The following is a 144,179-nucleotide window of genomic DNA, read 5'->3' on the forward strand; positions in this document are numbered from 1 at the left end:
TAAAACCAATAGAGTAATCTCCCTTGAAAAGTATCAGACAAGACCGGCGGATTTGTCTCCCTTTGCTACATTATAAAATCCAACAGTAAAGCAAGAGTATTGTCCCTTGGACCTGATCCTAAAAATAAGACCCTGTTACACTAATACCTTAATTATAAATTATAATTGTTGCAATTAATTCATAAATTAGCACCAAAAGACTTGTATATATTCGGTTTAAAACAATGTACTTAAACACACTTATTAATAAGCCGAACCTGACTATATTGTCAAAGATTTGAAACTATCTTAATGAGATATTTCCCAGATGTATCGCTATTGTATTGAATAGTAAGCTTATCATATAATCATATCAATTTCGAAATTGAATATTCGTCATATTCTTTTGAAAATGCACTGTATTCTAAAATACCTGAGTTCACAAGAAAGGTATATGATTTTAAAAAATAAACAAACCGCATTTAGATTAAATCCTGGCATTGGCGGAGGCTGAACGCTAAGTCTTTCTTTTACGCTTCTTGAAGCGGGTCTTGTCATATAGGGTGATATATTCTGTCCAAGTTTCTGAGCTTGGCCCAACGTTACGAGTATAGTCATTAAAACCACGACAATCATTCTCATCATGCTTTTGTCAAACTTGGAAGATGCCTCCTATTATTTTACCTCCTATTATTTTAAATAGAAAAAAAAAAACATTCTTTGCATGATATAATTTTAAAAAGTTTAAATTATTCGGACAAAATAATGTATTAGTTACACAACGTTTTAATAACTTTGGCGGGTGTACTGTTAGGAGACAAAACATCGAACCAAAACCTTAAAATAAGCTTAAAGAATTTGCAAATATAATATTAAGATATAACTTTTGTACTTAAATTGAATTGGTCTATAATAGAAGGTCGATAATACAAGAAATAATTACGTCCATAGTTATAATTATATATGGATAATGTTCGCAAGATATAAATTTTAGATACATGATCCGACATAACATCTATATACACAGCAGATAATAAGAGGATATTTTTTCTTTTTTTCGTGAAATATGGAATATATTTTCACGAAACAGGATAAAATGCCACATATTTTCACGAGCCGGGACGGAAAATATATACCATATTTCACGAAAAAAAAAACGAAAAAATTTTCATTATCAAAGAAAATGGTTACGAATCCCCTTGCTTGCTACGCAACTGCAATTGTACAGCGCGCAGTAATATAATTATTGTCTCGTTTTGCACGCGACATTTAGCGCTACATTGTGACGTCACGTTAACAACTCGTACAGCGTTAATGACTGAATTAAAGATATTGGTGTTCGGATTTATTTTCTTAGTTAGACCATTTTCTATCATTCTAGATAGTTTTCAAAACAAAATTGAACAAAAAGTTTTTTTGTATTTGTCAGTTTCAAACAAAATGGCGAAAGAAGTTCCTTAAAATAAATATGAGTTTTGACTCCGCCCACTTTCTTATTTATATATCATATTTATTTCTAAAAAATATGAAATATATTTGACTGATATAGCACCATATTTCATGGATAAAATTAAATAATAGGTTTATATAGAACAAAATAGCATAATAATAGATAATACTGCACAAACATTGCAAATCAAATTCATTTGAACCGTCTCCATATGATTACTAGTAATTTAAAGTTTTCGATAAATCTTGCGTATGGTATCGGATTATTCAATTATCTTTTTATACATTATAAACAAACCCATAGAAAACCTGTTCGTATAAGCTAATATCAACTTTCATTAGAACCAACAATTAAATGTATCCCCTTTTTAGTTAAAGTTTTATTATATTTAAGGAATGCTTGTATTAATTATATTAATCATGTTTCGCTTCTGTTGCTCTCTGGGAATGAGTACAGTTAAAATGATTCAGTGTTTCGTATTGAAGTCAAAATATTACTTTTTTACATTTTGCTGATACTATAATGGCAAATAACTTCATAGTCAGTGTTACTTTTCCAGGCAATTAGCCCCTAACTTGCTTGAAACCATTATTTAAACATTTATAATCAATGTTTGTCATTTCTTAAGATTCATTTTGAAGAAAGGAAGCCTTTTATTTATAATTAACGTTATACGTAGCTAGTCTACTTGTCGTTTTTTTTTTAATACGTAAAAAAACACGGCTGCAATATTTCCATTTTATGTTCTATAAATAATAACTAATGTATTTTAGAAGAAATTGGATTAAAAAATCTTCCTTTAATAACAAATAAAATGTAAATGCAATTATTACAAGAAATAATGTTTGAATTCACAATTATCAATATGAAGAAAAAACTTACGTACAAGATGCAGAAGTGTTGCTGGTTTTTGACTGCAATTGATCGTCACAACTTCTTCCTTGGTGAATGCAGTTGATAATCAAGGAATTTATTGTTTATATACAGGCAGTCACAATTATTTAACCACCACTTAGCACCGCCCTTAATATAAAATTATAAGTGCCTAATTTGAATCTGTTCAAGCAGTACGAATATAAGTAATTAGTTAGTTAATTATATGTGAAATTAGTAAAAGTAATGAGGGTGAAATTTGGATCAGAAATCCACAATTCCGGCCTCAGCAAAAACGTTACATAATTATATACAGTTAATGTTAACGCTTCATATACTTAAACATCATATAAATATGAAAATCAGTCGGAAAATAAGGCGAATAAGAAAACACATTTTCACAGCTTCGACGTAAAATAAAAATATACTATAAGCAAATGTTATTTTTGAAATAGATTGAATAAACAATTGCTGTTAATATCTTTAGTATCTGTTTACGCTTTGTCTTGCATTTTTCCTGAAATTAGAAAAGGGAAGATTCATTTACAAACTTAAACATGATATTTTACGTTTGGTACCTAACACGTCAAATTGCATTCAATTTAGATTATTTAGTTTAGCAATATATTTACGTATATAAAATATTCATTTGAAAACTTGGATATTGGTTAATCGATTTGTTATTAGATGAACGTGGTGATCATGATACACATATTGCAAGTTTCCAAGGTACTGGACGCCTTCATTGCAGCAATATTGGTTAAAGTGTAAACCTTGTTAATCCTGTTGACACCAAATCAAAGCAGAAATAATGTACGCATCTTTGCAGGCTAAGATCTTCCTTATTTACGGCCATAATTTCTTTTCTTTAAGGTACAAACTGGAGAAAAAATGTACATATTTTTAACATTAATCACAAAATAATGTTCTCAATTTAGGTCACATCATATTTGTAAATGTAAGATATTGAGTGTTAATAGCTTGTAAATGATTGATTATTTTTTGTTTAGCATTAAACTTCAATTTATTTCAAAATTTATGTTTTTGTATTACTTTGATTTCAGTTGTCGCAAGTGATTTACCACGTTCACATTCATTAAACTCAATTATTATATCAAGAATCTGTCGAACCCTGTGATTGAGTAGCCAATTATTGTCAATTATAAGTACAATATATGTACTTTAGGAATATTTGCGCCTTTTTGTCTATTTTTTGTTTACCTTCCTCCATATTGGATGGAAGCACCGTATCACGGAAAATCTGCACCGTTTCACGTACCCGACAGTGTATATTGAATAAACCAAGCCGTACGTTTGCATGAATTTGCTGTCAAAGTGCTCATGTACGCAACTTGTTCGATCACCAAATAATGTGGCAAAAGATGTTTTTTGTAAGTTGCTAAATGATTTACAATATACCGTATCTCAGTGCCCAATTCCTTTACTCGATCTAAAGCAACAGAGTTTTGACTCGTTTCTGACATCATCGACAGCCTCGAATATACATTTCTATACACCGGGCTAGTTGGGAGACCTGAACATTTTAAGAAAATAGAAAGTTGGTAAATATCTGGCTTGCCTAATTATTCAGTTGAAAATAAAGGAATATCGAGTACCTAAGAAAGCAATCATTCTAGAAATGAAAGAAAATGTTTCCTATGTAAAAATCTGGACAAAGTGTGAAGAATTCACGTAATCTTGACAAAATAAGAAGCATACTTTGCTTGAACTTTGTACTGAATTTCAGCCGGAATAAATCAATATGCTATCTTACAAGCTTTTAAGTAGTGCAAACATGTCACTTGTAGCATTTGCTTTTAATACATTAAAAGATGATGACATTTTTTGCATATCTAAATAATGTATATAACTATCTTTTATCAGAGTTAAATGGTTCGGATCAACCGTTGAAAAAACACTTTACGTATGCTGTCCTCAAAGTTGGTCAATACAGCATTTTGCGGTTTTGAACTTAACATTGAATTATGTAGGGAAAATCAAGGCAATATTGCTTTGATTTTTGTAATACGTTAATAAATGAAATGAATGAACATAACATTACATCATTTGAGTGTTCGAAGAAAACCCTTAAAGGCTCTAAATCGTTTAAAATAGAGAAAAACAGAATCCCTTATGAAAGTCAAAAACGGCAAAATTGAAAATGTTGCAGGCTCGGTTTGATGAGCCTGTTCATGCCCCCTAGCACCGGAGTTAGCAGTATTCAACATGTAAACATGATATGGCAAAATTTTGAATTGAGAAGCAACCGCAGATGTGTTTATACGGGAATTATAATGGAACCTTCAATGTGAGTGACACTTCCGTGCCATTCCATGAAAAGCGTTGTATGGTCCCCAAGTAATAGAAAGCGTGTGCCCAGTAAAAGAAAACGTGTGCCCTTAACAAGAAAACAATAGGCCGAACTAAAGAAACTGGAATTTTGAAAGGGGGTAAGAGGTTATGAAGCCTGCATATCATAGATAAGATGTCAAAAACAAAGTTAAAAAGCCGGTAACATATATCCTTAGTGTGATTCAACATTATTCAAGTATGAATATTGGAATCACCCAAATCGAAAAAGACAAATACCGGTAGTTGAAACTAAAAGAAAAATACCACAAACAACAATCATGTCGTGTTGAACAATCTTTAAGGATCGGAAATATAACATACCTGATTGTATGTACGGGGTGACTTTTTAAGCCTTCACACGGCACAAACAACGCAGATGTAGCGATAAAATAGTGAAAATAAGAATCGCTAAAGAAAGTCCAAAAGCCTTACTGGGGCGGCGAAATTGAACTGGCAGGTCGTACGCATCTCAGAGCGGAATTTCATGCGTTTGCGCGTCTGCCTGACAAGACGTCTCTTCGATAAACAGTTACCACGTGCACAAATAACCCTAGAGCATTCTTGGATTATAACAGAAATCTTGGTCCTAGATAGAAACAATTCACACCCTGAAAGTGTATGATGGTAACATTTGCAGAGGAAAGAGGGAGAATATACAGCCCAAGAGGGGTATAATAAGTTCGAGGAATACTACAGATGTTAATCCACGAAAAAGTTGCATTTACCCTATATTTATGTGACATAATTTGCTAACCACCGAAAATAAACTTATTCCTCTGTAATACAAGGGTATACGTTTATCTTAAATAATATATTTTGGTATAGTGGCAACTTTTGCAAAATATGTGCATATAAGCAGCGTTATTATCCATGGTTACGGGAATCTATTCATTAATGTTTTCTTCTCTGTTAATGGACATCTGCATGTGCAGCTTTTATTAAAAACTAAACAATATCTTATCTTATTTTATCTTACTTATCTTATTTGTCACCTCTTAACGTTTAATATAGCAATGACGTTATCGCCTCATTAGTTCCTAATTATATGATAAAGCATTAGGTAATGAATGATTTGAATTTGTCCTTAAAATAGCAACAAAGATTTAACGGTATATTTTTATGCAAAGGACATTAATAAAGTTAATGTAAAATGCTGAAGTAGTAAAGATATAATAGGCTGAAAAATGTGTCAAACTGATCTTCTGTTTCAAATAAGAATAAGTACTTGGTGTACAAGTATTAACTATATGTATGAACGATGAATCAATTTTTTTATATACTACTCATTTTTTGCTAAGTACCATATGATTGAGTGTGAATATTTTTGGGATAATTTTATTAACGCCCTGCAAAAGGTTTTAAATGTTGACTTACTGTTTTATCAATTCAGCTGAAGGACGAATTAAACCCTATAATGAGTTTTGCTAGAGTTTTGCTAGAGAAGAGGACATTTCGAAGAGAAATGTCTGTCAAAAAACTTGCACAACGTGCCTGAACGACTAAAAGCCGGTCCTGGTCCTGTTTTGACTCTTTGCCGACCTTCAGAATGCCTCCTGGTGGGTGTACTATGTAGCCGGTATCTCTCAAAGGCTCTGGTGATGACAATGTGATTTTATACCAAGCGCCGCACCAACCCGGCCAAAGGTGGCCTCCTCTGCACCATCCTTACAGCCCTCCATAACTCTGATTTTCTCAAATGCCGTCTAATGTTAGCATTCGCCCTATCGAATTAACAGATGTAAGAAATTTAAGCCACTAAATGACAATAAGCCGGTATTGTTGCCGTATAACAAAAGACAAGTGATTGTACACCCCATCAAAACAAGAAACTATTAGGGTGTATGCTTTCCATGCTACCTAGACGAGTTGTAACTGATTAGTCAACATGGATTCATGTCTATCTCAAACAATTTCTGAATCAGAAGTTTGAAAAATTGAAAAGAAATCTGTTTTGTACTTGTGGTCATTTAAAAATTATCTTATGGTGCTTAGCAAAAGTTGAGTACTATACTTAACGGGAACATAATGTGACAGTAATTTACGTTGGGAACATCAATCATTTATTTATGTGACACACATTTAAGAATGATGCTTGACATTTAGTCTTAGTTGTTGGCCTTATGACAAAAAAAACATAGTTGAACGGAAAGTGTAATAATTCTTAATTTTTACTAGGATGTTTAAGTCACACAAAAACTATTTAAAAATATAGCGCAACTTTACAGCTTCAGATCTTCAGTGACGGGTATTTTCGTGACAAAACGATTTCAACATCATAAATTCACGATTCCAACTTCACGAATTCATAAATTCACGATTTCACTTTCACGAATTCACGATTCAAACTTCACAAATTCACGATTTCAACTTCATAAATATACGATTGAAGCTTCATAAATTCACGATTTTATCTTCACGAATATACGATTTCAATTTACGAATCTACGATTTCTTCTTCATGATTCACGATTTCATCTTCACGAATTTACGATTTCGACCTCGTTCATTCACGAAGTTGAAATCGTAAAGTTGCATTCTAGTAGCTGTAGTTTGAATTCGTGACGTTGGAATCTTGAATTAGTAAATTTTAAATCGTTAACGCATGAAGTCTAAATCACGAATTAAAGAAGTTGAAATGTCAGCACTTGTTTTTCGTAGAAGAAACCATGTACTGTTAAAGTTTATTTAAACCAGGAAATGCAAGTTGTTTTAGAATATTCGGCTACAAAGCGCACCCCATTTACAATATTGTTTATTCAATTCACTGCAAGACACAGCAGCTGATTAGTAGAGTTCATTTTATAAATAGTTTGTAACTGATATTATACCAAATGCTTTGTAAGATAATGTAAAATTCATAATACATAATATAATATGTCTGCAGTTATAAAACTCAACTGCTGTCCCAGATTTTGACTTGGCTAATTATGATAAAACAATTGAATATGTATGCATAATCATAGGTCTGTATATTTTAATAATTATAGTTATTTTTTAATTGCCGTAATGACTTTTTTGTTCGACATTGTAACTGTTATTATTCTAATCAGTCAACCGCTTACACGTGTACTGCTTATTAAATAATGATTTATTATTATATAAGTGTGCTTTTGTATCTAATTTATCATTTCGTTTTGAGTATGTAAAATATTGCTTGATTTGTTCTAATCGGACATGGTCATTCTTATTAACAGGTGGTTTTCTTTCGTAATACGTACACACTCATTAGGAGAAAATGGAGTGGCGTAAGAGCGACTGGAGACTGTAAAAAACGTTGTTGTTGATTATGGAATCTTTAATGAACATGTTTGTGTCATTTTATGAAAAGCGGTGTATGATTTCTTAGTAAACGATTGTTCATGTCCTTAACACGTAAAAACATTGGACGGAACTAAACAATACTTTATTTAAAAACGGTATCAGAAGTTTGAAGCATCCATTTTACAGACATCAAGAATAGTTCCTAACCTATCTGTTATTTTATCTGGTTTAAACTGTATGGTTTCCAATAGTTGTGATGACCTCTGATGATCTGTGTGCATTTAGATATTTTGACACGTGCTAAAAGCTACAAAACAGACTTTCTGAGAGATTGCTTAATACCTTCCAAAAAATAAGAACAACAAAACATTAACAACAACAGTTTAACGCAATTAGTGCGAGAGATCATATTTTTCCAGATTGTGCCGTGTGGCAGCTGTAAAAAGTTGCCCCGTACTTCCGTTCAGTATTGTTATAATCAATATCTCGTTCCGGATCCTTGATTCCAGGACTTTGAGTGTCGTGAGGAGTGTTGCATTTTTTTCATTTTTCCTCATGCACAGACTTGATCAATTCGAGTTGTAATATTTGTATGTGCGTGCGTGCGTGCGTGCGTGCGTGCGTGCGTCCGTGAGTGAGTGAGTGAGTGAGTGTATGTGTGTGTGATCAACTTTTTCAAGATATTGCCTAACACGGGAAGGGTAAGCTGTATTTTTCTTGCATATCAGACAGGCTTTTCTACTGTTTACAAAGATACATGTCCTATAACATCTGGAAAAAGTGTGACCATCCCGCCCCCCGTTTTTTTCCAATTTCATGTATGCACTATCATACGGTGTAATACATGGGAGTATTCTGTGTGTAATGTTCAGCGTGAAAGAAGTGCTCAATAAGTACTGTTCGTTCAGTGAGTAATTATTAGTCATGGTTTGAGTCGTGCCCTTGCAATTATCTCGAAATCTTCATGGTAGTGAATAATTTATGTGGAAACAGAAACGTTCGGTGAGCAATTCCAGTACATTTGAGTTCCTGATTGCAACTTTAGTTTTACTGTGAACGTTGCCTTTGCCTTGTTGATCTTTATTCTTGTTATTTTTTACTATTACTATAGTTGCAATAAAATATTATTATTCTAAATACGGGGGGAACTAAGGGGGAGTATTCGAGATTGTAATATGTCAGTAATATACAGAGTTGTGTGCCATGTCGCGTAGCAACTACATGATTTTACCTGAAGTGCATTGAATGAAGAGTTTTATTCTTTGACAAGGTAATTGTACGATTCTCTTTCAAATGTCAGAAATTAGTTGACATACAGCGACACTTCTTTTGATATTAAAATGATTAACAGTTCGTAGGCAAGTTTATAAAAGGGTTCAGCCTAATTTTTACTGATATTGATAGTGTCATACTCTGTCATACTCAGTGATAAACTATTGAAAGTCCAAGACTGCCATCCACCGGTTATAGTTTTTGTTTGCAAATGTCAAATTCGATTTCTTATCACGTTAACAAGATCAAAAGTGTATGTCTTCAGTATCTGTGGTGCATGGAAATGTTTCAACAAGTAATAAATATGTTATTATAGATCTATATTTATGGTAGTATACAACCATAGGTCACCGCGCAGTTGTAAAATGCTCCCAATCAGACGAGTTTTGTTTTTCTCTTGAAGATGAAATATGTTTTTAGTCTACGAAATCGTTGACACATTAAACATTAATTTAGAGCACCAAACACTGGCTTTAGTACGTGACATGATTTTAAAAGAAAACTAGAAATGTGTCCATAGGACATGGGTGCCCCCACACGCCACTGTCAATCATATGACTCTAGGTCAAATATTTTTTGACATGTGCCACAAGTTGAAAACTAAAACACTTTTACTAAGTAAAGGGCAAGAACTTTACAAATACTGAATAAATCCATAAGCAAACCCCAAGGTGCATAAGTACACATGCTGACCAACATTCCTGTAAACTTTCAGGCCTACATGTCAAATACTTTTTGAGCTATGCATGGACAAGTTGAAAATTGCAAATTTATACTACTGTAAGTCAAGGGCAATAACTCTAACAAAACTTTTAAAAAATCCACATGCAAAGTCCCAGGTGCATAGCTTCACAGTGATGTTGATCATTTTTCCTGTAATTTAGTGATGTTGATCATTATTCTTGTAAAGTTGGTTGATTCTAACTCAAGCACTCAAGGAACAAATAACACATTTATTTGCGGGTTAATTTGGTTTTTTATCAAATTTAGGGTAAGTGTATACAAAGGTTATGTATGTGCAGTATGGGTTATCATGCCAATAAATGGCATTAAATTCATTTGATGGTAGCATATGTTTTGTTGCAAATTAACAATAACTTGTTTTGAAATTCGTTGCATTCTTTAATCCTTGTATTTAGTCTCTTAATTTGAACACCATGACATGTTTTTTGAGATTTCATTATAAACTTGAACATGCTATAATATATTATTTCTTTCCATAGAGCACAGGGCCAACAAAGGATTTTAGGCAGGATTGATATTGGTTTTAACTATAGCGGTTATATCAAACCATTTAATTGGGAATGGTTAAAATGCTTATTTGTAACGACAACTACAAAAACTATTGAGCTAGTTATTTCATACTTTTGTTGGCCTTGTCTTATTGTAAAGAAAAATAAGATAGAACTTAAAAGACTACTTTATTAAAATATAATTACAGTTTTTGCAAAAGGAATGTTAAATGCTAGTACACATATCTGTCACACGGCTGTTTGATATGACATTCTGAAAAAATGTCCATGATATGCGGCTGGTTATGTTCGAATTTTAAGTTAAAAACTATCGTTAATAGCCAGTATAGAATATAACAGATGATAAGAGTAAGTATGTAAGAAATGGGCCTCAAATGTGAGAAAGTTTTTATTCTAATATGACTTTTCTAACGGCTTAGAAATTGATAATAATTCTTATTTATAGTTTATTTACTATTTTCACAAAGTTATAAAAGTAGATAAACAGAAAAAGGTTAGTGCGCTATTAGATAGACGTAGATGTATGTAATTATATACATTTTAAATCATATATATGTAATAAAAGTAATCTTGACATTTTTCAAACAAATGTAGAATAACTTTTTTATCAATTTAAATTATCTAAATTCAAACTGTAATGTAGGCCACTAGTTAATGGTATTTATCATGAATAGAGTTATTGTTGAGGAAATAATATTTAAAGGCACATTATGCCATAGAAAAGCTATCATTTCTATTTTTCAAAAAAACTTATTATTTTGGATATCTTGTTACAGTTTCCAAAACCTTAATCATTTCTCATATAGATGAACTATTTTTTCTTCTGCTGCTATGTTGGCAATAAGTATAATCAAAGTGCTGCAGCACTGAATGCGACGGACATGCAACCGGAGAGACATTAATGCTTTTTTTATAAAAAAAAAAAAAACACAAAAGATATAACAGAAAAAATTTGTTTCATACAAGTTCGAGATTTGTAATGCAATATATTTTATGTGTCCCAATCTGATATAATTCAGATTTTCTACTTATACAGAATGAAATTTATGCCTAAAAACTCTGGTCAAACTTGTAAATCAGTGTCCTTATCGATTTATTCCAAGGAATGATATGTAAATAGAAAAAAAACTGTCAACGAAATATTTCTAAAGTAAAACCATGCAAATTAACTTCAAGCATAATACATGATACATGTGAGAATGTTATTTAGAATTGCTTCGTGTTATATCATAGTGTGCGTATAGACAATAAAATATAAGTCATTTGTATTTTTATTTCTCTTGGATATGTCACATTAAAAATATTTTTGGTTAAAATCATCAGCAATTAAAAGTGTATTTTTTAGATTTTTTTTCATTTACAAGGTAAAGATGTAGAGGCCAGAGCACATCGTTTTTATTTTAATTCAAATGTCACTTAAGCTGTCCTTTTCAATTTCACACTAAATTCCATTTTCAACTTGTTTGCTTCTTACAATTGTAAGTATTGCATGTAAGCAAAGTAAGTATCCGCTGGTTTATTACATGTATAATGTGTACTCCCTAATCGCCTGCAGGTGAAGCAGAATCTATTTTTAGAATAGCGAATGTTAACTCATATCGTGACCTAGAAAAATATGTAAACAAACCACAAGAATCGGAAGTAGAACTGATATTATAACTTCCTTCAATAAAGATTACCATGAAAGACTACATGGTGGTAAAGTGTTGAAAAAACTCTCTTGTTACATGCATTTTCAAAAATAGATATTTATACTAACCATTATACTGTATCTAATTTATTAATAACTGCTGAATATTCAGCTAAACCCGCGGTATGAGTCACGAAAATAGTTCTTCTTTTATTAATGCGCGAGTTATTCTAGAGTCACGAAAAACTTTTGATTTGTTAATAATAATGTTTTGTATAATGTAGAAATATTTATTTCCTACTAATAATTTCTTGGAACTCAGAGCTTACACCTTTATTATAGTATAATTTGCTGTCCTACTTTTTCGACAGCTGTAAATCGTTTCGGCAGTAATTTGCATATTGCGCAATAATACTACGGGACTACAACGTTTTTATCAATCAAATACGTTCATATTTTAACTTGGATAACTTAATTTGAAATTGAAAAGACTAAATATGGAAGATTTTAAGATATCCCGACAAAGTATGTGAGTTTTAAAGGATCAAATTCATGTACTATTTCATGGGCTGTTATTCGGTTGAGGACACTTTGCGCGATTGTAGCAGACGAAATCCCATGTGTAGATGACTTAGCTCTGAACGCGCCTGAGGGCTCGTCCGTCGCAAAATAGTTAAATAATATTTTGTAACGAAGTCAAAATACTACTTTATTTATTTATTAATTTATTTATTTTTGCTTATTTATTTATTTAGTTATTTATTTATTTATTTTATTTATTTAAACCTTTTAGTATTGTTTTATTTATTTGTCCCATTTTATACCACAATGTGAACTTCTGTAAGAAAAACATGCAATAGTGTGAATATATTGATGTTATGTTTTACATAACCTAATGATCATATGAAATCTGTATAGTTAGGGCGGACAATTCCTCAGTGCATAGCACAGTAAACTGCTGTGATATGGTCTGTGGAGTTGTCTCCCTTAAAGGAAAAAATAAAGTCTCTTGTAATTCTGTTTAGAATGGCTTTTCATGTATTTTATGTTTGTGTTTTATGTTTTATATATAATTTTATGTATACATGTAAAGATGAGACTGAAATAAAGAAATATACATTTTAGTTTTTACGACAAATACCTGCATGTACAACATTATATTCGTCACTCGTTAAATATGTTAATGGCTCTTAATCTATTATTATTATAAAACACATACTTTAAGAATAATTTTTAAAATAGCTCATCTCGTTTCAGTAACAAAATATAAAAATAAATATATTCAAATATACCTGACCAGCTTTAAAATTAGGAATTTGAAATTCAAGTTTGAACCCTCAGTTGTTTATTCCCTTAAAATGTCTGTGCCTTTTGATTTGATTGTAAGCATTAACATGGTTGAAGAAGACCACCACACATATCCATTGTGTGCTTGTTGACAAAACGAAGTACATCCATATAAGTCAAATGAAAATATCTCTTAAAGAACAAATCTATAAAATTCTGTCAGGTTTTTAAGTTTTACGACCTTGGTGAGGTAAAATATTATAATGTTAATTATTAAGTATGTTCATTAAGGCCTTGTTATTTGGCTAATTTGACAGTCTTAAGCTCAGAAACAAGGCCATTATGAAAACACTTAATCTAAGGTACACATAATTTAAAACGTTAAAAGTTAAGTATTTAGTGAACAAAAAATAACTGATGTAAAATTCTTTTTTCTTTTCTTTGAGGTATTGTAAATTTTCTTATTTTAAAAATGTCTCGAAAACTAAGTCATTACGAGGTATGATCAAAAGTTCTCAGCCCGATATACTTTAAGTCACTTCACTGACATTTACACACAATACGTCGATACCGATATCTTATTGAGGATTACTGACCGAGTAACACGCGGCTTTCCACAGATAAGGTATCATGAAACACACTTTGATCAGTAGAGAGGTGTGTCATTTAGACCATATAGAGAAAGTTGAAAAACGAGCCGTCATTAAGTACCTCTGTAAGAAAGGAATGTTCCCCAAGGATATCCATGAAGACTTCATGGAAACACTTGGGAAGGAGCCTCCTTCCAAACGCACTGTGAAAAAATGGGCTGCTGAATTAAAGAGGGGCAGGAAGAGCATTGGAGATGCCTTGGTGGTCAAAAGAGGGCAGAAACGATGAAACTGGCGGAACAGTGCACAATCTGGTCATGTGCGACAGAAGGCGAGATCTGCGAAGCATTACTAGGGAAGTGGGATAAGCTTTGGTTCAGTTCAGGCAATTTTGACTTATTTCTATGGCATGTCAGAGGTATTCCGCTAGATGGGTCTCTAAGCAGTTGACTGACGACCAGAAACGGGCGACCAGGCTTGACATTTCGAGATACCTTTTGTCTCGCTACGAGGATGAACTTGATTTTATCTACCGGATCTTAACTCAGGATGAAACATGGGTCCATCACTTCGATTCAGAATTTTAAAAAAAAACAGAGCATGCAGTGATAAGCACACAGGCTCACCCCCTCCGAAAAAATCCAAGCAGGTGCCATCAGCAGGAAAGATGATGGCATCAATTTTTGGAATAAGTCAGGGGATAATCATGATTGACTTGATCTTGAGCAAGGTCGTACTATAAACGGTACATACTATGCAGACAAATTGAGACGTCTGCGTCAAGAAATCGCGCGTAAAAGGAAGGGCAAACTGACTTAAGGCGTTCTGCTTATGCACAACAATGGGCCAGCGAACACATCCCAAGTTGCGATGGCTGCTGCAACTGACTGCGGCTTTGAAATTCTTTCCAATCCCCCATATTCTCCGGTCTATCCCCCTCTGACTTCTACCTGTTTCCGAAACTGAAAAACAAGCTTCGTGATAGACGTTTTGGACGCCATGAAGGTTTCATGGAGGCGGTCAGGTCAATGAGTTCTTTGAGGACCAAAATAGAGAGTTCTATTTCGAAGGGTTAAACAAATTGGAGCGCAGGTGTAAAAAGTGCATTGGTGTAGCGTGTGATTATATTGAAAAGAAAGACCATTAGTTGGGTTCTCTGACTACCAGAAGTACATCTGGCCAAGGACTTTTTGATCAATCCTCGTAAATGTCACATGTTACAGAATAAAGTTTTTTAAATAATAAAAAGACAAAACAGGGCTGTGTTATCTAGTGCTTTGTTTTAAGTAAAAATAATGAAAATATAAATCCTACTAAAATCCTTATAGATTAATTCCGAATGACCTGTGTGCACGAATAACAAAGTCAGAATAACGAAAGTGCGGTAAAATTTGAATGCAATGATCAATTATACGTCTTGAGCATTATATAAACTATTTCACCTTTTATCTATAAACAGGTTAATGTAATTCTAAAATGGATTTAATTTAACAGACAGTGATGTGTTTGTAATAAACAGTAATGTAGCTGTAAGTAACAGTACAAAATGTAATAGGATCGCCCCGTACATTCAATCAGAGATGTTATATTTCCGATCTTTTAAGATCGTTCAGCACGACATTTTTGTTGTGTTTGTGGTACGTTTAAGTTATAATTATTTGGCATTTTCTAGTTGGGTGGTTCCAATATTCTACTTAGATAGTGAAAACTGTTGAATCACCCTTAGAATATGTTGCCTGCTTTTAAACTTTGTCTTTTGACTTCTTATCTGTAATATGCAGGCTTCATATCTTCAGGTCCCCTTTCAAAATTATATTTTTTTTTAGTTCCTCCCATTGTTCTCTCGTTAAGAGCACACGCATTTTTTAATTGGGAACCATATGCCGCTTTTCATGGCTGGCACTAACGTGTCACGTTAACCGCCGTATGAACACATCTGCAGATGTTTCTTAATTCAAAATTTTACCATTTCATGTTTAAATGTTGAATTCTGCTGAAGCCGGTAGCTTAAGTACGGTAACTTGCATTGTCCATTACCATCCTTGAAGAGGCTCAATCAAACCGAGTCTGCCACATTTTCAAATGTGTCGTGTTTGGCTCTCTTTGGAGATTCTAATTATCTCTATTGAAACCAAACGTAACTGATGTAGCTTTATGTTTGAAGTTCAATGTCAAAATGTCAGAACGATTGATTCACATGACAGAAAGACGGTAGTCATTAAGTGTGACTTCAAACGCTACATTTACATTTCCCGAAAATGATTAGATTGACATTGATGAATAAACATTTAACATTTTTCTTGACTTAAACATATATTGTTCTATATAATCAATTTCTAACCGACGCTAAATTTTACCTCAAGAAGAAGAAATTATAAACTTTGACCTAACAAGTATAACCTGAATCGTACAATCACTTAATCATTTCGTTATGTTTATCATTTGCAATGCGAAATTTCAAAATGAATTGAAAGTGTTGAACTTACATAAAACAACTTATATCAAGAGGTATATTTACATGAGGCTGTTTACTTACAGTGTTTCATTTTGTATGCAAAAGTGTTCGATGTGTACTGAATTTTTGTGCAACGTCATATCAAATCCGTTATTGAACACGAAAGAACCAAAAACACTCACACAATAATAGATCAAAAAGACGAACAATAAGCCAACGGAACGGACTTAATTTAATTACATTTGAATGCCCCTTCCTTTTTATATGGGTAGGTACTGCCACAAAGGTAGGTAAATTCTAACCATGTGTCTGCACTTACCCGACGTTAAAACAATGACCGATATAAGGTCAAAACCACCAGAAATGTAATTACTCTCGACATTGTCTACAAAAAATAATTTAAGTTCATTTCCACTTACATATGACAAAACCAAACAGGACCTAAACAATAGTTTTCCTGCGATTCCAAATACAGTCTAGCTTAAAGTTAGCTTGTACAATAATGCTTTCTAAAAGAAAACGACAACTGATCAAACTTGTCACATTTTACAATTGATAGGCTTGCTTACAAATTTTAATAAATGATAGGCTAGCGTTAAACATCATAATTGCTCATTCTCCTTTTCGCATGTCTTTACTTTTTTAATTCGTGGTATACACATTCACTATTTAATTTTCTAGTGTTTTTGTTGCAGATTTACCTCCTTTATTCATACATATCTAAAAAGTTCACAAATCTTGCATCTATACTATAAGCATTTATTTGTCATCAAATTAAATTTAATGTCATTTTGAGAACATTTAAATTTATATATTATCCCCTTTTTCAAGACATAATTGATAATGAAACGGACTGACGAACATCATTTATAATTGATGAAAAGCATGACTTTTTGTATTAATTGTCATTAAGCTCTCCTTGCTTTATATATAATCAATCATTTTTGGCTTAAAAACGTTAACATGAAACAGTTAATATTAACAACATAGTGTTTGTTCTTGCAATAATAAGAACATACAGACAAGGATCGTTTTAACACTTGGAAAATAAAGACATTGCATTATTCAGATAATTTTACCAACTTGCTTGAATACATTAATCCTATAGAAATTGATTCTTGTCAACCAAAAACTCATCGCTTTGTACGAAGAATGTTCTACATCTTCTGATGCTTCTAATGCTTGGCAGAATTCTTAAATACGTTATGCAATGAATTGTTATTGTAATAGAGAAAACGGTAAAAAGCCGAGTTGGAAACAACGTGCAGTATTAAATCTAAAATTTGAAAATGAATAATTAAATATTTAAATTTTGAAATAAAAAATTTGAAAGCTAGATGGATGATAGATCTGTTCTCTGATTGAATTTTCAGTCTATATGACATGAAGTACGTTGTTTGTGTTACAAGAGTTGTTTCCCGTTTCAAAATGTTGATGCCAACTTGAATATAACGAGGATTTGTTTAAAAGATATGTTTGTATGTATGTTTATCAGGTACTGACACTTTTGTGTACTTCTTATGAATGTACTATTGATATTCTTACATTAAAATAGGTTTCGTCTCTATGGCCGGTGTGTGGTCACATGCTTTGAATTACTATTCCCACCTTCCGTCTGTTTGAATATGGCCACTTAGAAGTTTTGTCTGAGAACACTATCCTATGTCAGTTCTACTTAAGATGTAGTGCTGCATGTCATAAGGATAACTGGAACCTCAATATAAACTACATAAATTGCTTCGATTCCAGTATGCTCATTCGTTTTTATCTAAGTAATCATGAACAAAAACGATTTTGAGAACACTTAATATTATGTATTATAACTACTATTATCATAATAAAAATTATTTTTAAGAACATTTAGGAGTTTAAAAAGGTGATTGTTTAACATATTGATTTGACATTAAAATGTGAATAACATTGAATGTCAATTTACCGCCAGTCTTAATTGTAAACCACTTATGTGTCATTCGATCATGATAAAAAGACATTATGAGCATAATCCTCGATTTTAGACGGTATATTTAAGGATACATATAATTCACAATTTTTTAATATAAAAAATGCATAATTGAACGGCAAAGTACCCTTAAAAGCATCATCTGAGATATCTGTACTTGGAATAAACCAAATAAACAAATTCATTGAGATATCATGCAATTGAAACATTCAAACATTCGTGAGGGATAATTGCACTTCAATTGATTCATTTGATCTTTTTTTTTCAGAACAATACTCTTCATCGCACAACATTTTTGAATTTTTAAATTATTATTAGCGGTAAACCTCTTTTGTTAAATGTTTTGTCACGAGTTTTAATTTTTAATGGAATGTTGTAGTAACTTATATCCATGAAAAGTACTTGTTGGTTTTTGATGGTTATTTTTACTGCAAAGGAACTGATATTGCGACACTTTTGATGTTAATGTATGATCATCCTAATGCAATACATACCATTTGAAGATTAATTAAATAATCAACAAAAATGACAACTGCATTAAAACTGAGGGACAACTTGTTTCTTTCAACATTATCTACGGATCATTCAGATCCCCTTGTGAAAGAAAAAAATGCTTATTATCAATTATGATTAATTATAAAACTTATCTTTTGGCTAAATAAAGTAGATACATTTATAAATTTGGTAATTGTATTTTCAAATTTTAATAAAGTTAAAACTGTTCGGTAAATTGATTTAAATTTGACAAGATCAACCAGTCCAATATGCTTCTAAATAAATTACACACACTGGCTTTAACAAGAATTTTGGGATACTTTGAATAAGGCTCTCTAAGCGGGTATATGGTCACGTGTTATATGGTAAATGTTTTATACATATTTTGAGAGGAAGCAGTCATTTGGCTTTTTTTCATGAGATTGATATACTATTGATTATTTAGAACTTTCTTATTTCTAAAAAAATGAACCCATCTAATATCCAGGTTTTTATTCAGATAAAGTGTCGAACCATACTGATACTTTTTAATTTTGCATGCATGTGTCCTTTAAGGTATATAACTAACCCTATATTGTCGATTTTAAGTTACTTATATTGCCCTTTAGGGTGGACATAACATAATTTGTTTTAACAGAATAAATAAACATGCGAGAGAGTTGAAAAAACGTTTAAACAATTTTGCAGGAATATTTAAATTGATAAAAGAAAAGGAAATACAAAAAAAAAATAATAACATAATACTGCTTAAACTGTTAAATAAAGGGAATCTTATAAGATTCACCAATTGATCTGGACTATATACAAAAAAAATACACAAAAATGTTGGTTTATTTTGTTGTTGTTTTTTTGTTAACATTTGCAATTTATTGCTTCTCTTGAAACATGTTCAAAAACATTTAACAAATTGCAGTTACAACAACACTTGAGATGTTTATTGTTAAGAATTTATTTAATCAGAAGATTCTGTAACAAAATATTCTCCAGAAAGACGCAGAAGAGGAGGAAGAAGAAAAAGATAAAGAAAATAAAAAAGAGAAAAAAGAGGAAGAAGAAGACGATAAGACTTAAAAAAGGGAGCAGTACATCAATACTACATACATGCCAAGATGGAAACTTTTTAAAATAGATATGTACAGATATATCATTATCTTTTAGGGAATATTGCATAATAATTATAATACTTAAATATGTTCAACAATTGTATCATTTCAAAACCGATCATTCCAAGCAATATCTTATTTATTTCCTTCAAGTTGGTATATGCATGTTTCTTTACGTACTTTTTTACGATATTAGAAAAGCATGTTATAATATAATTCGCTTAAATGTGGGTAAATATGTTATTCTGTATAAGAAAATTATTTATACATGTATATATAAATAAATGTCTCGTGATAAAGTTACATAATTGTCATTTACTGAGAAAATGAAGTGAAAGATATGCTTTCATAAAAAAAATCATTAAATTCATTGAAATTCATAAAATTCATAAAAATTCATTAAATCATGGTAAACTATGCTAATGAAGTAAGCTATTGCATATTTTAAAAAAGAGAGCAATGACCTATACAAGTTTATAATGTCGTACAGTGTTTATCTCATTATAATTCAAATAAATGCATAAGAAAGCGTAATTTATGTGATTATTAATCAATGAATAATCGTTAATCATGCTAGTGACAAACGTTTGAGGGGAAAACACGTGTTCATATTAATAATTGATTCAACTGTCAGTCACGTTTCAACAAAAACAACAAGTTCATTCCATTATTGAATGGTAAACAAGTTTGATGATCACATAAACGATGGTTCTGAATAATAAAATGCATGTTATACTGCTAGTATGTTATACTTCTAGTATTCATTGTGAAACATTTATAAAGTCGGCCGGTGGTAGGTGTGGGCGTAAAAGGTTTGCACTTTGAAAGTAGGTGCGGATGTGTAAATTGAATGTAGTGGTCCGCCTCATTAGGACTACGGGACATTAATAAAATTCTAAGCGAGAACTAGGTCAACGTTTCTCATACAACCAATCAACAGTGGGAACGCTTTTTATGACGGGGTCGTTTTATTTATAATCCCATGTAAAAATTACAGACAATCCCGAACATTTTGGTCATTTTGAACATTTTGTACAAATACATTCATTATCAAAATAAATCATATGTTTTAATGAAGAGGTTTCTTCACTTCATTTCTGTTGTATTTCATTTTCAAAATAAACATTTGAAGGCAGTAAATCTTACTAAGTACTGAAAACATTGTGTTATTATTTTTCTAGACCAAGAGAACAAATGTTGTATCAATATGTTGTAGCATTTTCTTCTAAAGGCAAGTCTGTGATCTTCTTGTAACTATCCTTGTTGCTTACCCTTTGGACAGGCTGTTAAAAAAATAAAGAAAAAATATATTTTGCCTGTAATTGTATTGGCAGGAAGCTCAAGTAATCACAAAAATGAACAGGGTCAAGAAACGTTCCAGGAACATAATCTTCAAATTACAACACGTAAGTAACAGTAATAATTAGTTTATAGCATTTTAGTATCAATATTAAACATTTAAAACATTTAATGTAAATTCAGTCTGAAGAAATATATGATAGTATATAAGTATACCTTTTTGTACGATTATTCAGATAAATCCCCCAAACATATTTTATAGCACAATTTATAAATAAAACCGACACTTACGTCTGCCGTGACTAATTCTTGTAAGTTCTTTAGTGGAAATTCCAAATATGTTCTGAAGAGCATATTCTATTCTGCTTTGAACAATTTGTGGCAACTGTCTTTGTCTTGTTTTGATAAACACGTATGGATCGTCACACATTTGATCAAACGGTGACCATTTTGTACATCCCCAATCAATTGAAAACCCTCGATAGTCCGTTGCTACTACAATATACTTGCCTGACCAATTATCACCTAAAACGATTTTTTCTTCATAATTATTTTTTGTGGTAAAATTATTCCTTTATTTATTATTCATAATATGAAGATCGTCATTTTTAAACTTCATGTTCTTGAAATTATGTACCTTAACTTTATTTCTATTGTAGTCGTTATAGCACTTAAGTTACTATATATTAGAGTAAGTTATATGGTTGATTATAAAGTCATTGTTAGTGTTAGTGAAAGACAATCAATATTACAAACTTTACCCACAAGATCTTTGCCATAGAACCTTCCGGGGTCCTCTATAGATAATACCGACGTCATCGAATTGCAAAAATTTCGGGATCTGTAAAAGGCAAATGTAGAACATGTAGAGCAAACACATTTTTTAGCTTTTTATAGAATCAAACACCCTGAATAATATTTCAAAAGATTTGTATTTTATGTACTGACACTAACTTATTGTTCTTTATCTATTCTTAAAAAAAGAAAATAATATTTCAATTTCACCGGCAACCGCAGCAGGCAAATGCGATGGAATGTGTTTTTTTTTTTACTATTTGGACCGTGTGTTATCCTAATTTAACGCCTAAGTTTTGTTTAAATGTAATACAAAGCAAAATGCCATCTTAAAAAAAAGAGTTAAATATGTACATGTAACCCGAATATTAAAACAAACGACAGTTTCATTTACGTTTGCTCTAAACCTTCACTCCCCATTTCAACACACATAAACGAATTATAACACAGGATGCGTTTAGTGTATGTATAGTTAATTATTGCATTTTTTGCTTTTCTTATTTTTTTAAGTTACCTCATGGTTTCATGGTGTAAAACAAGATTATCTCCGGGTTCAAGAAGTTGTGTGTAATCTGTAAATTCCTCTGCAATAGCCCAACTGCAGGGTGCTTTTAAGAAATGAAATGACCATGGACCAAGCCACTGAAATAAAAGTAAGTATAAATCATTCTTTTAAAACAATGACTACATTAATACTTTCTTTTATTATTCTTTTTTATTTATTTCTTTTCACTATTTTTTCCATTACTTCTTTTGTCAGTTTGTTATTATTTAATTCCTTTTTAACTATATGTAGAAAATATAATATCATTGCTTATATCTAGTTGTTAATGTTATCTTATATAATGATGAATACATAAAAATAACACGTGACCCTTTTTTATTACATTGAATACAAAATTACATTTCACACATTGAAAAAGTACAAATAACAAAAAAAAAAATTCGAACTATCAAACAAAAATATTCCGGATAAAAATCCTGTAATAAGATTTTTTTCTAACATCAAAATTTAGCAAAAATCTTGTTGGTCGATCGAACACAAGTACGGTCATTACAGAACACATTGCTGAAAAATTGTTTTGAATCAATCGAACACAAAATTCATTTAGTTAGATACTGATCTGTTAAAACCAATGAAAAATAAAACCATAAAACTGATATTTTTGTTCAATCGGTCGACAAAAAAAAAATAACTTCTGACAAATATGCCCATTTATTTGATACTTTCTCTTTTTACTGAACCAAAAAAATATAACAAACACATTGTTGGTCGGTCGTTCAAAAATAAAATCATAGTAGAACACCATGTTAAAATTAAAAAAAACGTTTGTTGGGTCATCGAACAGAAAGCTATACAAAAACACCTTTTATTATAGAAAGACCCTTTTTAAGCGAGCGAAAAAAAACAACTATTTTGTTCTATCGATCAAACATAAAATGTTCTAATGTAACACCTCGCATTGGAATTTATTTTCTTCATCGGATCCGCATAACAAAGAATAAAATAAATAAATAAACAAATATCCGTTTTGTTTGATGGAACAAAAAATAAGAAGAAAAATACATTTCAATAGGAAAATTATGTTCAATCCAATAAAATAGGATTGATAAAATAAACGCCTTGCGTTGGATTTTTTTCTGCATCTGAACCAAAAATATAACAAACATTTTGTTCAGTCGATTGAACAAATGTATGATAATAACAGAACACCTGGCCTAAACAACAGTTTGTTCGGTCATCATTTAAACAAAAGTTATTCATTAGAAAATTATTAAATCCAAGACAAAAAATGCAGATACAGAAAACGTTCTGATAACAACACCCAACCTGCACTTGTAAATTTCTCTCTTAAACCGGACGAAAAAATGTAACAAACATCTTGTTCGGTCGATCGGACAAAAGAATAATAGTAGTGAAAAAATTGTGTTCGATCAATCGAACAAAAACGCTATACAAAAGGACATTTCATTAGATAGATCTTGTTAAAGCGAACGGAAAATAATAAAACAAGTAAAATATATTTAAGTTTAAAGTACTCGTATATTTAATAATTAATTGTTTTGTGTAAAAAAAGTATTAGACATTTAATACCCAGCTTCTTAACTGTTTATTACCGATAAAGATAAATATAAATAAGTTTATTGTAAATAGCCTCCTAATTTGAAGAAAGGAATATACTGATGAAATTAAATCATTATATAAATGTACTTTCTTAAAATGTGGTTTTCTATTTTGTTATATTACTTATTTTCACGTAAATAAATCTCATAAATAGACTTACCGCATTTAGATTAAATCCAGGCATTGGCGGAGGTTGTCTCTTAAGTCTTTCCCTAAGGCTCTTTGGAGGAAGCAATGCTGTAAAAGGTGTTGCATTATGTCCCGCTTTCATAAAATGGCCCGACGTCAAAGCTACGGCTGTTAAACCCACCACAACAGCCGATAATTTTAACATTTTCGTGCCAAGCGTTGAACTTTTTCCACACCAATGAACGAATAAAATTTTTTATTTGCTTACAAGTCAATGTAAGAAAAATAATATACAAGAGTATCCGCCTATTACGGACGCCTAATGAACATTATCTAATTGTTCTAGTCTTATTACAAAAAAGACAAGAAAAGAAAACAACTGATCAAAACGAAACAAAACAAAATCGCAATACAAATCATTATTTAAAAAAATACTTATAAACAAATTCCCTTGTAACTTTTGTAACTTAGAAGCAGTAAGTATTTGTTTACTGTGCAATAGTATTACAATAGATTACAGAATTCTAGTATGTGTAAATAATTATGAAAGTGTATTAATCCTGACTTTTTTGAACTTACGGTTATGCTGTCAGTAAAGTAGAAGTTTCTACCGGCTTTTATAGGCTAAGTCATGTATACTCTTATGTTGAACTTAATCATACTTCGAGGGATGTCCAAAATGCTTAGAAACTGTGCGAGATATACCGGAAACTGTTTGATTTCCTGCAAAAAGGCAACACTTTTGTAAAATTACATGACTGTTAAGGTTGAAACGAAACGATAAACAAAAAAGTAACAAATATTCCGAATGACTTAAGTTTTTTTGTTCCTGAAAATAATCTGACGTCACATTCTATAGCCAGATGTTATCAAATTGAAATGAAATGACGCTAGTTTATAGACCTTTTTATACTAAACAGACTTTAAGCTTTCCTAAAGGTACTGTGAGATACTCGGTTTGACTGAGTCTGTACATGAGGGATAATGAATAAGTGCAACATCCCTCATGCACCCTAGCACCGGCTTGAGCGGTACTCAATTCTCAACATAAAATAAAACCATCAAGTTTCAAACTTGGATTTAGATTCATATTGTTGACGTTAATCAAACTGTTATGTTTTGTTGTGTTTGCATTGTTCAGAAAAGAAGACTCGAAAGCAAAGTTTTCATTCATAATAATTTTATAAAGTGCTATTAGCCATAGGGACACAAAAAAATACTTATGGAATATCCCTTGTAGGTAAATGAGGGAATTTAAGTAAATTAATTGACATTTAATTTTTGTATCATGCTAATTGCGTGTCATTTTTATGATGATTTCGCATTTAAATGTTAAGATATAAATGGATATAGTTAATATCAAATGTGATTTTATGATGATAGTAATAATGAGCCCGATTTGCCCGTTTAATATGCATACTTGCTAGCTTGTAAAACGAAGAATAATCTAATATTAATTATATATTGAACAGCGGTTTATAAATAAATAATGTTCGGGCTAAAGCCGCTATACAACCAAAGAAGAAATCATGTCATTTTTTATGGCTGATGTTTATTTGTTGTTGTTCTCATGTGTGTGTGTGTGTGTGTGTGTGCGTGCGTGCGTGCGTGCGTGCGTGCGTGCGTGCGTGCGTTTTTCATTTGTTTGTTTGTTTCTTTCTTTATTTTATTTATTATTTTGCATGGTTCGTTTACGTGATAAAAGCTTAATTAATGTCGCCTAGGGGAACTCATTAGGCGATTTTTTTAGAAGATTATAATTTTAGATGATTGCTTTCATTCCAGGAGAGACGAATGGTTCTTTATCGACCGAGTGGAAAGCAACAATTCAAAGGACATCATTTTAAAGCGATTTTGCAAATTTACAGAAAGCTCCTGTAGAAAATCAACCGAGTATTATGTCATAATAGAATATCGCGTTATCATGCGTCGAAAGTTAAAAATGATACACGACAATATACGATTGTCAAACATTCAACGATATTATGATTGTTACTATTTATTGCAATGTGCGACTACGCATAGTGATATATAGCATCAAGCGCAATATGTCACCTTTCAAAGTCGACATTACACTTAGCCACAAAGCTTAAAGGGACTCCACTAATGCTTTTTGTGTTCTTTTTTTTTATTTGTGTGTGTGTTTTTTACAATGATAGGAATGGAAATAATTATTCAGGATGAATGTATCATTTGATGTAGGTCTATATAAGTAGATAAGTTACTTATGTGCAAATTGGATAACTTCGTTTTTCCAAATTAATTATTACAATTGTGACAATTGTGACAAAAGACCGAAGCTTTCACTAAAAGCGGACTATGAATAGCACAACAATACGGTTAAAAACTTTTTAATATATTTTTGAATCATCTTTTGCAGTTTTAAATGATACATGCGTTGTAACACGCGATCTGATTGGACGATAGAAAATTGAATCCGCTCGTCCAATCAGATCGCGTGTTACTATGCATGTGTCAGACTCGAAGATGGCTGCGACAAATAAAAAAACCGTGAAACAGAAACAAATCGATAGAATATTGATATTTAATGGATTTGAATTAGGTAAGCTGTGGAATTCTTCTAGTTCTTTTTATTGATGTAAATAATGATGCAGCGATATGCCGCCGGAATGTTACGACGATATCCCGTGTTCCACATTGTTAGCCAAATGAACATTGAGTAGACTTTTCACTTTTCTATAAATTAGATTTTTTTATCGGTGGTTTTGTATTTGTTGTCGAAACACTGATACTGCCACTTGTAAGAAATATAAACTTTTAAGGCTTTTTGGGCCTCAGTGGAGTTTCGTAGAGAATTCCACGAGATTTACCATGTGACTTAGACCACGTGACCAATTAGAGAAAAATCGTGCTTAAAGGTAGGAAGTTCGTGTCAAGGATAAGGCTGTAGCTTTGTTTAATAAAGGTGTACATGTCAGACAGAAACTGTTGGGGCATAGATAAATTAAACAAAAGAAGAAGCAAATAAGTGTGGCTTAAATTTATGTTATTCATTGCTCATTATTTATCTTTTGCCATAAATATATGAAATGTAGGGGATCCATTTTTTTCACAAAAGTGCGATTTAAGTTACCAAAAAATGTTTTTCAGTGTGAAACAATGCTATTATCAGATTTTAATGATTCTTTAGAGCTTATTATTACTTTTGAAAGGTTTTTCATTTTTTCACCAAATATGACCTTTTAGATTGATAGCCGGCTTGATATTTGAAAACCGTTCTTGAATGGGATTGATTGCATACAAAATATTTTGTGATCAGCTTTTTCAGAGCCGTTATATTGGACAATTTACTAACACAGGATTAGGTATGTTAATGATGACAGCAATGAGCGCTTTGACTCTGCCATGTTCTGACGGATAACAATTTGTCTTTATAAAATATCGCAAATAATCGTATGCAAATCAGGTCGGCCACAGGGGGTGAACTATATATAGATCTAAGAATTGAGCATTTCAAAAATACATGCAATTTTTGCCATGAGTTTTTTGAAATAGTAACCATGTTTGGCTTTCACAAACATTTTCGAAACTTTGTTATGGCAAACTTTTTTTTTGAAAAAAAAAATGCATATTAAATCGTTTAAAGATTAAGACTTTAAAGTGGTCTTGACTTGGCACGGAAGTAGTTTTTGACCAATTGTTCAAAGCTGATCGCATTGTTGTCGGTTCCACTCTAGAAAAAAATCTTTTGAGTAACCTCTGTAAATAATATAATGGTATAATTATTTTTTAATTCCTATTCTAAATTTTGTTATTTAAGTCCTTATGTTTTATCTTATTAGTTGTAACTGCAAATGTTTAAAGCAGCATGCCTTCAGAAGAAAACAGAAATAGTACCATCCCAAATTCTCTCTTCAAAAACATCATTTAGTTAAAAGAAAACGAAATGACACTTTAAAATGTTCATGTTATAACATTGTTGCTCTGAAAACAAACTATATAATTATTCATTAAGCCCATTCCGCCAACGGGATATACTTTATTTGATTATATTATGGAATTCTTTTCTAGTACCACTGATGGAACAAGACAATATCGCGACATGTGATCCGGAATAAATAAAATAACAAAACCATACATTATGACCCCATACGCTGATCAGTTCGAAACAATTGTTCTGGTATACATGTATTAAACAGAGATCAAGGCAGAAGTGAATTGCGTTCCTCTGCCGCATAGACGTATTATTGGACCAATGCATATTTGAGCTGGCTTGAAATGAAAACCATTGAAGAACACGTTAATACAGGTGATCACTTCAACTGTTCACCAAATAACAAATACAATACGACACACCCAGTGGACAGCTTCTCTAAGTTCGGGCGACAAAAAAGATGAATGCACGCGCTATATTTCCGCTTTTATACCAGAACAACATATAGCCTTAGGAATATATAGTGTATCGCACAGCGTATATAGCGTATGTAGCATATAGCGGGCGGTTATCTGAAAGTAAAACATTTATACTTTCAGTAATAAAAAATAAAACAACATACAAACAATTCATACATACTTACAAATTAACAAGTTACATTTATATTTCATCCTTAACAAATACTTTGGGAATCCTGCTGTTAATAATGTTAACAAATTTATTAATTGATAGAATTACAGATTATTTACTTTTACATCAAAAATTTAACTAGGATACAGTTTAATCTATCTTAACATTAAATTGTAAATGCATTTACCTTAAAAATAATTAACGTAATTATTTAAGAAAAAAATATTTAAAAAATAATTTTCCCGAGCGAAGGCAAATAAAACAAAAATAAACTTACTGAACAATGGTATCTGTGCCCGAAACTTAATAAATTGAAATACACAAGATTCGTTCTTCACATTCCGAAATCTTAATATCAACTGCACCTTGAAAAGGCGGCAAATCCTGCATTTGCATAAAATTATTATTTCTGGGGACAGTTTTGACCAACCAAAATGCTGGAAGCGCCCTCTAAGAAAATAAAAGTAAAATTTCCTTTTCTAAATACGGGGATCATTAATTACTAGGGAACGCTAAGTTCTGGCAGGGACCAAAGCGCTTCTAAAATAACACTGCGCTGGACAGTTGGCATGATATATTGAAATCAAAACAATTATCAAAACATTGAAAATCGGTCCCAGCACCAACATTCGCAGTCTGGAACAACCATAACTAGAAGTAAAAATAAAAAGTTTTAAATTCGAACCTAGGGCTGGTACGACACGTATTAAAATCATTAAACTCCGACCTTTGATTGATTTAAGACAGACATTATTTCCGTATATAAATATATTTTACTTATAAATCAATTTTACAATTTCGGGAAATTAACATATTAAATGTGCATGACAAATATGCCTTTTAAATCTTTTGATACTACTTTATATAGATGATATATACGACCTTATAGGCCATCGAATTAATAATTATCTATAATGGTTTACATCAAGACTTTTTATCTATTGTAAAAAAAAACAGACATAAATATGTTCGTTAATCCGCATCGTCAGTGTTTGAGAAACTTTAATGTATGTCCACAGCCTATGGTCGAAATTCAGAACAGCGCGAATACATTATTTATGATTAAACATAAATTAAAAATAACAAGAGCTGTCCGAAGAGCAACACGCTCCACTCTTTTGGTGTTGGTTAGTGAACAGAATTTGACTTTAATGGTAAATTTTACTCTTTGCTTTGACATACCAATGACCTTAACCTTTTCACGTTTTGACCTGAACATGACCGATGTAGTTGGTACAGGTGAATACACATAATATTGTAAAGTTTCAATAGAATAGCGTTGTAGGTAATTAACCAACGCTAACGCTGTTATCACAATTGCTCGCTTTTTTTAATCGTGAGCAGAACATAAGTGTATGTTTCTCTACATTTTTTGGTAATTTAATTTCAGAGAAGATGCTCATTTATTAAAAAAGCATTGAAATGGCTAAAACTTGGTATGTCTTCTTTGAATACCAGGAAATAAAAACAGAAAGATTGGAATATACTTATTTCAACAACAAAAATTCTGACCCTGCTGTGGCGAATTCATAAATCCGCGAAATAATTCGGGAATGGGATTTTTTGCGAAATAAAGATCACGCAAATAAAAAGTGATTTACAGTATCACTTTGTATGATCAAGGTGAGAGCGATTCAATGGTAACGTCGAATGCATGTCAAAGGAGAGAAAATCGATTACAGCGATTCATTGTAAGCGACCAAACGCAATTCGATGATTACGGCGAAAGTAAATCAATGATAACGGCCAAAGGCAAATGAATAGCAATGAGGAAAGCCATTCAATGATAACTGCGAAAGCGATTATTTGATAACAGCCGAAGTCAATTCAACGATAACGGTGAAAGCGATTCATTGATAACAGCCGAAGGCATTTATTTCAACGATAACGGCGAAACCGATTCAAGGATAACTGTAAACAACGTTTATTTGATAACGGCCGAAAGCAATTCAATGGGAAAAACGATGATTCTTTGAAAACAAGGAAAGCAATCCAATGATTTTTGCAAAAATAATTCAAGAATAACGCAAAAAATGGTTCATTGATGATTGAGAATTCGGTTTAATACCAACGGGGAAAGCAGTTTAATAATAACAAGGAAAGCAGTTCAATGCTTAAAGGGGAGTCGTCGATTCAATAAAAGTAGGGAAACAAATTCAATAATAATTGCGAAAACAATCCTTTGATAACGGGAAAAGTAATTCAATGATATCGGCGAAAGCTATTCAATAATAATGGCGAAGAACAGCGACAGCGATTCAATGATAAATGGGAAATCGATTTAAGGTTAACAGGGAAAACCGTTTCAATAATAAAGGGAAGGCAATTCCTCGATAACGGGAAAGGTATTCAATGAAAACGGGGTAATGAAAGGAAAGTGATTCATTGATAACGGGAAAAGCAGTTAAAATAGGATATTTCGATTTTTGATGGCTGCTGAACAGTTGAGAACAAATGCACAGACATTTGGAAATATGAAAATGTAAAGATTTCATATTGTTTGTAATATGTGTGCATGAAGATTTTTTAAACGTCAAAGAAGAAAATTAATTTTCTTTGAATCCCATAATAGACATAACTTTGCGCAATGTAACAATATTGTACATACTTCCGCGTTATATGCTCGAATGGCATTTTTATTCATATGTGAAAAGTTAACATGAATCTAATCGCATGTATCTGATGTTAATCTATCGCTATCACTATTTAGTTAATAGCTATGTTTCGTATTAATGTGATTGTTATTGCAAAAGGGCCTGTTGAGTCTTTTTTTTTGGACGCGCCTGTGGCCGAGAGGTTAGGGTCGATGACTACAAAACACTCGTCCCTCACCACAGTGGGTTCTAGGCGGCTTACGGAATGTTCTGTGGTTCTGCTAAGGTATTTGTTCGTGCCTAGAATAATTCGCGTTGGGGCATCTAAGGTAGTCCTTCACCAATAACGCTGGAAAGTCGCCATATGACATATACAACCCAACAACAAGAAACAAGCACAAAATAGATTATTTTGTTGTGACTGGTACTGATAACTTAAAGGGGTGATAGAATTAAAGGCTCGATCTGTGAATAAATTCAAAACATTCTAACAATAAAAATTTAGTCGCAGGTCAAACATTGAAATTGTAAGAAACACAAATGATAGTATTTTGCCTTTTGGGAAGAACAAATTGATAATGAATACCATTATATAAAAGTTCAGAATGCATAATTTGTAACGCCAAGAATATATTTAAAAAAGATGGTTGCTTTAAATACAATTTTACAATATCTCGCAATGATTCGACTGTTTTCAAAGTTTCTATTTGATTTAGTTGTTATCATTAAATTGCTTACGATTGTTTATATATGGTTGTTAAGGTTCAAAGACATGATAACTGTGACATTCTATATCTTTGTATTAAAAGCATGCGGAAAGTGATGCATTCATTTTTACCTAAAGATGTGTTTTAGAATATTGGCCACATGGCGCGTGTCAGATACAAAATTGGTGATTCAATTCACTGCGAGAAACTACGGTGGCACAAAGGTGACATGTGTGTGTTTTATTTATCTCGTGCGCACGAGATACTATGTCGTGACCACGAGTTACTAAGTCGTGGCCACGAGATAGTTAAGTCGTGGGAACGAGATACTATGTCGTGGCCACGAGTTACTAAGTCGTGGCCACGAGATAGTTAAGTCGTGGGAACGAGATACTATGTCGTGACCACGAGATACTATGTCGTGGCCACGAGTTACTAAGTCGTGGGAACGAGATAATTAAGTCGTGCGCACGAGATAATTAGCCAATCAGATAACACTTTGAATGTTTTAAATTTAGAAAAATTTCTGTTTAAAGTTTTAAATGCAACATTTATCTTTGAAAATAATGTAGTGTTCACTTTAAATTTGATACACGTCTTTAGGATTTAATTAGAAAGCATCTTCTAAGGCCCATAAATCAGACATTAATTTTGATTAAGTTACAGCCCTTTGTGGGGACAATGCTCTTATATAATTGGTCAGTTTGTTCGTACAACGGCCTGTTAACCTCGTGTATACGATAACTTGGGAAGGAAATTAGTCCTGGTTTATTTTATTTGGTAGAGACAATGCCAATGGGCAGTAGATAGCCTATAAGGTTGTTTGAGGCCAAGGTAAACATGACACCATGTGAAATCCTTGTCTGATGAATGATTTAGAAGGAATAAACTATGGTTTATATAACCTAGAAAGATCATTGCTCCTGATCTGTAGATGACACCTAATAATGTTAGGCCATTTGGTCAATCAAAGGGCTGCAAGCTCTGTGGTACTTTCTGATCTTTCCTACAAAATCGTACTGTATATCTGTATGTATTTTCCTGTATAAGTTTATTTTTATATACTATAATTCATCTTGTTAGGATTGTTTACTATAACCGTTTGAGTTTGATACATACGGAAGTTTGCATAACTAGAATTGCATCAAAAATCATTTATGTTTATTTTTTTATCACAGCCACACTTTACTCTAAGTCTTGCATATCGTGGCTATACGTCCTTAAAAAAGACACTTCAAAAAATAGTTACCTCGACTGGGATTTGAAGCCCAGACCTCTTACACCCTAAACGAGCGCGTTACTTCTGCACCACGGGGATGTTATACGAAGAAAGCTTGAATAAAATCAAATAATTCTAAATTTAGAATTTCCATTTCAGGTTTGTAATCCTAATTTCGAGGTATTTTGTTCACGATAAACCTGTTGTTTTACACGGATGTAAATTATTTAGCGAAAATCTTCTCGCCTAAACAGTCCGACATGTACATATTCCACTACTCGACAGTCAGATTTATTTGTGTACTATGCTTTGAAGTATTCGGTAATCGACATCGCTAAAAATAGCTTTTTCATTGATAAAAATGATATTCATCCGCGTAATTTGTGATTGTGCATTTATTGACAATTCTATAAGCCAACGCTACTTTTATACTTTGAATGCGTTGTACTTTGACAAAATAAAAATATTTCTTTCTTTTACATCGCTAGTTTTAAGCTGTTTTGAGAACTACTTGTTGTTAGGTTTGTCGTAAAATTCTGTGCTAGAGATTGAATGTCAGCATTGTATTTCCTGATCTCAAATCAGAAAATACAAAAATGAGGGTCATAATGACGCTAAATGTAAAATCATTGACCTATCAATTACTTGTATAAATGGCACTTTTACAGGCAGGTGAAGTAGGGGCATCCTTGTACTATAGCACATGTCTAGATGATTAGGAAAATTCATATAAATAGTGTAATCTGATTGGTTAATTATCTCGTGCGCACGACTTAACTATCTCGTGGCCACGACTTAGTAACTCGTGGCCACGACATAGTATTTCGTTCCCACGACTTAACTATCTCGTGGCCACACGACTTATAGTAACTCGTGGCTACGGCTTAGTAACTCGTGGCCATGACATAGTATCTCGTGGTCACGACATAGCATCTCGTGGCCACGACATAGTGTCTCGTGGCCACGACTTAATTATCTCGTTCCTACGACTTAGTAACTCGTGGCCACGACATAGTATCTCGTTCCCACGACTTAACTATCTCGTAGCCACGACTTAGTAACTCGTGGCCACGACATAGTATCTAGTGTGCACGAGATAAATAAAAACAATCACACACATGTCACCTTTGTGCACCGTAAGAAACATCCGCTTATTGATAGGTTTTATTTATAATTAAATGGTTTTAAATTGTAACGTAGAATTTACCAAACGCTTTGCTGGAAGAAGTGTTTCTTTATACATGAATTCAGCTGTTGCCCCATTTTCGACTGAACCATATGCACTGGCTTATTGCGGTTGAACAATTTATTTGAACTTTATTGTATAAGTTTAATCATGCCAGGCCGGAGTATTTTTGAATTGCAATAATTTATTATTTGTCTGACATTGTAACTGTAATCAATCAACCGCTTATACCTGAACTGCTTATTAAATAACGATTTATTATAATTATTTAAGTGCGCTACTATATATAAATCATCATAGCTTATATAGAGACTGTCACGAAATTGAACGGTTCGTTAAATAGGGGAGATGGTGTGTAGGCCAATCTGAAGAGACGCGGTACGGTATTCCAATGGTTCCGCGTTCGAGTTCCGGCCAGGTTGCACATTTACATGTACCTCACCCTTCCAACGGGGGACCATGATGGTATATAGCTCCTAGTCCAATTTCACACTGTTCTCTTTACCTGTGAAAAATTCGAGAACGAATTTCACACTGTAAATAAATAAATAAATAAACAAACAAATGAACGAACGAACGAACGAATGACCACAATAAATAATAGTAAACATAAATATTTTATAGATATACAATAATTAATATTTTAAACATCATGTCTTCCCTCTTTAGGCCTATTTTAATTGTTATGTAAACATGTATTTTTCATTTTATTTATTTAATTGTTTATTTATTTTTATTTATTTATTTTTTATTTATTTATTTATTTCTGCTTTATTTTTTTCTTCTCAACACTAACAAATGTGTATCTCATTCAGCTTCACAATTAGTAACAGGGATTGGTTAGAATACTGTCGTTTGACATATGTACATCTGTTTATAGATAGTCCACAGCAACTTTTTTTCTCTTTAATGTAAAATTATTAAAATCTACAAACTTATCTGGGACAAAAAAATAACAGCCAGACTTAATGCTTATTTGCTTTAATATAAATCTAGAATCTATCTTTACTTTATGAAACTGATTGCTCCCAACCCTTTTGTAGTGTAGGGGCCTATATAGTGTGTATAACAAAGGGGGAGAATTCGTGCTTGCCATTGGTCAATAATTTACAGAGTTGTGTCCCATGTCGCGTAGCAATAAGACGCGCTCTGACCACGTGATTTTACCGGAAGTGCATGAATGTAAACAGTCATTTGGTGAAATGGGTTTCTAATTTCTTATTCCTTGATAAAGGTAATTCTATGATACTTTTTCAAATTACGTTGATTCAGCTAAAAGTCTGAGTTGAACAATCAACGTCGCTTCTTTTGGATAAAATGATTAAATATTCGTAGGCGAATTTACAAAGGGGATATTTTACTAAAATGTTCAATCTATTTTTCCTGATATGTGTTAAATTGTTGAAAGTGCAAGACCGTCTTCCATCGGTTATTCTTTTTGTTTGCAAATGTTAAATTCGATTTCATACTACGTTAACACATACAGATGAAAATGATAAGAGTTATTAATAGGATATTTATTGTATCAGTGAGACATGAAAATATTTCAAATGCAACAAATGAATTAGTAATTTAGATAGATCTATGCTTCTTTCTCGTGATTTTGAGACTCCCCATTTGTTCTAGGTAGATCTATATACAATTTGCAGATGTCCACCCAAATGCGACGTTCTTATCCGATCTCAATGCACTGGTGTCCATCCAGAATTTATATGAGCATTTACTCACGGTGCATATCCATATCGCTACCCTCTTTGCGAAATCTGCTGAAACGGTACCCTATTTGCACATGCACAGGTCATTCTAGGATATTTATTGTATGTATCAGTGAGACATGAAAATATTTCAAATTCAACAAATGAATTAGTAATTTAGATAGATCTTAGCCCAACAAATTGTGCGCTTTAGGGCTTTTTTTATATAGATCTGAGATGATGGTCGCCCTTCCCGAAATATCAGATTATAAAATCGGTCTGTCTTGCTGTTGAAATATTGAGACTAGATAGATCTATGCTTCTTTCTCATGATTTTGAGACTCCCCATATGTTCTAGGTTACTGTAAGATCTATATACAATTTGCAGGTGTCCACCCAAATGCGACGTTCTTATCCGGTCTCAATGCACTGGTGTCCATCCGAATTTATATGAGCATTTACTGGTCTTATCTGTTAATTTGTCTTTCATTGAAGACATACTTTCAGAAGTTGATGTACTTGCTGTAATCTGTTTTGATTTTGGTACTTTAATACTTTAATTAACTTAAGAAGTAGCAGTTGTTCACTAATTAATGAAACTAAATTAACATATAGCTAGTCTACACTGGAGAATACCCTCGACTGATGTATATTCGTGGTATTTGGCCCGTTCTGAGAAATAATGTGGAGTAAAAATATTAAACAAATTATACACATACTATATGCTTTCAATTGGTTCTTACATTAGTATTTTTCAGTAGTATTTAAATGATAAGTGTCTGTCATGTCACAATTATTGAAACTATATGCTCATAGTCACGGATGACTTCAGTTACATCAAAGTACATGTAGGTCAAATTGGTTTTTATTACCAACATTATATGCAACATTTCAGTCACTTTAAACTGAAAACATAACAATTTTCCTGAATTATCTGGATTTTTTTATATCAATTTCTTATTTACAGATTCATTTTGTAAACATGTAAGAAATCATAAAAAACTAAAATAGCAGATGAAGTAAATTTTGATCTCCCCTTATGACCCTCATTTCTGGCAAGTAGGTCAAGTGCTTGCACATTGAAATTTAAACATGTGATTTACCTCTTAAAGTATGAGGTTGGCATATATAAAAGTTACTTATATTTTGTTCAAATAGGCTGAAAGTTAGACTTAATTATTTTTTAAACTAAGGAAATGGCACTTTTAACATAAGCAGACATGGGTGTCCAAAATTGATCAATAGACATTCATAGCCTCGATTTGAAAAAAAAACAACAGCATGGTCAATTGACCATCACGTCTTGATGAAATTCTCAGAAGTGGGAATTTTATGACAAACTTTACTTAGTAAATAAATGGATTACTTATGACGTAAATATTTGGGCATAAGTAAAATCATGTTTTTATATACTAATTGGAAAATAAACTATAAACTGCCCATTTTAATGTGTTTGTGATCGATTGTTACATGATACAGAGTAGAAACAATAGGCCGGAAATATTACGACTCACTGTGTCATTGTCAGTATAAACAGGAAACTCCAGACTAATGTTATAAATTGTGCTTATTTACTTGAATTTATAATATTTGCAATCCTCAGTTGGTCTGTCTAATATATTTATTTGTCACAAGAGAGTGTGGGAGACTGCATGCTTTATTAAAATAGGTGTTTATTAGAAAATATGAATGACAAGAAAAGCTTTTGTCAGTCTTATACATTATTAACTACCACAACAACACCCACATACGCAGTTTAATCTGGTACAGGTATAATATAGTTTCAAAGAGATTCAGTCTCTTTAAAATCTTACAGAAAATCATTTATCAATAATTTTTATTTTTAGGGAGAGCAGGATGAACAGATTCCCAAGACTACAGAGTGCGGTGTTTGAGCCTTTGTCTGGAGATGGTGAAGTTGAAGTCAACTATAAAAGTGGAGCAAGTTTTAAAGGTCAAGTTCAAGGTCACAAGAAAATAGGTCGCGGTATCTTTACATGGCCTAATAATGCTAGATATGAGGGCGAGTTCTTGGACAATAATCGCGAAGGATCTGGTAATGATTTTAACCTTAAATAATTTACTTAGTATCAATTTGAGAACTGCTGCTTTACACTATGTGATAAAGAAAGGATAAGTAAGAAGAAAATTACACTCATGTGATAAAGAGTGTGAATTATGCTGAAAGTGTTTGTTGAATATTCTAAATAGATGTTGTTTTGTTTATGTACTTTAAAGTCTCATTATCAATGAATTTTCTTAATTTAAAAAACATAACTGCTCTGCCATGCCGCCACTCTATTGGTCATTCAAAATGATATAGATTATGCTATACAATTTCTAGGAATGCAGTTATGGCCAGATGGCAGTAAATATGATGGTCAATTCCAGAATGATTTGAGACATGGACAGGGTGAACATATGTGGGCAAATAAAGAGGTAATTTACAGTATAGTAAATGGTGTATTTCATAAAATATTATAATTTCTTGCCTAGATAGTTAGGGCCATCATTAAAAGACACAATCTATTGATATATCATCAATATTCTTCATGCTGTTTTTTGTTGAATTGATGTGTAAAACAAACATGCAGAACAACAATGATGACAGCTTATAACACATATTCAAATGGTTTTCACTGTTACAACTTTTTGTTTTGATATTTTGATGTATCATAGATACTTGGTTTTCAATATATCAATCAGGTTCTATTTGAAAGACCTTGTATCAATTTTGTATGAAAGACAGCTCTATGGATAGTTGAGCTGGAAGACATCCTCAAAATTTTTGGAATTTTCATAAGTTCATAGACTGGGAATATGCTCTATCTGATGGGGAAAAAAATCACTAGTTTTGTTCACTATTCAATTTTAGAATTTTAACATTAATTTATTTAAAATTTTATGGACAGTAACTAATCTAAAAAATACCAGGTAAATTTATATTCCTCCATTTCAACAGATCAATTTAAACAGGTCAAGTTCAAAATTATTTCTTAAAGTGATTTTTAAACTTTTTTTTCAAATTTGGATTGATATTTTAATATTTCTCATTTTGGAAAATAAATTGATATACTGTAGTGGTAATATTACCTATTGAAATAGGTCGTTTAAATGGTAAGCTGTTACTTAAAACCAGACAATAGAAACAGTTAAACCTGAAATTTAATCTCTGCCTATTACATTACACTTCATTGTGAAAGTCAATATTGAACAACTACTGCTTTTAAAGGATAACAAACTTGCTTTTAAATAGCAATAAAGTTAACATTTCAGTCTTAAAATATTTTTGTGTACCAAATAATAGAAATTGATTTCTTTAGAGTTAAACTATACTAAATCTAACTGCTTCAGTCCTTACATATTTTATACAAATATTTATAACAATTGCAATTAAGAAACAAGTAAATGCTGGCACATAATACATGAAATGAATTTAACCTGTCCTTAGCATTTAGTGGGTATAAAGTATAAATTTGAAGTATGTCTAAAAGGTTCAAGTAGCACGCCTCCAGATTTATGTTAGTTTTCATGAAAATTTTAAAATGTATTTAAAAGTAAAATATATATTGTGAAGTGAACAAAGAAAGTAATAACAGCGCTTAAAATCCACATAAAATACTGAAAAGAAGAGGACAGATTATGTATAACTACCCCTTACTGCATTATAGTCAGGTAGTAGAAATATGGCAAAATCAGTCGTAGCATATATTGCATGTAAATTATTACTTAAATCTTGAATATTTTTACTTTTCTTAAAATCTTTGAACATTTTTCTCAAGTTTGATTTTTAGCTCACCTGTCACAAAGTGACAGGGTGAGCTATTGTGATCGCTTTTTGTCCGGCGTCCGGCCGTAAACTTTTACTTTAAATGACATCTCCTCATAAACCACTAAGCCAATTTCATCCAAACTTCACAGGAATGTTCCTTTGGTGGTCACCTTTAAAAATTGTTCAAAGAATTTAATTCCATATTGAACTCTGGTTGCCATGGCAACCGAAAGAAAAAACTTTAAATATCTTCTTTTAAAAAACCCAAAGAGCTAGAGCTTAGATATTTGGCATGAAACATCTTCTAGTGAGTGTCTACCAAGTTTGTTCAAATAAAAGCCCTGGGGTCACAATTGGCCCCGCCCCAGCGGGGTCATTGATTTTCCCTATATGCATATAGTAAAAACTTAAAAAATCTTCTTTTAAAGAACACATAGAGCTAGAGCTAAGATATTTAGCATGAAACATGTTCTAATAAGTGTCTACCAAGTTTGTTCAAATAAAAGCCCTGGGGTCAAAATTGGCCTCGCCCCAGGGGGTCATTGATTTTCCCTATATGCATATAGTAAAAACTTAAAAAATTTTCTTTTAAAGAACACATAGAGCTAGAGCTAAGATATTTAGCATGAAACATGTTCTAATGGGTGTCTACAAAGTTTGTTCAAATAAAAGCCTTGGGGTCAAAATTGGCCCCGCCCCGGGGGTCATTGATTTTCCTTATATGTGTATGGCAAAAACTTAAAAATCTTCTTTGAAAAAACCCAAGTAGCTAGAGTTTAGATATTAAGCATGAAACATCTTCTAGTAAGTGTCGACAAAGTTTGTTCAAATAAAAGCCCAGGGGTTAAAACTGGCCCCGCCCCAGAGGATCAGAGGTGTCATTGTTTTTAACTATATGTGTATAGTAAAAACTTAAAAAATCTTCTTTTAAAAAACCCAATGAGCTAGAGGTTAGATTGTTAAGCAGGAAACATCTTTTTGTGGGTGTCTACCAAGTTTGTTCAAGTAAAAGCCCTTGGGTTTAAATTGGCCCTGCCAAAGGGGGGGGGGGGTCATTGTTTTTCATTATATGTGTGTAGTAAAAACTTAACATCATGATTCATGAAACATTTTCTAATGGGTGTCTTCCAAGTTTGTTCAAATAAAAGCCCTGGGGTTTAAACTGGCCCAGCTCCGGGGGCCTATATACAGGTGAGCGACCTCAGGGCCATCATGGCCCTCTTGTTTTAAAAGTATTTTGGTTCACTTGGAGGTATGCAGCTTGAAATGTTCAAGTATTTTACTAAGGAATGGTTATAAATCTATAAATTGTTTTTCTTCTGAAGAATGATATATATTGATTAATATTGATTTACATTACGTTGATCATAACATGTATACAGTGTTGACAAGTTAGTTAACTGATTGTATCAGTAATTAATCAATACTGGTCTCTCATCTCAGGTACAAAAGTATAATTGCAATTGAAACTATTTCATCATAGATCTTGTAATGTTGGTAGCTATTATGGTTCTGTTACACTGGAAAGTTTAGCTGGTGGACCATTTCTGTTGAGATATGACCAACAAAAATGTGTTAAAATCGACATTAAAGCGAAACAAACAATTACTGCAACCCTGTTATTTTTAATTTATGCTCATGTTGTGGTCCCAGGTCTCAGCACCTTGTTATAACGAGGTTCTGATACATAACGCTCATAGAGAAATAATTGCAAATTGGTGTATTATAAAGATATTTTAGCCTTAATTCTATATGGCTACACCGTAATCAGGACTAATGACCTTTTTAAACTTTACCACACTGAATTTCTGTGGACTGATCCTGAATTTATTAAAGTTCAAACCTTTACAGATTCAGATTTGACCTGAGCCTACTAATTATAGCATCTGGTCAGAATGCACACATGAACAGGCTGGCCTTGAATCTAATTACATTCAGGTGGCATTATTATTCCTGACCTTGCTGGAACCTAACGTAACTGGCCTTAAATTTTTCACAAGTAATAAGATGTCAACCAGGCTAGCTAATACAACTGTGCAATCTGACCAGGCTTTAGTGAAAGTTCCAAATTCTAAATTTAAAAACAGGGCAGATCCATTAAACACATTGAGCAGGTTACTAAGGGTAAGGCCTTTAATAGGATGCAAAATGTACAACAACATTAAATGGTTTTTTAATTTCAATATAAAATTACTGAAAATTCCGCTTTAAACTGTTTTTTATGTAAAGCATGGCAGAGTAAATATTCCTCACTATGAGGAAACCAGATAAGTATGTATATAAATATGATTATGAAAATAATTTTTTCTTATCTTGTAGTCTTATAAAGGGAAGTTTTTCCAAGACCGTCGTCATGGAAGCGGCACATATACATGGTCCGATGGCTCTACATTTACTGGGACATTCTACATGGACAGAAAGGAAGGATATGGGGTATTCCAGTTTGCAAACGGAAATAAATTTGAGGTAATATAATCTACAAAACCTAAAACCCTGAAATAACACGAGATAGTATGAAAAAAAGGTTTACTTTTAGCACATTAGTGGTGCTAAAACGTGGACCTAACATTAATTGTCGCTTGTTGCTTCAGGTCCAAATTTTGCAATTTTCCTAATGCTTCTGTAGACCTCTCAATTAACATGCTGAAGGTTGTTGAGTCAACAGCGCATGTTTATGATTTAAATAATACACAAAAGGTTATTTTTGGAGTTCTTGCTGGGAATAAGATACTGCTGTACATATATTGTGTAATGTGGCTATAATAAATCAACGGAAAAGCATTGTCTATATTTTGACTCCAAATTGTCTTAGAAAATTAATATTTTGTAGCATTTACTCAATGGTTCATAGCACTTTTAGCAAAGGTAAGAACACTTCTCTTGCAAATGTGAATAAAGTGTAATTGTACCATAACCTGTAATCTCTGTGTTTAAGAGGGCTTACTGACTGTAGATTTATTGACTAGTAACCTGCACATGGTTACATCCATTTATATTCTGTATACAGTTATTTCCTGGAAAGAATTACACAAAGGTGTTTGATTATTTACTTCCTATAAATAAGAAATAAGAAAATTGCAAAACTCCTCAAGTAAGGGGTTTTTACTTGTTCTAATAATGCTATGCTTGAGTGAATAAATTCTATGAAAGTAAACATACAAAATTTACTGCTGTTTAATTCAACTTATACCTGTCTGTAATGTATTATTTTGTTTCTTAAAATTACATTTTAAATCTGTTTTAGGGTTTATACAAAGAAGATGAGCGTGAGGGTCCAGGTGTCATGACCTACCCGGATGGCACACAGGATGTTGGACTATGGCATGGTGAAAAACTTGTCAAGTTTTGCTCAGCCATTCCTGAGGCCTTCGCCATGAAAAATCACACAGACTTTGATTACAACCCTGATGAACATATTCAATACTTAAACAAAGAAGGCCTTTCAGAAAAAGAAATGTTTGAAAATCTTTTGAAAGAACCAGACTCTTACTACACTCCAGACAGTGGTGTTACAGAAAAAGTCAGTGGTTTATTTAATATAGCTCTAGATCCTCGAAGCTTAGCGATAAATAAGGAAGCTTTTGATAAAGAATTCTACCCAGAGATGAACGATACTGACACTATAGATAAAATACAAGTATGGAATAGGACGCCTTCATTAATAGCCATGCAAAAACATTTTGAGAAACATAAATATGGGACAAAATCTTTATCGTTTAACATGGATCAAGTATTAGCAGGGGATAAGACTGACTTTAAAGGGAAAGGGCCGATAGAAACTGCCTCCGAGGAGTTGATTCAGGCAGCAACTGAGGGAAATGTGAACAAAGTGGAGGATTTGCTAAGTTCTGGAAAAGTTTCACCAGATGTTGCAGATAGTAATGGACACACAGCTCTTATTGGTGCAACAGTATGTATTGAGTTGTTCATACTTTAGATGTGTCAAAATTCTAACATTTGGCCTAAATTATACGATTTATTTTTGTAGCATTCTTATTGAGTAAAATTTTACAAGTAAGATATATTGAATATAAAAATTGGTTTTTATTTTATGCCTATAAATACATGTAATAATCCTTATGATTACCTGGAAAGTGGTGTTCAGTTTGTGATATAGATTATACTTTGGCATTAAATAAGAATTCAAGATATTTATCCATAAGATGAGAGAAAGCCAAATATGTTTGATGAAAATTCTGCTTAAGATTGGTAAAAAAAATTGTTAAATATCAAATATTAAATATTTTTAGGCTTGAATCGGTCATCATTTATTATTCACTAAATTATGGTCTGATATGAGCACACTTATTTATTTTTTTTTTTTTTGACTTTTAAAGTTTTGAAGTAATTAATATGCTATATTATCGTTTCATTTATACAGGTTAACTGGAATATAGAAGTAATAAACTGTTTACTAAATCATGGTGCCGATGTAAACAAACTTTCAGACGAGGGATGCTCTGCCCTTTCTGCCGGATGCATTTTTTTCTATCCAATAGAAAGCTTTCATTTCAATATTGCTGAAAGATATTTAGAAGAACCTAAAGACTTTAAAATTAAGTTAAAAGAGGAAAAATCAAAATCACTCAAACAAGATCAGCAACAACAACAATCTCAGCAACAGAACCAATCTAGTCAGGGGCAGACAACTCCAAAAAGTATTCTCAGCAAAAAGCAGACGGGTAATCGCAAAGCATCAAACCAACAGAAATCAGACAGTCCAGGTGGGGAGGCACAGCTAGAAAGTACTGGCACACCAAGAACGGAGAAAAACATGAAAAACATGCAGAATGCTAAGCAACAAGTAAGGATCGAAGAGAAGTCAAATATACCTACGGTTGCCGTGGTAACTCAAGATGACAGCAAGAGTCAGGAGGAGTTTGATTCTAATATGAGTTTAAAATATTATGAGATAGAGGTATCTGACCAGCTGATAGAGAGGTGTGCCACCCAGCTCAGCATGAATGAGAAGGTGGTTGCTGGGAGGCGGAGTCATAATAGTGCTGATTTAGGAACTGTTCGTCATTTAGCAGTTATAAAGAATGAGTAAGTTAGCTATTTTATTGAAAAATATAAATTCATTATTATAGTATTTGCTATTGCCAACTTTTTTTTATTTACATGCTGATGAGTCCTTAATGTTTTATTGATAATCATTTTAAATTTGAAGTGAAATCTATCATTTACATGTACTTATATTTTTTACTTTTGTGATAAATGTGCTTTTAGGTATGATTTTGTTAGTGATTTATTTGCTGTTTTAGTCTGTTTATACTTAATTTGTAATATAGTACCTGTTAATGGTTTATTTGCTATTGTTTATCATGTTTTTATGGTTCATTCACTAATTTGCTACCTGTTATTTGTTTATTTGCTATTGTTTACCTGTTAATTGCTTAGTTGCTATATTTTTATCAATTTTAGTTTATACACTACTGTTTACCTTATTTTCTGTTTTTTTTAATCTTTTTATTGTTTATCATCTATTGTTTACCTATTTATGATTTATCAACACTTGTTAATCTATTTATAGATTATCTGCCATTGCTTTCACCTATTTCAGGTTTATCAGATTTTGTTTACCTGTTAATGGTTTATCAGTCTTTTTTAACCTGTTTATAATTATTTTATTACAATTGTTTACCTATTCATGATTTATTTGCTATTGTTTACCTACTATTGAAGTACTTGCTATTGTTTACCAATTGGTTATTTACTTACAGACGTGAGAGAATGAAAGCCACTCTAGATTTACTGTTACAGAGAGGGGCTGACCCGAATGCCTCTGGTGTACCTATGCCAGTTCTCTTCTTTGCTATCAAAGCAGCTGATGTAGAGATGGTGAAATCTCTTCTATCAAAAGATGCTTCAACCAGTATAAGACTTCCAAAAGAGGTAAACAAACTATAATGCTGATAATAAAAATAGTCACAATAATGGTCTAGAAGAAATAAAAATGATCAAACTAGAATTTTCATGAACAGTGGTTGTCACGCTACTTGGATTTATTTATGATAGATCAATATTAAGGTTGTTGTTTGTGTATCGTGTATCTCACAATTTTTTACAAAGACTTCTGTCAGGTTATATTGCTGTTTATGCAATGCCATGTTTGCTTGCAATATGATAAATATTGGCCAGCTGCTCAGGTTATTGTTTATAAAAATTGTTTATATTGTGGTCATATAACCTGTCAAAATCTATATCAAATATTTCATTGTAATGGTTAAAATGTTGTAATAATACAGATTTTTTATCTTTTTTTCAAGTACATTGTATAATGCCAATCTCAAATTCATATCCTAACTGGTGCTTCAGTACCTTTTGCTAGATGGGGTGCATAGAGTAACAGAGCGAAAATGATGATCTGATTTTAATGAGATTGCTATTATTACTGCTATATATGGTATCAAGGAAAGAGGAGCAGGTATTAAAGGACATGTGGTTAAGGTGTCTGCCCAGGGATCATGGATTCGAGCCGTACACGGGTCACAACCATGTTTCTTCACAATTATGACACCAGTACTAGCTACATATAGTTCCAGTAAGCACACTCAAAAATAATTGATATCATATCCGCTGTAAGAACTTGTTTTAGAATCAAACTTAGATAAATATGTTTAAACTAAAGAATGTAAAATTTACATTTTCAGAAAGGAGGTCTATCCCCATTACATATAGCTAGTGCTATACCAGGGGAGGAGGGAGTGTTGATAACAGAGCTGTTGCTCAAAGCAGGTGCTGATCCTGACGTCAGAGCCGAGGTTGATGACTCGTTCTTAAATAAAAGTCTTGTAAGTTTATAGTTGAAATACCCATTGTTATTGTCAATTATGTACAGATGCCCAATGATGTTTCAAAACAGAGCTTTATATTTCTATAACAGCCTTCTTCAGGTGTATTTTATCATGCGTTTTGATTATTGGCACTTTTGTCACAGCATTTTACACTTAGTCTGTTGTTATAGCTCATGATCTGTGAGCTTTTTTGTGATTTTTAAGCTTTAATCTATTGAAAAATGTTAATAAGCTTTCATAGCATTTGAAAACAAAACAATGTCTCAAAAATTTAGATTAAAGTGTATTTATTTCATTACAGATGGAAGAATGGAGTAAAGATGCTATACATCCTGACAGTCAGGCTTTGCTAGGGGGACGTACTCCGTTACATATAGCCTGTGCTAGAGATGATAATTATAAAGTATGTTAATACAGTCGAGACTGCCTAAGCGACCCCATGATTTAAACGACTCCCTGTCTTATCCGACCTTGTTTCAGTACTCCCAACGTATTTTCCTATATAAATGGTCTGAATTAAATGACTCCCTGTCATATGTGACAAGCGACCCTAATTGTCTGGTCCCAATGCAATGTTTAGTCTGATTTAAACGACTTTCACACCTTTTAATTGTCCGTTAATCAGATAAATTATACCTATCATAACACCCAGAGGGCAAAAATAATTAAGTCCAATTATAATCCAGTAGCAAACAAAGTCTACACACCTCTATCTCAATTACACAGTTAACATGTATACATGCAGGTATCAAGTGACATAGCAAGCATGATGCTATCGATATGTGTGTAATGTACATGATGGCCTGAGTAAACTGGGTTAAGACTAGTGTTAGATTTTTTTTTAATTATAGAGTGCCCACGGAAGATTTTTAAGGCAGCATTTTTTTAATTTACCTGTCTATGGCTGCATAATTAATACGGAAAAAATATTGATACCAAACCAGAAAAAGCTTTGGATATGGATATGTTTAAAGATCCTGTAACACAATTTTTTCATTTTTTTATTTTTTTTTTTTTGATGCGTTTATTTAAGGTCGCCGCCGGAAAGCCCATATGGGCGACCGTACACTCAAGTCGGGTGATCCTAGAGCGTCCCGCCGAGATTTTTCGTCGATTTTTTTCCAGCTTTATTGGTTGAGGAAGACCCCAGGTGCCCCTCCTGGCATTATTTCAGGCACGAGCTGGCACCTGGGTAGAACCACCGACCTTCCGTAAGCCAGCTGGATGGCTTCCTCACATGAAAGATTTCGACCCGGGTGAGGATCGAACCTACAGTGGTGAGGGACCTGTGATCTCAAGTCAGCGACTTTAACCACTCGGCCACGGAGGCCCCTCAATTTTTTCATGGTTTTATTTCATAAATATGTAGTCCTATAAATATGACATCGCTTTGAGATATTTTTGCTTCTGGGCAAAGCAACAAAAACTATAACAAGCCTGTAACGTCTTATATATTGGACTAATAAATATGATGCTCAAATTAAGATTTGTCAATATTGTAAGTTCAAATAAGCATTATTTATTAAGGTATCACCCAATTTAACATTTCATGTAAATAAAGGCCATTAAAGGGAGGTAATTAGAACTTTATTTTCTATAAAATCTAAGTCAAATTTTCCAATAAGAAATCAATGCATGTAATTTATTGATTAAATATAATGTGCACAAATATTTGCAGTACACTTTTTACATTTTCTTTGATTTTTGAAAATTGTTTTATTTGCATAATTATATCTATATATACTTTTTTTCGCAAATGTGTTTTACACACAGTAACAATATCAGTGGATCTTTAAATCTCAATGGTATATAGACAGACAGATGATATTTAAATTTTATTTTCTTTGAGACTGTATTTAGGGACTCCCTGTCATATGTGACCTTTTTCTGAAGATCCCTTGGAAAGTCACATATGACAGTCTCGACTTTGAACTACTGGAAGTAAATGTATGTCATAATTTTTGTTATTTACATATGGCATTGGCATATGCAAATGGAGATAAAAATAATCATTTTTGTGTTGGATTGAAATATAAAAGGAACAGGAATAGTAGTAAATAGACCCCAAAGACTAACAATTACACAAAAGGAGGTGAAAAATTAAATTGAAACAAACAGAAATAACTAAATTTAAATGCAGGACATATCATTGGCTCATTAATGCAGTGTGGTATTGGATAAATTTAAAAGTGACATAATATGCTCATATTTTAAATGTCAAAGTGAGTTGAATTAGTTATGCAATTCAAAAGAATGGCTATTTTAATTGTGATTGGCCAATAATTGAAAAAATGTTTAGGGTAGAATATTAAAACTGTCAAATTATAAAAGGGCTGCCCACCTTTTTTATAAATTGTGTGTTTCAAACACTTTCAAACACTGAAGGATATTTATGAAAATTTTCCTTTGGTCAAAAACCATTACAGCAAAATTGAATTAAAAGTCATTTTACATTGAGCTGTACACTCAACACTTTAATTGGCATTATTTCACTTTATAAATGTAAAAAAAATAAGTCTGCATGTTAATTTTGTGTTTTCAGAATATCACACGTGTAGTACATCTTCTACTTGACCATGGTGCCAACTCTAGTTTATTGTGTAATGGGTTCTCTCCCCTTGCTTTGTGTATTGCCAGTGGAAATGATATGGTATGTGTGAAGAATTTGTATGTCAATATTGTTTAGTTGGCATAAGTAGCAAATAATCTAGCTATTGTTTTAATATCACATATATACATGTATGTCTCATAAAATGTACACTTTCAAACTTTCAAATGTTTACATTCATTTTCTTATTGCATTTTTAAATAACTCTACTTTTCTATGTTGTATAACTAAATGAATACATTAATATTTTTTTTTTCTTATTTCTGTTTATGTAAATCTTCTGTTTGTATCTGTATATATGTACATTTTGATAGAGGCTCATAGGGAAGACTGGGCTTGCCTAACTATGTTGCCTCTTTAAATAAAGTTTTTGAAACCTGACCATATAGTGTTTTTTTCCTAATTAGAGATGATAACTGTTAGGCATATTGTTGTTTTTTGTTTTGAATTGATTATAAATTTTGCAATGAGGAAATAAATATTACATCTGTGCAAGCTAACCAGATTCTATACTGTCGACTGACCAACTTCAAACATTTCATCTTGACATCTCCAAATTTGATTATGAACTGTTCCAAAAATGGGAAGCTGGACAAGCCCATATAAGAAATTGAGCAGATTGTGGGTTAAATAGTATACATGTAAAATTGAAATATATATATATTACAGTCTATAGATGAGCTGTTAGTATACGGTAATGAAGTTAGTCTGCCGTTAACTCATGGTGTAGGCAGTGCCCTCTGTGCAGCAACTACAACAGAATACGAGTACAGGAGACCAATAGCTCTCAGGATACAACTTGTATGTAACTAGATATCGAGGATTGACTGCAAAACTGCAGTAACTTAATATGAAGTAAAGAAGAACTTATAACAGTTATGCTGTTAACCCTTGATATCCATTCTTTTTGTCATCTATAAGTTTACATGTTAATGAAACTTTATGCAAAAAATTATCATGATCTCTTTGTGTATGTGTACACTATGGTTAATAACAGTGATTACTGTTTTGCATTAAACATGAAAATCTTCAAAAATATTTTCAATATCTTTTCTTTAAAGCTGTAAAGCTGCATGCCTCCAGATGAGTCAGAATATTTCAATAAAATCAAACTAATGAAAAAAAAAAACAGTACTAAGATTTTAGGAAAGGTAAAAAGATTCAAGATTCAAGTAATAATTTACATATATGAGTAATTTTTTAGTATTTGCACCTAAATTGAAATGAAATATTATAATGAATGTAATGATGCCTTAGCAATTAAAATTATTTTATATTTTAGCCGTTATAACTAATGTAATGCTAATTAGTTATACATGATATTTTTTCCTTTTTAATTTAAGATTGACAAGCTAGTAAGAGCTGGTGCTAATGTTCTAGCACCTATACCTATTGGACCAAAAAGGAACATGGGAACGGTTGTTGACTATGCTTACTACATGTTTTATCAGGTGAGATTTGTAATGAGTGACTGTACTTTTTGGAATTCTCTCATGATTTGATGAATTAGATTATGAATAATTTAAATTTATTCCAGGAACAATGGTTGAGTGTGATGTTATGTTAAGTCAAATGAAATATTTTTAGCCTTTACATATTGTCACCTTAGTGCAGTAACTGGTTAACTCCTATTAAATTACGGTATATGAGGAGTTGACCCATTAATGCACTAAGGTGATAATTTATTGCTCTTATATGCTATGGCTTTAAAATTGCCCCAGAAACTTTAAATCAACTCATTGAGGAAGTTATCTAGCTAGCATATTACTATATCAGTGGTTCCAACCCAGGCTTTCCTCACAAAATTTAAAAGTTTGGATATTGCTACATGTATAACTATGGTGTTAAGAATGCTATATAGAACTAAGTACAATAATACCTTCAAGGAATATGCCCCTAAAGAAAACCCATATGTCCCAACAATGTAAAGTTAATTTGTGGATCTATGTAGATTTCATTGTATTGTTTTTAGCATTATATCATAAGTCATGGTGAATACTGTGCTAAAATATCCTTTAATAGTCCAATTAATTAATTGTATTTTATTAAAATGTATTGCAATTTTTTGTACAGATTTAGCTTTGTGTCAATGTTACAGGTAATTGTTACAGTTATTCAATCATTATTGTTGAATTTTCACAATTTTTCCATTTGTTTAATTTTTAGAACCCTTCTTGATTCTGTTGTCACTGCATTGAAAATGTGAAAAAATTCACACCAATTTATTGTTGTTACTCCATTGAATATGTGAAAAATTCCCTTCAAGTTACTGTTGTCACTGCATTGAAAATGTGAAAAATTCCTACAAGTTTTTGTTATCACTGCATAATGAAAATGTGAATAAAATCATATCAATTTATTGTTGTTACTCCATTTAAAATGTGAACAATTCCATACAATTTATTATTGTTACTTCATTGAAAATGTGAAAAATTTCACTACAAGTTCTTGTTATCACTGCATATGTGAAAAACCCCTACAATTTATATTTATCACTGTATTGAAAATGTGAAAAATTTAATCCCTACAATTTCATGTTGTCAGTCTGTTGATTATGTCTAAAATTTCCCAACAAGATGCTGTTGTCATCCAGTGAAATATTTTTAAAAATCCCTACAAGTAACTGTTGTCATCCAGTGAAATATTTGAAAATATCCCTTCGAGTTATTGTTAATTGTCATTTATCAATGTTGACATTTTATACAAATTATTCAAAATAGAATTATAATGTTTTATTACATGCTTTTTGGTGGTTTATAGAAATATATTAGTGAGATATAAACTGGTAATTTCACTGTTTGAAACAGTGAAATTATCAATTTGATATTTTTCACTGTTTTAAATTGAAGCCTGTTATGTTGTTTCAGTGAAATACCAGAGTGCACATAGCTGGAAACCAACTTAATAACGTGACATCATAAATGATGTCACGTTGTATTATTATTTGGCACGCTTTTCATTTAGTTCTAGTTTAAAATTACTTTTTAAACGTTTCTTTGCATATGATAAAAAGAAAATTTGTTTAGTTTAGAGTAAGATCGAAATATATTTCACCTCATGACCCGTACGAAAAAGATAGCAGGATTCCGCCTAATATTAGCAGGAAAACGCTTAAAATTTCCGTGTATATAAGATTTTCCTGCTAATTTAAGACGGACACGGAATTTTGTAAAAAATCCTGCTAAGCAATTTCATATTCCGCCTAAGGCTTAGGCGGAAAATATGGGATGAGCAATAATTTAGACGGGTTTTAGGACTTAGAATTTTGTCAGTTATTTGTTAACAGGAATTATGTACTTAGAGTTTTTTGTTAACCAGAAATTGAACTTAGAAAATTTTACTAGACAGATTTCTGAATTTGGAGAAATTTCTGCAGATGACAGGTAAATGATAAATCGAATATTAAGTGATCAACAATTATTTTGCTGCTTTTATTCATTGTTAATTTTCAAAACTAAAATATTGTTTGTACAAACATAAACATACATAATCATTAATTGATAAAAAAAACTCCACAACAAAACTAAAACTTAGAACATATATAATGATGTTGTGATGACTTTTGCATAGAATATATTTCACTGTGTTAAATTTGGGTATGAACTAAACTCATATATTAAGCTCTTTAATGAAATATAATTAAATGAGTAATATCCCTGAAAATTTCTTATCACCAGGATAAATAAATAAATACTGCCTCTAGTAACCACTCTACTATGATTTAACACCATAGACCTGATAACACACAGGTCAGATCGTAAATTCTGCTACAGTCCAGACTGTTCCATGTGATTTATTTGGGGGGAAGCAACAGTTACTTTGTACATTTTATATGATGAGTCTGTAAAGAAGGACTTTGCAAAGTTTTTTTTAAAGATATTTATTATGAATTTTGGATTCTTTTTCCATTTATTTTCTGGTATTTTTATATAATTGTGAAAATAAAACGATGGGTTGGATTATCCCTGTTTACCATCATATCATGGACTTGTCCAAAATTTGAAATCTAGGAAATATGGGTCAGCAGAAGCTGAGACAGTGGAAAGAAAGCAAATAACAAAGGATTTTATTGATAGTTAAAAATTGTGGTGATAACATATAAGCAATTTTTGAGATAATATTTTGTTTAAAGTGTAAGGATTGAATATTTTTGAATTTTTCAAAGAAAAAAAATAAGACTTAACCTTGTGAATGAAAATGACAATAATCTGGATATGCTCAGTTGTAAATGAATTTTGAATGCTACATTATGACCTTGGATAAGAAGATAAATACCAATATCATAAAAATTCAGGTAAGTAACTTTTGGATACATTTAAACAATAAAAATATATTTCAAATAAATTAAATAATTTTGCATTAAGTTTGAGAGTAAATTTGTAACACTAAGTTTGGTTGTAATGAATTATAGTTTAAATGCATGTATAATTATAACTGCATACAATGACAAGAAACAATAATATAAGATATTAGTGGTGGCAGTGTTTTACTGATGACTGTTTGTGTTTCAGGATATGTCTCAAGCTGGTGTAAAAAGAATGGGAGAGGAGAAGTCAAGGACAAGGATATTAACGATGCCATAACTTAAAGCAGATCAGTTATGCTTGGAATAAAAATGAAAACAACTGGCTGAACAGAAAACATTTACAGTGAAATAAAATGAAATAATTTGCCATGGATTAAAACAATACAATAGCAGTGCAATAAAAAATATAACTCGTGTTTCTGTTTTTTGTGTGACTCTTTTACGTACTGTACATGCACCCTAATGTAGAAAACATTATGGTAAAGCTCACAAAAATAACTTAAAAGCTTTGTAATTGTGATCACCTATTGTCTGTCTGCAATTTTGGATTCCAATTATTCTTATGCAGCTAAATAATAATGTTGTATCCATCCATAATTCAGCTTTATTAGTGTACTATCACAAAATTGAATAACTTCATTTCCTTAGGCGGATTTTTTGCTAGTATTCCTTAGGAAGAATTTTCTCCTGCTAGTGATTTTCTAAGTAGGTATTTTTTTCCTGGTTAAAATATTTTAGGCGGAATTTTTTCCGGCTAAGAATTTTCCTAAGGCGGAATTTTCTCCTGCTAGTGCTTTCCTTAAGCTGAATTTTTTCCTGGTTAAATTTTCTAAGGAGGATTTTTTTCCTGCTACCCTAACTGTTTTCCTCCTAAGAAAATTTGCATATTTCGCAGCGTATTCCTGCTTATAGGAGGAATCTGTGATATGTAAACCTGAAATGCCTTAGACGGATTACGCCTAGTAGCTAGGCGGAATTTCTGCTTTCTTCAGGGCGGAAGTTTTCGTACGGGAAACACCAAAAGTTCATATTTCACTCGTGGCTGCACCACTCGTGAAATATACCTTTTGGTGCTCACTCAGTGAACTATATTCCTATCTTACACTGAACTAAACAAAATTAATATCCTCTATATTGATAGCTAAGAAGAAAAAAACTGTTCTTTCTGTTTTAACAGAATTGTAACTATTTTATATGTCTGCCACAGAAAACTATGTTTTCACTTTGAGGCATGTTAGTGTTATAGTTTTATTTATCATAAAATCTTTCAATTTTGTTTATACAGTAGTTTCAAGTTTTTGCATGAATTTTATGGGGGTTTTTTTGTTTGTTTTTTTCTTCATCCAAATAACACCAAGTATTTCAGGAAAATTTTCTATACTAGTATGATTATTGTAAACTGGATGTTTACCTGTATTTGATTCATGGTTGTACTAAAAGTTTGTTTGTGTCTGCACAATACCAAGTAATGAAGGCATTAAAATTGATACCCTGTTATTCCATGAACATGACCAGTCAAATATCTTTCTGTTGCTTGCTTGGTGCAAGATCTAATATATTGTTGCCTTAGTGCAGTAACAGATTAATTTCTTTTAAGTTATATTAGAAGTTTACCCGTTATTTAGCCTTATTACTTCGGCGTGAACGATTGGATTCATTTTCAGACTGTTTTTTCATACTTTCAAACAGTTAATATGACATGTGAAAAATTGCATTAATGATGGGCATTATGATTTTTTTTAGTTTTTTAATGACTGAAGAAGTTATTTATAATAATAATTGAAGTGGTACAGATGATAACAATAAATTAATTTTACTGTTTATCTTACAGGACACACATATAGCCAAGACTCCATACCATGCTCTCACCCATGCCGAGCGTGAAACCTTTATTAATCGTCGTAAATTGTTAGAACATGTTGGAGATATACTTAGAATTAAAGCTGTTGATAGGGAGAAGAGAAGACTTGATGATGAGCACAGGGAGGGAGTTAGAAGTTTGTTTAATATTTGATTTTTTTTAAAACCTAGAATTGGAGATGAGAGCTGTTTTAAATGCTGAATTATAGCAGCCATAAACTCCTTTGAATATAGCATGTTCTTGCTGCAGCACTTTATCATTATAAACAAATAATGAAAGTTAATAATCACAAAATGTTGTAAAAATAAATCAACAAGTTTTATGTACTAAATTATATATTGGCAGATTTTTTAAGAACTTTTAACATTACCTTTTATGTTTTTATAGTGAGTCTGCCAGTCTGACCTCATGTAACATATTAAAAGTGGCATAGTAACTTTTAGGCATCACTAATCAGATAGGCTAAGTTAAATATACATAAATCTATATTCACTGTGACATCATCATTCATTGGTTTATATAAATGTTATACAAGGCAGAAGTATTTAGAGACAAGTTACTTTTTTAAGTAAGTCCTTTTTAAGGAACCCACTGAATGTAATCTAATATTAAGACTACATGGCAACAAATTGTGTTGAGCAAACATATTAGAGTATAATATAGATCAAGTGTGAGTGTCACCTTCTTACAAATTCAGATGTTTGTATCTCTGGTGAACAAGTTTTAATTTTTCACAGGTGCAAGTCCAAGCAGTGGATTTGTTTATATTGGGGCTGGTGCTCAGCTTCCTCCAGATGCTAAAAAGCCCAAATTTCTACGGAACCAGCCAACGGCTGGTGGGGATGCTCCAATGGTGACATTTGAAGGGCCACAAGGGGGCTCAACTCCGTATGATACTGGTGAAACAGAAAGTATTAAAGGACCTCGGTATGTTTCTTAATCAGTCACATTTATATTTTTATCAACTGTCAAACTATAATTTAAATATATTAATCAGATTTTTTTCTTTTTAATTTTAGGCTGAAATGCTATCAGTCAAATACTTTAGGTGCAAGTTTTTGATTTTTGATACACAAGAGCTTGTCATTTATTCCATAACAATGATTATGACCTTTGGACTTAAAGGGCAAAGATATTTTGCTTCATAAACTGTTAAGACACAAGTTTTTTTCCTACTTGAATTTGGAAAAAAATACATGAATGATACTCTAAATGTGTATGTTCATGATGATCTCATCTATGGTTTGAAACTTTTTTAAATTTGATATATGAAAACATTATATTCAACTTATGGTTGAGACCATAGCTAAATTTAAGTTCTTTCATAAATGAGACCATAGCTAAATTTAAGTTCTTTCATAAATGAGACCATAGCTAAATTTAAGTTCTTTCATAAATGAGACCATAGCTAAAGTTCTTTCATGGATGAGACCCTAGCTAATTTCTTTCATGGATTAGGCCATAGTTCATTCATGAAGTATCCACCATACTTCAAATCATAGATGATACTAAATTTGATTTATGGTTATAAATGACACTATATATAGTTAATTCATGATTCATCATCAGTAATATTATTCTGTCATCGATAAGAGCATAATTATATAGATAATTTAAAGAGGTGAGGGCTATAAGTTACAGCTTCACTTCATTCATGGAGGAATGGCTTAATTTTTGCTAGTGGCATTCCAGCTTTGATGGCAAGAAATTTAAACATAACAACCCTAAAATTTTTATTAAAGTTTAACCTTATCAAATGCAGTAGAAATAAATTTATATCAAACAATACACTGTAGTATTTTGTTTCTAATTTAGTGAGGAAGACACTGTGTTTGGAAAGTAAGTTAATGAGATATATAATTCCTTGTGTGTTGAGGGTTTGAAGCATATGTGTATTGCCAAATTGTTTTGTCTACACATGCATATTCTTATCAAATTAAAAAAAGCATATGTTATGTTCCTGGTGTATTGAAGGCTTGGTTTGAATCATGTGTATATGAGTTTCCAAATTGTTTTTGTCTACACATGCTTTGTGTTATTTACAAATTAATGGCTTATAATATGAACATATATATACCCCAGTGTGTTGATGGCTTTGAACATATATTGACTGTCCTATTTTTGTCTATTCCTATGTATTCTCGGAAAAACCCTTACTATTCCATGCGTGTTGAGAATTTATAATCCACACGTCTATTGCCATATTTCAAATATCTACACACTAATATTCTTTATTTCATAAATAGCATATCTATTTATATTGTGTGTTGTGGATTTTAAAAAACATATGTGTTTTGCCTTTTTGTTATGTCTACACTTGCATATTCTTGAAAAATCAATGGCATAGACACATTAAAATATATATGTTGACTGTTCTATTCATAATTGTATGTGTTAGGCTGTCTTTTACAGAATAAACTTAATAAACATTTCCACAGTGTTACTTTGAAAATATCTGACATATGTTGCGGTTTTTTGAGGTATGGGTATTTTGCGTTAAGGTTTACTTGTGTGTTGGCATAATGTTTGTTACTTTGTGCTTTTTCTGCTTGAAGCCTTTTGTTTCATATACAGCTTAATTATTTATTTCAATCAATCTTAACTGTTGAATGATGTGATAAAGTGATTCGCATCTGCCACCTTTCCACAAATAAATTCTTAAACCCTCACCTACTGAAACCTTTTGCCACTGCGGGTATAGTGCCAGGCCACAGTCTTTACTGTTGGTTGACTAACTTTAAATTTTCATCTTGATTATGTTTAAAAAGGACAGCTCCAAAAAAGAAACGTGGACAAATCTTTAAAAGATTCAGCAGGTTAATGGTTAAAGACTTGATAGCTTCATCACATATCTATAAAGACAAAAACAAAAACCGAAAAGGCGTATTGGATTTTCTCTTTAATGCACCTTTTACAGATCAGCATTAATTAAAAATTTCTCTTCAGTTTTAAAAGTGGATATATTAAAATCAAGGGATCAATAACATGCAGACATACCTTTTGATTTTTTTAAGCTTTAGAAACTGTAAACAGCCTGTTGATAAGAACTTCTTTTTTGACCCATTTAACTATGACCTTGACCTAAAAATATTGACTTTCAAGGACAAATTTTCAAAGTTTAGTAAATTTAATTTATTTTTTTACTGGTTCCTTTATTAGGATATTTTTTTGCAATTTTTGTGAGACTTAAAGTCCATTGTTATTATGTTGTATTATTTTCTATTTTTACGAAGCTGGATGTATATTAAGGTGATAGAGCCAATGTTTGTACCTATACGGTAAATACTGCATGCCTGGCTTGACATGAAAACATGTGTCTAATGCAAGAAATGATTAATTAATACCTTCTTTGAAATCAGAACAGCATGGCTTTACTTGAGTTTTTATATGAAATGGTTTTGAAAATGATTTTGTTTGTTATTATTTTCATTAATTTTGTTGTAAGGTATTATCGAAACTATCTGTTGAAAAGATCCCAAAGAGTGCTGTAACACTTTACCTGCAGAAATTGTGTTATGGCTTTGCCTTGCTTTGAATTTGAAACAGTTTGTTCCATATTTAAATGGATTTAAATGTCAAAAAACAAAAACGTGGACTACCAACGGTATAGAACCTGATAAGACTGCACAGATTCCCAGGCTGGTCTTAGTCTCATGCAGGCTCTATACTGGTGGAACAGCAGGTTCAGAGTTAAAGTGGTCTCTGATGCCAAGTGGCCTTAATACAAAGGTTCCTTTTAAAGGCTTGAATGAATTGAGAAAACACATTTTTATACAATTTTCGTATTTAATTTAAATCTAAAATAGCAATATTTGTCCTAGTTTTGTTGGCTTTTTTTTAAGATTTGTGCCATTCAGTGAATAAGTCACGAACCATTGAAAATTTTGAAATATAATATAGATTATAACTTAAAGACAGATACTTTGTTGTCAGATGTCATTATATGCATGAAATATGCAAGTTAAATGTTACATTATTGTTATCAGTAAAATTTGTTTCTAAGAACTTTTGTGATTTTAAGTTTGAAAATTTTGGTTGCTTAAATATACAATATAGTAGAAAACAATGATGGTCATTTAATGATGCTCTCCCTTTTTTCCACTTAATTTAACACGATACTAGTAAATGTGTTAGAATATAATACTGCATGGTACTATTATTATTACTTAATTGTATTTGTTTGATGGTTTGCTGATTGGAACTGTACTTATAATGTGAAAATTATGTCATATTTAACCAAGATCAGTTGCTTCATTGATCAATCAATCAGTAAACCAATAAATAAATCAATCAATCAATTAATCAATTAATTAACTTAGCAACCAAATAATCAGTCTTACAGAATCCTCTATTCTAATATAACTTGTATCATCAGTTTTTATCATTTATAAAATAATATTTTAGGATTTTAATGTCAGTAGCTTGTGCAAAGTTTTTATATAAATGGGTTCTCTCATGAATGGAAACAAAAAGTCTTGAAACAGGAAAGTTGTGCACTGCATGTCTTTTATAAATTATTACATATGCCTGCAAGTGTTTTTTGCTGTGTGTCTTTTGATGTAATATTTGCTTTATTTTTTATGGCTAAATAATTTCCATGGCAACAAATTTTTGATGCACTTTAACAGAATGATTTTGTATTTATTTAAAAATTAATCAAGTGCTTTGTTTGTAACAGAAGTTAATTTTTCTACTTATTAAATCTTTTTAGGACTGTATTTCATTAATTTAAATACAGAAAATCAACAGATGTCTGAAACTTGTATTTAAAGGAACTCCACTGAGATTTTTTGACATTTCAGGACGTGAAATATTTTTTTGACATTTATGTACCATCTGATTTAAGCCTGAGCCAATAACTTGTGTATGAAATTTCAGATCATTTGCCAAGTTATATGCATATCTTTCCGTTTTAAGTGCCTGAGAAAGTTGATTCATGTAAGAAATTCAAATTTTATATGTTTTAGGATTTTTGACTTTAGTGGAGTTGCTTTAATAATCATGATTGTGTTTATTTTGGTCAGTGCTTTTGTATTGAGAGTTACAATATTAGACCTCTATGGGTGAGTGGTTGAGGTTCCTGAATTCAAACCACTTGCCCCTTGCTGATATGGGTTTGAATCCCACTAGAGACTTTGGATACTTTCATGTTTGGATGTGATCAATCCAGTTTACATTATGTTAGTGGCTCTAGTCAAATACATACGTTGATGGTTTTTGATATGATGCAGTCACAGGGGCACCTGAAGTTTTCCTGTCCACCATGCAGTATCTGAGCTGGAAAGTTGCCACATTTCTTTAACATAGCATCAGTGTTACTTAAAATTATTAAAAAAATATATATAATTTATGTAAGTAATTGTAATATTTTTATTTATTCTAGTTATTTTAAACATTTTTAGCAGTTTTGCAATACATAACAATGTGTATTGCATGACAGCAGCTACATATAAGGAACATGTAAGAGGTAACCCTTCACAGAGGGTAAGGTTTGACACAAGGTCACTGGGCAAACCAAGGTCAGAAAATATCAACACAAAACCCTTAGTTTATATCCCCATAGCTTCAATTATGTTAGCTCAGTTTTACTTATCTTATATTGGGTTTATGATTTAAGTGGAAAGGTGTATTTCTAAAATGTCAGCTTTTTAATACATTTTTAGTCATTTCTACTTATGGCTTAGTATTTATTTACTGATTTATTATAATTTCATTTTTCTTTGGTTGGAATTAATTTGAGAAATTGTAGGTTTTAACCTATCAGTTCAGAAAAAATGGGGAAAATTCTTATTTAAGAAGCAAATAAATTCTGAAGAGCTAAGTTAAACAGAAGCAAATAAATTCCTAAGAGCTAAGTATGTGATTAAAACTTAAATGGTAACAACTAGTATCACTATTATTACTACTACTATAATAATCATAATTGTTATTACATGTATTGTTAAAATTTAAATTAGAATATTTTATTATCCCCGCCGAAAATTTTCGGCGGAGGATATAGAAATAGTCTCCGTCCGTCCGTCCGACCTTCCGTCCTTCCGTCCGTCCGTCCTTCCGTCCAACATTTTTGTCCGGAGCAATATCTCTAAAAGTATTTGAGTTATCAACTTGAAACTTCATAGGTGGATAGACCTCATTGAGGAGGAGTGCAGTGAACAAGAATGATAACTCTACCTTGCATGATTTTTGAGTTATTGCCCTTTGTTATTTTTCAAAATTGATTTTTGTCCATAGCATAACTCAAAAACCCTTTGAGATATCAAAATGAAACTTCATAGGTGCATAGATCTCACTCAGGAGATGTGCACTGCACAAGAATGATAACTCTACCTTTCATAATTTTTGAGTTATTGCCCTTTGTTATTTTTCATACCTAATTTTTCACCTGAGTGGAGCATAACTCAAAAAGTGTTTGAGATATCAACATGAAATGTCATAGGTGGATAGATCTTATTGAGGAGGAATGTTGTGCGCAAGAATGATAACTCTTCCCTATACAATTTTTGAGTTATTGCCCTTTGTTTTTTTTCATGCTATTTTGTCCAGAGCTAATCTCAAAAAGTATTTGAGGTATCAACTTGAAACTTCAAAGGTGGATGGATCTCATTGAGGAGGAGTGCAGTGCTTAAGAATGATAACTCTACCCTGCATTATTTTTGAGTTATTGCCCTTTGTTATTTTTCACAATTAATTTTTGTCCAGAGCATAACTCAAAAAGCCTTTGAGATATCAAAATGAAACTTCATAGGTGCATAGATCTCACTCAGGAGATGTGCACTGCACAAGAATGATAACTCTACCTTTTATAATTTTTGAGTTATTGCCCTTTGTTATTTTTCAAACTTAATTTTTCAATTCAATTTTTATCTCACAAAGTATTTGAGGTATCAACTTGAAACTTCATAGGTGGATAGATTTTACTGAGGAGGGATGCAGCACACAAGAATGATAACCTACCCTGCATTATTTTTCAGTTATTGCCCTTTGTTATTTTCAGCCATCAGTATTCACATAGGTTTCAAATCTGTAATTACTATAGCCATCAGTTTTCATTACCAAAAGACCTCTTAAAATGGAATTATTCTGCTCTACTACATATACATTCTTCCAATGAGCAAACACATTCGGCGGGGGATGGCCATGTTGACATGGCTCTTGTTATTACATGTATATAATATTATTTTGCTTTTAGCAACCCCAAGTTATAGATATTAAAGTAGGAAGTTTACAAGGGAGTAAAATGTAATAGATAATTTTATTTGAATCATGCTGGTGCCATATTGATGACACTGATGTGTAGCCAATCAAATGTGAAGAAATTACTCATCAAATGTACTTGGGAGTAAATTATAACAGCGCATTAGCATCATGTATAATCATAGAAATTCATAGATCTGCAAAAACACCTGTGTTAGAATTGAAATAGAAAGAAAAAGAATTATGAAGCTTACTTTGAAGAACTGTATGAGGAATTGGGAGAATAGATTTATTACAATTTTGGGGTCACCTGTATACAAATTTCTTTTCTTAAGAAAGAATAGAACAGAAATGTTCATACATAATTATATAGATCTATAATATTGTAGTCACCCTTTTCCCCATAATTATTTTAATTTCGTACAGCAATTATTTGGTTTAAAAATGATTTGTTCAACAAGTCTGAATTATGTTCTTATGTTCTTTGTTATTTTTATGATTTAACATTTTTTTTTATAAATTTCTTTGCTTCTTAAATTGCTTAAATAGTTTACTGGGGTAAATTAAATTATTTGTTGAATTGGAATCAAAATGAGAGAATCTAAAGAAATAGTTATGCCATGTTGACTATTCTTTATAGTCATGATGGGGGAATTGTATGAAATTCTCCAAAGAGCTGTCACGGTGTAGACTTTCTGAGAAATAAAAATAAAACAGGACTTTTGAAATAATGTTTTTAACAAATAGATGATTATCATTTGAATATTCTTGTAGGATATGAATGAGTTGAAATGAAAATTCCTGCTTTCAAATTGTTTTTTTAGAAATAATTTTTATTGTTATTTGTATTTATTTAAATACTTGAGTCTGCAGTGTATTTTTTAAAAAATATTTTGTTTTCAGATGCTTTAAAAGCAATGTTAGAGAATAATTGAGATCTATGTTCCATTGTTTTTCATCTTCTCTTTAATGTAGCATTTATATAATTATAAGATCTAATTTAGATCTTTCAAATTGAACATTAAACATTATTCCCCTCCTGGGGTTGATAAGAATTATGTTGTGCATGCAGTGCAGGCAAAATGTCTTTTACAATGACTAAAACATAGTTGAAAGGTAACAGCCGAACCTTCGTTAAAGACCATCTCTGAATACCTGGTCAATAACCCTCTAAATATAGCCAACATTTTGATAACCCTTCATTGATAAAATCAGAGGTGTAGATATCTATGTCTCTGATAAAACAGAATAAAGTTATCTCCAAAGAAAGACCTCTTGTCTACAGAAACCATGGTTTCTTTTTCCCTTGGGTGGCTTATGTTCCTATGGTTTGACTGTGTATGTATTAAAGAACAAATGTGGAGTAAAACTATCATTTAAGAGTGATTCTGTTTTTATTTGCAATGATATTATCTGCAGTAGTAAGTTGCTTTTTTAATCAATTTTTTTTCTGCTTTTTAGCCCAGATTTTAAATATGTTCTGGTAATATTTTATTATTTATTTAGTTATAGGAGAAAACAGGTTACATTTAGGTAAATAATGAGAGAAAAAAAAACTTAGATAAGTAAAAATTGTATACACATTTCTAACAATGTAGCCATCTTGTAGACATTTCTATACATGTATATATTCTAAGGCTATATATTTCTTTCTACTATATATAAGAAATAATTATATCAACAAAATGAAATCATTTGTTTATAATTATGTAATATCATGCCAATACATTGTTCTCTAGGTTCTGTTTTTCTATTCAACACCTGACTGTGACCCCATCCCCCTGAAAAATATAACATCTTTATACAATTCATTAAACATTTCTTTTCATTTACATTGTAAACTCTTTTGAGTTGAGTCTTTTTTTTTCTTACTGATTTTGGTGATGGCTGGTGTAATTCTAGTGATTTTCTACTACCATGTAGAACTATATTTTTGAAAATGACATTTATTTTGTTTAAATTTTAATGTGACAGTTTTTAATTTCAATTGGGACAGTTCAAGCATTCTAATTGCTTATTCACTTTGAGACATAGGGTTAATATATGTGTACAAATGGTGACTATACTAGTTTATATATTTTAAGTTATTTACAACATTTTAATTAATTTGAGCAATTAGACTGAGGTGAGTGAATAAGGCCATCATGGTCTTCTTGTATTAATTTTTGTTCCTTAACAGTTATCTTGAAAAAATGAAATTTACTTTTAGTTTAAGTTCAAAGATTTCAGATAAATTTTGTTCTGAATGGAATCAAATTTTGAACTTTTATCCTCACTTTTTTCCTGTCTGTGACTTGTGTCCTACTCAAGTCAATTATAATATGTGACCTTTGACATTCAGTTTGTCTGAATAGTTGAAAGGTAAAATGTGTGTTTGTCATGGTTCGAACTTACCTTGTTTATTGACTAAATAGAGAATACTTATTTATTATCTTTTGGTTAATTACATTTACATTTTTTGGTTATTTATATCTTGTTTACAGGAAGCCACTGTTCAAGTACTGCTATCAGTGTGGTCGGTCTGTGTTTGTGCGTCTGTCTGCGTGCACTAGATGTAAAGAGGTATATTATTGTAGCAAGGTGTGTAAACTGAAAGCCTGGAACCTTCGCCACAAGGAAGAATGTATCAGGATAGGTGGTGAGTAGAAGTTTAGTTTATTCAGCAATAAAGTACGGGATTATTTTTAAGCCACAAAAATTGTTTGCGAATCCCACCAGGGACTATTAATGTGAGGAAACTAATATAGCTGAGCTTACAAAAGGTTGTTGGTTCTTCTGTTAGGTGTCGGTTTGAAATTGAAATAAGAAGAGGGATGGCACCTGAAATCCTCCTCTACCAATAAAGTTAGATTGTCACCATATGATGTCAGGACTCCTAAATTTAGGTCATTTGGAGGTCAAGTGGTTATAGCTTAACTATGTGATATTCATGTTGAATTTCAAGCCAAAATTTAAAAAAAACTAAATTGACCTAAATGTACCATTCCTAGGAAGAGGCTGGGAGAGCCAGGAGCAAAGCAAAGGGAAGTAACTGATATGGGCCAATATGTACATCTAATATAATTATAATGCTGGAAAATAATAAAATATTAACTGCTTTCATACATATTTTGTGTCCAATATAGGGAGGTCTAGAAGTCCAAGTCCAGCAACCCGTCGTCAGCGTGCTGAGAGTCCAACGCCCGCCACAAACCCTGACAAAGGAAAGAAAACAACTGTATCTGAGCTGAACAAAGATAAACAATCACTGAGGATACATGTAAGTGCTGGGATGGGACAGTTTTATTAGATGAACTTCAGTAATGAGGGAATATTCTTGATAGTTGACACAGTTGTTTAATAATTACTTGTATGTTTCCATTCTGTAGGAGTTACTTGACCTGTTCAATAGTTCACATTTGATATGTGTGCCATGTGAAACGATGCCAATTTGTTGTATAATGAGCTTGAATGATGCAATATACATTATAAAATCAGCTAAAATGATTCTGAAAACCCATTGAGTGTTTGGCTTTTCTTGAACAATGAAAGTATAATGTCTTCAGTTATTATAGTATTTCTTGTACAAGATGATTTTTACAATTTTGAATATCTAAACTTAAAGATCATTATTTTTCACCCAAAAGGCATCTTTTCAAAAGACTAGCTGCCTGATATTTAGGCATGTCTCTTACCTTTACAGTCATGTACACATACCTCAGTCATCAAATTTTGTATTTACATTGACAACAGATTTATTTTTACTGAAAAAAAATAGTTAACCATTTATGTGGTAAAGCTTCAATGATTATTCTTTGTATGTTTTAAGAATTAAAAAAAAAAGATTTTAAATTTGAAGTGTTTTAATAATTTAAAGGAAAAGTCAACAAAAAATCTAGTCTGACAGGCTAATTTATTTTTTGAAAAAAAAAAAATCAATTTTGTACATATTATAGTACATGTAGATTTATATAAAAACTACAATTATAGCTAAATAAACATGTGTATTTTGTTGTCTGACAAAATGGGACATTTAGCATAATATGAGGGCTTAAATTTTTTATCAATTCAATTTCTGAGCTGACACAAGTTTTTTGTTTTTATTTTCCAACAATTACAGGACACTGTAGGACTAGGTGCTCTTACTATTTAATTCTCTCACTGTAGTGAACTTTCATACCACATTGCTCTTCTAAAAGGCTGTCAACCATTACTTTACAATTATGTATTATAATCTCACAAAAGGAAAAAAATCAGTTTCTTTAGTATATCTAGCTTTGATAATGAATATTATATCATAGAATTTGAGTTAAGTCAGGTTCAACCATTGAAATATAACAGACCTTGCTGAGTATAAAGACTGCTGGCTTGGTTTTAAACCATTGTCACAGGCCTTATTATTTTCTAAATAGTCAGTGATTTATTTCCTGCTCACTTTTATTACTTTAATATTAATGATTACAGTGTAATGAACAACTCAGTTTTTACTTTCCCCTTATTTTCTCCCCTATCTCTAAGGTAAGTTCATGGGGAAAATGAGCTGTGTTTAGACCATTCATCTGTCTGCCACACTGCATGGATAATGTGTGTATGGGGGGCAGAGTAGGGCTTGCAGCCAGTATTGTGAGGTTAAATGTTTTTCTAGAAGTGTTGTAGGGTCTTTACTATTTGACCATTCAATATTATTTTCTTTCGGGTTTTACTGGGGCTTAGAAACTACTTTTAACTTGAATTCCAATCATTCTACATTCTAGGTCTTTTCCGTAAGCTTCTTTCTAGAAGGTCGAAGTGTTTCTACTCAAATACTTGCCAATCTACTTACCCTAGGGACATCTGGGGACTTCCCTAATACTAATGAAGCTAGACAGTGACCTTACAACCTTGGTGCGGTTGATGTTCAATTTTAAAACCAGAAGTATAATCCCATAGTTGAGTAACTATGTATGTCTGTATGGTGTATCATTTTGAAATATGTAATACATCTATGATGTCTTCCTTAAGAAATGGTTGACAGCTTCATTGATCTTTTTCTGTCTTGAAATTAAGGTGCAAGGCTCAAAAGAACATGTTTTCACATTAATTTTCAACAAACTGCCACTGTGTATACTTTTTTCTTTAGATACACAAAATCACGTGTGACTGGTATTAATGTTTATAATTAGAAAAGGGTAGTTGAATATATATTTTTTTGTTCCTGGGCCTAAAACTAGGAAATATACCAACAAAATATAATGTTTATTTGATATAAAAAAACAACTTCATGATTTAATATGATACACTACTCGAATAATTTATATTATTTTACCAATATAAAAGAAAAATATAAACAAATTGTGTACTTTTTTAATGTTTGAAGGCGAAAAAAATTGATCTGTTTTCAGTCTTCTTAATTTTACAGAAGTACTTATAATAATTATAAGCAATACGTTGTATTTATATTACATGTATTTATGTTTAGTTTTATGCTATGGTTTTTCTTTACAATCAATTTGTTATGATAGATTAAACATTAAATTTATGTTAGGCCCTCAGACAACAAAAATCTCGTAAATTTGATGCTTTTTTAGAGAAAGCTTTCTAAAAACATCAAAATGTTTTGAAATTTCATTTCAGAAAAAATTGGGATATGCAGCACAAAGTATAAAAGTTTGTTTAAATTTCAAGATTATGATTAAATTGATTTGGTTTATCTGTTTTGAATATTAATTAGTATATTATGCAATGCTTACATTTATTTTATGCTTTTGAGTGGATTACTGATTTACACCACTCGTGAAAATACTGTTTTTAAAGTTCGCTCGATGAAATAAAATTTCATCTTACACAAAAACAAATGAATAACCTCTATGTATTTTTTTTCCATATTTCTTTATTTATAGAAGTGACTTAATAGAAGTTGTTCATTTAATAGAAGTTGTTCATTTTAGTATTTTTTACACTCCAGATTTAAACTTGATTGTAGACTGACTGCCATTTTATGAACTTTTGAACATAATGTTTCTTAATTTTATCATAAAATAAATCACTGATTAACGGAAGTAACTGCTAGTGTACAGAGCATTGGGGACTCTATTAAATTATTCAGGTTTATTATCATTTGTGCAGGTATTTATGTACACAGGGGCATGTGATGATGAACAGTGTACAATAAACTCAACTTATAATGATAATATGATATACTACTTAGTAACAATGTACCACTGATAACGATGCTGTTGCTGCAGTCCCGACTCTTGTCCTCATAACAGTATTTAATTTTGGCAGTCCCCTAAATATCATTTAAGTGGAGATTACTGTACATAGTTAAATTCATGCAGAAAGACTGACAATTGCTTAAAATAGCAGGTAGATTGTGAATTGACTGCAAAACTGCAGTAACTTATATGAAATAAAGAAGAACTTACAACAGTTTTGCGGCCAACACTCAAGATGCTTCCAAAGATATTTACTGAAGAAATTGTAACTATAATTGGGACAATATATGTATTCGCCAATGAAAATTCAAGAAATTGATTTGTTATAATCTTATGTACAGAGAGACGACGATATGGGAAGTCTAGGTGGTATGCTGGAGGAACTAGGATTTGATATAGATAAAACTGGTACCACTCGTGTTTACTGCTTCATGTGCAGATCATAACATTGCTCTATTAACATGACAATTATATGACATTAATATGACATTAAAATGATAATTATATTTAAATATGACATTTTACCATGGTTAGTCTTGTCTGAACTCACATTTCAATGTTTATTATGAATAATGAAATATATTTTGACACTGTTATATACCTGAGTATATATAAACTCAGATTGGACTAAATTGGTCCATTACTTACAAACTGGCCTCACAATAATTGCTTCTACCATTCAAAAGTCAATTTAAAAAAAAGAAGAAAAAAAATAACAATGTCATTAAAATGTGCTGCCTATACATGTGTACAAACAAAATCAAAATGGCAATGAAAATTATTACCTGTGTTCTGCACATTTAAGTCTTTGCAACATACATATTTTGTATTGCTTTTTATAGTTTCTAAGGTAACACATGATCCTTTATGGTCTTTTTTGTAAAGATGGGATGTGAGATCAGAGCATAATGCAAAATGTATGTGTTTTAAGTAACTGACTTAATATTTTGCTTGTTAACAGTTGCAGGGCCTGATATTGTCTGGGAGTTTTGCTGTTTGTTCTTAAATACATGTATTATAGAAATAAGTGTAGTAAACTGTGATAAAATGAGATCAAGTTGCCCATAATGTATTTCATACTGATAATGATTTTTATTGAAAAAGATGAAGTATTAGCCTTATTCAACATTTTGTCAGAATTTACAAGTCATAATACTGGATATTGTTCATTAGGTTTGCCTTTTCTTAGTGACATCTAAGTATATGTTAGTATTATAGAGAGATTCAATTTGACATTGACCATACAGCTAAATGTATTACAGTCCGGAACTTCGGAGCGCAACAGTCAAATAGCAAGCCGGGAACCGTCAGCCAAAGCCCTGTCAAGTCGGGTGTGCTCCGGGAGGGTTATGTCAAGCCGGGCGACCTCTGGTTATCCAAGGTCACATTGCGGCTCGTCTAGAGACTCTGAACGTAGTGTCTCTATCAAAAGTGGGCAGGTGATGTGCCCGATTATTTGACCTATAGATAAATGCACCTTAATCAAATTTGTACCTTATTTGGATATAATTACGCACTGCTTAAATTATGTTTTATACCTACACTCGCTTAACTTTAAATGTTCTCTCACAGTTTTAGCCTTTTCTAATGCGTATAATTTCAGTTTTTGAAATAATAAATGAACTGCCATTTTTATTTTTTATTCTATTTTTTTTTTAATTCAATTACACAATTTTATTGTTTTTTGGTGTTTTTTCTGTTGTTGTTTTTCAATTCACAATTGAGCAGTTAATTACCAGAACAAACTTTTTTTAACCCTATCTCAAACTGCTTTATTTGGTCAACTTTATTACTGTTTTATTGTTCTGAAATTTGGGGTTTTGTAATTCCAATTAGGTCAACATTTATGAAAATTCAATCACGCTCAGATCTATATATTTCTTATAAAAAGTAAATTATGTTATTGCTTGCTGTATTTTAGCTTGACTCTAGCATAATGTAATTATATTTCACTGCATTTTACATATTAATTAAGCATTTATACTTTAAAGTTGTCATTAAATATCTGAAGAATTGAAAAACATCAGAAAATGGATTACTGGAGGTCATGGTCGAATATTTATAAATCATAGTCATGGAATCTAGAAACTTTGTATTTTAAATAGAAAATACTTAGAATTGATTAATTAGCAATATTTAAATAATCTAATATAGATTCTAATTTACACAGCTGTAACAATATAATTAGGTGTTTTAATTAATGCATTTTTAACATTGGTAATGTTTCAGGTTTAGTGATGGCGTAATGATTATCACATTTATTGTTTAACTTTTTGCTATTTTCTAATTCTTTGTACCCAGATACTAAATCAGTTTGAAACAGATGTGTTCAAAATGAAGATTTGCAGTAGGCAAAGAATTAACAATTTCAACATTCTATAAATTGACAATTGACATTTTGAAATAAACATGGGAGATAATTGGATATTTTGAGTTATCAAAAAAATTATCATTAGAATATAAAAGCGAAGGATATGTCTTTCAAGAAAAGTGTCCAGCATTTTTAAACTGACAAACTGTTACCCTTCAGTCAATTAAATAGACTGTACAGCTTATGTACCATCAACCAGTGTAATATTCTTATCAGATTGCAGTGTCAAAATAATCGTTTAAGCTGTCAACAGTATGGAGGCATGGCCAAGTGGTTAATGTGTCAGACTAGGAATCAGAGAAATTTGCTATTCGAGTGGGTTCAAGACCAGTTAGGTACAATCTGTAGTTTTCTTAAGGAGAATATTTTACACTCATTGCTCAGTATTGGTTGGTTCTAGGAATGGATCCGAGAGTGTGTCTATAAGTTTCGTTAACTTGCTATAGAACGGAACAAAATAATTAAATTTAATTCTGTAAAAGCCAACACTGTATGGGAGTCTGAATAAGATTGCACTGGTGCACAGGCTGACATGGCTATATACAAGTGGTATTTACCAATCTGACTTAGTGTTACCAGATTTAGGTCAATGTGACTGCTTTTATAGGTTATAATTTTTGACATTATTGGAGGTAGTTTGGAACACATCTGTTTTCTTGCTGATTTAATACTTATACCTAGAGTGCTGTGCAGTTCATTTACAATTGGGGTGTAATAATGCATTATACATATTACATTTATGTTATTCATGTACTTGTGTTGTGGTTTTTTTTTTACTCTTATCTTCTGGCAATTGAACTTGTTACCAAATTTGTGTGAGATGGCAAATTCAGTGCCTAAGTGTTGTGTATTGTACTAGAACCTCAATGCAAAAATGTAGTTAATATTGCAACATGCAGTACAGATGCTGCATTGAACCTGTAAGATTATAATTGTTTTGTTGTTATACATATTTTATGATATTTTATTCTCACTTATTTATTTATTACAATAATATAATTACAATTATTGTTAATAAGTAGTTATAATTAATAAAGGCTTTATTTGCTACTTTATATGATAACTTAATTATATTGCTTACAAGTTGTAGGACAGTTTATAATGTTGAAGTGTAACAATATATTTTATATTTGTAATGAAGTTAATATACTCATAGTTTAATTCAGCATGCCATAATCTTTGTATAATGTTTATTTTGGTTTTCAAAAAAGGCATAATTATGGTTCTTTAAAAAGAAAAAAATATTTAAAAAATGTCATAATTGAATAAAATTGAAATAAAGCTTAAAGTTACAAGATGTATTGTAAACCAATCAAATTTAATGTCAAAGGTCAAGTTTATTTGTAGCAAGATATGGTAAGATCAAAGTGATAAAGTTATTTTTCAAGTGATGTTTTATAAGTCACTGGTTTAAACAATATTATCAAATTGCAGCTTCTTTAATTTTGCAATGATAACATCCATCAACTCAGAATTGGAGTTTATTTGTGTATACAGTGGTTCCATTGAAGAACATTTAACATAAGCATAACAGAAATGTGTTTGCCTGTCTTTTTCAGTGTAAAATTTGTTATAGTTAAAGTTATCTTGAGTCATATTTATGTATATTTACAGGTGCCCCGTAAAGGAATAAGACTAAGTGCCAAATATGGGAAGAGTGGTGGTGAACATGATTTTCAGTGGGGTGATGATGGCCGATATATCGATAATTACAGTTTTGAGTGAGAGAAACAAAGAACAACAAGCAAAAATGATTTTGGCAATACTAAAATTCACAAAATCACCATTTCGGACTGATTGACAAGGAGCTTGATTATTTGCTACATTTCTACACTCAGCTCTGTTAACTTCTTACAATACTTCTAAGATATTTAGCAGGCATTTGTTTTCACCAAAAAAAACTTAAATTCACAAAAAACGTGAGATTTAAATTTTCAGAAATCTTCCAGATTTTACATAAATTTGTTAGCATAGCCACTTGGTATGGCTGGTAGCACCAAAATAATGAGCCCAATAGATCAAACTGCTTACAGTTATCATTCTTATTCTTACTGTCTTGTATTTCCTTTCTTCACTGAATTTCAGTCATTTGTGTGAAAATATATGTATTCAAATACACTTATATTGAATGTATACTTAGTATTTATTTGATCTAAATATTATCTTCATGAGAAAAATTCAGTAACATAAATTAAAACTTTATATTATTACAGCTCTGTATACAGTCAAACATGTGAACAAAGGCCTGGTGACCCAAGGAAGATTTAACAAATAATTGTCTTTATAGACATGTGGTCTTTATTTTGAGGTTTCATTTTTTCCACTTTATCAATTAATTGTTATCAAAAGTGGCCTTTATTTGCAGGGTTATCTTTATTCAGAGTTGGCCCTTAACACAGGTTTGACTGTATTAACCCTTGACCTGCTGAATTTGTGTAATTTATATGCCCTGCCATTTTTAGTTTAAGGGCGTTTAACTACCAACAGTATAGAGTAAGGTTAGATAATCACAGACATGCAGGCTGGCCTGGCTCTATACTGGTGGGTAAAGACTTAGACCACCTTTGATAGTTAAAATGATGATCTTTAAATATGCATGATGTCTCAAAATAAACAGAATGTTAATGATGTTATTTAATATTTATATAATTATCCTATTGGATAAAACAAAAAAGAGGATGTAAATTGAATTGTTAATTTTTAACTAAAATATAATGTATATGATATTAAGAATGTAAACATGAATGATTGGTTTATACTAGTATATAGAAAGTTTTGTAATGATGCCTGAACATAGGGCTTTTGTTTAGATAATTACATTACCATAGGTTGTTAAAACTTGAAAAATATATTTATTGTAGCTTGTGTAAATATTTTTAATTCTATTTAAATATATCTACAATCAAAAGCTGTAACATCTTTGAAAAGATTTAGTTTTGTTACAAATATTAAGATTCGGAGAAACCTTTGACAGTTTTAAAGGATTTATTTGCAAAATGGGAACTTCAGACATCATTAAAATTCTAGCACTAATTATAATACTAGAATTATTGATATGCAAAAAAAAATTAAGTTTTAAATGACATATATATAATTATGTGACAAAATTTTGCAATTTGTTTACTGTTGTTTTTATTTGTGTGAAATGTGTTGTATCAATGACTGCTTGTAAAGCAACTGTGCAAACATTAGTGCCTTATAAGTTGATTTACTGCTGGTTGACTAACTGCTTGTTGAAAAGTGTACTGCTAGCAGTTTACTGCTTGTTGATTACTGGACGATTGTTACTACTGGTAGATTTATGGATGGTTGGTTAACTTCTTGTTGATCTGAATCCCATTTGATTTAATTATTCTGGCTAACTTGCTGCTAGTACTTTACTGCTTGTTGATTTACTGCTGATTGACTTACATGTACTACTGAATATTAAGCAGTTTTTTAATTCAGCATATATGTAAGATTTTGATGATGCCCATTTATTTTACATAGTTTTTGGAAAATCTTCTTTTTGAGTGTCTAAATTTTATGTGCCTAATGGATAATTGTATTTTAAATTTTGTGCATTTTACTGATTATACCTTGCATTAATTATACATTATACAAGTAATATAAATATGATACATTGTTTATTTTATAATTATAGAGGTTTTTATATACATTTGTGCCTTTTATCAGAATTCTTTATATAGTTTATGCATAATCCTGGTCACAAGGTATTTTATATATTATTTTATTATGTTAGTATGAAAATGATGTAATAATTATATACATTGTAATTACTGTGATATATTTTATTTATAATTTTACAGTATTTGGATTTTTATTTTTTATTTCATGATCATGTATGTTAAGAAGTTATAGTTACATGTATTTATTTAAGTACATAAATTTAGTAATATTTGTAATGTTAGACAAAACTGATTGATTTGTATAATGGAGTATCCCTGCTTTAAAATTTGGAACTGTTTAATTGTAGTTAATGAGGTCTCAGAATGAAATTAATTGAATTTAGTAGAAAACAATAAAAGAGTTATGTGCACATTTAGTTCACACTGGCCTGAGCCCTAGACTGGTGTACAAGTATCCATTCTTATAAGTCATTGTTATACCATGAGTCCCTAAGAGCCTTACATGTTGAGTATTGAATGTCACATAAAGTGAGAAAAAAATATCTTAATAATTAATCTTAAATTAATAATTATTTAATTTTTTATGTAAAATGTTAGACCTGTAGTTAATATTTAGAATATAAAATGCTCTACAAAATCAATTCAAATGCTGAATTTATTGGTTGAGATGATTTGTTTATGTTTTTTTTTCCTGCATTTTAAGAACAAGTTTTAATATTGTGGTTAAAAAAATGATTTTGTATTTAATTTAATGTTTTCAACCACTATTATTTCTTTAATCAAATATTATTTGTAACTGTTCTAAGCTTAATTGTGAAACAAACTTTATTTACCAATAATTAGGTTATATAAAAGGATATGTAACTTAGGAGCTCTGTGTAGCTGTGTACATTTTCTTGCATTTAGTACTATTTTGATAAATGGCAAAATTATACATATATTTTACTATAGTATCTTAGGACGTAACACATATCAAATTATTTTATACAAGTAAAACTAGTAAGTAACCTAATGACCTGAAAAGCTTGACTTACCCCTAACATACCCAAACCTGATCATCTTTGAATGATAGATGGATATTATGTAACAAGAAAGCTGATACTTTTATGAATAACCTTTTTCTTGTCCTTCAGTTAATCATTTTTTTTAATTTTTAGGGGTCCTGGGGTTTTAATTGCCTTGGAATCACTTTCCACATACCAGTATTGCTGTCTGAGTTGAAATCAGGCCAGAGACTTCAGACTATTTCATGTGAGAAAGTTATCTATCATGCTAGCTGACAAAAGATCTGTGGTTTTACTAAGGTGCCCACTTGTGCCTGACATAATGTTGGAGGTCTTCAAACTCCACTAGCAAAATTAAAATGTCACTATGACTTCAACATTCTCTGTTTGGCTGGAAATTTTGAATTGTATAACAGAAAAAAAAAATGGTCCCAACTTGAATTAAAGAAATTCTTTAAAATCTTCAATACTAATGTATGAAAATTCGCAACAGATGCCAAATATGTCTGCCAATATTTTAAGCCTGAAACTTACCAGCCTCTATAACCTTTTACTTCTTTTACATTCAGTTTTAATATGCAACTTGTATTATTGTACTGTTTTGTTTATACATGTACCTTAAGTTACTGAATAAACTGTTATTGCTTGTAGGGTATTAAAATTTTTTTGTTTTTCCTTTCTCCCTTTGGAAAAGTTCCGAACAGGAAAAGTACCGAACAGTTTGTTTTCCTTCCTACCCTTCAGAAGAGTATCAAACAAAGTTTGTTTTTCCTTTCTCCCTTTTAGCTCATCTGAGCTTGCTCAGGGTGAGCTTTTAGGATCGTTGAATGTCCACATTTGTTTGTTAACACTCTAGCGATCACTTTTTTGCCGCAGTCATCATCAACCTCGGTCAGGATGCTTGTCTAGGTATTGCTCGGATGAGTTTGAACATTGGTCATATCAGATGAAAAACTAGGTCTCAGGAGCTAAAAATAGAAGTCTTTTTAACACTCTAGTGGCTACTGTTTTGATACGAATATCTTGGAAATTGGTCTGAAAGTTTGTTTAGATGATTTCTAGGTCAAGTTCAAATATGGGTCACCTGGGGTCAAAAACTAGGTCACACCGCCCAAATATGGAAAACCTTGTTAACACTCTAGTGGTCTCATTTTTCCCTCAATCATCAGTAAATTTGGTCAGGATGCTTGTCTAGGTGATAGCTCAGATCAGTTTGAACATGGATCATCTCTGATGAGAACTAGGTCACAGGAGCTAAAGATAGAAAAGTCTTGTTCACACTAGTGGCTACTGTTTTGATCCATTAAAATATCCTTGAAATTGTTCTTAAAGTTTGTTTTGATGATTTCTAGGTCAAGTTCGAATATGGGTCACCTGGGGTCAAAAACTAGGTGACACTGCTCAAATATGGAAAAACCTTGTTAACACTATAGTGGTCATATTTTTCACTCAATCATCAGCAAACTTGGTCAGGATGCTTGTCAAGGTAATTGCTCAGATGACTTCAATGTGTCAGGTGAGCGATCTAGGGCCATCTTGGCCTTCTTGTTAAAGAGTACAAATAAAGTTTGTTTTTCCTTCCCCCTTTTGGAGGAATACAAGTTGTGGCAATGTAGAACTTTAAAGCAGTTAGCTTAATATTGTTGTTAATGAGCTGTGACAAAAGCCATGCTTGAAGTATAACTGACATATTCATCAGTAAGTTCAGAATTTGTTTAAAGTTTTGAGCTTGACTAATAAAATGTTAGTGGGTTATCCTACTCGCCCTGTTGTTGGCATAAAGTTTGGCTTGGGTTAATAGTGCTATTTCATAGGTTTTTAAAGTTTGGAGGGTATCAACTTGAATTAGGCAAAAAACCTCTATTTTAGTATGAACTGTTGCAGAAAATAAACCCCTTTGTGAACCACAAAGAAATAATGGCTAAGGTTTATCATTTAAAATCCCATCTTAACAGTAACTGATGGCATTTTTTTGAAACTTCACACTTCTATGATATCTTATTGGTAAGTCACACATGTGCCACCGCCTCCGTGGTCAAGGGGTTAGAGTCAATGACTTCTAATCCAGTTATCTCTGGCGTGGGTTTGATCCCCAGGAGATGCTTTGGTAGTTTAGCGTGGAGGAATTAGTCTAGTACTGGTGTAACTCTCCAGGAACGATGGTTAGGAAACTACCCGCCTATATGACTGAAATACTGTTGGAAAAAGGCGTAAAATCAAACAAACAAACATGTGCCAAGACCTTTAACTCTTGCAAGGATTTTCATTGAGTTATTTCCCTTTATGAAGTAAGAAAGCTCTTGTAAGGCCTTTCGTTATTAAGTATAAAGAAAAGAGGATAATCTAGTGTGCAGTCTGTAATATGCAGACTGTAATATACATGTATAACAAACTTGACAGAGTTCCATGTAAAAATATTCTGTATCAATGTGGAAGATGAACCCACTTAATGAGTCATAAATAAAGTTTAAACTACATTTGTACTTAGTTTGTTGCATTATTTCAAGCATCCAATGAGATCACTGCAGTTTTTAAGGACATATAAATATTTGGACAGGATCAGAGTGTCAAGTGTGTTGTACATCATGTTTTGTGATGATCCAAAATTAATATAATTATCTTTTACAAAGAAAAAAGGCTCTTGAATCTGTTATAGTAGTATGATAATCGAGAAACAAAATAATGCATTTGATGAAAGTTTTTTATTTATCTTGTCTTACCATTTGCCAGCTGGCAAAAACCTATTCTTCCTGTGACCTTTTGTCTGCTGATGGCAACTTATTCTACACATATATAGCCAGTGATTCAGTGCCGTCTGAACATGGTTTGCATTGTCAGTATATACATTTGTATTTTGAAATTTTGCCTTAAAATGATGTATAGTCTTGTTCACATTGAAAGATGGACAAGTCCATTTAAGATATTTAGTGTGGCTAGGGCTAAGGATCACATTTTCTTTGGTAAACAGTTGTTTTTGGGGGTCTTTTTTTACTTTATTTAAAGGGACACCACTGAGGTTTAAAAGCCTAAAAACATAGCATTTGAATTTCTACATAAATGAGCTGGGGTACTTTAAACAGAAATATATGCAAAGATAGTTAAGAAAATTAATATACTTTGAAATAAATTGAAAATCGTATTTTTATGCTTTCCTTAGCCCGATTTGAGTGAAAAGGGTTTAAACGCTTTTCATTTTTGGCCATTCTTTTACAATTTAAATTATTATTCTGGAAAAATGAAGTGCGCTAATGATCTGAAACTTTGCACAGAGATAAGTGGTCTAAACCTATATCAAATGGTATATTTATCTGCAAAAAATATTTTCAGTCCCATCATGTCAAAAAACCTCAGTGAAGTCCCTTTAAAATAAAGCAAAACAATTTTAAAAACAAGACACATTTGAGTGTATAAAACTTTATTTTTTTTCCAACAATGTACAAAAGATAATGTAAAGATATGAAAAATTGAAGACTTTTATGAACACATCAAAGTGATAAATGGAAATTTGATTCAATTTATGAGAAAATGGACCTGATCAGCAAATTTTAAAATGAGATGAAATGGGCAAAAATATCTTTAATGTATCCTGAGCTTAAATGTAACAAAAATGTCACCCATTTGTTTCCCATTGGATTATGGGTAAATAGATGGGAACAGGCATATACATAGTTAATAAGTAACAAATCGTTGATATAGTTGCATGTCTATTTCAACTTTAACACAATCTAAAGAGCTTATCAAGCCTGAATTTGAACACTTCACAAACATTTTAACCCTTTTGCTGCCAGAAGTACTTAAGTTATTATATAGAGGATATTTGTTTAGTTCAGTGTAAGATCGGAATATATTTCACCGAGTGAGCACCAAAAAGTATATTTCACGAGTGGCGCAGCCGCGAGTGAAATATGAACTTTTGGTGTTCACAAGGTGAAATATATTCCGATCTTACACTGAATTAAACAAATTTTCTTTTTATTATATGCAAAGAAACGTTTTAAAAAGACATTAAACCTAATACTGAATGAAAAGTGCGCCAAATAATAATACAACGTGACGTCATTTACGACGTCACGTCATTAAGTTGGTACCCAGTACTGTGCACGCTGGTATTTCACTGAAACAACGTAAGGGGTTTAAATTCAAAACAGTGAAATTATCAAAGTGGTAATTTCACTGTTTCAAACAGTGAAATTACCAGTTTTATATCACTGATATATTTCTATAAACCATCGAAAAGCATGTAATAAATAAGTATAATACATGTATTTTTCTGAGACATTTACGAAGAATTTCAGAAATTTATCATCAATGACATATGTAAATGTGTTCAACTTTGTATATAAAATATATAACCTATACTTTTATGGAAGAAAAATTAACAAAGTTAAGATAAAATGATTTTTCCAAACCTAAAAAATAACAGAAAAAAACAATAATACATCCAATAAGTAACTTTATATCCCATTAATACATGTTTGAAAATATATGATCCTGTAAATGAAATGGGTAAACATGATTTGCTTGTAGCTTAAGTGTTTATATTTCACGTTGTTACAACAGTAAATACTAAAATGCATAATGCACTATAATAAGTGATGAAAAAATGGCTACATGAAAGTTTTTGCATAACTACAATGATGACGAGATCATAAAAACTTGACATTTTCTTTGTATAACGACAAGCTTATAAGTGTTACAAATAATCCTCATTTCGTAATAAATCAAGGACATTCAATACGAAGATTACGCAGTCATTGTTAACTCTTCTCATTCAATGTTACATACAAATGAAAACTTAAACAAGTGGGCCATGATGGCCCTGAAATCGCACACCTGTATATATAAGGAAAATCAATGATTCCAGGGGCTGGGCCAATTTTAACCCCAGTGCCCTTAATTGAACAACAAGAGGGCCATGATGGCCCTGAGGTCGCTCACCTGTATATAGGCCCCCCAACCCCACCCCCCCCCCCCCAACGTTGCAGGGCCAATTTAACCCAAGGGATTTTATTTGCACAAACTTGGTAGACACCCATAAGAAGATGTTTCATGCTAAACATCTAAGCTCTAGCTCATTGGGCTTTTTAAAAAGAAGATTTTTTTAAAGTTTTTACTATACACATATAGTTAAAAACAATGACACCCCTGGGGCCGGGCCAGTTTTGACCCCAGGGCTTTTAATTGAACAAACTTTGTAGACACTTACTAGAAGATGTTTCATGCTTAATATCTAAACTCTAGCTATTTGGGTTTTTTCAAAGAAGATTTTTAAGTTTTTGCTATACACATATAAAGAAAATCAATGACCCCCGGGGCGGGCCAATTTTGACCCCAGGTCTTTTATTTGAACAAACTTTGTAGACACTCACTAAAAGATGGGTGTCTACCATTTTTAGCTCACCTGTCACAAAGTGAAAGGGTGAGCTTTTGTGATCGCTTTTCGTCCGGCGTCCGTCCGGCGTCCGTCCGTAAACTTTTACTTTAATTGACATCTCCTCATAAACCACTAAGCCAATTTCATCCAAACTTCACAGGAATGTTCCTTTGGTGGTCACCTTTAATAATTGTTCAAAGAATTTAATTCCATGCAGAACTCTGGTTGCCATGGCAACCGAAAGAAAAAACTTTAAATATCTTCTTGTAAAAAACCATAAGAGCTAGAGCTTAGATATTTAGCATGAAACATCTTCTAGTGAGTGTCTACCAAGTTTGTTCAAATAAAAGCCCTGGGGTCAAAATTGGCCACTTAAAAAATCTTCTTTTAAAGAACCCAAAGAGCTAGAGTTAAGATATTTAGCATGAAACATGTTCTAATGGGTGTCTACCAAGTTTGTACAAATAAAAGCCCTGGGGTCAAAATTGGCTCCGCCCCGGGGGGTCATTGATTTTCCCTATATGCATATAGTAAAAACTTAAAAAATCTTTTTTTAAAGAACTCAAAGAGTTTTACTATATACATAAAGGGAAAAATAATGACCCCCTGGGGTGGTGCCAATTTTGACCCCAGGGCTTTTATTTGAACAAACTTGGTAGACACACACTAGAAGATGTTTCATGCTTAATAGCTAAGCTCTAGCTATTTGTGTTTTTTAAAAGAAGATTTTTTAAGTTTTTACTCTATACAAATAAGGAAATCAATGACACCCCCGGGCGGGGCCAATTTTGACCCCAGGGCATTTATGTGAACAAACTTGGTAGACACTGACTTGATGATGTTTCATGTCAAATATTTAAGCTCTAGCTCTTACAGTTTTCTAAAAGAAGATATTTTAAGTTTTTTTCTTTCGGATGCCATGGCAACCAGAGTTCTGCTTGGAATTAAATTCTTTGAACAATTATTAAAGTTGACTACCAAAGGAACATTCCTGTGAAGTTTGGATGAAATTGGCTTAGTGGTTTATGAGGAGATGTCGTTTAAAGTAAAAGTTTACGGACGGCTGGACGCCGGACGAAAAGCGATCACAAAAGCTCACCATGTCACTATGTGACAGGTGAGCTAAACAAGAGGGCCATGATGGCCCTGAGGTCGCTCACCTGTATATAGGCCCCCGGAGTGGGGCCAGTTTTAACCCCAGGGCTTTTATTTAACAAACTTGGAAGACACCCATTAGAAGATGTTTCATGATGTTAAGTTTTTACTACACACATATAATGAAAAACAATGAAATTCCCGTCCACCCTCCCCCCCCCCGGCAGGGCCAATTTTAACCCAAGGGCATTTATTTGAACAAACTTGGTAGACACCCAAATGAAGATGTTTCATGCTAAACATCTAAGCTCTAGCTCATTGGGTTTTTTAAAAGAAGATTTTTTAAGTTTTTACAATACACATAATAAGTTAATACAATGACACCCCGGGAGCGGGGCCAGTTTTGACTCCAGGGCATTTATTTGAACAAACTTGGTAGACACCCAAAAGAACATGTTTCATGCTTAATATCTAAACTCTAGCTATTTGGGTTTATTCAAAGAAGACTTTTAAGTTTTTGCTATACACATATAAGGAAAATCAATAACCCCCGGGGCGGGGCCAATTTTGACCCCAGGGCTTTTATTTGAACAAACTTTGTAGACACTCACTAGAAGATGTTCCATGCTTAATATCTAAACTCTAGCTATTTGGGTTTTTTCAAAGAAGACTTTTAAGGTTTTGCTATACACATATAAGGAAAAACAATGACCCCCGGGGCGGGGCCAATTTTGACCCCAGGGCTTTTATTTGAACAAACTTGGTAGACACCTATTAGAAGATGTTTCATGCTAAATATCTTAGCTCTAGCTCTTTGAGTTCTTTAAAAGAAGATTTTTTAAGTTTTTACTATATGCATATAGGGAAAATCAATGACCCCCTGGGGCGGGGCCAATTTTGACCCCAGGGCTTTTATTTGAACAAACTTGGTAGACACCCATTAGAAGATGTTTCATGCTAAATATCTTAGCTCTAGCTCTTTGAGTTCTTTAAAAGAAGATTTTTTAAGTTTTTACTACAGTCAACAATCGTTAACTCGACATCGCTTTTCTCGATATTTCGTTATCTCGATGAAATTTTGAAAGTCCCGATTTTCTTCCTTCTTTATCTATGTTGGAAATATTTGTTTATCTCGATATTTTTATTTCGATATTTTCAGTATCTCGATGTAAAATTTCAGCCCCAACAGTTATTTTCACACTATTATCCTTTGTTTATCTCGACTACCGGTAATAGTTTTCTTTTGTCTGTTCCCTTCAGACTTGTGAAAAACACAAACCAGACGATAATTGCTCAATAGCGCGTGTCATAATGATGATCATGTTTGTAACAAGTTGAGGTGTTATTATAAAAGTTAATCTAATTAGCGTGTTGATTGACTTATGTCCAAAAATAATTGAATTTTACGTTCTTTATAAATGTTCGAATACTGTATCAATTCATTATGACTTTAAATGTAAATGAAATACAGTGAAAGTATAGAGACGTTATGGTTACAATATTGTTTCACAACATCAAAAAATCAGCGGCCGAACAACCTCGAGAAAGACCCGATAACTAACCCGGGAGGATATCCGGATCAACCACCCTGAAAACAATAATATTTTCACTGTATTGGTGTATTACTGAGTAAACCTCACTATGTGTTTTTATCACAGACACCCGTATTTCCGCTGGTAAACATCCGCTAATGTTACTTTATTAAATATTGACTAGGCTTACGAAACAAGACATGGGATATCATAGTTTATTTGACATAAGGTATGCACATGTCTTTTGTAAAAATCAGTTTTTGCCTTGTTCAAACCCTTATATGTATATGTTTATCTCGACATTTCGTTATCTCGATACTTTTTGGACGGTCCCGATGACTTCGAGATAACGAGAGTCGACTGTATATGCATATAGGGAAAATCAATAACCCCCTGGGGCGGGGCCAATTTTGACCCCAGGGCTTTTATTTGAACAAACTTGGTAGACACTCATTAGAAGATGTTTCATGCTAAATATCTTAGCTCTAGCTCTTTGAGTTCTTTAAAAGAAGATTTTTTAAGTTTTTACTATATGCATATAGGAAAAATCAATGACCCCCTGGGGCGGGGCCAATTTTGACCCCAGGGCTTTTATTTGAACAAACTTAGTAGACACTCACTAGAAGATGTTTCATGCCAAATATCTAAGCTCTAGCTCTTTGGGTTTTTTAAAAGAAGATATTTTAAGTTTTTTCTTTCGGTTGCTATGGCAACCAGAGTTCTGCATGGAATTAAATTCTTTGAACAATTTTTAAAGGTGACTACCAAGGAACATTCCTGTGAAGTTTGGATGAAATTGGCTTAGTGGTTTATGAGGAGATGTCATTTAAAGTAAAAGTTTACGGACGGACGGACAGCCGGACGCCGGACGAAAAGCGATCACAAAAGCTCACCCTGTCACTTTGTGACAGTTGAGCTAAAAAGATAAAACTAAAATAACAATGAAAACTTTTACAAAAGAATAACAGTATTACACGTGGCTCTTACACTGCAATGAGGCAGCAAAACATTTTGCTATTTACCAATGAGGAAAAGTTTCTTGACATTTGTACATGTGTATATTAAAAAAAGATATTACAATGCAAAGTATTATGGTTCTTTTTTATGAATTTATAACAACAGTAAATATATGTTGAACTAGAGATCTAACTACATTGTATATATACAAATCATGCAATAACAACAACAACAACAAATCATATATGTGTATCAAAATGACTCCAATAGCTATAAGAAAAATGACCTGAGCTTTGGTAAAGATAATCTCCAGACAGTCTAAAGATCCACATCTTGATCAGCAGTTCTAGTAACATCTTTCAGCAAAATATGAATCTTCAAATAGTTCAAACATCATGACCAATAATTTTTCAAGATACATGCAATGTTTTTTTTAATTGTTACTGACATAACACAGTTTCTCTATAAATTCAGCACAATAATTGTACTGACGATTTCAATTCTGGCTTTTGTGGCCAAAAACGGCAAAACTACAACCCTTTCAAAGTACATGTATTTGACAGCTATGTTTCCAACGAGGACAACCAGTTCACTACTACACCCTTGCACTAATTCCAGTCAAAGTCTGGATCACATGACCCACGATCTGCTTAGTGCTGATTATCTCTTTCATTTACTGATAGTCTGCCGACGGTATTTTGCCTCGTAACTGCCCACGTCAAACTTTCTCTTACACCCGTTGTAGTTCATGTACCGTATCTTACCAAACACTTCTCTCTCCTTCCAGCCCTGGTCGTGTATTCCACAGATCGACCACATGCAACCTGAAATATACGTAATATGTCAGTACAATCTGATTTGTTCATTTTTCTGTGTTGTTTTTTCCTGCCAATTCGAACACAGTTTTTGTCATAAATAACTAACAAAAATAATCATCGATTTCTCCTATATGACAGACTACTTGTCCTACATGAGTTTTAAGTCAGTGATGAGACTCAAAATGACCATTAAGACTTTATTGTTTGAGATCTGGCCTATTATACAGTTGGCAGCACAAATTTTGTAACTTTATATTTACCCTTAAACTTAAATATAGACTGCGCCAAGCAGGGCAAATCCATTATTATAATAATACAAATTCAACAGGTTAAGAGTTAATGGTTAAAGCCTGACTTACCCACATAACCATTGGGATCTCGTCCGTCCAAGTTGTATTTATCATTGAGGTATATAGCTATCTCTAGAGCTTCACTTGGACTACTTGTCCATTCAAGGATCTTCTTTGCCCAGTACATTCTCATAAACCCATGCATCTTCCCTTCATTTACCATCTGATTCTACAAGGTCAAAAACAAATCTTTAAACCCAAACCGATTTGATAAAACTACGCTAAGGAATTGATTTGTTGTAAGTTTGTTAACAACCTCGAATTTTTTAGCAACTTTCTAGGATGAGAGGATTGATAAAATGTGAAATGACATCTTTTTTGGTGTCTTAAAAATACCTTGTTTCAAATTATGTATAATATTATGGAAAAAAAACAGCCAAAAAACAACCAAAATACAACAAACTGGATACTAGAAAATACTGTGATTCTTAGTCAGTTTCAGAACACCTCAGAAGGCTTATTTCCCTTTTTTGCAAAATAAAAGGAGGATAAAATAGATAATATACCTAACTACATCTAGTGTATAATTGCAATAGAGAAGTAAAAGAATATTATTCTTACACTATTGTTTGTTGTTTTATTTTTTTCTCCAGATTTTATGCTGTTTTCAACACACTTCTGGTCATATCTTGGTGGTTAACCTGCCTAATTAGCTTTCTTGGATAATCAAACAGAAAAAAATCTTATTTCTCAGCAAGTGACTGACACATGTTTTTCGGAAGCAGCAAAGGAAGATAAAGGACCATTAGACTCAAAATGTGAGACCAATGGTTATGGACCCCTTGTGGCTGAGGGGTTGCCTTTAACATGTTTAAAGGTTGAGGCATCAGAATAGCAGCCACCACTTATATCTGCACACCTAATTGGGTTTGGATGTCTAGAGTCTGTGCATCTCTTAGCTCCAGCAGATGGGTTGGTTTTGACCACTGGTGCTGCTTTAAGTTTGTAACAACCGAGGTTAGTCAAAACCATCTTTCCTGTTTTGGTGCCCTATGGCTTAAATTGTGTTGGTGTGCCATAAAACCAAACAAACAAAATCAACGGTTATGAAGAAATTTCACTTTTTCCTAAATCAAATCTGATGTTCTCAAAATTGAACTAAGCTGGTTGACATTCCTTTACCAAATGTTACAGCCACTACAGAATGAAAGTAAAGAAATGTTAAATATTCTTACCTGTGCAGCATTCCACAGGTGATCATGAGTCTTGCCTTGTTCCAGTTTTTCCCTGCTATAAACATATTCTCTTTTATCTTTCTCATGAGCTTTCAAAGTCTGTTTAGCCCAATCATATGCTCCTGCAAATAGTGATACATGACCTTAAAGATATGCTATGCTCATCTTTGAGTAAAATATTTTTATTGCTGAAATGTATTGAAATCTGTAAAATTCTTACTGAAAATGTCTTCTATAGATTAAAGAATCTGCAAAATATCATGTATGTATGGGAATCCACCTTCCTTATTTCGAGTCTTTCTTAAACAAGAGGGCCATGATGGCCCTAGATTGCTCACCTGACCCATCAAACTCATCCAAACAATTACCTAGACAAGCATTCTGACCAAGTCTCATGACAGGTGAGTCAAAAATGTGACCACTACAGTGTTAACAAGGACTGACCATATTTGAGCAGTGTGACCTAGTTTTTTACCCAGGTGACCCATATTCAAACTTGACCTAGAAATCATCAAAACAAACTTTCAGACCAATTTCCAGGATATTTGGATCAAAACAGTAGCAACTAGAGTGTTAACAAGATTTTTCTATTTTTAGCTCCGGTGACCTAGTTTCACATGCAATTTCGAAATCATCTGAGCAATTACCTAGACAAGCATCCTGACCAAGTTTGATGATAATTGAGTCGAAAATGTGACCACTAGAATGTTAACAAGGTTTTTCCATATTTGGGCGGTGTGACCTAGTTTTTCATCCAAGATGACCCATGTTCGAACTTGACTTAGAAATCATCAAAACTAACTTTCAGACCAATTTAGTTAAATTGAGGATATTTGGATCACAACAGTAGCCACTAGAGTGTTAACAAGATTTTTCTATTTTTAGCTCCGGTGACCTAGTTTTTCATCCGAGATGACCCATGTTTGATTTGATCCCAGCAATGACCTAGACAAGTTTCCTGACCAAGTTTGATGACAATTGAGTCACAATTGTGACCACTAGAGTGCTAACAAGGTTTTTCTATTTTTAGTTCCTGTGACCTAGTTTTTCATCCGAGATGACCCATGTTCGAACTCATCCGAGCAAGAACCTAGACAAGCATCCTGATAAAGTTTGATGACACTTGTGTCAAAAAATGTGACCGCTAGAGTGTTAACAAGGTTTTACTATTTTTAGCTCTGGTGACCTACTTTTTCATCCGATATGACCCATGTTCAAACTCATCCAAGCTATCATCTAGAAAGCATCCTGATCAAGTTTGATGATGATTGAGGCAAAAATGTGACCGCTAGAGTGTTAATAAGGTTTTTCTATTTTTAGCTCCTGTGACCTAGTTTTTCATCCAGGATGACATATGTTCGAACTCATCAAAGCTATCACCTAAACAAGCATCTTGACCAAGTTTGATGATGATTGAGGCGAAATTGTGACCGATGGAGTGTTAACAAGGTTTTTCTATTTTTTAGCTCCGGTGACCTAGTTTTTCATCCGAGATGACCCATGTTCAAACTCATCCGAGCTATCACCTAGACAAGCATTCTGACCAAGTTTGATGATGATTGATGCAAAAATGTGACCGCTAGAGTGTTAACAAGGTTTTTCTATTTTTCGCTCCGGTGACCTACTTTTTTATCCGAGATAAGCCATGTTCGAACTCATCCGAGCTATCACCTAGACAAACATCCTGACCAAGTTTGATGATGATTGAGGCAAAATTGTGACCTCTAGTGTTAATAAGGTTTTTCTATTTTTAGCTCTTGTGACCTAGTTTTTCATCCGAGATGATTCATGTTCGAACTCATCCGAGCTATCAACTAGATAAGCATACTGACAAAGTTTGATGATGATTGAGGCAAAATGTGACCGCTGGAGTGTTAACAAGGTTTTTCTATTTTCAGCTCCGGTGACCTAGTTTTCCATCCGAGATGACCCATATTCGAACTCATCTGAGCTATCACCTAGACCAAGTTTGATGATGATTGATGCAAAAATGTGACCGCTAGAGTGTAAACAAGGTTTTTCTATTTTTAGCTCCAGTGACCTAGTTTTTCATCCGAGATGACCCATGTTCGAACTTAGCTGAGCTATCAACTAGATAAGCATCCTGACCAAGTTTGATGATGATTGAGGCAAAAATGCGACCGCTAGAGTGTTAACAACTAAATGAGCACGGACGACGGACAATCATCGATCCTAAAAGCTCACCCTGAGCATGCTCAGGTGAGCTAAAAACTGCCAGTTTTTTTTAATGAAACTATATATTCATAGTGTGTCCACTTACAGTGTACATAACATATCTACTTTGTGTGAAGTCAAAACATGTGTATTATATATGTACAAAAAGACTGTGTATGATATCAATATTTAAATATAAAATTTGAACATACTATATCTTTAAATTGGGAATTCTTTCCTTGAAATTGGGAAAAAAATCCATACTTTTTGACACTGGGCAAATGACCCAATATTGGCCATCAAAATGAGCCATAAAAACCTTGTCATAATAAAAGAAATCTTTTCTTTCAATTTTGCAATAAAATTAAGGTCTTTATACATAGGTAGCCTACGGGGCGTCCATGGCCGAGTGGTTAAGGTCGATGACTTTAAACCACTTGCCCCTCACCTCTGTGGGTTCGAAACAGGACAGGGACTTTGGATTCTTTCATGTGAGGAAGCTATCACGCAAGCTTATGGAACTTTGGTGTTTCTACTCAGGTGCCCGTTCATGCCTGAAATAATGCAAGGAAGGGCCCCTGAGCTCTTTCTCCACCAGTAAAGCTGGAATGTCGCCATATGACCTATACTGTGTTGGTGTGACGTAAAACCCAATCAAACAAACATACAAACATAGGTGGCTTCTTCTCGCAGGTTGTCATTGGACAAAGGTTTGACAGTTTGTAGATTTAAATCGTACCTTCTATACTATCATAGTGTTCATTGTAGTAGCAGAAGTTATCGGACAGTTCTCGTCTGATGACGGCCTCCTCTATGTAGGCATCTACCCCTTCCTTGTATTTCCCCCTGTACTGTTTCACCATGAGGACACAGCGCTGTACAGATATCTGACCTGGTGTCAAATAGTGAGTTAAAATTTGTTAAATTATGAAAAATAGAAGTAAACCAGTCAATTATAGATACATCAAGAGCATGGCATATGGTGTAAACATGTGTCTGGTAAAGTAACCACTTTTGAAAGAATGTATACAGCTTTTCATCTGGCTGGAATTGTGTCATAAAGTTATGTAATAAACAATAAGCTATAACATATCTATGACACAATAAGAAATGTTCACACAGTTAATCTAGACAAAAGCAGCATATATCAATACCTCAATCTCAGCACTATATCATGATACTGCATCATGAGGGCAATAATCACGATTCATTGATGCATTGATCATATGAGACCATCTCAAGTAGGCATGCATCTTTGTATTATAATTTTCCTCTAGTTAGCAACAATCAAACAAATATTATTTACCAAAATGTATCCATGGAGACAGGTTACTAAGTGAATTTTTGTTCGGATTATTCCTCTCACTGCCAAAATATCTCAGCCGTTCCTTACAGAATGATTCAAGCATTTTTATCCCAGCGCTGGTTCCAGGCTTTGCCCATTCTACCGGGCCCACAGTCTGGTTCACTTCAAGGCTTGCATAGGCCGAGTCCCAGTCTATTGGCTGCATTTCGAATAGGAAAATAAATCATTATTGTAAAAACAGTAAATCAAAAATTATCAAACAATATTACCAGCTATCTAAAAGAAACATAATGATAGGTAGGTGAAAAAAAATGAAGTTAAGAAAGTAAAGTTAATTTATTTATTTAGTTGGCACGCCCGGCAAACTGTCGCTCCACTTCAAAATTGTGGTGTACGGTAAAACGAGCGAACGGCATTTCCGAGATAGAGCGGAAGGCCGATTTAAACGCCTAATTGTAAGTATTGTTTATGTTTTTGTCTTGTTATTCATTTAAGTTGTATTTTTTTCGAAAAACGGAAAATGTAGTTCCGTGTAGGAATGATTTAGGCTTCCAATGATCTAAGCTGTTACAAAAAGAAAATTATATTAAGCCCGAGAGAACTTTTCTCCCTGACGAAGCGAACGATGATTTGTAGAATATTGAACTTCCCAACCATAGAAATGCCATACCCTTCGGATTTCTTGAAAAAGTGTATTAGTAAATTATCAACCCGTAATAAGAACTTGTCCTTCGTGCAAAATAAATTACTCCTGAAGGATTTCTTAAATTTGTAAATCAATATTTTTCGAAAGTAGTGGAGCGAAAGGGCAAGAGATGGAGCAAAAGGTTCGATGTTGAGCGCAAGGCGATATTAATTTGACGTATTAGGAGGAGCGTAGTCTATGATTTTTTACATATAAAAGATACCGAAGTTAATATAGACGTGATCAAGTGTTAAGACCGATATATATATACCTTTTAAAGACAGCTAAAAAAGTGTGATATCCTTTCAACGACTATAGGGTAATAAATGTAATCGCGAAGGTGTCGCCTATGGCTGCCGTGTAGATTCCAAGCGTGCATTATTTATGTTCGAAATTTGGATGAGGCCTGATCATTGAATCATACACATGTATGCATGGCATAATACAGGATGTCACTTATTCGAGGTCAATCATGATTTTTCACACGGTTATGTACATTTAAAAACGTGTGTCCGTGCAAATGCGACAAAATCGAATATTTTAGTTCTACCGCGAACAATGTTTCCGAGCAGGTACGGGTGTAACTCGATTGTTCACGCCAAAATGTTATGTTTTTCGAAAAGTTAGATATTCAAGGTGCAGATCAGAAACAAAATTATGCAATGCATGGAACACATTAAATTAAATGGGTCACTTCTACCGAGTTCAGTTCACAATAACTCTGTAATTAATAGCTCTAACGTACCTGTTCTGAGCAAAAACACAAATAAGCCACGTTTTCATGAATTTGTAAGGTGGGGAATCGCTATGAAAATGGTTGACAAGGTGTCAGTCGTTATAAGGATATAACACGTGTTCCAGTTATGTTTCAAGATACTTCCTCCCTTATTTAGCATTGTTGTTTAGTTTATTATTTTCCTCTCAAAGTGTAAATAGAAATGTTTACTTTTATAATCAAACACTGCAGTACAAATCTTGGTTTAAGAAAAAAATAAGTTAAAATAAATATCTAAGATTTTGTTTGTTTATCTATGAACAAAACAATCGTAGTAAAAAAGGCAGAGCTCAGTCGGTGTACGGACTAAAATTATCAATAATATAATAGACTTAGTTATAGGAGAAATTTCTATTTACACTTTGAGAGGAAAATAATAAACTAAACAACAATGCTAAATAAGGGAGGAAGTATCTTGAAACATAACTGGAATTATAACGACTGATACCTTGTCAACCATTTTCATAGCGATTCCCCACCTTACAAAGTCATGAAAACGTGGCTTTTTTGTGTTTTTGCTCCGAACAGGTACGTTAGAGCTATTAATTACAGAAAGTTATTGTGAACTGAACTCGGTAGAAGTGACCCATTTAATTTAATGTGTTCCATGCATTGCATAATTTTGTTTCTGATCTGCACCTTGAATATCTAACTTTTTGAAAAACATAACATTTTGGCGTGAACAATCGAGTTACACGTACCTGCTCGGAAACATTTGTTCGCGGTAGAACTAAAAATATTCGATTTTGTCGCATTTGCACGGACACACGTTTTTAAATGTACATAACCGTGTGAAAAATCATGATTGACCTCGAATAAGTGACATCCTGTATTATGCCATGCATACATGTGTATGATTCAATGATCGGGCCTCATCCAAATTTCGAACATAAATAATGCACGCTTGGAATCTACACGGCAGCCATAGGCGACACCTTCGCGATTACATTTATTACGCTATAGTCGTTGAAAGGATATCACACTTTATTAGTTGTCTTTAAAAGGTATATATATATCGGTCTTAACACTTGATCACGTCTATATTAACTTCGATATCTTTTATATGTAAAAAATCATAGACTACGCTCCTCCTAATACGTCAAATTAATATCGCCTTGCGCTCAACATCGAACCTTTTGCTCCATCTCTTGCCCTTTCGCTCCACTACTTTCGAAAAATATTGATTTACAAATTTAAGAAATCCTTCAGGAGTAATTTATTTTGCACGAAGGACAAGTTCTTATTACGGGTTGATAATTTACTAATACACTTTTTCAAGTAATTCGAAGGGTATGGCATTTCTATGGTTGGGAAGTTCAATATTCTACAAATCATCGTTCGCTTCGTCAGGGAGAAAAGTTCTCTCGGGCTTAATATAATTTTCTTTTTGTTACAGCTTAGATCATTGGAAGCCTAAATCATTCCTACACGGAACTACATTTTCCGTTTTTCGAAAAAATACAACTTAAATGAATAACAAGACAAAAACATAAACAATACTTACAATTAGGCGTTTAAATCGGCCTTCCGCTCTATCTCGGAAATGCCGTTCGCTCGTTTTACCGTACACCACAATTTTGAAGTGGAGCGACAGTTTGCCGGGCGTGGTTGGGTATGAAACTTATATAAGATTAATCTATAATCTATAGTACAAGTGGTTGAATTATTCTTCAATAAGTGCATGTGTGATTTAAAATGTTGTTTTTTCTTCATATAGGAAGAACAAAAGAGTTTCCATAAAGGTACTAACTGAAAACATAAAAATTTCCAAGTTTAAGAAATTAAAAGAACACTATAGAATTCACAATTGAAAGATATATCTTCATCGTTGTGCAATAACTGGCTAACTCTTAATTAAATTAAGAACTTAACATGTAACTGCACTAAGTTAACGATTATGTAATGTCCTTCAAATTCTATAGAAACAATAACTAGCATTGTTTCAAAACCTACCTTTGGTTCATTTTTAGGCTGAAACTTGTGTTTACAGACTGGTGGATATTCTGTGAGGAAACCGGACAACTGGTTATGTATTTTGTTACGTATTGTTCTGGCACCATACTCTAGCTTCGGTGAAGCTTCCCAACACGGTACAAGGTTGTGGGCATCAACCTGACATACATAATTATAATAAATACAGTAACTGTCATAACTTCTTGGCTAGCACATATACAACTACATGTAGTTATAATGATTTTTGACAGGATGTACATGTATGGCCCTATATAAACGATTGTTTGGAAATATAAGCCCAGCCGTTAGGCCATGTAATCAGTGTCAGGAATATTTAAATGAATTTATAATACAGCTGAGCAAATTTCACCTTTCAGAGAAAAAAGTTAAGATTTCTACATAAATTGACAGCAGCCATGTATATAAAACTGTCACAACTGTGCAGTTTACAATATATATCATTTATATGGTCGAGTGGCACTTTTGAAATTTTCCAAGTTAGTACTTAAATACATGACTGTTTTGGTACAAATTTTTATCTTGATCCAAAATTTAAAACTTTATTCCGTGCAACTGCATATGGAATTTGTATATGATGTTTTGTAAATTTCTATAAAATAATGACATGATTACATGGCATAATTAGTTTGTTGATTTAGTTGGGTTTTAACCGCCATATGAACACATCTACAGATGTTTCTAAATTCAAAATTTCATCATTTTCTTGTTTAAATGTTGAATTCTGCTAAAGCCAGTGCTAGGGGGTGTGGAGGGTAACTTGCATTTACCAGTACTCTTCGTGAACAGGCTCAAACGAGCCTGCAGCATTTTAAATTTTGTGGTGATGGACGTTCTTTAGAGATTCTGTTTTTTCCCTATTTTAAGTCGCCCTATCACAGATGAATTATTCACAATTAAGAAGCATAACACGTCCATGTTGCAATGTCAATAAATTTACAGGTTGTTTAAATAGCAGTTACTTTACAATTTACCTGGCAAACAGCAATATCCTTTGGTACAGCCTTCACAACATCATCTACCCATGCTCTTGGTACTCTAAGTGGACAGAAATCAGTGACCAGTCCACCAATAGAATGCTCCTTAACAAATGTAGGAAGAACTTCCTTGGCATGGCCTATTAGCAGATGGAAACTTATCCCAAGTTCTTTACACTCCTACAATATATAAAATATACCTTGGTTTATAATTCTCAGATGAAAAATCAAATTACACTTTATCTAAGAGTTTACTGACTGTATGTTTGTTTTGATGGTTTTAATACAATTTTAACACTTTTTTGGTCAAATCTCTGCCAACCATCCATCTGACCAGGTTTTCCGGATAACTTCCAAGTTACTGCAAATTTTCTCCTCAAGTGACAAACTACGTTCTGAATCAGTAGAGTGAGACAATTGAATTAGCTTATTTAATGTGTTTGAGAGTCACAAGATAAAATAGGAGCATAAAAAGCGTTGTAATAAGTTAGCAGTACCTTTTCAATTTCCCTTAGTCCTTCCAACATGAATGTGTAATGTCTGATGGTTGCCTCGAGGAATTTCGGAACCAGACAGAAACAAACATGAAGGGGAACCTCCAACTTCAAAGCCAATTTTTGAGCATAAAGTAATGCCCAGTTATCTGGAAATATGGAAATAATAAAATAAATTAATTTCATGTACTGTGAAGATTTGAAAACTAAACAGCACAAAAGACTCGAAAGTCATTATAAACATGTGTATCTCATATCAAAGGACACTCAACTTCTTGAATGTTATCAATAATCAGCTGGGAGGGGGGGAAGGGGGGTTTCACAGGCAAGGAAAAAGGGCTCTTCACTTAAAATGCGAAAGAAATTAAATAACATATATTTATGCCAAAGTGGAAGAAAAAACATTATGTCAATTGTATTTTAAGGGAAAACTGGGTGGGGGGGAGGAAAAAAAAACCTTTTAATAATAATTTACTCCATTTTAGGTCTCCCTACTAATCTATACATAAAAGCTATTCCTTATGTATCATCCACCTGGTTTTGTAGGGTCATAGACCAGAGACCAACATTTCTGTAACTATTATTTGTTATATGCTAAAATTAAGTTAAGCAAGCCTGTATGTAAGAGTGAACATATCAAATTCTGTTCTTTGGGTTCCTGGTTAACTTTGTTCAAATACATGTGTAATCTATAGAAATATCTAGAACTAGAAAATGAAAATTTTATAATGCTAAAAGTAGGGCAAATTAAAAAGAATACTGAAATAATGGAATGAATCACCATGCACTCTTTGATCTCTTGACATCCAGTAGACCACACCATTACTTTCATCTGGAAAATCCTGAGTCTTTGACAACACGCGTACGCGTTTCTTGTTGAATTTAAACTCTGCAACCGACCCACATACTGACATCCGCGTGTCTTTGATTTTCTCCTCAAAATCTTCAGTAGATGTTTTCTTAACTGCAGGTTCACCATTTTCCTTCAACTGGTCATCACTATCCAACTTCCTCTTCTTGTTGGCAGTGTCTTTATCACTCGACATGGTGGACATGAACCTGTTACACAACAATGGTAGAAATGTCTTTTCAAGAGTTGTAATTGAAGATTTTGTTTTCAAGTAGTGAATTATTGTTTCTTTACCCTCATATAATTCTAATTTGGGTTGGGCTAGTAGTTTTAATGTTCTCAGACGAACATTTCTTACCACTCTTATCATAACCTGTTAAAAATAAGAAAATATTGTGTAAATAAATTACTGATGCATTTTCGACAATAGTAGAAAGTTTGTTACCCTTCAGCCTGCTGGCAGAAAGAGATTTTTTTAGTGCAGATCAAGATAGCTGGCAGTCGTGGTCTGTTAGGTGAAGTGTTTGCTACTCAATCTGTACATATTTTAAATTTTCTCTAAAAGTGATAAATGGTTTTGTCCAGATTGAAAGATTGGCAAGTACATTAAAGATAATTCAGCAAGGTAAGGGTAAAAAAATTTTGGTCTAAAAATATAAATAGTAAAATGCCTGATGCCTGAAGGAAATGTTTCTTAGGATTAATAGGTCATACAATATCCTTGTAATGGCTGATGTTAACAATCATATTACATTGACAGAGGTATTTTATTATTTAGAGTTCAAATTTCAGTAAGAGAAAAGTTAAAAGCAATTATCTAAATGCATGTTAGTCTTTAGTTTTGGCTGGGAAAAACGTTACAGTTATAGTATGTCCCAGGTTTTGGTTTATACAGAATTTACTTTAATTTGGACGTGTAAGAAGCTATATTAAGCTAATAGACACACTTTCGAATCCAATCCTGGAACCAACCAGTACTGAGCAATGAGTGTAAAGTTTCTTGCTCAAAGAAACAACAGCTTGCCCCTGAAGAAACAACAACTTGCCCCTGACGAGGTATGAACACATGCTGCTACCAATTATTAGATTACTTGTCATGCCGCCACATCGAAAGTCTTTAGTTTTCAGATCATAACTGTCCAACAGGCTGGTGAAAATGCCCAATCGGGCTTATGACATAAAATACTATATTTCTAGAAAAATAATTAATATGTTTCTTTCCAACTTGTTTTGTTTATTAAGCCTTTATATTATATTAATATATGATACAAATCAAAATAAGAATATTTTGGTTATCTTTTATTTTCTTAGAATTATTTCCCTTTTTCCCATTTTTTGGAATCAAAATATTTGAAGTTTATAAAAATTATGTTGTAATGTTTAATTCTTAATTTAGAAATGTGCTTATCAACTTCATTTTGCTCTAGATTATTGCGCCAGTACCTTTATTATATATATTTAGATTAAATATTCTGTTTTTGGCATTTATATTTTGAAAATTCTTTGACACTGCCGAGATTTTTTTTGGCTTATTTTATAGCCGTTATTGGGTCATATTCCCAAATGAATAACCTTATCTACATGAAAATAGTATATTTTTTTCCCAATCCACAGGAAAAAATTCCCAATTGAAAGTTACAAAATAAAAATATTGAAAAAAAATTCTCTTATCTTTGAAAATAAGAGCTTCTTCACTCTTACAGTGCTTAAATGTTTATGATGCCATCCTGCCATTAAATCACTGGAAAATTTCAGTCATGCATTTTTTGCCCCAATTTTTAACAAAACACCACTGAAATTCCCAATTTCATTTCATGTTCCCAAAATTCTTAAAAAAATCCCTGCACTGAACATTATACTTTAAAGTTTTCTCTGAAAACTGAATGATATGCATGCTGACAGGTGTTGGCGCAATGAATAAGAGCATAAAGAAGTTTTTATTTTGTTTTACATTTTGCATATGTAACTTATTTTTTAAAGACTTCAAAAATTATGTGTTATAAAAACATGAAAAAGGGAAAATAATTCTCACAAAAGTGACAGTAGCCAATTATTTTTCTTTCTATTTTATGTCAAATATTATTCTCAATAAACAAACAAAGTTTATAAGAAATATCTGTATTACTTTTTTATAAATATGATTTTTTATGTCATAAGCCTGATCGGGCATTTTCCCCAGCCTGTTAAAGGAATATTGATAATTTTCAAACACATCATTTCTTTCACCTTAAACGGTAAAATAATGATAGAAAAATAGAAATATCATGTAACCGTGTTTTGTACTTCATTAGGTGTTATTCTCCAGAGCTACATGTATATCCGTAACATAACAGAAAACGGTGTTTAGCTAGGTTTTTTCGAAAAGGTCAATGATTTTTTTCAAAACTTGCTTTAAACAGTTAAAAATCACTTAACAGTACACATTTTTGTGTTTATGATAAAAATTTAAATAAATCTGTCTCGGTTGCCTTCAGTTTTCTTACAATCATTTTCTTTTTCCAATGTAAATGACAAGTCTACTTTAGCCCTGGCCTCAAACTGAATCAGTTTGAAACCTTTTCATTGCTCAGTGCAAAATTCTAGGGCGCAGTCTAAAACGCGGACGCCTTAAGCGGACAATATAAACATATAGGGAAAACGCTGACGATATAGACAAAGAGGAAAAAAGCGGACGATATAGATATATAGTGTAAAATGACTGAGCATAGTTAAATTCATATTAAAGGCTAATAATTGACTTTTATAAAGTAATATCTGAAAGGTGTAATTATAATAATGATTAAAAAAGACTTTAGTTAATTTATTTGTTCAAATTCTTAAATTTATGTTTTTTATTTGTTCATGTTAATTGACTTAATAACTTTTAATTAAACAGTACAAAACATGCAACAGTCACGTGCGGAAAACTGAATAAGGGCACAACAAATAAGTTTGAATATATTTGAACACTTTGCATACGCAATTCGCGGACATGATAAACAGATAGGGAAAACGCTGACAATATAGACATAGAGGAAAAAAGCGGACGATATAGATATATAGTGTAGATTGACATTTTTTTTCAAAATATACAATTTACTATGATTTGTAATTTACTTTTGTTTCTATATTGCACATTAATTGACATATTAGCCGAATCTTCTTTTGTGTACATATATAATTATGAAATAGTGGGCGAATGAGTATATTTTTGAAAATTAACGTTTACCGGTGAAAATACACGTGTTGCAAATTAACTTAAAGCATTACAATTAAGTGTGAATGACTTTGTCACATTATTAAAATTGATACTTTATACCATATTTCATCAAGTCGAAATAGAAAACGCGGACATATAGTGAAAAAGCGGACGATATAGATATAGAAGGAAAACGCTGACGAAATATAAATGTATAGAACGGGAGAATAGAAAACTGTTATAAATAAAAAAATATCTGGCTTCTACCATGTATATAATTAATTTATATCAATTAACTTTCTTTAATTCATTATATTTTTTAGTTTTATTTATATTTTATCCATAAAGTAAATAAAAGAAACTTTCTGCTATAAATACCAATCAACTAATTAAAGTATCCACGTGTCACCTGTGTATTTGACTTAATCACGCACCGACACTTGTATATTTCAAGTAATCATACATCTCACCCTTGTACAATTAATAAAGTCGCTAAAGAAAATGCGGACAATATAGACATATAGTGAAAAAGCGGACGATATAGATATAGAAGGAAAACGCTGACGAAATAAATGTATAGAACGGGAGAATAGAAAACTGTTATAAATAAAAAAATATCTGGCTTCTACCATGTATATAATTAATTTATATCAATTAACTTTCTTTAATTCATAATATTTTTTAGTTTTATTTACATTTTATCCATTAAGTAAATAAAAGAAACTTTCTGCTATAAATACCAATCAACTAATTAAAGTATCCACGTGTCACCTGTGTATTTGACTTAATCACGCACCGACACTTGTATATTTCAAGTAATCATACATCTCACCCTTGTACAATTAATAAAGTGGCTACAGAAAATGCGGACAATATAGACATATAGTGAAAAAGCGGACGATATAGATATAGAAGGAAAACGCTGACGAAATAAATGTATAGAACGGGAGAATAGAAAACTGTTATAAATAAAAAAATATCTGGCTTCTACCATGTATATAATTAATTTATATCAATTAACTTTCTTTAATTCATAATATTTTTTAGTTTTATTTACATTTTATCCATTAAGTAAATAAAAGAAACTTTCTGCTATAAATACCAATCAACTAATTAAAGTATCCACGTGTCACCTGTGTATTTGACTTAATCACGCACCGACACTTGTATATTTCAAGTAATCATACATCTCACCCTTGTACAATTAATAAAGTGGCTACAGAAAATGCGGACAATATAGACATATAGTGAAAAAGCGGACGATATAGATATAGAAGGAAAACGCTGACGAAATAAATGTATAGAACGGGAGAATAGAAAACTGTTATGAATAAAAAAATATCTGGCTTCTACCATGTATATAATTAATTTATATCAATAAACTTACTTTAATTCATAATATTTTTTAGTTTTATTTAAATTTTATCCATTAAGTAAATAAAAGAAACTTTCTGCTATAAATACCAATCAACTAATTAAAGTATCCACGTGTCACCTGTGTATTTGACTTAATCACGCACCGACACTTGTATATTTCAAGTAATCATACATCTCACCCTTGTACAATTAATAAAGTGGCTACAGAAAATGCGGACAATATAGACATATAGTGAAAAAGCGGACGATATAGATATAGAAGGAAAACGCTGACGAAATAAATGTATAGAACGGGAGAATAGAAAACTGTTATGAATAAAAAAATATCTGGCTTCTACCATGTATATAATTAATTTATATCAATAAACTTACTTTAATTCATAATATTTTTTAGTTTTATTTAAATTTTATCCATTAAGTAAATAAAAGAAACTTTCTGCTATAAATACCAATCAACTAATTAAAGTATCCACGTGTCACCTGTGTATTTGACTTAATCACGCACCGACACTTGTATATTTCAAGTAATCATACATCTCACCCTTGTACAATTAATAAAGTGGCTACAGAAAATGCGGACAATATAGACATATAGTGAAAAAGCGGACGATATAGATATAGAAGGAAAACGCTGACGAAATAAATGTATAGAACGGGAGAATAGAAAACTGTTATAAATAAAAAAATATCTGGCTTCTACCATGTATATAATTAATTTATATCAATTAACTTTCTTTAATTCATAATATTTTTTAGTTTTATTTATATTTTATCCATTAAGTAAATAAAAGAAACTTTCTGCTATAAATACCAATCAACTAATTAAAGTATCCACGTGTCACCTGTGTATTTGACTTAATCACGCACCGACACTTGTATATTTCAAGTAATCATACATCTCACCCTTGTACAATTAATAAAGTGGCTACAGAAAATGCGGACAATATAGACATATAGTGAAAAAGCGGACGATATAGATATAGAAGGAAAACGCTGACGAAATAAATGTATAGAACGGGAGAATAGAAAACTGTTATAAATAAAAAAATATCTGGCTTCTACCATGTATATAATTAATTTATATCAATTAACTTTCTTTAATTCATAATATTTTTTAGTTTTATTTATATTTTATCCATTAAGTAAATAAAAGAAACTTTCTGCTATAAATACCAATCAACTAATTAAAGTATCCACGTGTCACCTGTGTATTTGACTTAATCACGCACCGACACTTGTATATTTCAAGTAATCATACATCTCACCCTTGTACAATTAATAAAGTGGCTACAGAAAATGCGGACAATATAGACATATAGTGAAAAAGCGGACGATATAGATATAGAAGGAAAACGCTGACGAAATAAATGTATAGAACGGGAGAATAGAAAACTGTTATAAATAAAAAAATATCTCTATAAACGTGTATTACATTGTCTATTTAATATTGTTGTCTTAAGTAAGGGATTTAGTTAAAATATGTGATTGTTATATTCTTTATAGCTATATACATATATTAAGTTGTTACATTGATATTATTATTTGTATGTGTAAAATAAATTCATGTACCGAATGTGTTATATTGCTTAAATAAAATTGCAATGAAGTTCATCCTTTATCTTCGTTTTTATTACTGCACAATATTACTATACACTATCATTATCTATTTTATTATAATTTTATCTCACACATCATTCTACACTATATCTATAGCGCCCGCTTTTTTCCTCTATATCTATATCGTCCGCTTTTTCTCTATATATTTATATTGTCTGCAAAATATGGCAAAGAGCGGACAGGTTCAATTAGGTAGCATGTTGTTGACACTTAATTGTCGTTAATTTGCAACACGTGTCCGTCACAACAGTATACGTGCATGCCTTTTTCTTTTTATCAACGACCATTAAACTTTAAAATTACCTTAAAAACATGAATTTATAAATAAGCGTGTTTTTGTCCAAAAATCATTGTACAAATGTGAATGAAAGCTTTTATCCTTATTTTTTTTAATGTGGTCAATTTAGTATCATTCGTAATTTGAAAAAAATATATTATCTTATTTGCCATTAAGTTTTACGTATATGAATATATTATTCTATTATACAGCATTTCTATAAAGTTCATCGATTCCCACCTCATCATACTTAAGTCTACTCTAAATTTCTATATCGTCCGCTTTTTTCCTCTATATCTATATCGTCAGCGTTTTCCCTATATATCTATATTGTCCGCAAAATGCGTATCATGTTATCTCTAGCTAAGTGCCGACACGATTAATCAGTAGCGTGTTGTTCACACTTATGTAATTACCGTTAATTTGCAGCACGCTTCTGCTTATATTGTATCAATAAAAAAACAACAGCCTGTCATTACTTATTTATATCAATAATTTATGATTAAAAATTACTCTTACAAACTTTTGATTTTGAAAAATCAAGGCTTTTTTTTTTTGCGAACAAAAATTTTGTCCGCCTACTGCACATAAAGACAGACAAAAACAATGCCAAAATGAAATACATATCCTTAATTACATATCAGCTGTTGCCAATTTAGTACCATCATTGTAATTCTAAAGACATTCATTTGATCCATTTGTTTCATATATTAGTTTTCAATATTTAGAAATTCCGAAAATGTGTCATATAAATATAATATAAAATTCATTGACATTCAATCATAAATTACTTTAATATTTCTCCCAATTTTCTAATTTATTATATTTTTTTATATATTAAAGTATAAATCCAATTACACATCATTTTTATAAACTTCATCAATGCCCAAAATCATCACCAATTAGTCTACACTATATATCTATATCGTCCGCTTTTTTCCTCTTTGTCTATATTGTCAGCGTTTTCCCTATATGTTTATATTGTCCGCTTAAGGCGTCCGCGTTTTAGACAGGCCCAAAATTCTATAATAATAAACAACAAAATATTTCAATTATAATCACAGGAACCATTTAAGACTAGTAATATTTTTATTTAACAATTTAGGTGTTAAATAAGAAAAACTTCCACTAGATCTTTATTATAACAAAGAATAAAATTTATCCGAAATTTGATATATCCGAAAATAATCACTGTTGATTACATAACACCACATGTGAGAAATCTCAACAAGCTGCACAGTAATTATTAATGATAGATTCAACCTCATAATTTTATGTCTGACATTATGCTTTACAGTATTATGACAATGCTTTGATCATTAGTTACAAGCAAAATTACATTTAGCGCAAAAAATCTTACAGAACAGCTTTTCTGATGACTTAAAAAATTTACGCTCGCCGTTTTGTCATAGGACACTAAATTGAACGCTGCTAAAAGTCACATATCCTGACGAAAAATTAGTCTGGATTACCTGCCCTTTTCTCTTCGTTTAATAGTACGACAGGAACCAGACTAATGCAGTGTGTTCACTTATTAAAGCATATAACATTTTATGTTATATAGAATTGTTTTAAACTTCACAAAATGACTGAAAGTGAAATACATGTAATCTACTCGACATCACTAATTCCGCGTCATCACTTAATTCACGGTAATGGCATATTTTCATGTGACCAGTGTTAGAATTGGTCAGAATTGAGATATTTTATTCAAACACCTAAACAACAAAGTTTTTGTGCAAAATATTTCAAATCTATAGATTTTTACGTAAAACAGAACAACATTTTACAAACTTCTGCAAAAAGCAACAATAGTGCATACGTCTGAAACAATCATCATTTTCTAAATGTTCTTGTCATTTTCTAAATGTTCTTGTTTGCTGAAAAAATAATTTTTGAGTTACAATGTAAAGATACTTTTAATATTTAAAATTATGCAAATAACAAGTAGAAATTTTAAAGATCCTGTAACACATTATTTTTATGGTTTTATATACAAATTATGATGCTCAAATTAAGATTTATCGATATTGTAAGTTTCAAAAAACATTATTTAAAAAGATATTACCGAATTTGATATTTCATGTAAATAAAGGGATGTAATTAGAATTTAGTTTTCTATAAATTCTAAGTCAATTTTTCCAATAAATAATGAATGCATATAATTTAATGATTACCTTAAATATGTACAAATATTTGCAATACATATTTTACATATTCTTCGATGTTTGAAAATTGACCAATTTGCATAATTACATACCTATATAATTTAATGAAGAGTGGTATGCAATCTCAAGGGGGCCTCCGTGGCCGAGTGGTTAAAGTCGTTGACTTGAGATCACAGGTCCCTCACCACTGTAGGTTCGATTCTCACTCGGGTCGAAATCTTTCATGTGAGGAAGCCATCCAGCTGGCTTACGGAAGGTCGGTGGTTCTACCCAGGTGCCCGCTCGTGCCTGAAATAATGCCCGGAGAGGCACCTGGAGTCTTCCTCCACCAAGCTGGAAAAAAATCGACGAAAAATCTCGGCGGGACGCTGTAGGATGACCCGACTTGAGTGTACGGTCGCCCATATGGGCTTTCCGGCGGCAAACCTAAAATACCTATATGTTACAGCTTATGACAATTTTGTGCCATAAGTTTTATATGTTGTTTTCTTTCTTGTTTCAAAGCGTTGAGTACCGTAAGAGGAGCACAGTATAATAATTTGAAATAAATTAAGGTTTCGGTTTGTGTGAATTTAGATATATATGTTCTTTAATGTGACCTAAATGCGTATAGTGATGTCGTTCTATGCCTATGTAATACCTGGGAGTATATACTACCTTAATGTAGGAAATATCTTTATAACACTTTATAACATACGAAGATCGAAGTGTTCATGATAGCAATAGGGCTATTTTTAGTGCAAGTAACAACAACAAGTCTTTTTAAAGCGATGTTCATATAAAAAAAAGGAAGGCTCTCCCAACCTGGTAATGCTTAAAATGACATCTTTATCTCTTTTAAGTCATACTGTGAACAATCTAGAGTTAACAATACCTTTTTAATTTGATAGCATTGAATCGGAATATGACGTCTATTTCTGTAATATTGTGATTGAAACAGATATGTCTGACTAACAGAATAATTTTTTTTAAATGCCCATTGACAAACGATTATCACCAAATCCGGAACATCGCTGACGGGTAAACATTTTGTTGATAACTAGCGAACGCAACTTCTCGGAACTTTCCAGGACTTTGATCACAATAGTACAAATGTATAATTACACAGGATGGATACAGTATTTTGGTTTTACATACGCTAATTGTCCGTATCTTAGAAAGGGCGGCAACCAAGATTCCTTGAAGACCAGGCATAGCTAGTAAAAATACTTTGTTCCTGTTCGCCATATACGATAGTGACACATGAATCTATAATGGCCATTATGGACATCTTCGGGCCATTATCGCAAAATGATGAGCAACAACCAAGTATTAATTTAACCTCTAAATAAATGGAAAATAGAAAAGCTTCAAAAAACATTAAAGAAAATTTTATTGAGGGTTGTTCAGTTGATATAAATCAAAGTGTTTTAGATTTAAAGTGCTTGCTCGCTTATTTTCAATTGTTTCAAAATCTGCCAAAGTATAAATGCAAAAACTATAAAATTTTCTTATCCAACATTTTGCATGCATAGAATGGAAATATCGACATTTTCTTGTGATAAGTTAATCAAATTACAGCTGAAATGTACAAGACTCCAAATATATATGACACATTAACATACCGCATATATTTATCTCTTTAATAAAAGAATAAAATGATTGGAATTATGTGATACAGAAAGGCCTAAATTAATCCATCGTAAGCAGTGCTTTCAGCGCTTTGATCTAACTTGTAGTGATATTTTGAGCACTACAACTTTTATAGTTATTTAACCATCCAAGTTTTCAAATGAGACCTAAAATGTTTATTTACTTGAATTATGAGTGAAAACACACTAATTGTCTGAAAAAATGAGATTTTTTACAAGTGTATTTACGCTCTTGAAATCCCCGAAAATATCTCGTTTTCATTATAAATCTACAAAAGCATTTAAAAAGACAGTTGCGCCATCTGATAAAGTTTCGAATTCCGGATAACTTGCGCTTTATTTTTAAAATATTCATCAAGCAACTGCAAAGTTATCGATGAAAAGCATACCTGAATCGGGAGTAAATGAGTGACTAAGATACCCAAATAGGCACGTTGAATTGGCTGGCAACTTGCACAATGGTATCTTAAAAAGTTAAAATGCATATGCTACATGTTCCCCATACAACATACTCATGCTGGAAAAAATACCCATTCTCAGAAACTCGAGTTAAGACGCAATGTGCCGCAAACTTGCTGAAAAGTCGAAACAACGATGGCGAAAGATCGAAACTACCATGGTGAAAACTCGAAATTATATCGAGCTTTCACCATCGTGGTTTCGTTTAATATTTTGACTTTTAACCATCGTACTTTCGACTTTTCATCATTGTGCCTTGACTTTTCACCATCGTGGTTTCATTATTTCGACGTTAAACCATCATACTTTCGACTTTTCATCATTGTGCCTCCGACTTTTCACCATTATCGATTTTACCATTTCGTTGCTTCGAGTCATGTCTTGCGATGGCCCTAATGTCCCACCGTAGACAACAATCGTGAATAAAGATTATATTTAGGTCACGTTTTATCGGGTTACAAGTGTGCAATATTATATTTTTTAAGAGTATTATATTTTTTCATTTACCGAACAGGCGGTTATGAAAGCTCGTAAAACATAAACATGCCTTACTGACTCTGTGTATTTTGTAAATTACATACTTTATTTTGAAACTCGATGTTTTGAGATAAAGGTAATGTTATCTTATTTGAATTCCAACTATGAAGATAAATGTATTTTATAAAATTACTAACTGCTGAAAATAAGTCTTATATACTAACTTTTTTTTCCATTTTCTGTATCACAAACCAAAGATACTTAGAAGAAAATTAAAATAAAACATTTGAATGCAAAGTTTAAAGGTGCCTCATGTGTGAATTTCAGAAATGACAAGTAAAACGGGGAGGCAACTGGAGTGAAGAAAACATAACATACGCGTTCAATGCTGTGGAGTATTTCAGCAATGTCCAGGACATATCATGTCACAGATAGGGTTAATGGAAAAGTACAATTAGAAGCTAAAATAGGGTAAAATATGCAATAAATAACGAGGAAGTATAAGTTCGTTATTATACTCTACCGCAAAGTGGTTTGTTTGTTGCATTTTCATGTTTTTGCCCGGTGCCCTTGATGCAAAATACAAATCAGCCTTCATAAAATTTCTTATGTTGGTCACAGGTTTGAGTTCTGGTCAAGCTCAAAGTTTTTCTCAATCTGTGACTGCATATAAGCATGAGTTCAATTTCCTATGCTCTGTAACATAAGAAATTCACGGGCACAAATCGATATAGTGGGGAAATATGTTGTGGTTTAGAACTGTTTCATTATTAAAGAGAAAATGTGTAGCCGGCCGGATAGCTCAGTTGGTCTTCTGAAAGTCATGGGTTCGAGTCATGGTCAGGCAGTTTCAGTCAGGGTTTAGAAGTGGTTTTTCAATTGACACATGTTTGATTCATTTAACAGATTGCATTATTTGAAATGGACAAAGGCAGTATTGCATGATACTTTTAGATCTACAAAAGGCATTTGATACAGTTGAACACACTATACTGCACATGAAGAAGTTGTTTTTCTTCTTCTTCATGAAACTTCAAGCATCTGCCATATATAATGACATTCTTACATGGTTTAAGTCTTATCTCTGATAGACCGCAGCTGGTGGATGTGGCTGGTACTCATTCTACTACTGCTCTGAGTACCTATGGTGTCCCCCTGATGTTCATTTAAGGTCCTCTTTTATGTCTAATATATGTCAATGACATGTCTTCAACCCTAAGCAATAAGCTTTTATTATAATGCACAGGCACGAGTATCAGACCTGGGAAGAAAAAATATGGCCAGATTGATAAAAAAACCTGTGTTCATCTTAAAAGTGTCAACAACCAAAATAAAATGTAAATAATGACCCCCTTTAAAAATATACTTCAAGTTGATAGTATATTTTTAAAGGGGATCATTATTTACATTTTTTTTCTGGTTTTTATAAACACAGTTTTTTTTATCAATCTGGTCATCTGGTCATATTTTTTCTTCCCAGGTCCGATACTCGTGCCTGTGATTATATGCTGATGACTCAGGAATCCTTGTGTCTCGTAAAATAAATCTGAAGAAATTCTTTCTTATAGCATGAGTCTTATAAGATTGCTTAATTGACTATAAATTGTCTTTGCATCTTGGCAAGACAGAGTCTATTCTTTTTTGGTTTAAGTTTCAACTTAAACTGGCCCTAGCCTCCAGGTCACATGTAATGGTACTGCTATAAAGTACACATCTTTTGTTAAATATTTAGGTGCAAATCTGGATCAAATTCGTTTGGCGTCGCCCTTTGATGCTTTGCATCAATGCTTTTCTTGTACCATTACATAGAATATATGGCATGACCATTCAACAAATTTTAGGGTTTGCTTGGTGTATTGCCGAAGAAAAGGGTAAAAGCGACGTACGTCTTTAGTCGTGGTCTCATGTCCAAACTCTAAAGGGTCCGTCTCACCATGACGTTTTGGTCAACGCTCCCTGAACGTTTCAATCGTTCAATTTGTGAACGTTTGCGAATGAAGTTGACACATCTAGCGTGTGATTAACGTGCGTCTAACGAATAACTAGCGTGTGTCTATCGCAAGGGAAACGTGTAACAGCGACCAAGTAAGATACGTTGGAAACCCATAAGCGTGTGCTAACGTGCAACTGGCGCGGGACGAACTATTTGTCAACGCTTGACGAGCGTTATGAGCGTGTGACTAACGAGTGAATAACGACAGAATAGCGTCTTGATGGCGTGTTATTCTTACAGTCAAACGGGTGCAGAATGCTGAAAATTTCATAGTGAATTCAGTTGCTCTTGTGAGTTTGAATAGTAAGCATCATGACGCCAAGACAAAAAGAATAGGATGAGGGCTCCTACTAGCTACATTTGTATTTCCAAATCCTTGACGTCTTTATTTTCATGATTTAGTCCAACAGTCTCATGTTCGTCGGGGTTTTCTTCTTTATGGATGAGTGTCGGGTTCTTCTCTGTGGATGAATTCCCTCAATATGTTCAGATACATCTATACTTGATGCATGGCTATAGCAAAAATCTAAGCCTACCCAATCTTTCAGGATCTTCCATAGTAGGTGTTCTCTACGATAATTCAAAATCAAATGAACCTCGCTTTTCACATTATGCAAAGACGTTCGTGAAACGGTCGAATAACGCTCAAATGACGCTCAATAGACGCCAAAAGGACGTTTGTTTACCTTTAGTCACAGGTTTTGTGCGCTTGAAGACCGTTCAGCGGTCGTTGAAAGGTCGCAAGTGAGTCGCCAGTAAGGCGTTTACTGAAAAGCAAACGATTAGTAACAACCAAGTAGCGATTGAGTAACGACTGACTAACGATAGCAGTACGTCAAAAGTTAGTAAAACGTGCCATGAACGTTCTTCAAATTTAAACGTTGAAAAACGCTAGTCTGAATGAAAACTTTGGTGCATGTTCAAAACTTTTTTCCGGACCAGCGTTCTACGATTACCGACGTTCACTGGCATTCAAACAACCTTCTCCTGACGCTATCCAAGCAACCATGGGCGACTTTCAACGTTTCTTAAACCGTCGTAGAACGCTGACCAGAACGTCATGGTGTGACGGCCCCATAAATTGTATTTACAATTGTGATGAGGAGGCCCTGTTCCTTAATAATTCAACAGGACAGAAAGTAATTGTTCCGGTCCGATATAAACATGCACATTCTTTTTCTGTCGCCACCAATAAGCATATAACGGTCCACTGATGTGTAAACGCTGCAGGGGCAGCAATACCGCCTATGATAAGCAAGAGCTTGCCTGGTGGGCCTTATCACCATCAAGGGCCAATAAATGACAGTTACACGTTCTCCGAAAGCGGTTTCATGGACCAGATACTCTATAGGAAATGTTTATCCCGCACGCGGTGAAAGACGCAAACTGCTTCTTATAAGAGATGGTGCAACTTGCGACATGAGGGTCCGCTAATACAATCTGCCATTGCAAACGTCATGTCATTATGCTTTCCCTGTCGTCTAAAACTACCCACTTTACCAAACCACTGGACGTAGCGGTATTCCGTAACATGAAATTGTTCCGCCCACTCGTGAACGTGACCCGGTCATTCAGAACTTAGACAAAAGACGGTACTGACCTTTACGGGAAAATTTTATACCACTAAAATGACTAATAATTTACCTTATATAATTTGGTATATATAAAATTTTAATGCTTTTATTATATAGTTCAATGTATTATGGTATTTCAAAAAGTAACAAATAACTTCATTCATGCATTAATGATGCATAAAACGTTTGGCAAAGATCTTGTTATATTTCTCGTTGACTTCAAGGAAGATGTTACTGACAAAATATCATTAGTTTACAAATTCAAAGATAGATAAAATTGAAGTAGCGGAACTTATATATACATTTGTAGTAAAATATATCAATAACACAGTAACAGGTAAAGGTAAAGGTCTTGTTTATTATAGTGTCACCCCTACTGAAATTAAGGGCCAGCCATTTTGACTTATGAGACACCTTTTGCTTGCATACCATGTACCTCCCAATTCCTACCACTATGCCAGGCGCCAGGCGGATAGAAATCGGTAACCATTCATTTTAATTACCTCGCGGCTCGTAACATTTACAAATGTTTTGAGGGTTATTGTGCGAAATCAATTGTATATAATGCATATGTGCATAAATTGTAAAATTGAATGAGAACTTTGTAGTATGATGTATGATAAATATGTATATATGTACATTAGATATGCTTCGTGATAACATGCAATATTATTCACTTCAAAATAAGTTTCGCATACACCAGACCTCGGCTTTAAATTAAAACCGTGATCAGATATGATGTTATTGAAGCAGACGTATTTAAATATTTAATCTTGATTCATTGAGCTTTAATAGAAATATTTAGGTAGATAAGGATATATTCAAGACCTGGGAGATGAGTTATGATAATTCCAAGTTATTTCTAATATTATCTGTGCTATCAGCTTTTTATAGCTTGCTAAATTCTGTACCATATTTCCCCTAAATTCAGGTATTGAAATAAAAAAAAAAACATTAAGTTTTATTCATTTTGTATTTGAAACTTGAAAGTCAAAAATTCTTGATGACTGGTTAATTTTACAGACAGCCTAATCAAATTAAAGAAATATTTTGTTAAGACATGACATCCCCGTCTTATACATTTCAAGGGATTTTCAATATCATAACACATCATGTTGTTTATAGCAATGTAAAAATACATTTCATGTTAAGTAAGGAACGTAAAAACCTATATATCATCAACTTTTAATTGCAGATATCAGTCAAATTTTAAGATGAAGCTGAGACATATCTCAGGTCTTGAATATATTCTTCACTGTATATAGTGTAATTAAACCCTGTTGTTGATCAATTTATATCCAGAAGAGATTTTTGTAATTTAAATATAGATTTTAACAAGTATGTAGTTAATGGTACAATTTGAAGACATCTGCCACTATAGGAAAATCCTTCGGCCATATATTCGTGAAATGTTTACTAGTACAGATACCGAATCTTGCTGAAAAATCTATGAAATATGCATGAGGTTATATTAAGAAGGGTCTATATATTTAGCTATCTAAATGTGACATGTAAGAAACTTGACTAGGTGTAGACGCGGCCTTACCCTCGTTCACAGCGTGTACTTAGTAAAGGCAGGTAATTAAAAAGACTGGCGGTGAAAATTTAATTTCACCAGTTCACGGTTTTAAAGTAGCTTCAATACTGCAAAATCGGTCATTTAAAGCACGAAACATGTAAATTACTTGAATCTTGAATCTTATTTCTTTTCCTAATATATTAGAACATTTTTCTCAAGTTTGATTTTTCTCAAATTATTTAAGCTCATCTTGAGGCATGCAGCTTTAACTTCACGAACTGACGTTTTCTTACTTAAACGGTTTCAACTTAAAGGATTATCGTTTTAACGATTTTATATTTATTAATTCGTGATTTCAAATTCATGAATTCATAATGTTAACTTCATGATGTTGGTAAAGAACAAATCGTCAATTCATGAAAATTAAGTAACGAAGATGAGATTGTGAATTCAAAAATATGAATTCATGAAGTTGAAATTATGGAATTTGTATGGTTGAAAACGTGAATTATTTCAGATGAATCCATAAAGCTGAAATCGTGAATAAATAAGTTGAAATTATGAATTCATGAAATTAATAAGTTGACATTGTGTAATTGAAATGATAAGTTCATGAAGGCAGTATAAATATCACTGCTGACCTTTCGTAGGTACAGTAAATACACTTTTCTTGCCTTCTTATGTCTGAAATAATGCACGGAGGTGCACCTGAAATCTTCAATCACCAGTAAAGCCTGGTAGTCACCGTACTATTGTAGTAAGAAGTTTCAAGGCAGAAAAATGCATAAACAGAAAAATATTTATCAAAGTACTTGTATGAACCTTGAAAAAGTTGTGTTTATTATAAAGAAATGACGCACGAATATTTAACATGTTCTTTTGAGATTTTGAGATTCCACAATGAAATAATGATAGTAAGAACAATGGTATTAGCTCTGTTTCCGGCAGAATGAAACGAGAACCAATAATATACCGGAAGTTGTCATTGCAAATCCTGCAGCTAGAAACGAGGCCGTGTACGTCTGTGTTACGTCATACAGCAGTCCTAAAAAAAAAATATACAAAAGCAGCATAGTATATCATAACCATCATCAGTTAGAATTCGGCTCACCTAAACTCTTTCCTATCGATCTCGATAGAAATTGTTTTTACACAAAATAAAAATGTAAACTTTTTTTTTAAATTAACAAAGTCAAACAAATAAATAACTAAAACAAAGGAAAAAAAGTGCGTTCAGTTTTGTTTAACACTTGACCTTACTGTAGTGCTAAAGCTTGGTATTTAAATTTAAATACAGAAACAAAAAAATCATTTAAACTGTTAAAGCAATCGTTTATTGGCATAATTATATTTTTATTGCTCCTATCGTGGTTTATTTACTAATGACCCTTATATATTTAATATATGTAAATTCCTTTCTCGAAAAAGCCAATTTTAAAATAAAAATTGCATCCAAAACGTTATGTACAAAAGTTTGGTAACTACACATAATGAACGAGGGCAAGCTACATATGTAGTTGTTTAGGCCGATTTATTTGTCTTTTTAATTTTACTCTTACATCCTCTGGACACTGATTAAATGACCAAAAATATATCACATGAACATATTTTAAGTAAAACTGTCAAATATTTCGTGAAATTTCACAATTCAATTGGTGACCTCACAGAACGGTTGACTCCTAATTGTTTAATTGGTTCTTTAAGGCGTACTTAATTAAAACATACATTCTATAGCGAGATAAAATGGACATACACATGTAGGTATAAACTGTAAACATTCATCTCTTTATCAAGGCTGACTTGGTCTACTAGAATTTGAAACTTACCCGTAATTGGAGGTCCAAGTAAAGAACCAAATGCACTAAAAAGATTGTTTAGACCCATCGCATCTGCCAACAGATTGATACCCGTTATATCAGCCAACACAACTGATGTTAATGATAGAGTTATACCTGGAAAACAAATGAAAAACTAGAAATGTGTCATCATGCCACGGATGCCCCCGCATGCAGCCAAAATTTCAGATGGTGCATTAATTTTTTTTTTTCATTTTAAGTTCAAAGCCCTTAAAACTTTTCAATGTTAACACAAACCATTTCCATACAACGTTCAAGGCACTGAAATTATTCAGTCTTAACCTTTAGAAAGAGCATATTGCATATTTGTAGCCAAAATAATGGCTAAAAGAATGAGTGCTGAAACTGAAAGTTCAAAATTTTTCCAACATTCAGGAAAGATAAGTTTGTCTATATTCATTGAACCACAACCAAATTCAAACTTAAACTGCTTATTCCTTAGAAGTTAGATGTATCTATATTATTTTCAAAGTGAAAGGGACATAACTCTGCCAAAAAACCATCAAACCATGACCAAATTCCAACTTGACCTGCCCATTCCTTTGACATATCCATATGTCAAATTAAAATTGAATATGTAACACTGTTAGGTAGATAATGAACAGAAACTGTAAATTTCATATTATTTTCAAAGTGAAAGGGGCATTACTCTGCCAAAAATCATTGAACCATGACCAAATTTGAACTTGACCTGGGCATTCCAAAAACATATCCATATGTCAAATTTGAGTTGAATGTGTTGTACCATTGGGGAGATAATAAACGGAAACTGAAAATTTCATGTTACTTTCAAAGTGAAAGGGGCACAACTCTGCCAAAAATCATTGAACCATGACCAAATTTGAACTTGACCTGCGCATTCCATTGACGCATCCATATGTCACGTTTGAGTTGAATGTGTTGTACCTTGAGGGAGATAATGAACGGAAACTGAAAATTTCATATTATTTTCAAAGTAAAAGGGGCATAACTCTGCCAAAAATCATCGAACCACGACCAAATTTGAACTTGACCTGCGCATTCCTTTGACGCATCAATATGTCAAGTTTGAGTTGAATGTGTTGTACCTTGAGGGAGATAATGAACGGAAACTGAAAATTTAATATTATTTTCAAAGTGAAAGGGGCATAACTCTGCCAAAAATCATCGAACCATGACCAAATTCGAACTTGACCTGTATTTTCTCATGACATATCCATATGTCAAGTTTGAGTTGATTGTGTTGTACCGTTGGGGAGATAATGAACGGAAACTGAAAATTTCATATTATTTTCAAAGTAAAAGGGGCATAACTCTGCCAAAAATCATTGAACCATAACCAAATTTGAACTTGACCTATATTTTCTCATAACATACCCATATGTCAAGTTTGAGTTGAATGTGTCCAACCGTTCTTGAGATAATGAACGGAAACTGAAATTTCATATTATTTTCAAAGTAAAAGGGGCATAACTCTGCCAAAAATCATCGAACCATGACCAAATTCGAACTTGACCTGTATTTTCTCATGACATATCCATATGTCAAATTTGAGTTGAATGTGCCCAACCGTTCTTAAGATAATGAACGGAAACTGATGATGACGGAATGACAGAATGACGGAAGGACGGAAGGACGGAAGGATGGAAGGACGGAAGGACGGAAGGACGGAAGGACGGAATGACGGAACAGGGTAACACTATATGCCCCGGCCATTACATGGCGGGGGCATAAAAAAATGATATAAACTAATGCAATTGTCAGTATATTTTTGTTCTGATTTCTGCGCAGATTTAAACACATAATTTGGTCATATCTCTCGCCCTATCTATATCTCTCGCTCGATCTATATATAACCGCTGGTGCGCAGGCTGGTCTGTATTCATGCTGGTCGCAAACGCACTATGTGGGTTTTGTCGTGACACGGCTCATTAAATAGTTACAGTTGCAATTAACAAGAACTTCACTGAGGTCCAAACTCCTGAAAAGACAGCAGTTAAAAAAAATCAAGTGAAGCACAAAAAAGTATACCGGTATTAAGAACCTACCAAACATTCACTTATAGTTTCTCACATAGTACAACAAGATTAAATATGAAATTCTTTTTTACCTGAAGAAATGCCATATATAACTGCATACACGAGGAACAACCACAATGTTTCAAAAAGAGGCAAAAGAGCTGTACTGATTCCACTAATCACCAGGGCAATCTTAAACATTGTCATTCTGAAATAAATTTTAAAATCTTAAAGCTGCATGACTTCAGATGAGTTAAAAATATTTCAAGAAAATTAAACTTTTGAAATATGTACTAAGACTTAAAGAAATGAAAGTAAAAAATTCATGATTTTAGTAATAATTTACATGTTATATACGATTAATGGCTTATTTTGTGGAATTTAACCCCATATTTCTACTACGTGACTAACGCAGTAAGGGCTATTTTTGTATATTTTGACCTCTGTTTGGTACTTCACGTGGATTGTACGTGCCGTTTTGCAATATGTTAATTTCTTTCTTTGTTCACTTCACAATATTTTACTTTGAGATAAACTTTCAAAATCATCATCGCTATACATTCTCGGATTCAAAGAATTGCAAATCAAATAGGAAAAGGTTTGTTTTTTCTTTTAAATTATTATTATATTGACAGCTAAGCCTATCGTTATTAAAAAGTCAACAATGGGCGACTCATATTTTAGACTGCCGAATAAATGTATTAATCTTGTATTAATACAATGTATGAACATTATCATAACTAAACAATCCAAAAGTGTTAATTGAGACTTGTTTTGACTTGAAAGATAAAGGTGCAAAATTTCAGATCATTCGCCTCTCCGTTTTTACAGAATAATTACTGTTGTATGTAAAATGACCCACAATCGGGCTATAAATGACACAAATATACAATGTTCTATACCATAATTCTATGTATATTAATTGTCTTTTGCACAATTATCTTTCTATTTAAAGTGTTCCAGCTGATCAATGTATATAATTCAAATTTTATGTTTTAGGCTTTGTCCTCAGTGGAGTTCTTTTACCATAAAAACTGTTTTCATTAATCTATTGTCATTACCTATTTGCAAAAGGTCTGTCGGCTACATAACCCAGCACTACTCTACCAGCAATACTAGAGATTCCAATTGTAGAGGCAATCCAAGCTGCACTGTCACCATTTACTCCTTTTATATAGACGGAATTATGAAAGAATTACATATCATGATACAAAATTTAAGATAAGAAAACATCATGCACGAGCTAAGTACAATCTGATTAAAATCAGCCCCTAATTAACGTTACGCATTAGGAACTGACGACCACCAACAGGTTGTCACCTTCTCGTGATCTTTCAATCAGCTAATCATCGGCGAGACTTCACAATTTCGGACGCGATGCGGTATCAAAATCTAATCGCCAGAAAACCAATACTGAGTAGGTTATTTTTACGATTTCGATAATAAACATGCTGTTGTCCATGTATAACCGGCAGGTAAATTGGCAAAACAATCTTGTCAATCAAAATTTGAGTCTATTATTTCCGGCAGTTTTGTTAAACTTTTTTTTATGACAAAAATCAATTTTTTGTTCTACTTTCACGGACAACGATATTTTGACACCTCGTCTGATGCCTTTAAAGGACGATTTGATTGCACTGCTAAATAAAGCTGTCTCGGGAATTCCGGATCACAAATGGAGGCGAAACAAATACGGTAGCAATAAGATCTACGTGCAAGAAATAAGTAGAACTGAACTTTATCAGATTGGAACTAAGTTCATCATATGCATTGACACTTGCTATATTATAATTTATGAACACTAAGTCTTCTCATGTTTTATTTGTGTATCGGGCTTCTAATTTTGGAATAAAGGATTTCTTTAGTTGTTACAAAGCCTAATAAGAATGAAAAATACAAAAAAACCCTAATAATTAATGCATTTACAAGTGACTTGCCTCTTAATTATTGAAGAATATTGCATTATCCAGTTATTATTCACCAAGTTTTGACAAAGTTTACATATACATGTATAAATGTATGTCGGTAATCAATGACTTACCATCACTTGTTGCTTTATCAGGAATGTAAATAAACGGAATATAAAAACCAGCAAAAAACAGGAACTGTGTGAAGAAAAACACTACAACTTCTGTGCATCGAAAAAGTGTTTTATACCGCTCAACGATGCCATCTTGAGTCGATCCTATGACCTCATTACTGTCTTTTGAAAAATAAATGTCATTTGAGCAGTCGATTTGCTGAATATTCTTTCCGCTTAAAGCATCCTCTCGGACAATTTCGATTACAACCGAGTCAGTCGGTTCATCACGATAGTCACCATGACCTTGACCCGCTAGTTGATTCTTTGATCCCGATTTATTTTTAGCTTTGTCAAAATTAACGTCACGTGTATTTTCGTCTGTTGTATTTTCTCCGGTGCAATGACTATCTTTAACATTTAAAAACGATATCTTCTCTTCATCACAATTTGTCGTATCACCAAGAACTTGTGTACGGTTGGCACAGTTTTGTTTCGGAAGTGCGCGGAATATCAGCGCGCATGGTATACAGTTTAAGATAATTGCCGACAGCAGGAGTAGTGTCCCTTTCCAAGCATACGTATCGATAAGAAGGTCTATAAGTGGGCTGCAATGGAAAAATAAAAACAAAGCATTAATTGAAATAATAGCTCAATATCTATTTAATTATGTTGATCTTTATGCATTGCTACCTCTATTATTCATATACAAAGTTTCGCGAAACTAATTTACTTTGTGGTTAGTTTGATAATTTTAATTAATAGGTCATTTTTCAGAATCATCCCGAATCACGGTACCTTAGCAACAGCAACAACGTTACAATAACGAACAGAAAAAATAATTAGCAAAAAACATCAGAATAATCTGGGAATTAAAATAATGTGGGACTTACAATATTCATCATTTTAAGTCCCAGTAATAATGAACAGAGATATACAAGTTTTTTAAAAACTCAAACCGTGTTAATGAATAGTTGACATCATGTTAAACCAGACAGGGTTCTTACCTTAAAATAAAGGCACCACCACCTGCGCCGGATAACGCGAGACCACAAGCCAGTGATCGGTACTTGTGAAAGTACTTTGTAACTATGATGATTGATGGTAGAAAGACCATTCCAAACCCGGATCCTTAATAAATTGTACAAAATAAAAAAATGTTAGAAGGTCTAAATTCTTTTAGAAAATACGTTAACCCTTTGCATGCTGGGAACACTTTTGTCGCGAGCAGCATAACTGTAAATTGAAACATAATATTTACACTACATCGATGCAGAAAAAATAACTAAACAACAGCCATGTTAACATGGCCATCCCCCGCCGAAAGTGTTTGCTCATTGGAAGAGTGTATATGTAGTAGAGCAGAATAATTCAATTTTAAGAGGTCTTTTGGTAATGAAAACTGATGGCTGAAGTGATTACAGATTTGAAACCTATCATGTGAATACTGATGGCTGAAAATAACAAAGGACAATAACTGAAAAATAATATAGGGTAGGTTATCATTCTTGTGTGCTGCACTCCTCCTCAGTAAAATCAATCCACCTATGAAGTTTCAAGTTGATGCCTCAAATACTTTTTGAGATAAGCTCCCGACGAAATTGTATGAAAAAGAACAAACGACAATAACTCAAAAATTGTTAAGAGAAAGTTATCATTCTTGTGCACAGCATTCCTCCTCAATAAGATCTATCCACCTATGACATTTCATGTTGACATCTCAAACATTTGTTAGTTATGCTCCACTCAGGTGAAAAATTAAGTATGAAAAATAACAAAGGGCAATATCTCAAAACTTATGAAAGGTAAAGTTATCATTCTTGTGCACTGCACACCTCCTGAGTGATATCTATGCACCTATGAAGTTTCATGTTGATATCTCAAAGGCTTTTTGAGTTATGCTCTGGACAAAAATTAATTTTGAAAAATAACAAAGGGCAATAACTCAAAAATTTTGCTGGGTAGAGTTATCATTCTTGTGCACTGCACTCCTCCTCAATGAGATCCATCCACCTATGAAGTTTCAAGTTGATACCTCAAATACTTTTTGAGATATGCTCCGGACAAAAATGTCGGACGGAATGTCGGACGGACGGATGGACGGACGGACGGAGACTTTTTCTATATCCCCCGCCGCCTTTTCGGCGGAGTAACAGATAAAACGTATGATTTTTCGGACACCAATAATAAAACATCGGCTCTCCCCGAATACTTGTGTAATATTACTTAATTGTGGTCAATTTGATCATTTTAATAGATCCTAATCAAAATATTGCAAACACACTCAACAAATGAACGTCATTAAAGGTCTTGTTCGAAACTTACTAGCTAGATTCTTGAAAACTTTTCCTGATTACATACCTAAATAAATTATGATAATTACCAATTGATTAATTTAAACTGAAAACTTGACTTGAAAACGTGCATAAAATATAGATAAATTTAAATAAAATTAAAACTTTTACCTGCAACTATTCCCAGGGTAAAGTAAAGCACGAACAATTGTTGAACGAATATACTTGTAAGGTAACCAATACATCCAAGAATAGCGCCTAAAATTGTAACTGTCCGACATCCGTACCGATTGATTAAGATACTTGCTACTGGACCTAAAAGGAAACTGGTCATTTAAAATACATGATGAATCATTGGATGTGCAACGATGACAATATATAACAAACTCTTTTATATCTGTACGCAATACCGTTTGAAAATAAAATTTTGATAATGATCGTCAAATTTGTACGGGATGATTTTTAATTGATAATTGATAAATAATTTGATGAAAGTAAATAATACACAATGTGTATAATTATCATTATTATTATAAGGTATTATAAAGGTATTTAAAGGTAACTGCATGTAAACTTTGGCTTAGTTCATCGCTATTCATGTAACAAAGTCAAATAAAAACATTTTGCTTTGTTTTCATTCAACTGTCGTCTGCGCACACATTTAGTAACGTCATCACTTGAACTAGAATTGCGAATAGTTCATCTTATTAAACATTAACAAAGCCAACGCGTATATATTAAGCCAATACATATATTTCTGAGGTAACTAGAGTAACTGTAAAATTTAACTGTAACATTTAACTATTAACACACCGATTAAATAAAGGCAACCCGTTGTTAAGGATGGTATCCAGGATAGTTCCGCTTTTGTGCCTTTGAAATTTTCTTGCAACGTCAGGAAAAGAATGCCAAACGAGTAGACAATTCCATGAGTAATAAGATGGGCCAAAAATGCTGCCATAGCAACCACCCAGCTCCACCTTGAGTCAACAGCTGCATCGTTCTCCATTGGATCAGACGACAACCGCTTTTTAACGCACCTGAAAAAAAGTTTAACGTGAAAAACAATTACTTTTTATATTATGTAAACTTACACAAGCAAAAGTGGGTAAAAGATATACCTATCGTGAAAATATTAAAATTATCAAAAATATTTAAATCTGTATTTTTGGTATATTATCATACTTGTAAATTGCTTGCATACAAACTCAAAGCAAAGAATACACCGACCTTCAATAGACCATACCTACATTCTAGTAAATGTCTCAAAACTATGCTACAAGAATATATATAAATATACCTTTACACTTAGTTATGTATTCATGTACACATTAATATAACGCAGTAAATTCTAATGTTAAATTAAATATTCACTAGCGAAAATCAATTAAATTAAATTTTAACATCACACGAGTGTAAACTGGACGCTTCACTGATCTCAAATATCCGAGAAATTTTAACTTAAAAGATTATCTTTCCGATACTGCTGTAGATTATGTTGTAATATTTGCATGTACACTTTTCAGGAAGATCAAATCATTTGTATCATTACTCTAATTTTAGAATGACCAATGGGATTCTCTGATTTCAGTTTATAATTTTAAAATGACCAATTAAAATCCTACCTATACACAGTTTTTCCCTATATAAATGTTACAGGAAGTCAAATCGTTCTCAGAGAACTTCGTCCGAAAAAGAAAAAAAACAACACGTCTTAAACAGATGCAGTCGCTCCTACGTCGTTCATATTTTAGTTATTTAAATCTTTTAATTTTTGTCGTTTTTATACAGCGTTTAACTATAACAACTCCTATTGTCACTTTAAAAAATATCGGTATGCAACTCTTCGGTTTACAAGGCACCTTTTGGGATCATTTTCCCCGCTATCCCCGGGATTGTTTGTTTGTTTGTTTCATTTTTCGCCTTTTCCCCAACAGCATTTCAGTCATATAGGCGGGAAGTTTCCTAACCATCGTTCCTGGAAAGTTACACCAGTACTAGATTACCTTCCTCCACGCTAAACTACCAAAGCATCTCCCGGGGATCGAAACGACGCCAGAGAGGTAACTGGATTAGAAGTCATAGACTCTAACCCCTCGACCACGGAGGCGGTTATCCCCGGGATCAATTAAATCAATCCACGTGACTTTTTCGTATCTTTGTCACATTCAAGTAAGCTTTTTACCAACGACTCTGATGTTGTTAGTTGAATATTCTGGAAATAAAGCACAGTGTGACCGGATACCCCTAAAAGTCACGTGGGTAGGCCATCCTGTGGGGTGGGGCTGGTTATCATTGACTGATAAATAAGCTTCCTAGATGCACAGATGTTTCGTACCAGTTTAACTCAATGTTGCATTTAGATAAAAAAAACAGGCTACATTTTCCATAAACGAAACATAAAGATAATTCATAACCGAACAATAAACATGGTTCGTAAGGGAACTATAAATATGTTTCATAATGGAATCATAAACATGTTTCACAATGGAAACATTGGAATGGAAACATAAAATTGTTTCATAATGAAAACATAAACATGTTTTATTATGAAAAGATAAACACGTTTCATAATTACGGAATTCCGTTAGGGCCATCGTGGTTTCGTGCTGTCGCCCTAAGGGAGACATAGCGAAAACACGATGCATTGACGCAAAAAACACGAAACAAGATCGCGAAAACACGATGCGAAAAACATCGCGTTTTCGCGCTATTAATATCGTGGTTTTGCGTTTTCGCCCTTGATCTCCCATCGTGTTTTCGCCTTCGCGGTCAGTAGGGCGAAAACGCGAAAACACGATATTAATAGCGCGAAAACGCGATATTTTTCGCATCGTGTTTTCGCGTTTCATTATCGTGTTTTCGCTTTATCGCATCGTGTTTTCGCGTCAATATATCGTGTTTTCGCGATTTCGCCCTTAAGACGACAGCGCGAAACCGCACTAGCCCTAACGGAACACCGTACATAATGAACACATAATCTTGTTTCATAATGAAAGAATAAAGATGTTTTATAATTGAAACATACATTGTTTCATAATGGTTAATAAACTTGTTTTATATTTTAAACATTTATAATGAAAACATAAACTTGTTTCATAACTGAAAAATAAACATGTTACACAAACATGTTTCATAATGAAAACATTAACTTGTCAGTCGTAAACAATTTCTAAAGCAATATGTAAACAGGTACACACAACTATTTTACCTTATTTAAGTTTGTTTTGATGTTTCGAAATCCAATATACTGTCTGGTCTTAACGGTACATGGAAAAGTCCAAAAACGGGGTAATCTAGATTATTGTCCGATTACTTACATATACTATATAGCATAATTCTTACAGTATCGTTTGTGTATTACCCTTATAGATCGAAATTATTGTAACTTTTAGTGTTTTGTACTCATAGGTTCGAACCCCACGTAGTGCCATTTTATATTTTCTTCTTGCTCTGTTTTTTATCATTATTATTTATTTATATTTCGTTTTCCTTTTTGTTTTCTTCTTATAATATATTTTATAGTATATATTTATTTTTTTAATTTCTATTCTATTTTCTTTTTGTGTTTTTTTAAACGCAGTGTAATAAATATTCGATCTCATATTCATGTATGTATATAAAAAACGGTCAAACTTGTTTTCTTTTCTGAACAATTGACTGTTCTGAGGTAAAAAAAAAACAGTGTCTTACCAGTCTTCGAACTTCTGCATGTACGGTTAAAACACATTTCTGACACGGTGTAATAAGACATATGGTAACATGTAGTTTTATTTTCATTTTTATAGCTTGTGGCATTGATTTGCCTAACCTATTTTTCGCATTGTTATTGGTCTTTGTTATGTAAACAAAGGCTCAAGTTATCATCCTAGGACAGTATATGGATGTATGTATGAACATGGATTTAGTTGAAACAATATTTTTTTTCTATTTACAGCATAAATATATACAGTAAGCATATACAATCACACTGATATATATAGTGTATTGGAAAACAAGTCAAATGTGACTTATGTAAATTCCTTTCCACACATAATGTACTTGCAATAAAAAACATGCACATACTTGGTTAGAGTAATACAGAAAAGGGAAATCAGATAAATAATTAAAATGAATAAGTTTGTTATAACATTATTATCTAGAGTTGTAGAATAAGAAAAATTATGTTTCAAGATTGTTTCATAATATTGGGAGATTACTCCAAACAATTTCTATTAAAAGGTAAAATATTGTTTTTAACTAGTATTCAATTTAAGTAAGTTTTTTTCAAATGATTTTGTTTAGAATGTTTCGATATAAAAAGAGACTAAAGTATTTAAATGAAATTTTGAATTTAGATAAAGAATAGAGAATATATGTCTGCACACAATATTATCGGGAAGTGATGGACAGAAAAAAGTTGATATTAGTTAGTAAAACGTTTGGAAGCTAGGATAAACTGTTGTACTTTAAGAATGATTTTTTCGTTCGTGTTAAAGGTCAGGCGCTCGTCTCCGTACAAGAGATTGTTAAGTGTCAGGGGACATGGAAGGGGACGTAAATACATGCTTCTGATGATATCATAACGAGGGCATGAAAAGAAAAAGTGATGCACTGCCTCTATTTCGCCACATAGACATAATGGAGACTGGATAATAGACTTTCTATGAAGGTCAAAGTTCAGGGAGCTACAATCTAAACGAAGACGTGCGTGCAATATTTGGCCTATACGACTTCCTACATTAAATAAAGGGGAGGCTTTTGTTTTGTTTTTATTAAGGCACTGTTTAAAGGCAGCAACAGAAGATGAGTTTCTTGTATCTACAGGTAGTAAGTTCCATTCTCTTATTGCAGAAGAAAGAAATGATGAGCTATATATTTGTGTCCTTGAGTTTACTTGTCTGTGATTTCTGAGGTGGTAGGACTCGTTGTGTTGGGGTATGAGATCAGAGATAGTTTGGAGTAATTCCATTGTACATTTTAAAGAATAAAACTAGTTTATGTTGATTACGCCTTCCGGCCAGGGTATCCCATTTAAGGTCGTTAAGAAATTTACTTATATTGCATAATTTTGTTGCACCTGTTACTATTCTTGCTGCCTCGTTTTGAACTGCTTCAATTTCATTTTTAACAAGTTCGAGGAGTTATTCCATGTAACATCGGCATACTCAAGAATAGGGCGGATAAAAGACATATACATTCTTTCCAAGCTTGAACGATTGAGGAGAAATTTCAGTGATCTCATGATGCCTACTCCCTGCCAAGCTTTTCGCAGTATTATAGATATATGGGTATCCCATTTTACATTTTCAGAAAGGGTAACACCAAGATGTGTGTGATTTTGTACACGTTTGATTGGAATTCCATTCATTTGAATTGGGGGATGGTTTACTTGTTTTATTTTTCTTGAAAATATCATGGATTCTGTTCTGGACGGATTAAAAGTAACCAGCCAAGTCTTTGACCTATCATGAATTTTTTGAAGGTCGTCATTTAAATGCTTGGCTGCGTCTATGGGATTCTCTACAATGATATAAAGGCTCGTGTCGTCTGCAAAAAGTCGTATGCTCGAATTTACATCGTCAACGATATCGTTTATATATATCAAGAAAAGCAGAGGTCCGAGGATCGAGCCCTGGGGTACGCCGGCATTAATTGATGACCAGTTAGAGGAACAATTAGCGTATACAACGCGTTGTTTGCGATCAGAGAGATAGGAAGTGAACCAGTTAAGAAGGGAGCCGTTTATTCCAATTGAGGTAAGCTTATGTAAGAGACCTCGATGCCATACTCGGTCGAATGCTTTAGAGATATCGCAAAACACAGCGCGAACCTCCAAGCCTTCGCCAAGTGCTTTGCAAATATCGTTATATATGTATATAATTTGATTAATGGTGGAGTCACCTTTGATGAACCGGATTGATAAGACGTGAGGAGGTTGTTAGTAATAATATACTAGTAGTTGTACAAGACTTTGTGAAAACACCTCTCCATTAGTTTACCTATACAGCTTAAAAGAGAAATGGGTCGGTAGTTCGAAGGCTTAGATGGGTCATTCTTTTTAAATATAGCAGTGACATTGGCTATTTTCCAGGAGGTAGGAAAGGTATATTTTGAAAGTAATATGTTGAAAAAGTCAGTCAAAGGTTTAGACAGACCAGTAGATCCTTCTCTTAGTTATCAGGAAGGATCTACTGGAACACGGATTTATATTATGTAATTGGAGAGGTCATCATTGGAGAGGTCATCAGACCTCTCCACAGTGTTCAGACTGATGAACATTTTTGCGTATCTGATTGTAGTGAATGAATCTCATTTCAAGCGTAAAATCATTAGGAGCAGTCTACAATCAAAGCACAGATGGCGCTGAATTTGTTTGGGTCTCAAAATGTCAGAAAGGTGAAGGTTGTGAGATTATAAACCAATTTGTTTTTGTAAAGTGCCACCAATGCTTTCCAGTGTTTTAACTGTAGTAAATTGGCTATAAGACTAATTGCAACACTGATAGTCAATTCAATGTTTATTTGACTTAAAAAATGGAAAAAAAATGAGTTGCCTCAACTGGCATTTGGACTCCAGACCTCTCGACTCGTAAGCGAGCGTGCACGGTGGATATATATGTTATCGGCCTGAAGAAAACCATGTTGTTTGTAACTCTTATTATTTCGACGCTAAACCTGTTGTTTAACACAGATGTAAATAATGATGGAGCTTACTGTAAGCATGTATATCTATAAAGAATGAAACAATATTAGAAATATTCGACCATTCGGGAACTACTTTGCTTGAAAATTAATGCGCTTGTCATTTGACAATGTTTACGCATTGATCTCCCCTGAACTTTTCGGCGTTAGTGTACATATAAAGGGAAGTAACCGCTTCAAAAAAGTGGACTACTTTAGGCATTTGCAATTAACAGCATTCGACTCTGAAATTTCGCTACCATTATTTATTTGGTCTGACGACCCAAACAAATAAAAATCGTTTTACGCATGCTCCGTTTCAAAATACGAGTTAACTTAAACGAAAAATTAGCATCGAAGTGAACAAATCGGTACATGGAAAAATCGGAAAATATCATTTACGTTACTTAGCGCTACGTGGATGTTTCATTTCGTTTTTATCTTTTATATTGTATAAATTGATTACCGTATTGTTTTCTGAGTAGCGATTTACTATTTCATGTTCCGATAAATAGTAACAGTGAACATTAGAGGTACAATATCAGCATGCACTATTACATGACCGAGTGAACTGTGTACCAAAGTTGTGCTGCTCCGTAAATTTTGAACCGATATGACTAAATTACGTAACGGAGATTTTTTTGGCGCAAATGTACGGAATGCCGTTAGGGCCATCGCCTATGAATGTGTTGATCTAAAACGCGATAGTCGATAGTACGATGGTGAAAACGCGAAATCACGAAACTACGATGGTGAAAACGCGAAAGTACGATGATGAAAACGCGATAGTGCGATACTACGATGATGAAAACGCGATAAACTATAGTGTTTTCACCATCGTATTGTCGCGTTTTCACTATCGTAGTTTCATGATTTCGCGATTTCATCATCGTACTGTCGAGTATCGCGTTTTGAACAGATCAAACCATTCATATGCGATGGCCCTGACGGCATTCCGGAATGCCGTTAGGGCCATCGCCTATGAATGTGTTAATCTGAAGCGCGATAGTCGATAGTACGATGGTGAAAACACGAAATCACGAAACTACGATGGTGTAAACACGATAGTACGATGATGAAAATGCGATAGTACGATGATGAAAACGCGATAGTACGATGATGAAAACACAACAGTACGATGGTGAAAACGCGATAGTACACTGATGAAAACACGACAGTGCGATGATGAAAACGCGATAGTACGATGGTGAAAACGCGATAGTACGATGATGAAAACACGACAGTACGATGATGAAAACTCAAAAGCACGTAACTACGATGGTGAAAACGCGACAGAACGATGGTGAAAACACGATAGTTTATCGCGTTTTCATCACTGTAGTATCGTACTGTCGCGTTTTCATTATCGTACTTTCGCTTTTTCATCATCGTACTTTCGCGTTTTCACCATCGTAGTTTCGTGATTTCGCGTTTTCACCATCGTACTATCGACCATCGCGTTTCAGATCAACACATTCATAGGCAATGGCCCTAACGGCATTCCGTACAAATGGCACACATTTTACTCAAGATTTTCCTCAAATATTGTGGTGGGAGGCATGCAGCTTTATATACTGTTTATTCCAATCAAATGTTATAAACATTTTTATGAAATCTGGGTCTTAAAAGTGTTTGATTAACAAACTTTATGCCCGTTTTGGAAAATGTGTAGGAAATGTTTCCATATACTTACCAAAACATTAACCGAAAATGTGTTTATTGAATTTAATTAGAAATTTTATTTTGATACTACTTTTGATATATATACATGTGTATATCATTTATTTTAAATTTATTTTGATGACATAACATAAATTGTTCCCTTTTAGAAAAAATACCCCTAATGCGTCCAGAAAAAAAGTCTATTTCTCCGGCATATTATCATTCAAAACATTTATACAAGAGCTGTCGGTAGGACAGCAACGCTCGACTATTCTTAGTGCTTGAAAGTAAAAAGGCCTTGATAATGTAAAATTTTCTAAGTAAAGAAAGAAAAGGGCAAAATTTTTCTTAAAATCCATATAAATCCATATTACAGTTATATGCCTTGGAGAGAGTCCTATTATGCTCTCAAAGAAGAGTATACAATTTCAACTTGTTTCAAAGCCATAATTATGTCAAACTTTAAAGAAAATTCTAAGTAAAAAAAGGGGCATTATTCTGTCAAAATACTTTATACAGTTACCTCCTCCTGTCTACAGGTTGGGGTCATGATGGTAAACAAGTGTGCAATGTTTAAAACCCATATGTCAATGGACTTTGAAAATATTTGAGGTATTACAAAAACTTTAATGTAAATTCTAAGTCGAAAAAGGGGCATAATTCTGTCAAAATGCTTGATACAGTTACCTCCTCCTGTTTACAGGTTGGGGTCATGATGGTGAACAAGTGTGCAAAGTTTAAAAGTCATATGTCAATGGACTTTGAAAATATTTTAGGTATTAAAAAACTTTAACGAAATTCTAAGTCGAAAAAGGGGCATAATTCTGTCAAAATGCTTGACACCGAAGCAGACGCCGACGCTCGGGTGACTACAATAGCTTTTAATTATTCTTATCAAATAGTCGAGCTAAAAATGAAATTAAAACAAACTTTCATTATGATACCATATTCAATATATTTAATAACTTCTATTTTGTTAAATAATTGTAATTTAAAACCATTCATTGTATCGTTTATGCAAAAATATCCCAAAATATTTTCTAATTAATACAAGACCTCTCGCATGCTTCCTTTTAGAGAAGCAAACTAATATAAATCCGTGGTATGAATAACACCACTGTGTTGTCCACCGAAACATCGTGAAAGTCCGCCACATTCCGGTAAGTTCCGTAACTCATTTTATGAAACGTGGCGGTGCAGCCCGAATAATTGATACCGTAAGCAGATTTTTAATTTCGTGAATAATCTGTATCTATACTGTATAAAATAAAAAGGGGCTTTTATAGGCACATTGTGCCTCAGTAATCACTGGTAATGAACAATTTTTTCATTCCATATTTAATTATATAAGGGATATTATGTGTTTTATAATGTTGTAGCAACTGATTAGGAACATGTTAGATGCCTATCACCTGAAGGAAATAGCGCTGAATGTTATTCAATTATTGACTAGTGAGCCACTGAATATGATGTGATATTAACCGGTAAATGTCATATTGACCGAGGCGAAAGCAAAATCAGCCACTATAAACACCGGTTGTCGTAACAGACCGGAATATCTAGGTCTCGGATAATTGTTTAGCGGAAACTGGGCAGAGCCTCGTTACCGCCGTAAAAAGTTACCTTTGATCTAAATATTCCGGTGTAATATCCATAATTTTTTTTTCATCGGGTTGTTGACTTCAAACCGCTTGTCCCTCACCGCTGAAGGTTTGAATCCCGCCAGGGACTTTGTGGACTGTCATGTGAGGAAGCTATCCAGCTTAAGGATCGTCGGTGGTTCTACTCGGATGCCTGTTCGTGCCTAGGCCTGAATTAATGCGGTCTCCTTCAGAAGTAAATCTGGAATCGCCATATATGACCTCTACGTACTGTTGCTGTGACGCTAAACCCAACAAAAAGTATAAAATTAGTGCATGTCTTAATTATAGAAAAATATGCACATTTTTGAGTGTTACAACGTTTTTAAAGCAATAAATATGGTGACAAATCATGCAATATATAAATTGACTTACTTTCACCACTTCAGCTGCTGCTGCTACTACAATTTAAATTTCCGATGAAATAAATGTATTGGATAACATGCTGTATATCAGGTCTGCATAACTTTAAACAAAATCGATCATGTGCATCAACTGTGAATTGAATGCTTTATGGTGGCTGATTATGTACGCTTTTGTGCGTCTAGTTGGCGCTAGCGACAACACGACAAAGCGCCAAACGGCAAACTGTCGTCTTGTCGTCCTGTCTCTAGCGCGGCACGCCAAACGGCGCGTTGTCGTGCGGCGCTTTGTCGCGATGACACATTGTCGCTCGGTTCATATTGAAGGATTGGCTTATAAGCCAAGCGACTGGGCGACATCGCGACAACGCGCCGTTTGCCGCTTTGTCGTGTTGTCGCTTGCGACAGAGGGAGAAGACGAAAGTCCGACAACGTGCCGTTTTGCGCTTTGTCGTGTTGTCGCTAGCGCCAACTAGACGCACAAAAGCGTGCCAAATCAGCCACCATAAAACATTCAATCGGAATTCGGCGGCTATTGTCCGAAGCAAATCGGAACATCTCGGTTCTTGTCGATAATAACTTTATCGGAAGAATAACGGAAAGGGCCGAACAGTTTCGATTGTCCGAAGTTTGACGGAAATGGCCGAGAAGATGCGATTGCCAAACATTTAAATGAAATCTCGTTTTCAATACTTCCTAATGCAGACCGGTTGCTTTTGTATATTTATGATGCGTGTGTGGCATATATAATGACGTGTGATACTACATAATATTTATGCATTTCTTCGGAAACCGATAATTGCCGAGAGAAAATCATTAAAAAAAAATTAATGTCATTCTATGAGCCTAAATTATTATGTATGCCCCAGAAATGCTTTCATTTTTATTTCTCAAAATCATTTTATTTTTGGTATTTTTCTATTGTTTCCAGGTTATGAACTCTCTTTTTCTTCTGTTGCTTTTTGGTAATTAATATATATACAGTGATTTTAATAGTATTTCGTATGAAAGTCAAAATATTTCTTTGTTTACATTTTGCTACTTTTATGACATAGTTATTATTTAACATTTAGAGCGATTTTCTACATGTTACAGCACATCTATCATGCTCTTAAACCATTATTGTAATGTTATAAAACTTATATTGGACCTTTGTAAAGAAGCAAATATTTATTTGAGTCTTAAATATTTATTTGATAGATTCAAACGAACAAACATATGTGCACAAAACACAGATTGTGCAACAAATATCTGGCAATATTTCATTTATAGCAACAACAAATCCGTTATACGTGCCAATGTTATTACAGAATAATCAACAGTACCTGATAATGTCTAACATACATGTACTTATATGCTAACCTGCAAATTTACGTGCAGCTAAATCGATATAAAAAAGTAAAAAGCCAAATCTTACCATCACAAAATCCTTATCACTTTTTTATTACTGAATTTCATGCACTGTTAAGAAAACAGCTATCCCCAAAATTATACAAAACATGAATACAATAGTGTTAAACGCTTCAAAGTACAACCGTGGGAAGAGTATAAATATATCTACGGAAGAACGGAAGGGACATTGTAACTCCGTCAATAAATATTTTCAACTAGAAATGAATATACGATTTCAAACCCTCATGTTATCAACTTCATGAGTGCAATCGCACGAATTCAAAGAAAAAAAATAATTCAGGTGAAATCGTGAAATGGTCAAGTTAAAAAAGTAAATTCGCGAAATTGGTTTCCCAAAGTCATGCAGTTAAAAGCGTCAATTCTTTAAGGATGTCAAACATGTAATAGAAAGAGCATCAAAACACGAGGCTATCTGATTGGTAAGGCATACTGCCGAGTGTTTTGATGTTCGTTCTCTTTTGTATCATAGGCAGAAACAAAAACACTTTTCCCTGCCGTTATATCCGTTATATGAAATTCCCGAATAAATGAACCAATATAATAGTATTATAGGCATCTGAATCATTATTCTTTTCCTTGTCGCCATAATAAGTAAAATCCAATAAAAGAGCATGCTCTATTTCATCCCCGACAGAGTGACAGTGAGGTAACAAGAATGCGAGTAACTAACACCTGCATTTAGTTAACGCACCGTGAATTTATGGGTTGGTGATTTAAAGGCACACTATGCCTCATAAATGCATATTTTTTTTTTAATGTGAACTATGTGTTTAAAAGTTTTATAGATATATTTAGAGATAGTTTGAAGTTTAACAACCGAAGAAAGCAGCACAAAATGTGCAGTGATGTATGGTGGCTGATTTGTGCCATTCGCGTTTTCGCCCCACGACCCCGCCAAAAAAAAAAGATCAGTTTAAAATTAGCGGGGCGCGGGGCGAAGTTAAATAAATAAAGCTTCGTCCCGCGAGGGCGCGGAGTGAGATTTAAGAAAGAATACGACGGGGCGATGGGCGAAAACTAGCTAATAAACGTTGGCGCGGCGTGAAGTTTTATTTATTGTGCGTTTTTACGTTAGATCTATCTTTATCTATTTTCTAACGTGTTTGACGCGAGAAAATTTACCGACACACACGCCGCCATGTTATCATAACTTCGTTACGAGAATCAGAAGGTGGGACAAACATAACTTGTAAAAATGTGAAAAAGAATAAAGTAAGGAAGATGTAAACATATCAAATAATATGTAAACACATATAGATAGCAGGTGTGATTTCCACTCGTCAGATATAAGCAGACCTTTTACAGGTTATGTCAAGATTGTTGTCACTATATGGGTATAATCTATATGCCTTTATAAATCACAGCCTGTGTCATCAATAGAACAGATGATTCATACCTCTATTAATTCATTATGATACTGGGTGTTCCATATTGAAAATCTTTGAGATCCCGGAAGTAGGGAGAAAGTGATGGTGCACAATACGTCCCACTTAAAAGGGAGGTAAAACATACCCAAGACATTATGGTACATAAATAAGAACACCTGGTCGTGATTGCGAATCATAAAATGATAGTTAATATTGTATAACTCATAAATTAAACTCCTCAATAAAAGACATTGGGCATATATCATAAAACAGTGAATGTAAAATTACAGGTTTACATTCACTGAAAATGAAGCATGGGGAATATATTTTTAATAATAACAGTATATACCTTGTAATTTCAGAAATTTTCGAAGCTGTTTCAATGAAATAATTAAAGTACCATGTGGAGATTTTCTTTTTAACCTTGGAAAACTGATGTTTAAAATACATCTTTTTAGCATTTGTTTTTTTTTAAGCAAAGAGAGCTGACACATAAGGAAAATATTATCAGTCGAACAGTTTATGTCAGTGTTTGTGACTGAATTGTAATAATAATAACCCACCATGACATACTATTTAATCAATTAGGAAAAGAAATCTATAACTCAGCACATATTATATATTTTAAGACATTCTATATATGTTACAACTTATTCGTGATTGGATCACAATACAATTTATTCTAAAGGTAACATATTTTTTTCTGTTTAAATAAAAAAAAAACTAAAAACAAAAAGTATAATTTACCTTTAATAACCAATTAGTTATTTACATAATAAGATATAATGTCGTAGTTCAATCATATAATGTCATTTTGAGGAAAATAAAAGAAAGAACATTTTTGTCAATATCATGCCATTTCGAATAATTGAAATTTGGTCCTTGTATTTTGTTCAAGAAATTTTACTTGGTGTAATTAAAAAGTCTAGCCACGTCATCTGTAGGTTGATTTAAAACTTGCTTTAATAATATAAATTGATGACATTGATATATGAAAACGACACGATACTTTGTACTCTTCCCTATCACTTGGTTTTACGTAACTCTCACACTGTGAAGATATATGTGGCAACTTTCCTTGTCGAGGAAAACCTCATGTGCCCATCCTTGCCAAATTATTTTAGGCAGGACGGGAATCTGACTAAAACATACGCCCATCCGTAAGCTAGCTCGATAAATACCTGATATGGAAGAATCCAAAGTCCCCTGGCAGGATTCGAACACACAGTGCTCAAAATGGGACCAGATATTTGAAGCCACCTGCTATAAACACTCGGCCGCGGTGATCCAAACAGCAATATTGTATGTATGAATATTACAAAAACAGTTAGATGAAATTTAATGATCATAGTAACAAAAAGGTGAACTAATATCCGTTTTGAATTCGTCATTATATCCGTAGTGTGACAGTTGATAGCCTGATTACATTACCACGGGGGAGGGGGCGGGGACTGTTACACGAAGGATTGAGGTCTTATGATAAATTTTCAGGAGTTCTTGTGATAACTTTCACGGAGTTCGTCGGAAAACATTTGTACCCACTACAAAAACAGACGTCAAAAATTGTAATTTTCATCTTTAAAAAGTAAGTTGAAGGAGATTTATTAAACTTAAATAATTTTGTATTATGTGTCAAAACTAATTCATAGGCCATTTTTCATCGCCTCTTGCTTAAAATCTGGTAGTTTTGAGTAAAATTTCCAAATTATTTGCCAATTCGCAAGTATTGATCCTTGGCATAGATAATTACCTAATTATAATGGAAAATTGCAAACAAAAAGCCCCGGCTAACAAATTTATACCTGATTTTTCGAATGTCCTTGAGTTCTTATGATAACTTTTGTTACTTCCAGTGTGTTTTTTTTTTAAATAAAAATGTCTATTTCTCGCTTAAACTACAAATTTCTCGTGATTAACATATATATAAGCATACATATAGTGATGTGAACAGTACAATGACATCACAGTTAACCTTTTCACTGATATAAAAATAAAAATAAAATCAGTCTACTGTATTTCAAAAAAAAATATACTGTTTTGAGAGACATAAAAACAAGTTTTTATAGTCATAGTATCTTGAATTTTAAGTGATTTCAAGTATCAAAATACAAAAATGAAGCTGCAAACTAGGTTAGACACGTCACGTCTGTCTCTATCACTTTCGGTTCAAGCCGACGACGGGTTAGGCGCCAATTTTGCAGTAAGATTATATGTAACATATTTCTAACAGGTCATATAGTGTGAAGTTATACCATGAGGGTAAGAATTCCTTTTATTTCTTCAAGAAGTGTTATTGAAATTTCACCTTACATGTCTACCTTACATGTCTATCTGCAAACTGAAACTAAGAATCACGCTCATTTTACCGTTATATTTATGTTTAATCAAAGATATCAGCAGAAGTTTTAATTATTTTCATGCTATTCCAGTCATTCCGTTATTTTGTAGATACATAAATTAAGTAAAGATTAAAACAATATATTATATTTTTGTAAGTATACTGTTTTCCAATCAATATATATTGTGATGTTAAAATGTTACATGCTTGTAAAAATTGATAAATAAAATATGTTTAAACTAATTATACTTTATTTCAGTGTACTCGAAGTATATTTTCATTTTATGGTCAGATTGTCTGGGAGATTATATATCGACACTAAAAATATTACATAGGAATTTTGCCGGGATTGGGCGGTGAGTTCGAGCGAAGGAAGATATTATTTACTGTACTTTCTTTTTCAATTCAGTTTGCTTTTTATTAGATACTATTTCTGATGTTGAAGTTTTATAATGAGCGAAACGGTACGAGTATTTATCAGTTCATATGACATATAAAGATATTATTGATGGCGTTTCTGCCCTAGTATTAAATTTAAAACAATGAATACTTCCAAAGACATTCCTTTAACATTATGTAAAACCATATAAACGTCACGGTTATCCCGATAAAAAGCGACGTTACAAACGTGATGTATTATAAAAAAAAACTTTAAAATACTGCACGTTTGTAACGTCGCTATTCATTGGATAATGTGACGTTTATATACTTTTTTATAATACTGCACGTTTATTACGTCATTTTTCATTGGATAATCGTGACGTTTATATAGTTTTATATACACGGCTGCTGTCGATTCATGAAGAAATCTTACTTTTTTCTCTAAACATTATGCTTGCTGTATTATAAATTCGTTATAAAAATTGTTGAAAGGTTATATGACCGTATATAAACGGCTGTTTGCAATATAACCCTCGCCTAACGGCTCGGGTTATATTTACAAATAGCCGTTTATATAGGGCCATATAACCTGTCAACGATCTTTATAACTAATAATATACACAGCTGCTGTCAATTTATGAAGACATCTCACTTTTTTTAAAAAAAAAGATGCTTGCTGTATTATAAATTCGTTATAAATATTTCTGACAGGTTATATTGTCGTTTATAAACAGTTGATTGCAATATAACCCGAGCCGCTATTTCCAAACAACCGTTTATATTATTAGTTATAAAGATTGTTGACAGGTTATATGGCCCTATATAAACGACTGTTTGTAAATATAACCCGAGCCGCTAGGCGAGGGTTATATTGCAAACAGCCGTTTATATGCGGCCATATAACCTATCAACAATCTTTATAACGAATTTATAATACAGCAAACATCATTTTTTAGAGAAAAAAGTAAGATTTCTTCATGAATCGACAGCAGCCGTGTATATAAAACTATATAAACGTCACGATTATCCAATGAAAAGCGACGTCACAAACGTGCAGTATTATAAAGGGTCATATAACCATTAAAAAATATTATAACTCGTAGTATAAACGTCACTATTATCCAATGAACAGCGACGTTACAAACGTGCAGTACATAACGTCACGATTAGCCGATGAAAAGTGCAGTATTATCAGTATTATAAAAGGTACTGCCACAAATCCTGGCCAGCCCTGCATAGGTCATTAGGTTAGAATGCGAGACTTGTTATCTCGACATTAAAGGTTCGATTCCCTCGCCAGCAAACAAAAATTACTACAATAAACCTTCGGGTGAGACTTTAAACCTAAGTCCCGTATATATGAGTGCCTAAATACTTGGCACATTAAAGAACCAGGAAAAGCTTCTGGAAATATGCCAGTATCAGTATCTTGTAATATCCTCCATCATCTAAAATGACTAACACTCTTCTGGAGGACTCGTCTATATAGGCAACCGGGCGGTGGCGAGTATAAATAAAACTCAAAACACACACCTAGCAACCAACGGTTATTCACCGATGTCGTAAAAGGTGCAAAACCTCTAAACTAACCTAATTCATATTTCACAGGTTTCATCTTCTCATAATCAATGAAACAACCTGTATATTAAATATCATATATAAAATATAATATACCTGTATTTCGCAGCATTTCTGTTTATATTCTGGTGTTTTTCAACAGATTTTATTCCTTTTAATGAGCATGTTCTACTTATTAACTTGATTTAAACACCAAAGATGTATTGAAACGACACTTTATTGACTGTATTACGTTGTTTTTACACACATTATGTTATCGTGAGACACCATTAAAATAAAACAAGTCTTTCCGGGTACATGTAATAAGATATATTCGAAACCCGAGAACCTCGGCTCCGCCTCGGGTGATTTAAAATGTTATGTGTTATTCTGACTGAATTTCGTTATTCTGGATTTCTTCAATCGTATTATCTTGATTATTTCTCGTGGCTGTAGAAAAAAAGATCAAGTATTAGCAAAGTTCATTTTTTATTCTCGTGCGATGTAGTGAAATACAGAATTGAAGAAACGGAATACCTAAGGAACGCAGAAAACGTAAAAATTGTTACAAAATGAATAAAAATGAATAAATGAATGAATAAATAAATAATATTCAGTTTAAGCGCTTGAGTTTAAACTCTTTATTTTTACACTATACGTCACAGTATTTTTGCAATGACCTGTATATTTGGCTCCTCCTCCTAACAAGTCATTCAATCTCGTTCGCGCATGCTTAGTAGACTGGGTATATAAACAGAGCACGCTTCTGCAAATTCCTTTTCGATCCAGTCTCCGAGCTCCAGAAGCTGCCGTGAACTAACACGGAAAAATATTGGAGAAAAAATTATGTAGCGGTTCTGAACAAACATGGCAAAAAGACTTCATTTTTGTGTTTTTTAAAGTAGCCGAAGGTAGAGTTGCTTTTCTTTATTATCTTTAATAGATCTATTGTGTTAAATTTATCTAACAAACCAATTTTTCAAATTTTATTACGACCACGAGATTCAGACAATCTAGATCTATTACCGATACTGTAGGCTTAAGGGCAGAGAAAGGTCTGATAAAAAGTGATCCTACTAAAGACATTGTTGATACTATTTTGCAATACTGCAGTAGGTTTATTTAGCCTAATAAAAACAAAAATTATTTGATCACGTCATCACTAGACTTTATGACGTAACAAATACCTTGTGACTAGTGGAGTACTGTATACTAATGTATACAGTGTAATAAATGCCCTGACAGTATGTTATTGTGTTAATGTTTATAAAGTATTGATAAAGAAACTTTATCTACCCATAAATTATGTTGAATGATTGTCCAGGTAGATCTATCCTTTAATATATTAAACTTTTCACGTAGGGATGCTTCATAATGGTTAGTAATGTCATTCGTAGACATTATAAGTCGTGATAACGTAATTACGTTAACCTTGTATTTGTTGTAAACTCAGCATTTTAATTCTGATTTTATTCTACTTTCTTTTACAAATTGCTGGGGCCATGCCAAACGACAACCTAACCTGACAAGTTTTCTGGCTGTCAAGGTTTCTTTGAAGAGACTGGTCAACATTATGTTCTAGGCAATGGCACCAGAACAGAACACAGAAGTCGGTAGAACCAGCAGAAGTTGTGATGCCTAAATCAAGCTAATTGTTGATACAGATTAACCGATAGACAGGTGACGTCACTGTTTTTAAATACAAATTATAGTTAAAATTTAATCTATGCTGTTTGTGACAAAAATGACATTATCAATTAAATACACATATATTCCTTATTACAGAAGAGTTCTTCTAAAATGCAGAATATTAACAAAATGTCGGTATTTAACATAAAATATTCTTAAAAGCAACTGTCACAACTGTAAGAAAATGTTTTAAACTTGGGCGGATACCTTGGAGTGATGGAATTTTGTAATTTTGCACATTAGTAATTATCTATTACTGTATCAAATAATACGATAATTAATTAAAAAAAAAATATTTCCAGTACTGTCATGTCAAAAATCTCTTCAGTCGAGTACTTTTAAGTTATAAGACATCAAGGACCTTTATTTCATAAAATGACTATAATAATAAAATATTGGGGGAGACAGGAAAAAGAAAAGTCAATTAATGATTTAAAATGGACATGTGACTATTGATACACTTACATCTAGTCATCACAATATTATTCTTTAACTGATGTAAAATTATGTCTATATTACAATACATTCGAGTTAACATGAACTAGATCTACGCTCTTGGTTTTGCTCTTAAATATAGTTTAAATCTAGGGAATATGCCTATTTGGATATTAAATCTGCATTCATCCTTTGCGGGAACATTAATTGTAAATAAACATTTGCCATTTTAAAGGGTCGGGTTGCACAATTTTCATTTTCAAAGTCAAGCAATAATTTCTAAAATTTTATAGATATCGTTCAAATCGCAGTAGTTTAAACCTATGACTTTCTGTCATTAGGTTAGGATTTTGGTTTTCTTACATTATAACATGTGACGTTTAGTTAAGTATTTACATATTAAGTGACTGAAATCGACGCCGAAAACTAAGCCATCCGAATTCCTCAGCATAATTTGCACAAATTCATGGTCTTGAGTGTGAGCATCAGTTTTGAGTTTTATTACTAAATGCAAAAAAAAAGAAAAGAAAAAAAGTAATAATAATTATTATAATAATACTAATAATAAGAATGACAATAATGATGCAATGGTATGGATGCTATTGCTCAACGGTTTCGTCGTATCAATTTTAATGAGTTAAGGTTAAATAAGTTTTTGAATTTTATATTAAAGGCGATCATTGGTAATTAACGGCATGGCTTATGGGGAGAATAGCATTTCTTGAGAAATTTTCTTTTAAGAATTCGTACCAAGTGGAATTGTTGCATGTATACATCTGTTAGGAAACGATGTGAAAAATAAAAATAATATAATTAATACTGCTGAGAAATATGAAATTGTCAAATAGACAAAATATATGGATCCATGAAGAATAAATGAACGTGTGATGAAATTTGCTTTCATCTAATATTGTTTATCTTAGAAATAAACACTAAAATAAAAAAATAAAAAAAAAATAAAAAAAATAAAAATAAAAAAAAATAATAATAAATATATGCTCAATACAGAATACTATTGCTGATTCAATGACACGTTTTCAATGGTCAAGGTTATTTCGGGAATAGCCATTATGGCTATTCCCGGATTAACCACAACAGGCATCTAGGCTTCCCTCCAATACCATTAAAGATCCTGTTTCATATTTTTTTCATGGTTTTATTTCATAAATATGATGCTCAAATTAAGATCTGTCAATATTGTAAGTTCCAATAAGTATTATTTATAACGATATTACCTAATTTAACATTTCATGTAAATAAAGGGAGGTAATTAGAAATGTATTTCCTATAATAAAGTCAAATTTTCCAATAAGAAATGAATGCATATAATTTATTGATTAATTATAATATGCACAAATGTTTGCAGTACACATTTTACATATTCTTCGATGTTTGAAAATTGTTTTATTTGCATAATTATATAGTATATATAATACATATATAAATTTTTGCAAGTGTGGTATACACTCAGTAACAATATCAATTACAAAACATACAGGATCTTTAAGCATTTCTTCAGATATTCAACCGGAAGTAGAAAGATTAGTTTATTATCAATTAGTTCGTCACCCTCGGGCTACAGAAAATCTGGAATTGAGTGATATGTTTATTTTCAGTTCTGTTTTTAATATAGCCACCCTCAGTCTTACATAAACTGATACAAATGCTTTTGCAACAATACGCACGTCACTAACGTTGTTGCATTTGCCTCAATTACCTAATGTAAACTATAAAGCTTTGTTTATAATACAAAGCAATTCATTGTGTGACAGAAGCATATCAAGGTTGAAGAATACTAGTTTGGACTAGAAATTAAACGTAAACTTACTTAGAAAATCTAAAAAATTACTTAAGAAATATTTATGCCTTCAGTTTGAAGAAATTCTCTACTTTTTCGTCACGTGTTACTGACAATATCCAAATTTCCATCTTGAAACAACTTACTAAAAAGTACATGTTTGACTATAATGATATATTTATTAATTAACTATAGGCAAAATGTCCGTTTTTTAACCGCACACAAATGATCTACATTCTAGAGTGTATTGGTACGTTTAATAGCATCGCTTAAACGACAAAATAGAAAAGGAAACGTATTGATGATATACAATTGTATCTTTAATAGATATCCCAATACAAATGATAAAGCTTCAATGGCTGTACTTTCATGCCATTTAATTTAAAACAGCATGCCTCTAGATTCATGCAAATTTTCATGAAAATTTAAAAAAAAAAAAAAATTCATGTTGGATACAGCACTTACAACCTATGTAATTCAGCAAAATAAAAGAAGTCAAAATATGCAAAATAACCCTCATTGCGTTAGTAACGCAGTAGAAATATGGTGGAAAATACTGCAAAACATATTGCATATTATAAAGATATTAATTCAGTTTTGAATCTTTTATTGTTCTTATAAATCAAGTACTTTTCTTTTGTTTGATTTTCTTGAAATATTTTGATTTCATCTGGGGGAGTGCAGCTTTAATGTAAATTGCATTAAATTTATAAGCATATGTTTTTAATAACATTAAACCCAACTCATTCAGAATAGGCTATGTATCCAGTTGTACATGTAGTTAAGTAAAAGGTAGATAACCGTCAAATATTCGTTCAACTCGTATGATTCTTGTACAGTATATGTTTATAGTAGTATTTTAAGTGAACTTGATAACAGGGTGTTTCTAACTAAGGAAGACACTGCTTTCAAAATTATAAAGAGAAACAAAAGGTTCTGCCAATTGCCCGTAATGATATATTGGGCCGGCAGTCCGCCTTTGGGTTTAAATTTGCAGTGTCTATAATAAATATAATTATGGGTGCAGTTTACCCACATTTAAATGTATTTGTGATACCGTCGACGGATTACAATGCAGTAATTTAATTTCACTTAATAATTAATATATCACCCTGGGAAAAAAAAAATCATGGGTGCAGTTTACCCAGATATATTTTATAATGGGTGCAGTTTACCCAGATATATTTCTATCAGATTATCATATTGAACATGGGTGCAGTTTACCCAGATATATTTTTATTATGGGTGTAGTTTACCCAGATATATTTCTATCAGATTGAACATGGGTGCAGTTTACCCAGACTTATGGCACTTTTGGGTGCAGTTTACCCAGATATATTTTATTATGGGTGCAGTTTACCCAGATATATTTCTATCAGATTATCATATTGAACATGGGTGCAGTTTACCCAGATATATTTTTATTATGGGTGTAGTTTACCCAGATTTATTTCTATTATCATATGGGTGCAGTTTACCCAGATATATTTCTATCAGATTGAACATGGGTGCAGTTTACCCAGACTTATTGCACTTTTGGGTGCAGTTTACCCAGATATATTTTTATTATGGGTGCAGTTTACCCAGTTATATTTCCTAATTTTGAACATATATGGGTGCAAATTACACAAGGATATTCATGGAATTTTGAACATTTATAGCTGCATTTTCCCAAATACAATAATGTAATTTTGTACATTTATTGGTGAATTTTGGCCAAGTATTGGTATTTTTTTTTATTGCAAATAATTCACGTAAAAATTACCAATTAAAAATAATATGTTATAAAATTGTATCGTTGTGAAGAACAAATTCGTTATAACAATAACATGTTTAAAAATAGGTTTTCCGGTGACCCAATTCCTTGCATGGTTGGTTGGCTCATCTCTAGTAAAGACACTTTTCATTAGTTTTTCGTTTATTGTGGCATGTGCTCTTGTATGTGAAGTTTTT

At 32.5% G+C, this 144,179-nt stretch overlaps 4 protein-coding genes and 1 long non-coding RNA gene across 15 annotated transcripts; 2 read left to right on the forward strand and 3 right to left on the reverse strand.

Moving 5' to 3' along the window:
• Positions 1-21,550: 21,550 nt before the first annotated feature.
• Positions 21,551-24,533, reverse strand: LOC132724464 (uncharacterized; the record flags this gene model as incomplete). Its single annotated transcript, XM_060709333.1, has 4 exons — positions 24,340-24,533; positions 22,569-22,696; positions 22,021-22,100; positions 21,551-21,784 (listed from the first exon to the last, which is right to left on the reverse strand). Coding segments are annotated over exons 1-4 (616 nt in total), but the record flags the coding sequence as incomplete, so codon positions are not given.
• Positions 24,534-35,660: 11,127 nt separating this feature from the next.
• On the forward strand, positions 35,661-73,056 carry LOC132724450 (ankyrin repeat and MYND domain-containing protein 1-like). 8 transcript variants are annotated; one of them, XM_060709311.1, is made up of 19 exons: positions 35,661-35,773; positions 38,081-38,289; positions 38,578-38,672; positions 42,325-42,471; positions 43,250-43,915; positions 44,387-45,051; positions 45,729-45,900; positions 46,659-46,799; positions 47,104-47,205; positions 49,345-49,452; positions 50,080-50,211; positions 50,754-50,861; positions 55,548-55,713; positions 56,315-56,504; positions 57,393-57,416; positions 65,258-65,412; positions 65,900-66,033; positions 70,210-70,386; positions 72,933-73,056. In XM_060709311.1, exons 2-19 carry the CDS (start codon positions 38,091-38,093, stop codon positions 73,041-73,043), a joined length of 3,492 nt encoding a protein of 1,163 aa, XP_060565294.1. In that variant the 5' UTR covers positions 35,661-35,773; positions 38,081-38,090; the 3' UTR covers positions 73,044-73,056. The 8 variants fall into 8 exon arrangements, with proteins under 8 accessions (XP_060565294.1, XP_060565292.1, XP_060565299.1 ...); XM_060709309.1 differs by lacking the exon at positions 57,393-57,416 and adding an exon at positions 58,811-58,855; XM_060709316.1 differs by lacking the exons at positions 57,393-57,416; positions 70,210-70,386 and adding exons at positions 60,980-61,096; positions 68,367-68,391.
• LOC132724452 (uncharacterized) lies at positions 52,473-54,132 on the forward strand. The gene is made up of 2 exons (XR_009624913.1): positions 52,473-53,704; positions 53,922-54,132. It is a non-coding gene; the product is annotated as an uncharacterized LOC132724452 (long non-coding RNA).
• Positions 73,057-84,312: 11,256 nt separating the features above from the next.
• On the reverse strand, positions 84,313-104,355 carry LOC132724453 (deoxyribodipyrimidine photo-lyase-like). Of its 2 annotated transcripts, none has more exons than XM_060709317.1 (10): positions 104,295-104,355; positions 96,417-96,858; positions 95,639-95,784; positions 95,139-95,321; positions 94,147-94,305; positions 90,734-90,932; positions 90,167-90,319; positions 87,253-87,374; positions 86,087-86,246; positions 84,313-85,733 (listed from the first exon to the last, which is right to left on the reverse strand). In XM_060709317.1, exons 2-10 carry the CDS (start codon positions 96,853-96,855, stop codon positions 85,579-85,581), a joined length of 1,716 nt encoding a protein of 571 aa, XP_060565300.1. In that variant the 5' UTR covers positions 96,856-96,858; positions 104,295-104,355; the 3' UTR covers positions 84,313-85,578. The 2 variants fall into 2 exon arrangements, with proteins under 2 accessions (XP_060565300.1, XP_060565301.1); XM_060709318.1 differs by having other exon boundaries at positions 104,274-104,302.
• Positions 104,356-113,618: 9,263 nt separating this feature from the next.
• LOC132724454 (monocarboxylate transporter 13-like) lies at positions 113,619-133,267 on the reverse strand. Of its 3 annotated transcripts, none has more exons than XM_060709320.1 (9): positions 132,666-133,267; positions 121,736-121,962; positions 121,094-121,237; positions 119,636-119,759; positions 118,650-119,236; positions 117,670-117,775; positions 116,701-116,816; positions 114,582-114,707; positions 113,619-113,800 (listed from the first exon to the last, which is right to left on the reverse strand). In XM_060709320.1, exons 2-9 carry the CDS (start codon positions 121,929-121,931, stop codon positions 113,685-113,687), a joined length of 1,515 nt encoding a protein of 504 aa, XP_060565303.1. In that variant the 5' UTR covers positions 121,932-121,962; positions 132,666-133,267; the 3' UTR covers positions 113,619-113,684. The 3 variants fall into 3 exon arrangements, with proteins under 3 accessions (XP_060565303.1, XP_060565302.1, XP_060565304.1); XM_060709319.1 differs by lacking the exon at positions 132,666-133,267 and adding an exon at positions 130,870-131,392; XM_060709321.1 differs by lacking the exon at positions 132,666-133,267 and adding an exon at positions 122,223-122,529.
• Positions 133,268-144,179: the final 10,912 nt, after the last annotated feature.

The sequence above is a fragment of the Ruditapes philippinarum genome, unplaced genomic scaffold (genome assembly GCF_026571515.1).
Source record: "Ruditapes philippinarum isolate M1 unplaced genomic scaffold, ASM2657151v2 ctg176_1_1_1_1, whole genome shotgun sequence".
NCBI classification, from domain to species: domain Eukaryota; kingdom Metazoa; phylum Mollusca; class Bivalvia; order Venerida; family Veneridae; genus Ruditapes; species Ruditapes philippinarum.

Coding starts and splice junctions, on each gene's coding strand:
- LOC132724450 (XM_060709308.1), top strand. CDS start 38,091: ATGAACAGATTCCCAAGACTACAGAGTGCGGTGTTTGAGCCTTTGTCT. Junction 38,673..42,324: donor ATATGTGGGCAAATAAAGAG/GTAATTTACAGT, acceptor CTTATCTTGTAG/TCTTATAAAGGGAAGTTTTT. Junction 43,916..44,386: donor CAGCTCTTATTGGTGCAACA/GTATGTATTGAG, acceptor TCATTTATACAG/GTTAACTGGAATATAGAAGT.
- LOC132724453 (XM_060709317.1), bottom strand. CDS start 96,855: ATGATAAGAGTGGTAAGAAATGTTCGTCTGAGAACATTAAAACTACTA. Junction 87,375..90,166: donor ACACTATGATAGTATAGAAG/GTACGATTTAAA, acceptor CACTATTTGCAG/GAGCATATGATTGGGCTAAA. Junction 85,734..86,086: donor AGATCCCAATGGTTATGTGG/GTAAGTCAGGCT, acceptor CGTATATTTCAG/GTTGCATGTGGTCGATCTGT.
- LOC132724454 (XM_060709319.1), bottom strand. CDS start 130,901: ATGGATATTACACCGGAATATTTAGATCAAAG. Junction 119,237..119,635: donor GGTGGTGCCTTTATTTTAAG/GTAAGAACCCTG, acceptor TTTCCATTGCAG/CCCACTTATAGACCTTCTTA. Junction 114,708..116,700: donor TATATATGGCATTTCTTCAG/GTAAAAAAGAAT, acceptor TTTGTTTTCCAG/GTATAACTCTATCATTAACA.